Source organism: Puntigrus tetrazona, chromosome 11 (assembly GCF_018831695.1).
Source record: "Puntigrus tetrazona isolate hp1 chromosome 11, ASM1883169v1, whole genome shotgun sequence".
Lineage (NCBI taxonomy): Eukaryota > Metazoa > Chordata > Actinopteri > Cypriniformes > Cyprinidae > Puntigrus > Puntigrus tetrazona.
This window is the reverse complement of record NC_056709.1, coordinates 5,472,275-5,604,412: the sequence shown is the minus strand read 5'-3', so window position 1 is coordinate 5,604,412 and position 132,138 is coordinate 5,472,275. Positions and strand designations below refer to the sequence as shown.

The 132,138-nt window shown below is 37.1% G+C and overlaps 2 protein-coding genes across 3 annotated transcripts; one reads left to right on the top strand and one right to left on the bottom strand.

The window, feature by feature from the left end:
* Nucleotides 1-22,071: 22,071 nt before the first annotated feature.
* mrps16 (mitochondrial ribosomal protein S16) lies at nucleotides 22,072-24,626 on the bottom strand. 2 transcript variants are annotated; one of them, XM_043251265.1, is made up of 4 exons: nucleotides 24,496-24,626; nucleotides 24,292-24,319; nucleotides 22,716-22,976; nucleotides 22,072-22,600 (listed from the first exon to the last, which is right to left on the bottom strand). In XM_043251265.1, exons 2-4 carry the CDS (start codon nucleotides 24,302-24,304, stop codon nucleotides 22,476-22,478), a joined length of 399 nt encoding a protein of 132 aa, XP_043107200.1. In that variant the 5' UTR covers nucleotides 24,305-24,319; nucleotides 24,496-24,626; the 3' UTR covers nucleotides 22,072-22,475. The 2 variants fall into 2 exon arrangements, with proteins under 2 accessions (XP_043107200.1, XP_043107199.1); XM_043251264.1 differs by having other exon boundaries at nucleotides 24,402-24,560.
* A 32,771-nt stretch (nucleotides 24,627-57,397) lies between these two features.
* pax7a (paired box 7a) lies at nucleotides 57,398-111,662 on the top strand. Its single transcript, XM_043251299.1, is given in 12 exon segments — nucleotides 57,398-57,567; nucleotides 57,656-57,830; nucleotides 58,982-59,052; nucleotides 59,054-59,218; nucleotides 59,408-59,552; nucleotides 59,813-59,941; nucleotides 78,767-78,966; nucleotides 87,672-87,837; nucleotides 88,451-88,647; nucleotides 108,505-108,587; nucleotides 108,589-108,752; nucleotides 111,337-111,662. Coding segments are annotated over 11 exon segments (1,521 nt in total). The 5' UTR covers nucleotides 57,398-57,567; nucleotides 57,656-57,745; the 3' UTR covers nucleotides 111,453-111,662.
* Nucleotides 111,663-132,138: the final 20,476 nt, after the last annotated feature.

Sequence of the window (132,138 nt, the reverse complement as noted above, 5' to 3'; positions counted from 1 at the left end):
ATGGTGGTTCAGGAGATGAAGTCATACTTTTTGTGAACAATGTAGCTTCTTGTGTTGAACCACTTTCAATGGTAGATGATTGTAATGAGATCATAGTCATAGGTGTTACAGCTGTTGTAAAAGTAGACTGTCCTCTCGATGTAGATTCTGGTTCAGTGGTAGATGAAATCTGAGTGGTTTGTATTTGCTGGCTTGTTTGTTCCACACTAGATGAAAAATCGTCCAGTTATAAATGAAGTGAATTCTGAAGAACTTTGTCCTTCAGTCATAGTCGATTGTTGTGCAGGAAATGAAGCCGTTCCTGTTGTGGACAATGTAGCTTGTTGTGTTGAACCACCTTCAATGGTAGACGACTGTAATGAGGTCAGACTCATAGGTGTTATAGCAGTTGTAAAAGTAGACTGTCCTCTCGATGTAGATTCTGGTTCAGTGGTAGATGAAATCTGAGTGGTTTGTATTTGCTGGCTTGTTTGTTCCACACTAGATGAAAACTGTCCAGTTATAGATGAAGTGAACTCTGAAATTCTTTGTTCTTCAGTCGTAGTCGATGGTTGTGCAGGAGACGAAGGCATTCTGTTGTTGACAATGTAGCTTGTTGTGTTGAACCACTTTCAATGGTAGACGACTGTAATGAGGTCAGACTCATAGGTGTTAAAGCTGTTGTAAAAGTAGACTGTCCTCTCGATGTAGATTCTGGTTCAGTGGTAGATGAAATCTGAGTGGTTTGTATTTGCTGGCTTGTTTGTTCCACACTAGATGAAAATCGTCCAGTTATAAATGAAGTGAATTCTGAAGAACTTTGTCCTTCAGTCGTAGTCGATGGTTGTGCAGGAGATGAAGCCGTTCCTGTTGTGAACAATGTAGCTTGTTGTGTTGAACCACCTTCAATGGTAGATGATTGTAATGAGGTCAGACTCATAGGTGTTACAGCAGTTGTAAAAGTAGACTGTCCTCTCGATGTAGATTCTGGTTCAGTGGTAGATGAAATCTGAGTGGTTTGTATTTGCTGGCTTGTTTCTTCCACACTAGATGAAAACTGTCCAGTTATAGATGAAGTGAATTCTGAAGAACTTTGTTTTTCAGTTGTAGTCGATGGTTGTGCAGGAGATGAAGCCGTTCCTGTTGTGGACAATGTAGCTTGTTGTGTTGAACCACCTTCAATGGTAGACGACTGTAATGACGTTACAGCTGTTGTAAAAGTTAATTGTGCTGTCTGTGTAGCCTGTGATTCTGTAGTAGACGGAAATTGGGTGGTTTGTGATTGCTGGCTTGTTTGTTCAACATTAGATGAAGACATGTGTATTGCAGATGAAGTGAACTCAGAAATACTTTGCCTTTCAGTCGTAGACAATGGAGGTGCAAAAGACGGAGGCGTACCTGTTGTGAACAATGTAGCTTCTTGTGTTGAACCACCTTCAACGGTAGATGATTGGAATGAGGTCATGCCCACAGGTGTTACAATTGTTGTAAAAGTTGATTGTGTTGTCTTTGTAGAATCTGGTTTTGTGGTAGATGAAATCGTAGTGGTTTGTGTTTGCTGGCTTGTTTGTTCCACACTAGATGTAAAGTTTTCAGTTAAAGATGAAGTGAATTCTGAATTACTTTCCGCTTCAGTTGCAGTCGATGATTGTGCAGGAGACGAAGGTATACCTGTTGTGGACAATGTACCTTGTTGTGTTGAACTACCTTCAATGGTAGAAGACTGTATAGAGGTCAGGCTCATAGGTGTCACGGCTGTTGGATGAGTTAATTGTGCTGTCTCTGTAGCCTGTGAATCTCTAGTAGTCGGAGTTTGGGTAGGTTGTGATTGCTGGCTTGTTTGTTCAACATTAGATGAAGACATCCGTATTGCAGATGAAGTGAATTCTGAGGTCCTTTGCCCTTCAGTCGTAGACAATGGTGGTTCAGGAGATGAAGTCATACTTTTTGTGAACAATGTAGCTTCTTGTGTTGAACCACCTTCAATGGTAGATGATTGTAATGAGATCATAGTCATAGGTGTTACAGCTGTTGTAAAAGTAGACTGTCCTCTCGATGTAGATTCTGGTTCAGTGGTAGATGAAATCTGAGTGGTTTGTATTTGCTGGCTTGTTTGTTCCACACTAGATGAAAATCGTCCAGTTATAAATGAAGTGAATTCTGAAGAACTTTGTCCTTCAGTCGTAGTCGATTGTTGTGCAGGAGATGAAGCCGTTCCTGTTGTGGACAATGTAGCTTGTTGTGTTGAACCACCATCAATGGTAGACGACTGTAATGAGGTCAGACTCATAGGTGTTATAGCAGTTGTAAAAGTAGACTGTCCTCTCGATGTAGATTCTGGTTCAGTGGTAGATGAAATCTGAGTGGTTTGTATTTGCTGGCTTGTTTCTTCCACACTAGATGAAAACTGTCCAGTTATAGATGAAGTGAATTCTGAAGAACTTTGTTCTTCAGTCGTAGTCGATGGTTGTGCAGGAGATGAAGCCGCATCCTGTTGTGGACAATGTAGCTTGTTGTGTTGAACCACCTTCAATGGTAGACGACTGTAATGACGTCAGACTCATAGGTGTCACAGCTGTTGTAAAAGTTAACTGTGCTGTCTGTGTAGCCTGTGATTCTGTAGTAGACGGAAATTGGGTGGTTTGTGATTGCTGGCTTGTTTGTTCAACATTAGATGAAGACATCTGTATTGCAGATGAAGTGAACTCAGAAATACTTTGCCTTTCAGTCGTAGACAATGGAGGTGCAAAAGACGGAGGCGTACCTGTTGTGAACAATGTAGCTTCTTGTGTTGAACCACCTTCAACGGTAGATGATTGGAATGAGGTCATGCCCACAGGTGTTACAATTGTTGTAAAAGTTGATTGTGTTGTCTTTGTAGAATCTGGTTTTGTGGTAGATGAAATCGTAGTGGTTTGTGTTTGCTGGCTTGTTTGTTCCACACTAGATGTAAAGTTTTCAGTTAAAGATGAAGTGAATTCTGAATTACTTTCCGCTTCAGTTGCAGTCGATGATTGTGCAGGAGACGAAGGTATACCTGTTGTGGACAATGTACCTTGTTGTGTTGAACCACCATCAATGGTAGACGACTGTAATGAGGTCAGACTCATAGGTGTCAGATCTGTTGTAAAGTGGATTCAGCTGTTGTTGTAGATTGTGATTCTGTAGTAGATGAGTTTGAGTGGTTTGTGATTGCTGGCTTGTTTGTTCCAACATTAGATGAAGAGTTTCCAGTTATAGATGAAGTGAATTCTGAGGTCCTTTGTCCTTCAGTCGTAGGCAATGGTTGTGCAGGAGATGAAGGCATACCTGTTGTGAACAATGTAGCTTCTTGTGTTGAACCACCTTCAATGGTAGATGACTGTAATGAGATCAGGCTCATAGGTGTTACAGCTGTTGTAAAAGTTAGACTGTCCTCTCTCTGTAGATTCTGGTTCAGTGGTAGATGAAATCTGAGTGGTTTGTATTTGCTGGCTTGTTTGTTCAACACTAGATGAAAATCGTCCAGTTATAGATGAAGTGAATTCTGAAGAACTTTGTCCTTCAGTCGTAGACAATTGTTGTGCAGGAGATGAAGCCATACTTGTTGTGAACAATGTAGCTTGTTGTGTTGAACCACCATCAATGGTAGATGATTGTAATGAGGTCAGACTCATAGGTGTTACAGCAGTTGTAAAAGTAGACTGTCCTCTCGATGTAGATTCTGGTTCATGTGTAGATGAAATCTGAGTGGTTTGTATTTGCTGGCTTGTTTGTTCCACACTAGATGAAAATTGTCCAGTTATAGATGAAGTGAATTCTGAAGAACTTTGTCCTTCAGTCGTGTAGTCGATTTTTGTGCAGGAGATGAAGCCGTTCCTGTTGTGGACAATGTAGCTTGTTGTGTTGAACCACCTTCAATGGTAGACGACTGTAATGACGTCAGACTCATAGGTGTCACAGCTGTTGTAAAAGTTAACTGTGCTGTCTGTGTAGCCTGTGATTCTGTAGTAGACGGAAATTGGGTGGTTTGTGATTGCTGGCTTGTTTGTTCAACATTAGATGAAGACATGTGTATTGCAGATGAAGTGAACTCAGAAATACTTTGCCTTTCAGTCGTAGACAATGGAGGTGCAAAAGACGGAGGCGTACCTGTTGTGAACAATGTAGCTTCTTGTGTTGAACCACCTTCAACGGTAGATGATTGGAATGAGGTCATGCCCACAGGTGTTACAATTGTTGTAAAAGTTGATTGTGTTGTCTTTGTAGAATCTGGTTTTGTGGTAGATGAAATCGTAGTGGTTTGTGTTTGCTGGCTTGTTTGTTCCACACTAGATGTAAAGATTTCAGTTAAAGATGAAGTGAATTCTGAATTACTTTCCGCTTCAGTTGCAGTCGATGATTGTGCAGGAGACGAAGGTATGCCTGTTGTGGACAATGTACCTTGTTGTGTTGAACTACCTTCAATGGTAGAAGACTGTATAGAGGTCAGGCTCATAGATGTCACGGCTGTTGGATGAGTTAATTGTGCTGTCTCTGTAGCCTGTGAATCTCTAGTAGTCGGAGTTTGGGTAGGTTGTGATTGCTGGCTTGTTTGTTCAACATTAGATGAAGACATCCTTATTGCAGATGAAGTGAATTCTGAGGTCCTTTGCCCTTCAGTCGTAGACAATGGTGGTTCAGGAGATGAAGTCATAATTTTTGTGAACAATGTAGCTTCTGGTGTTGAACCACTTTCAATGGTAGATGATTGTAATGAGATCATAGTCATAGGTGTTACAGCTGTTGTAAAAGTAGACTGTCCTCTCGATGTAGATTCTGGTTCAGTGGTAGATGAAATCTGAGTGGTTTGTATTTGCTGGCTTGTTTGTTCCACACTAGATGAAAATCGTCCAGTTATAAATGAAGTGAATTCTGAAGAACTTTGTCCTTCAGTCGTAGTCGATTGTTGTGCAGGAGATGAAGCCGTTCCTGTTGTGGACAATGTAGCTTGTTGTGTTGAACCACCTTCAATGGTAGACGACTGTAATGACGTCAGACTCATAGGTGTCACAGCTGTTGTAAAAGTTAACTGTGCTGTCTGTGTAGCCTGTGATTCTGTAGTAGACGAAATTGGGTGGTTTGTGATTGCTGGCTTGTTTGTTCAACATTAGATGAAGACATGTGTATTGCAGATGAAGTGAACTCAGAAATACTTTGCCTTTCAGTCGTAGACAATGGAGGTGCAAAAGACGGAGGCGTACCTGTTGTGAACAATGTAGCTTCTTGTGTTGAACCACCTTCAACGGTAGATGATTGGAATGAGGTCATGCCCACTGGTGTTACAATTGTTGTAAAAGTTGATTGTGTTGTCTTTGTAGAATCTGGTTTTGTGGTAGATGAAATCGTAGTGGTTTGTGTTTGCTGGCTTGTTTGTTCCACACTAGATGAAAATCGTCCAGTTATAAATGAAGTGAATTCTGAAGAACTTTGTCCTTCAGTCATAGTCGATTGTTGTGCAGGAAATGAAGCCGTTCCTGTTGTGGACAATGTAGCTTGTTGTGTTGAACCACCTTCAATGGTAGACGACTGTAATGAGGTCAGACTCATAGGTGTTATAGCGGTTGTAAAAGTAGACTGTCCTCTTGATGTAGATTCTGGTTCAGTGGTAGATAAAATCTGAGTGGTTTGTATTTGCTGGCTTGTTTCTTCCACACTAGATGAAAACTGTCCAGTTATAGATGAAGTAAACCCTGAAATTCTTTGTTCTTCAGTCGTAGTCGATGGTTGTGCAGGAGACGAAGGCATTCGTGTTGTGGACAATGTAGCTTGTTGTGTTAAACCACTTTCAATGGTAGACGACTGTAATGAGGTCAGACTCATAGGTGTTAAAGCTGTTGTAAAAGTAGACTGTCCTCTCGATGTAGATTCTGGTTCAGTGGTAGATGAAATCTGAGTGGTTTGTATTTGCTGGCTTGTTTGTTCCACACTAGATGAAAATCGTCCAGTTATAAATGAAGTGAATTCTGAAGAACTTTGTCCTTCAGTCGTAGTCGATTGTTGTGCAGGAGATGAAGCCGTTCCTGTTGTTGACAATGTAGCTTGTTGTGTTGAACCACCATCAATGGTAGACGACTGTAATGAGGTCAGACTCATAGGTGTTATAGCAGTTGTAAAAGTAGACTGTCCTCTCGATGTAGATTCTGGTTCAGTGGTAGATGAAATCTGAGTGGTCTGTATTTGCTGGCTTGTTTCCTCCACACTAGATGAAAACTGTCCAGTTATAGATGAAGTGAATTCTGAAGAACTTTGTTTTTCAGTTGTAGTCGATAGTTGTGCAGGAGATGAAGCCGTTCCTGTTGTGGACAATGTAGCTTGTTGTGTTGAACCACCTTTAATGGTAGACGACTGTAATGACGTTCCAGCTGTTGTAAAAGTTAATTGTGCTGTCTGTGTAGCCTGTGATTCTGTAGTAGACGGAAATTGGGTGGTTTGTGATTGCTGGATTGTTTGTTCAACATTAGATGAAGACATCTGTATTGCAGATGAAGTGAACTCTGAAGTACTTTGCCCTTCAGTTGTAGGCAATGGAGATGCAAAAGACGGAGGCGTACCTGTTGTGAACAATGTAGCTTCTTGTGTTGAACCACCTTCAACGGTAGATGATTGGAATGAAGTCATACCCACAGGTGTTACAATTGTTGTAAAAGTTGATTGTGTTGTCTTTGTAGAATCTGGTTTTGTGGTAGATGAAATTGTAGTGGTTTGTGTTTGCTGGCTTGTTTGTTCCACAGTAGATGTAAAGTTTTCAGTTAAAGATGAAGTGAATTCTGAATTACTTTCCTTCAGTTGCAGTCGATGATTGTGCAGGAGACGAAGGTATACCTGTTGTGGACAATGTACCTTCTTGTGTTGAAACACCTTCAATGGTAGATGATTGTAATGAGATCATACTCATAGGTGTTAGATCTGTTGTAAAAGTGGATTCAGCTGTTGTTTTAGATTTTGATTCTGTGGCAGATGATTTTTGAGTGGTTTGTGTTTGCTGGCTTGTTTGTTCCACAGTAGATGTAAAGTTTCCAGTTATAGATGATGTGAATTCTGACTTACTTTGTCCTTCAGTTGTAGTTGATGGTTGTGCAGGAGACGATGGCATACCTGTAGTGAACAATGTAGGTTCTTCTTTTGAACTACCTTCAACGGTAGATGACTGTAATGAGGTCAGGCTCATAGGTGCACACGGCTGTTGGATGAGTTAATTGTGCTGTCTCTGTAGCCTGTAATTCTGTAGTAGACGGAATTTGAGTGGTTTGTGATTGCTGGCTTGTTTGTTCAACATTAGATGAAGACATCCGTATTGCAGATGAAGTGAATTCTGAGGTCCTTTGCCCTTCAGTCGTAGACAATGGTGGTTCAGGAGATGAAGTCATACTTTTTGTGAACAATGTAGCTTCTGGTGTTGAACCACTTTCAATGGTAGATGATTGTAATGAGATCATAGTCATAGGTGTTACAGCTGTTGTAAAAGTAGACTGTCCTCTCGATGTAGATTCTGGTTCAGTGGTAGATGAAATCTGAGTGGTTTGTATTTGCTGGCTTGTTTGTTCCACACTAGATGAAAATTGTCCAGTTATAAATGAAGTGAATTCTGAAGAACTTTGTCCTTCAGTCGTAGTCGATTTTTGTGCAGGAGATGAAGCTGTTCCTGTTGTGGACAATGTAGCTTGTTGTGTTGAACCACCTTCAATGGTAGACGACTGTAATGACGTCAGACTCATAGGTGTCACAGCTGTTGTAAAAGTTAACTGTGCTGTCTGTGTAGCCTGTGATTCTGTAGTAGACGGAAATTGGGTGGTTTGTGATTGCTGGCTTGTTTGTTCAACATTAGATGAAGACCTGTGTATTGCAGATGAAGTGAACTCAGAAATACTTTTCCTTTCAGTCGTAGACAATGGAGGTGCAAAAGACGGAGGCGTACCTGTTGTGAACAATGTAGCTTCTTGTGTTGAACCACCTTCAATGGTAGATGATTGGAATGAGGTCATGCCCACAGGTGTTACAATTGTTGTAAAAGTTGATTGTGTTGTCTTTGTAGAATCTGGTTTTGTGGTAGATGAAATCGTAGTGGTTTGTGTTTGCTGGCTTGTTTGTTCCACACTAGATGTAAAGTTTTCAGTTAAAGATGAAGTGAATTCTGAATTACTTTCCGCTTCAGTTGCAGTCGATGATTGTGCAGGAGACGAAGGTATACCTGTTGTGGACAATGTACCTTGTTGTGTTGAACTACCTTCAATGGTAGAAGACTGTATAGAGGTCAGGCTCATAGGTGTCACGGCTGTTGGATGAGTTAATTGTGCTGTCTCTGTAGCCTGTGAATCTCTAGTAGTCGGAGGTTGGGTAGGTTGTGATTGCTGGCTTGTTTGTTCAACATTAGATGAAGACATCCGTATTGCAGATGAAGTGAATTCTGAGGTCCTTTGCCCTTCAGTCGTAGGCAATGGTCGTTCAGGAGATGAAGTCATACTTTTTGTGAACAATGTAGCTTCTTGTGTTGAACCACCTTCAATGGTAGATGATTGTAATGAGATCATAGTCATAGGTGTTACAGCTGTTGTAAAAGTAGACTGTCCTCTCGATGTAGATTCTGGTTCAGAGGTAGATGAAATCTGAGTGGTTTGTATTTGCTGGCTTGTTTCTTCCACACTAGATGAAAACTGTCCAGTTATAGATGAAGTAAACTCTGAAATTCTTTGTTCTTTAGTCGTAGTCGATGGTTGTGCAGGAGACGAAGGCATTTGTGTTGTGGACAATGTAGCTTGTTGTGTTAAACCACTTTCAATGGTAGACGACTGTAATGAGGTCAGACTCATAGGTGTTAAAGCTGTTGTAAAAGTAGACTGTCCTCTCGATGTAGATTCTGGTTCAGTGGTAGATGAAATCTGAGTGGTTTGTATTTGCTGGCTTGTTTGTTCCACACTAGATGAAAATCGTCCAGTTATAAATGAAGTGAATTCTGAAGAACTTTGTCCTTCAGTCGTAGTAGATTGTTGTGCAGGAGATGAAGTCGTTCCTGTTGTTGACACTGTAGCTTGTTGTGTTGAACCACCATCAATGGTAGACGACTGTAATGAGGTCAGACTCAAAGGTGTTATAGCAGTTGTAAAAGTAGACTGTCCTCTCGATGTAGATTCTGGTTCAGTGGTAGATGAAATCTGAGTGGTTTGTATTTGCTGGCTTGTTTCTTCCACACTAGATGAAAACTGTCCAGTTATAGATAAAGTGAATTCTGAAGAACTTTGTTTTTCAGTTGAAGTCGATGGTTGTGCAGGAGATGAAGCCGTTCCTGTTGTGGACAATGTAGCTTGTTGTGTTGAACCACCTTCAATGGTAGACGACTGTAATGACGTTACAGCTGTTGTAAAAGTTAATTGTGCTGTCTGTGTAGCCTGTGATTCTGTAGTAGACGGAAATTGGGTGGTTTGTGATTGCTGGCTTGTTTGTTCAACATTAGATGAAGACATGTGTATTGCAGATGAAGTGAACTCAGAAATACTTTGCCTTTCAGTCGTAGACAATGGAGGTGCAAAAGACGGAGGCGTACCTGTTGTGAACAATGTAGCTTCTTGTGTTGAACCACCTTCAACGGTAGATGATTGGAATGAGGTAATGGCCACAGGTGTTACAGTTGTTGTAAAAGTTGATTGTGTTGTCTTTGTAGAATCTGGTTTTGTGGTAGATGAAATCATAGTGCTTTGTGTTTGCTGGCTTGTTTGTTCCACACTAGATGTAAAGATTTCAGTTAAAGATGAAGTGAATTCTGAATTACTTTCCGCTTCAGTTGCAGTCGATGATTGTGCAGGAGACGAAGGTATACCTGTTGTGGACAATGTACCTTGTTGTGTTGAACTACCTTCAATGGTAGAAGACTGTATAGAGGTCAGGCTCATAGATGTCACGGCTGTTGGATGAGTTAATTGTGCTGTCTCTGTAGCCTGTGAATCTCTAGTAGTCGGAGTTTGGGTAGGTTGTGATTGCTGGCTTGTTTGTTCAACATTAGATGAAGACATCCGTATTGCAGATGAAGTGAATTCTGAGGTCCTTTGCCCTTCAGTCGTAGGCAATGGTCGTTCAGGAGATGAAGTCATACTTTTTGTGAACAATGTAGCTTCTTGTGTTGAACCACCTTCAATGGTAGATGATTGTAATGAGATCATAGTCATAGGTGTTACAGCTGTTGTAAAAGTAGACTGTCCTCTCGATGTAGATTCTGGTTCAGTGGTAGATGAAATCTGAGTGGTTTGTATTTGCTGGCTTGTTTGTTCCACACTAGATGAAAATCGTCCAGTTATAAATGAAGTGAATTCTGAAGAACTTTGTCCTTCAGTCGTAGTCGATTGTTGTGCAGGAGATGAAGCCGTTCCTGTTGTGGACAATGTAGCTTGTTGTGTTGAACCACCTTCAATGGTAGACGACTGTAATGACGTCAGACTCATAGGTGTCAAAGCTGTTGTAAAAGTTAACTGTGCTGTCTGTGTAGCCTGTGATTCTGTAGTAGACGGAAATTGGGTGGTTTGTGATTGCTGGCTTGTTTGTTCAACATTAGATGAAGACATGTGTATTGCAGATGAAGTGAACTCAGAAATACTTTGCCTTTCAGTCGTAGACAATGGAGGTGCAAAAGACGGAGGCGTACCTGTTGTGAACAATGTAGCTTCTTGTGTTGAACCACCTTCAACGGTAGATGATTGGAATGAGGTCATGCCCACAGGTGTTACAGTTGTTGTAAAAGTTGATTGTGTTGTCTTTGTAGAATCTGGTTTTGTGCTAGATGAAATCATAGTGGTTTGTGTTTGCTGGCTTGTTTGTTCCACACTAGATGTAAAGATTTCAGTTAAAGATGAAGTGAATTCTGAATTACTTTCCGCTTCAGTTGCAGTCGATGATTGTGCAGGAGAGAAGAAGGTATGCCTGTTGTGGACAATGTACCTTGTTGTGTTGAACTACCTTCAATGGTAGAAGACTGTATAGAGGTCAGGCTCATAGATGTCACGGCTGTTGGATGAGTTAATTGTGCTGTCTCTGTAGCCTGTGAATCTCTAGTAGTTGGAGTTTGGGTAGGTTGTGTTTGCTGGCTTGTTTGTTCAACATTAGATGAAGACATCCGTATTGCAGATGAAGTGAATTCTGAGGTCCTTTGCCCTTCAGTCGTAGGCAATGGTCGTTCAGGAGATGAAGTCATACTTTTTGTGAACAATGTAGCTTCTTGTGTTGAACCACCTTCAATGGTAGATGATTGTAATGAGATCATAGTCATAGGTGTTACAGCTGTTGTAAAAGTAGACTGTCCTCTCGATGTAGATTCTGGTTCAGTGGTAGGTGAAATCTGAGTGGTTTGTATTTGCTGGCTTGTTTGTTCCACACTAGATGAAAATCGTCCAGTTATAAATGAAGTGAATTCTGAAGAACTTTGTCCTTCAGTCGTAGTCGATTGTTGTGCAGGAGATGAAGCCGTTCCTGTTGTGGACAATGTAGCTTGTTGTGTTGAACCACCATCAATGGTAGACGACTGTAATGAGGTCAGACTCATAGGTGTTATAGCAGTTGTAAAAGTAGACTGTCCTCTCGATGTAGATTCTGGTTCAGTGGTAGATGAAATCTGAGTGGTTTGTATTTGCTGGCTTGTTTCTTCCACACTAGATGAATATTGTCCAGTTATAGATGAAGTAAACTCTGAAATTCTTTGTTCTTCAGTCGTAGTCGATGGTTGTGCAGGAGACGAAGGCATTCGTGTTGTGGACAATGTAGCTTGTTGTGTTGAACCACTTTCAATGGTAGACGACTGTAATGAGCTCAGACTCATAGGTGTTAAAGCTGTTGTAAAAGTAGACTGTCCTCTCGATGTAGATTCTGGTTCAGTGGTAGATGAAATCTGAGTGGTTTGTATTTGCTGGCTTGTTTCTTCCACACTAGATGAATATTGTCCAGTTATAGATGAAGTAAACTCTGAAATTCTTTGTTCTTCAGTCGTACTCAATGGTTGTGCAGGAGACGAAGGCATTTGTCTTGTGGACAATGTAGCTTGTTGTGTTGAACCACTTTCAATGGTAGACGACTGTGATGAGGTCAGACTCATAGGTGTTAAAGCTGTTGTAAAAGTAGACAGTCCTCTCAATGTAGACTCTGGTTCAGTGGTAGATGAAATCTGAGTGGTTTGTATTTGCTGGCTTGTTTGTTCCACACTAGATGAAAATCGTCCAGTTATAAATGAAGTGAATTCTGAAGAACTTTGTCCTTCAGTCGTAGTCGATGGTTGTGCAGGAGATGAAGCCGTTTGTGTTGTGGACAATGTAGCTTGTTGTGTTGAACCACCTTCAATGGTAGACGACTGTAATGACGTCAGACTCATAGGTGTCACAGCTGTTGTAAAAGTTAACTGTGCTGTCTGTGTAGCCTGTGATTCTGTAGTAGACGGAAATTGGGTGGTTTGTGATTGCTGGCTTGTTTGTTCAACATTAGATGAAGACATGTGTATTGCAGATGAAGTGAACTCAGAAATACTTTGCCTTTCAGTCGTAGACAATGGAGGTGCAAAAGACGGAGGCGTACCTGTTGTGAACAATGTAGCTTCTTGTGTTGAACCACCTTCAAAGGTAGATGATTGGAATGAGGTCATGCCCACAGGTGTTACAGTTGTTGTAAAAGTTGATTGTGTTGTCTTTGTAGAATCTGGTTTTGTGGTAGATGAAATCGTAGTGGTTTGTGTTTGCTGGCTTGTTTGTTCCACACTAGATGAAAATCGTCCAGTTATAAATGAAGTGAATTCTGAAGAACTTTGTCCTTCAGTCGTAGTCGATTGTTGTGCAGGAGATGAAGCCGTTCCTGTTGTGGACAATGTAGCTTGTTGTGTTGAACCACCATCAATGGTAGACGACTGTAATGAGGTCAGACTCATAGGTGTCACAGCTGTTGTAAAAGTTAACTGTGCTGTCTGTGTAGCCTGTGATTCTGTGGTAGATGAAATCTGAGTGGTTTGTATTTGCTGGCTTGTTTGTTCAACATTAGATGAAGACATGTGTATTGCAGATGAAGTGAAGTCAGAAATACTTTGCCTTTCAGTCGTAGACAATGGAGGTGTAAAAGACGGAGGCGTACCTGTTGTGAACAATGTAGCTTCTTGTGTTGAACCACCTTCAACGGTAGATGATTGGAATGAGGTCATGCCCACAGGTGTTACAGTTGTTGTAAAAGTTGATTGTGTTATCTTTGTAGAATCTGGTTTTGTGGTAGATGAAATCGTAGTGGTTTGTGTTTGCTGGCTTGTTTGTTCCACACTAGATGTAAAGATTTCAGTTAAAGATGAAGTGAATTCTGAATTACTTTCCGCTTCAGTTGCAGTCGATGATTGTGCAGGAGACGAAGGTATGCCTGTTGTGGACAATGTACCTTGTTGTATTGAACTACCTTCAATGGTAGAAGACTGTATAGAGGTCAGGCTCATAGGTGTCATGGCTGTTGGATGAGTTAATTGTGCTGTCTCTGTAGCCTGTGAATCTCTAGTAGTCGGAGTTTGGGTAGGTTGTGATTGCTGGCTTGTTTGTTCAACATTAGATGAAGACATCCGTATTGCAGATGAAGTGAATTCTGAGGTCCTTTGCCCTTCAGTCGTAGGCAATGGTCGTTCAGGAGATGAAGTCATACTTTTTGTGAACAATGTAGCTTCTTGTGTTGAACCACCTTCAATGGTAGATGATTGTAATGAGATCATAGTCATAGGTGTTACAGCTGTTGTAAAAGTAGACTGTCCTCTCGATGTAGATTCTGGTTCAGTGGTAGATGAAATCTGAGTGGTTTGTATTTGCTGGCTTGTTTGTTCCACACTAGATGAAAATCGTCCAGTTATAAATGAAGTGAATTCTGAAGAACTTTGTCCTTCAGTCGTAGTCGATTGTTGTGCAGGAGATGAAGCCGTTCCTGTTGTGGACAATGTAGCTTGTTGTGTTGAACCACCATCAATGGTAGACGACTGTAATGAGGTCAGACTCATAGGTGTTAAAGCTGTTGTAAAAGTAGACTGTCCTCTCGATGTAGATTCTGGTTCAGTGGTAGATGAAATCTGAGTGGTTTGTATTTGCTGGCTTGTTTCTTCCACACTAGATGAAAATTGTCCAGTTATAGATGAAGTGAACTCTGAAGAACTTTGTTCTTCAGTCGTAGTCGATGGTTGTGCAGGAGACAAATGCATTCTTGTTGTGGACAATGTAGCTTGTTGTGTTGAACCACCTTCAATGGTAGACGACTGTAATGACGTCAGACTCATAGGTGTCACAGCTGTTGTAAAAGTTAATTGTGCTGTCTGTGTAGCCTGTGATTCTGTAGTAGACGGAAATTGGGTGGTTTGTGATTGCTGGCTTGTTTGTTCAACATTAGATGAAGACATGTGTATTGCAGATGAAGTGAACTCAGAAATACTTTGCCTTTCAGTCGTAGACAATGGAGGTGCAAAAGACGGAGGCGTACCTGTTGTGTACAATGTAGCTTCTTGTGTTGAACCACCTTCAACGGTAGATGATTGGAATGAGGTCATGCCCACAGGTGTTACAGTTGTTGTAAAAGTTGATTGTGTTGTCTTTGTAGAATCTGGTTTTGTGGTAGATGAAATCGTAGTGGTTTGTGTTTGCTGACTTGTTTGTTCCACACTAGATGTAAAGTTTTCAGTTAAAGATGAAGTGAATTCTGAATTACTTTCCGCTTCAGTTACAGTCGATGATTGTGCAGGAGACAAAGGTATACCTGTTGTGGACAATGTACCTTGTTGTGTTGAACTACCTTCAATGGTAGAAGACTGTATAGAGGTCAGGCTCATAGGTGTCACGGCTGTTGGATGAGTTAATTGTGCTGTCTCTGTAGCCTGTGAATCTGTAGTAGACTGAGTTTGGGTGGGTTGTGATTGCTGGCTTGTTTGTTCAACATTAGATGACGACATCCGTATTGCAGATGAAGTGAATTCTGAGCTCCTTTGCCCTTCAGTCGTAGGCAATGGTCGTTCAGGAGATGAAGTCATACTTTTTGTGAACAATGTAGCTTCTTGTGTTGAACCACCTTCAATGGTAGATGATTGTAATGAGATCATAGTCATAGGTGTTACAGCTGTTGTAAAAGTAGACTGTCCTCTCGATGTAGATTCTGGTTCAGTGGTAGATGAAATCTGAGTGGTTTGTATTTGCTGGCTTGTTTGTTCCACACTAGATGAAAATCGTCCAGTTATAAATGAAGTGAATTCTGAAGAACTTTGTCCTTCAGTCGTAGTCGATTGTTGTGCAGGAGATGAAGCCGTTCCTGTTAGGGATAATGTTGCTTCTTGGGTTGAACCACTTTCAATGGTAGATGATTGTAATGAGATCATAGTCATAGGTGTTACAGCTGTTGTAAAAGTAGACTGTCCTCTTGATGTAGATTCTGGTTCAGTGGTAGATGAAATCTGAGTGGTTTGCATTTGCTGGCTTGTTTCTTCCACACTAGATGAAAATTGTCCAGTTATAGATGAAGTAAACTCTGAAATTCTTTGTTCTTTAGTCGTAGTCGATGGTTGTGCAGGAGACGAAGGCATTCGTGTTGTGGACAATGTAGCTTGTTGTGTTGAACCACTTTCAATGGTAGACGACTGTAATGAGGTCAGACTCATAGGTGTTACATCTGTTGTAAAAGTGGATTCAGCTGTCATTTTAGATTTTGATTCTGTGGTAGATGATTTTTGAGTTGTTTGTGTTTGCTGACTGCTTTGTTCCACACTGGATGTAAACTTTCCATTTATAGATGAAGTGAATTCTGAATTACTTTGCACTTCAGTCGTAGTCGATGGTTGTGAAGGAGACGGAGACGTACCTGTTGTGATCAATGTAGCTTGTTGTGTTGAACCACCTTCAATGGTAGACGACTGTAATGACGTCAGACTCATAGGTGTCATAGCTGTTGTAAAAGTTAATTGTGCTGTCTGTGTAGCCTGAGATTCTGTAGTAGACGGAAATTGGGTGGTTTGTGATTGCTGGCTTGTTTGTTCAACATTAGATGAAGACATCCGTATTGCAGATGAAGTGAACTCTGAAGTACTTTGCTTTTCAGTCGTAGGCAATGGAGTTGCAACAGACGAAGACGTAGCTGTTGTGGACAATATAGCTTTTTGTGTTGAACCATCTTCAATGGTAGATGATTGGAATGAGGTCATGCGCTCAGGTGTTATAATTGTTGCAAATGTTGATTGTGTTGTCTTTATAGAATCTGGTTTTGTAGGAGATGAAATCGGAGTGGTTTGTGTTTCCTGGCTAGTTTTTTCCACACTAGATGTAAAGTTTCCAGTTTTAGATGAAGTGAATTCTGACTTACTTTGTGCTTCAGTCATAGTCGATGGTTGTGCAGGAGACGAAGGTATACCTGTTGTGAACAATTTAGCTTTTTGTGTTGAACCACCTTCAATGGTAGACGACTGTAATGAGGTGAGACTCATAGGTGTTACAGCTGTTGTAAAAGTAGATTGTCCTGTCGATGTAGAATCTGGTTCAGTCGTAGATGAAATTTGAGTGGTTTTTACTTGCTGGCTTGTTTCTTCCACACTAGATGAAAATTGTCCATTTATAGATGAAGTGAATTTTGAAGTACTTTGTCCTTCAGTCATATATGATTGTGATGCTGGAGATGAAACTTTACCTGCCGTGGACAATGCAGCTTCCAGTGTTGATCCATTTTCAAATGTAGATGATTCTAATGTGGTCATGCTTACAGGTATGACAGCTGATGGAAACGTTAATTGTGCTGTTGTAGTAAATTCTGGTTCTGTAGTTGATAGAATCTGAGTATTTTGTGTTTGCTGGCTTATTTGTTCAATGTTAGATGAAGACATTCCAATTTCAGATGAAGTCAATTTTGATGTACTTTGCTCAGTCGTAGGCAAAGGTGGTTGAGGAGATGAAGGCATACTTTCTGTGGACAATATAGCTTCTTGTGTTGAAGCACCTTCAATGGTATATGATTGGAATTGGGTCATGCTCATAGGTATTATAGAAGTTGATTGTGCTGTTGCTGTAATTTCTGGTTTTGTGGTAGATGATATCTGGGTGGTTTGTCTTTGATGGCTTGTCACTTCTGCACTAGATGAAAATCTTCCAGTTATAGATGAAGTGAATTCTGAGGTACTTTGCCATTTAGTCATAGGTGATGGTGGTGCAGATGATGGCATACCTGTTGTGGATAATGAAGCTTCTTGTGTTGAACTATCTTCTAATATGGTTGTGCTTAAAGGTGTTACAGCTGTTTCAAATGTGGATTGAGCTCTGGTTGTAGATTCTGCTTCTGTGGTATAAGGAAACTGAGTGGTTTGTGTCTGCTGGCTTGTTTTGTTTACACTGAATAAAGACAGTTCTGCTATAGTTGACCTGATTTCTGATGCACTTTGTTCTTCAAATAGAATGGAAGATACAGTTGTACCTGTTGCAGATGTTGTAGCTTCCAGTGTTGAACTAATTTCTCTTGCAGGTGACTGGAATGAAGTCATGCTCATGGATTCTGATTCAGTAGTAAAAGGAAGCTGATTGATTTGTGTCTGTTCACTTGTTTGTACTACATTGGATGAAGACACTTCTATTGTGGATAAAGTAAATTCCGATTTATTTCGTTCAGTTATAGGCGATGGTTGTGATGAAGATGATGATGAAGGTGTACATATAGTGGACAATACAGCTTCTGCTGTTAAACCATTTTTAAGTGTTGATGATTTAATTGTAGTTGCACTCATAAGCTTCACAGCTGTTATAAATGTGGATTGAGCTTCTGTTGTAGATTGTGAGTCTGTGGTAGAAGTAAACTGATTGGTTTGTGTTTGGTGGCTTGTCTGCTGTCCATTAGATGTATTTATCTTTGTTGAAGATGAAGTTAATTTTGTTGTTATCTGTCCTTTTGCTTCTGTAGCAGACAAAGATGCAGCCTTGGCTAAGTAAAAAGAGTAGTAAGTAAGGTTTATTGAAATATTTATTTGAATGTATTTTGTTAGTGTATGAAATTAAATCTGACATGCTGTTTACTACTTTTATCTGATATTCTGATATTGGACAATTCAGACCTTGATATTAAGGGTGAATCAGTTTTTCTTAAAAGTGTACTATTTCATTATCTATCTTTGAAATACTGTCTTAATTTGTTTAATTGATTTTATTTTATTCTTTAATGTTTATTGATTTTTGTAGTGCAGGGAGTTTTTTTATCACTTGCCTTTTATAATCTTAAAATATTGTCATTTTTGTATTTACATCATTAATTGTACACTCAAATTTTGTCCGTGTCTATCACATACCACTGTTAGGAGTATTTATCATAGATGTATATAACGTAACATGGATATAACATATTTGTCTACTACTCTAGTTCAACAGCATCCAACTTGATTAAATTACAAACTGATTGCTATTTAGATGTTTGATGTAAGGCAGGTGAGAGATTGTGAAGTAAAATATTGTGTGTAAAAGACACACACACACACTCTACAGTATAATAGAATTTGAAGTTACAGTAAGATTTGATTTTATTGAAGTCTTTTTCACCAGCTTGTTTTTGACAAAATGCCAGCATATTTTATTAATTAATTAATTTATTTGTTATTGTTTTAATTAATCAATTTAATTTAAACCTAAAGAATGAAAAGCTTTTAAAACTTACCTGAATTTGCTCCAGGTCTTATAACTGTGAAATATACAAGCAGGACTGAGACAACAAAGTGTTTTTTCCCCCAGAAATACATGTTGAGATCACTTCCGTGAGATGGTAGTTTAAAATGAATAATTATTTTTAAAGTATATCTTTTGATGTTTGCTCTCTCCTGCACAACTTTTATGAAAATAGTCATCCAAATGAACCTTCAATCAGTGTTTCCCCTCTGTTAAATTTCAACATCAACCTGATGAAGAAGAGCGTGCGTGTTTCCTGCAAACAATAAATGTCATCAGGTATAGGAAATTTTGCATAAAAAAAAGTTAAGTTCACGCCTTGAGTAAACCGCATTGACTGAGAGTTCATGTGGTTTTGAAATGCATAAACAGTTACATGACCTTCACTTGTTACACCCTTTCTGAGGAATTCTGAGTATGGTATATTGTAATAAATCCAAGAGAAAGAAAGAAACTTTCTCCTTTTCATTTGTGTGTTTTCTGAAAATGTGTATTTGATCTCATTTGTACTTGTTCTACTTAAAAACAAGAGTATATTGAAGACAAAAGGAACTGCTAAAACAATTATCATGATTATGTGTACATATACAATAAAACATAAAATTTATAGCATATTTCAGTTCATACATTGCAATTAGATTTAAAACATTTTGTCGGTCATGATAAATCCTTTAAGAGTGAATAATGCCCAATAATACCTAGTCTATTACTCAAAATAAGCAAAAAATTACCTGAAAGATCCAACTCAGTTGTTTCCAAAATTTAAACAGACAGGAGGTATCTATCAGATTGAAATCTGTATTTTGCGTTGATGCCTTATTTATATTCAAGTTTTGTTATAACCTAATAGGTGACAAAGTGAAAAACACTATCGTGTTACATTCTTCCGAAACTCAGTAGTTAAGTCTATAAGCTAGTTCGCACCAGTCACAGTACAGGGAAACACAGATATGTTGCTATGAGGTTGCTAGGCTATGCATAGATATGGCTTGGAGCCACTTCTTCAGTGTAAGTCTGTCACATTTTCTATCAGTTTTTTTTGTCTGTCAAAAAAAAAGAAGATAAATCTGTTTGTTGTGTAAAGTGACAGCATACCTCTTGTCAACAAACCACATGATTTGAGAGATCATTTATGTCCTTCACAGAAACAATGCAGGACGTGCTTTGTACTGACATTTAATACTTTGGGTTTCTTTTGCTCTTGTGACATTCTATAAATAGTGACATTGTGTTAATCAATATTATATGGCAACCACAGAAAAACAATGACTCTAGATGTAGAATATGTTCTTGACCTAAGGTAATTTCTTCCACACCTGTTTGCTAAAACCTATTTCTTTTTTTTTTTTTTTGAGTCATAGAGAATATCCTTACTCATATACCTTTCATAAAACCGAAAGGTACTTCTATAAAAACGTCCATACTATGGGGAACAAATCCCATTAAACTGCACTGCATTAAAGTGTTAAAAAATAATCATTTATCCATCATAGGTGTGCTCTAAAAAGCATTAATTTAAAGGATTTACCATTTTTTTCATTAAGATTTTTTTTTTAAGAAAGACATAATGGTTGAGCTGATTTGCTGGTTTTAGCTGAATCAGTGTTTAGCTGAGAATCAGACCAGTCTGAGAGACCAGCCAAGACTGGCTTGGGGTTTGAGTTTGATTTTGTTTTCCCAGTATGGCATACCTTTTTTTATTATTCCAGTAAGCCCTGAACCCCATTGAACACCTTTAGGATGGAAGGTAACAGTGAAACTGAATGATGCTTTTGTTTATTAAGCTTATTTTTGTTGCATGTAAAACTCACTGCAAACTGCGCAATAAACCTGTTTTTAACATCTTCTTTAGTAACAGGCTTTTATGAAGCATCATAAAAATGTTCTACGGGTCTGTTACGCCTTAACAATGCTGTCGGAATGCACAACGTAAACCTAAAAGCGAGTTGTGCATTCACTTTCAACAAAATTATACACAGTATCCTTTACCATAGATGGTTTTGAAATCACATAGTAGGAATTTTCAGTTTGATACTCTACTTTTCAGAAAATTTAATATAAAGTCAAGCGTTGCATAAGTATCTTCCAATTAAAAAAGGCTGATGGTGTGGTGCAATCTGAACAATCTGGTCCTGAACATCAAGAAAACAAAAAGAGCTTATTGTTGATTTCAGGAGAAAACAGGATGTACACACAACATTGTATATCAATGAGGAGATGTTGGAGAGTGTTCAGTTTTACAATTCAGAGGAACTCACATGGACAATGGACATCACAGAATTGAGAAGGCACAGAAGAGGCTATATTTCTTAAGAATGTTAAGGAAGATAAACCTGGCACAAGTGCTCCTGGTGTCATTCTACAGGTACTCCATCAAGAGTATCCTAACTTATGGTATTCTGGTGTGGTATGGTAATAGCTCCACATCTGACAAAAAGGTTCTGCATAAGGTTATTGAGACAGCACAAAATATCACAAAACAATAGCTTCCTGCCCTGGATGTTTACCTCTTGCCTTCTGCAGAAAATACAAAATATCTAGAAGGACCCATATCACCCAGCACATAATGTATTCTGTTGCCATCTGGGAGACATTACAGGTCTATCAAAACATGTATGCAAGATTCCTGACGCCATAACCGTATTGAATAATGAACTGAAAACAAATTTTTGACATGTGGAGAACCTGTCTTTATATTGAGCACTGAGCACTTATTTTAAACCTTTTTCAAAAAGTTATTTTATTTGTAGCATGCATCTGATAACTGTTAGGACTTTCAAATTTTGTATTTACAAAAAATATACACATTTAACACAGCAGCAAGGAGTTTGTAGAAATACTGAGTAATCTAAACTTATCATAAAAAAAAAAAAAAAAAAAAAAAAAAGTTGACATAGGTAAATCTCATTTATGTTTCCTCGTTCCATGTGGAATTGTATGCACTCATTTTAAGGTGTGGATTGACCTGTTAAGGTTTCTTGCATTTTATTGAAAATCACCAAAGAGTATGCCAACATATTTAAAAGGTTTTTGTATGTATGTATGTATGTATGTGTGTGTGTATATATATATATATATATATATATATATATATATATATATAAATACACAGCGCACCCAAACCATTGATAAATTAACAAGGCTTTACATATCTTTTGCAGTCCTCATAAGAATTTAAAGTACTTGCTTATGCAGATTAACTATTCAGTCTGAAAAGCATGTTCCATGTCACATATTCCAATTGCATATATATATATATATATATATATATATATATATATATATATATAAAAAATCAATTAAAAGTGAGCAGACTACTTCTGATGATTTCTACTTCAAATGCTTTATGTCTATAAAGCATTTGAATAACTTATAAAGCTGATATTTACCTGTATATTTCACAAGCTGACCTCAGAAAGAGCCATCTGATACATATTACATTTATTTAATACCGGTACATGGGTGTATACAGATACATCAGTACATTGTTTGCTGTAAAGGAGTTACACAATTGTGTAACATTTATAGGTTTTTATCACATGACCTGAAATTAAACAAGGAAGACTGTTAATTTCAACTCTCAGTCTAGGTTCCTCAGACAACATTTATTAAATTCTTTTGTAAGCCAATCACTGGCTCCCAGTAACAAACAGATCCAGATAACGTGTTTGCATCAGATTAATGATTATAAAATTCACTTTCATTTAAAAAAATCCCTTCATCTTTCAAACTAAGCTCTACTGTATTGGGTAATAATGAAATTTTAAATCAAGCAGCATCTGAAATAAAATGCCACATCACCACTACTGAGAACACTTTATTTTGCATTTACAGCGCCTCCTTTTGCTCTGCTTGTTCTTGACTGTCTGTTTTAACTTCTGTGAAAGCCATCTTTTGTCTCCGCTCCGCTTCTGTAATTGTCATTGGATGCAGTGGGAAAAATCCAGCCAATCCTACTCAGAGAAAACAAGATAAAAATGTGAGGTATGTGCGACTGGTCTCTTGCTGTAATCATCACTAAACATTAAATGAAATGTGAGAAATCACATTCGTTAGGTAGAAGCTCACCTAGAAGTTTGGCCACCGGTCTTGTTGTATGAGCCCCACAAGCAATCCAGTACTTGATTCTATCGTAATTGAAGGCGACAAGTTTTTCATTGTGTATGTTTGGGAGAGGGTCATATGAGCCCAGTTGCTCAATATATTTGCCATCTCTTGACCGTTTATTATAAGCAGCTACAATGCGGTAGAAGGGTCTGTTAGTGGCACCTCCTAGTGCCAACCTGATGACCACATACCCACCCTGATATTTTTTGAGCAGGAAAGAAGCTAAGAGAGACATAATGCATAAACAATGTAAGTTTCACAATGACAATGCTTAATGTCACAAATTATAAGGCTTTAACTCAGAAGCAGTAAGACTAGGTCCTGTATTTTGTCCTGTAGGAGACTGTATTTTGGATATCTTGAAATAGGATTTTTGCACAGACCGATTGTTTTATGTCTTTAGACCTCAATGTATCATCGTGAGCTGCAGGGTTTAAATTGCCTTTCTCTGTGTATGGGGGTTTTTTTTAAGCTGAGAGTCCCATTGATAGGTTACCATGGTTTGAGTTAAAAATTAAGCAACAAAGTCACCTACATCTTGGCTGCCCTGGGGATATGCAGATAAGCTTCAAACCTGAAATTCTGGTTGAACTAACCCTTTAAAGTCAGTTATTCAAAAGGTTTAATCTGGATCAGAATAATCTAGATTTGTAATCCCATGTTTTGCTATCCAGGATCAGCCAATTTGTTTTACTTTTCTTTTTACTGTTTTTTCAAATACACACACACACACACACACACACACACACACACACACACACACACACACACACAAAAACACACATACACACAGGGATTGGACAATGAAACTGATACGGCCAGTTTTAGACCACAATAATTCATTAGTATGGTATAGGGCCTCCTTTTGTGGCCAATAGAGCAGCAATTTGTCTTGGGAATGACAGATACAAGTCTGGATACCATGGCTCTTGATCACAAAGACTTGCCTCTGGGTTACAGATGCGCCAGCAAGACATGCACCAACAATTTCTCCTCTTTTGAACTCTAATATGTCACCCATAATGTCGTGTGCATTGCAATATTTTAAGCAAAAATGTGCTATTACTCTGCTAATTAAACCTTCACACTCTGCTCTTACTGGTGGAATGTGCAATCAATTAAGTTTTGGCCACCAGGCTGGTCAAATTTAGCCATGAAACCTCCAACACTAAACTGGCCAGTGTTTCATTTTTCCAACCCCTGTATGCATGTATGTATGTATGTATGCATGCATGCATGTCTACAACATGTTATAAATATTTTATGAATCCATTCTGTACAAACCATTTTTTTTATTAAAGGTATCCCAATTTTACTAAAAAGTTCTGAACACCACAAACCGACGAATTGATACATATCAAAGCCAAGACTGAACTTGGTGATGTAATTCGATTTCGGAACGTTTTTTTCCCAAGATATAATTCATTCCGATAGATGAAATCTGATCAGATTACTTATTACTTAGGAATTACTGTTAAATGAAGGAACCATTAAAAATAACTAATACCTAAAATAAATTGCATTAAAAAATACTTACATAAATGGACCATGACTGACAAACAACTCTGTTGAAGACAAAAGAGAGTAATTCAACAAAACAGATAAAAGTAGCGTTATGTACCACATTTCGCGTAAAAACACGCATACCTTAGAAATCCGGTAACTTCATTAACATACAACTATAATATTATTCAATGTAAACGTAACGTTTATGTAATAGCGCTTAAACACACGCAACTACCTGGAAACAATCAACAACATGACATTCAAAAGGGCGCAGACATCTTTTTCTGCCGCAACGGAAGAGTGTTTATCGTCTTCTTCTGTGGATTTTTTGGTGCGTAGCATTTTAGGTGCATACCTCCATCTGCTGTGTCGGAGTATGAAGTGATTTTAGACTACGTGTATAAATATGATATATAATGAATTGTAAAACGTTTTTATTATTTTTATCAGATCCTTCTTTTGTGTTCTAAATGTTGCATATAAAAAATTCGCTATATTCAGTGTTCTGTAGTTGTCCTTGTAGTTAATTCTTTCCTGTTCATATACCTAGGACAGAGTATGAACACCCAACAATGTCCTTTACTTGGCATTAGAGTGTTTATCGATCCTACTATAGTGAAAGCTTTTCTCATGAATATTAAGTTATTAAGTAATATTAACTTACGTCTGTATTCGTTACAGCAATTTAACGTTATTATATATGTGTCAACAGTAGGTGGCGGTTTTGTTCTACAAAGATCTGTTAGAGTAAAGCTGCAGTCTCAGACCAACACTTACAAACCTACCGGGTTTTTTTTTTCCAGACAGTGCCACCTGCTGTTTGGTTGAACATTTGTTTTGTAGCGTGTGTACCTTAACAACTTCCAACATTATAAAACTTATAGCAAAAAGTAAAATCAGACAAGTATAGTTATTAATTTAAGTTATTCCTGAAAATTACCAGGTTTTATAGCATAAATCATTGCAGAATGTTATTACACCAACAAACTTATATACTATTTTAGTATTTAATTATAGTTTAGATACATAGATGCACTGTTATTTTCAAACATGTGGTGCGTATCGTTACCTTAGCAAGTGGTTGATTGGATCAAAATTGTTGTCGAAAGATGGCATTATTTATAATATTTACAGCTTTCTGTTTCATTGCCACATTATGGGATACTTAATATGATTTCTAAAAAAATGTTAAATTAAAAATGTTAAAATAAAATTTGTATATAATACAATTATTATTTGTAACATATTTTAGTATTATACAGGTCTACTGTATGTTTTACTGTATAACTACTATTATTTCATACTAATATTGGTACTACATTTACTATTAGTAGTAGCAGTATGTGTAATATTGCACATTTTTTATTGTACTTTACAAATCTCAAAGTGCTACCACAGAAAATAACAGTAACAAAATAACAGTGTAACAATTAGAAATAAGTTCTGTAATAATTATAATAATATTTCTAAAATAATAATTACAAACAAGATCTTTGAAATAAAATGTGGCCTTGAGGTTATTTTCATCAAAATATCAAGTAATCTGCACAGAATTGACAATATGAGCTCTACTGGGTTATCTAAATAATTTGCGTGTGATTTCTGTATTTTTTCCAACAGAAGGATATTAAAATTAAAAAAGAGGCCTCAGTTTTTCAACAGCAACAGGATTACAACAGCATTTTCTTTTAGTGAAGAGAAATGAAAAATCTCCCCAACAAAGAACGTAAAGCATCTTTTTTTATTTTATGTTATTTATTTTTTTACCATTTTTCTCAGATTTTTATTTTACAGCTCAATGACTTGTAGGACCATATGAAAAAGAATACAAAAATACATTTTGGTGTGAGAAAATTACTCCGAGCACTGTAATTTAATGTATGTAAATATAACAAATACTTTATAATTAGGAAAACAATAAATGACTATGAAAATATTTAAGTAACTTCTATTCATAAATGCAATTAATAAAAATAAACCAGACTTAATGCATTAAATCATAACCTAGTATGTGTAATATTTTATAAAATAATGCATTTAGTCATAGCGTAATATTTTATATTTTTAATAGCTCAAGTTGCAATATATCATCTTCCAAACAGCAGGTGGCACTGTCTGAAAAAACAATAGTTCTGGCAGTGCTGGTTTGAGCATGCAGTTCTGAGAGTGCAGTTGGGCCTCCGGGCCGCAGCTTTATAATGATGGTTTTGTGTAAGCTTTCAAAAGACATTACCTGAAGGTCCAAGCACCAGCAAAAACCCTAAGTCCTAGAAGTACTAAATTTGTTTAGTAGGATGTTACCCAATCTCCCTCACTATTCAGGTACACACATACATGCACACTGATCAGATCTTAGATGGTGCTATAATATTTTCTTTTACATTTTTGCTAATTTATTTGCCATTATCAGATTACAATCGTGTGTCTGTGTATAAACCTTCAGAGACAAACAAGAAGATCATACAGGTTTGGTACATTTGTATCAAACTTCAGTTAAATGAAAAGCAACATATTCCAAAATGTGCAGAGATAAAAGGTTGTGTGCATATGGAGCAAAGATTTGTGATGCAGCGGACCGTATTTTAACATCCCCCACCTATTCAATTTGTTAATTACTGATTTATGGATATGCTGTGTAGTGATTGGTATGATAAAAAATGCTGTTGAGTTTTGAGTTTTACAGAGGTAGCCTACTTTATACATATACATTCTTGTGCTATGTAAATATGGACACTAAGATTCCTGACAATCATTTTACTTGAAATACTCTGCAACTGCTGATACAATTATGGTGGCTTCTTGAGATCGTAGTGTATGAATTCTTAAAAAAAAAATAATAATATATGTCATTTCTGTTCATCAAACATCCACTTTAGTTGCTCCATTCCTTATCTGTAGTGAAGAGAGAGAGAGAGAGAGAGAGAGAGAGAGAGAGAGAGAGAGAGAGAGAAAAGAAATTTGAAAGAAAAAGAAATAAATCTAACAATTAACAATACATGTTCCATTCCTTTTCCAATTTATTAAATGAAATGCTCATCCTACCTTACAGGTACTGTTTCATGGTATTAGCTGAAAGACCCAGGTGCTGAATCTTTTGTGACTGGAAAGTTTTGATGCCCTCTAAAGTATTATTATTTTCAGTTATTTAATAATATTTTCATTTCTGATGTTTGAGAGTTTCATCTTACACATGCTGCTCGAGTATATTTACTAAGAATTTGGAGAACTATAAATCGTACCTCCTGATGTAAAATCAAAGTAGTGGTCAACAAAAAGTGATAACCTCCTTTTTTTGATGTTCTGCTGAAATTAGATCATGGTGTTATTTGTTCTGATGATTTTGGTTTTCAAATAAGTCACAGAAAGAGTTGTAAACTCTGTAGAGCACCACAATCATTACAGCCAAGACAATGATAAGTAGAAGAAAAGCTGCTAAACAGCTGAAGAGAACAGCATAGAAACCGGCCCCTCTGCGGTAAAGCTCACACTGTGCTCCATAGTACTTATCAAAGGCAAAATAGGTAGGAGAGGATAAGTTCCTGAATAAGTTCCTGAAGACATTGACTATTGCTAATATTACATTCTTGCTCATAAATTTTTTTTAACTTGAAAAGGTTAAAACCTCTCGCTGTTAATTACTAAAGTAATAAGCTTTTATCTATTTATTTATTTACTAAGGCCAGCTACTTCAGTCATGTTTAGTTTAATACTATTTGATTAACTGAAAACTATTCAGTTCCTTTTCGCGAACTTGAACTGCATCCAAAACATTATGGAAACACCTTCTGAGTGACCACACTCTGAATCTGCTGTAGAATCTGTCCAATGGAAGGGGCATGACGTCCTGAGCAGGTCAGCGACCAGAAAAGTATAAAGGCATGAATGGCGAAGCCAGCGACAGCTACATAGTCATGAAGACCTGCGCCGGCAGGTATGCCGGAACTATCACAACCCGATGCAGTGTCTTGTTCCCTCAAAGAGCCATGATTATATTCATAACCTGGAGACATCTTTCAGGTTCTGAAGAGGGACGTGTGGAGGGAATCCGCAGCACCGCGCCCGAGACTTGCTTTTGTGAAGCTGCTTTGGAACAATAGCCATTGTAAAAAGCGCTATACAAATAAACTTGAATTGAATTGAATTGAATCGGACCTTTCACTATTGCATATTTGGATTAGCAAGCTCAATCCCTCCAATGCCACCAACTGTCCATAGTTGCACTATATGTGTGTGTGTGTGTGTGTGTATATATATATGCTAAGAACTTTTAAACTGTTCAGTTCAAATGGAAAATTCATAAAGTCAAGATGTCATTTTTTTGCTATTTTTAAAAGTTTGAAAAACCTTTTGCAAAATCGCCCTAGACATTTTGTCTAATTTTCACAAAAAAAGGTAATCTTCAAATTATGCTGGCAATAAGTAATCGAAAGCTTTTTGCTAGACCCATCCATTCTTGAAAAACACCAACAGATTGGGCACTCACCAAATTACACTTGAGGCTATACCTCTTTGTTGTATTGAGACCAAACTTGGTGTGTTTTAATAATCATGATCTGAGGCTACATGCAAAGTTTTGCCACCGCACAAAATAATTTTTGCTTGCAACTCATAAAATTATTATTTTTGCTAATAACTTCTGAATGGTATGGCCAAAAATCGTAAAAAACTAGTTGTATAGTCATACAATTTTTGCATGTCAGTCATTTTTGTCATCGGCCATTTTTATTTTTGTAGCAAAAAATACTATATTTTGTTTAAATTGGACTTTAATATTTATTTCCGTATTGACTTTTTAATTAACGTGAGGATTTTAAAATGTACCTATGTTTGCTCCAGTGTATTCTTGTGTATTTTCAGAAAATTTGCATTTGTTCTTCTTCCCATTTTATTTAATGACAAGAGGAACATGTAAAACGGATATATTAGGTTCAGATTTAAATTGGCTATTGCAGTTCAAACATTGCAATTCAAAACAATAATGAATAATACCTAGTTTATTATTCCAAACAAATCCAAAGATTATTTGAAAGATCCATACTCGATTGTTTTCCAAAAGTAAATGCAGATGTAACAGATTTTGAGTTGATGATTCACATTCATAAGTTTTGTAGTAGCCGGATTTTGACAATAAAAGTCATATAATACTCTTCAGACATGTATCAGCTTGTGTTTGAACTAGGTCCAGAAGCTAGTTTGACTAACAATGCAGGACATAAACAAATGCATTGATGATAGGTAACAAGGCAATGTGTTGAAAAGGCTTACATCACTCCTTAAGTGTAGGTATATGAGATATTTCCACTCACTTTATTGTCTGACAAAAAAAGAAGAAAAAAGTCAAAAATCAGTTGGATAACATAGGTTTAATCGTGTCCATCAGTCAAACAATGCAGCATAGGTTTTGGTCAGAAGTGTAATGTTCTTGTGACATTCTGCAAAATCTGACCATAAGCAGCATAAATGCATTACAAAACAAGTCGTGTTGTTTTCCAAGTCCTTCTGAAGGTTTTAATAGCTGAAAATGTTCCTTTTGCATCATGTTTACCCATAACTAGTTTACTAATAACTGAAAAATCTGTTTAAATACTTTAGTTTTTTCTAAGTGAAGTCTTGCATAATAATGGATTATAAAATATAGATATCAAGCAGAAAGTAGAAAGCGAATTTGTGCTTGATGTGAGAAACATTGATCAGGAATTGAACAGTGGGTTGAAGACAGAGCGGGCATTGAAGAGCCCATACGGCATTACCAGGTACTCATAGAGTAGACCTGTATGCATTTCTTTGTTCTGCCAAACACAAAGTTTTTTTAAAAAAAGTTTGTAACCAGGATGTTTTGGGTCACCTAGCATTTTTTTCCTACTACGGGTATCATTTGTGTTTGGCAGAACAAAGAAATGCATACAGGTTTGGAACTACTCAAGTGGAAGTTAATGATGACAGAAGTGTAGGTCTATGACATTACTACACCTGTTTTATTGTAGTTTGCTGAGTAATGTAACAGCACACATATAAAAGATAATATTCTTAGTAATACAGTAGGTATTATATAAAACCAAAGGGCATATTTCCTTCTATGGAAATCCACTTCAAGGTAAACAATAAAAAAAACATTTGAACTGTACTGCACTGTTTGCGTTTATTCCAGTCTTATCATTAAGCATTTTCAAGGAATATGTGATGTCTGAGCTGGTTTGCTGGTCTTAGCTGGAGTAAGATGTTCTGGTTTAGATTAGGAGACACATATTCACTATGAACTAAAAGTTATACTCTTCAAATTACTTCTTATTTATAGTAAGCAAAGTAGTTGTTTTTGTGGTTATGTTTAGTTATTGGGTTAAATTAACTAGTACAACCCCCATTCCAGAGAAGTTGGGACATTTTGTAAAGTGCAATAAAATTAGGAATCAGTTTGTTAACTGTCAATTGTTTAACTTTGAAACAATTACAAAGAAAAGACTTCTGAAATTTTCACTGACCAATGTCAATGTATTTTGTAAATATTAATGTCCATTGAAACACGGACAAGGGGCCAGAGATTTGTGTCTAAACTACTCGTGGAGGTACTTGAATTGGATGATTTGCTTGTTCTGGATCGCGCGCATCGAGCTCTTCGTTCACGCACAGAGGTCATGGACCCACCGTGGCACTTTATTGTTCGAATACACCATGGCCACATCATGGAAAACATCATGAGTAAAGTGTCAACAATGAGGAAGTTAATCTTCAACGCTCAGGCCATTCAGATGTTCAGAGATTACCCGGCCGTGGTGGTCAAATGAGGGGCAGCTTTTGCAAGAGTACGCCAGCTCCTTTGGCCCGATGTGAAATTCTGCATTCTGTGTCCAGCAAAGCTGCGGGTGACATTCAGTGAAGGAGAGAAACTTTTCACGGATGCGAATTTCAAGCATGGAAATTTGCAAACGAACAGTTTGGCACAGGGTAATTTAAATTCAAACTGTATTTACTGACACCAAGCCTATTGTTTTGATGAAATGTCATATTCTGCGGACTACAGGACAGTGGTGAAGTCTCTACAGAGTAAAATACGGAGGTCGGCTTTTCTGTTCAGTTTGTTTATTATAATAACCATTTATTGCCTTCTACTTCATGGTAAGTTGGTGCTGTTTATTTGTTCTTGTGACAGCTAAACTTGTACTGTTCTTATACAGGTTGTTTTTGAGCGTTTGTTTGGGGGAAGGGAATAGTGCTAAATATTTTCATGGTTGGTACGTAAGATACTTGTCGGAAAAAAATATTATTATTTCTGTTGTAGTTCATCTTTATGTCTAATAAGCTTAATGCAAAAAGTATGTCTTTAAGTTTCTCCACAAATAATGTCTCATTTAAAATCGCTGTCAGATATTATGTTTCTTCAAGAGACTTATTTGAAACGTACTGACCATGTTAGACTGCGATGCAAATGAATTGGACAAATTTATCACTCCAATGTTTCTGCGAAATCCAGAGGGACAGCTATACTTATACGCAAGGGACTTCCATTTAAGCATAATTCGTATTTTCTTTACCGTTGACTCGTCTCTACTCTACTCTAATGTTTATGCACCAAACTGTGCACTGTTTATGCAACTGTGCACGACCCTGATTTTTTTTAAAAAAGTCTTTTACCAAATTCCAAATATTTCAAACACAAATCTCATAATGTCGGGGTGATTTTAATTGTGTCCTGGATCTGTACTTGGACAAATCCTACTCTTCAAGAATAGTTAGTTCCAAGTTAGGTACATTTTTGAATTCATATATTTCAAACTCTAACATGTTTGATGTGTGGAGAAGTCTTTATCCGACAGCTGGAGATTGATCTTTTCACTCTTAAGTTCATAACATATATACACAAATAGATTACTTCATTCTGGATGGTAAACTTTTATTTCAGGTCTGTGCAGCTAAATATCATAATATTATTATTTCTGACCACAGCCCAGTGAGTTTCTCTTTTAAAATAGATAATTTGGAGAAACCACATAGAACCTGGAAGCTTAATCCTCAGTTACTGACAAATAAAGCTTTTATTTATCATTTAAAACAAGACATAGAAAACTTTTTTCATTTCAATGACAAGCCAGACATTTCAATGGGGGTGTTATGGGATACATTTAAAGCGTACATGAGAGGTAGTGTTATTTCTTATAACGCATTTCAGAGGAAAAGTAGATTGGATATGGAAAACGCTAAATACCCATGTATTGAAACATATTAAAAAATCTGTGCTCTTAAATATGTTAAATAAAATTCTTTGCACTAAAGTTTCAGAGTCAATTTCAATATGTAAAACAAGTATTTCGAATTCAGTATAAACCTCACTAAAACCAGATAAACCTCACTAAATTTTGTCTCGACAGCTTGGCAAAATAGCATCTGAACGAGCAATACATAAAATTAAGTCAGACAAAGTAGGATGTCACCAAGCCAGCAGAGGGAGCCTTTACCTCTTGATGACCTGTGATCACTCCCTCTGCTGCTACTTCCTGTTTTGACACTATAAATTCTGAAGCAGGCCCTCTCACTGCAGGTTGCATTGTTTGTTTGTTTCTAGTTAGCCTAGCCTTGTGTTTCCCTTGTTATAGATCCTTTGGTTTTGACCCTGCCTGTCTTTGACTCTTTGATTGTTTGCTGCCTGACCCGACCTCTGCCTGTTTTTTTGGATTCTGTTGTTTGCTGTGTTTTGACGACTGCCAGCTTTGACCATGGCTTCATCAAATAAAAGCCTGCCAATGGATCCGCACGTGTCAGACCCCTCAATCATTACAGAATACAAACAAACAATGCAACCTGCAGGTGAGGGGCCTGCTTCATAATTTATAGTCTCAAAACAGGAAGTAGTAGCAGCAGAGGGAGTGATCACAGGTCATCCAGAGGTAAGGGCTCCCTCTGCTGGCTTGGTGACATAGGACTTCTTACTTCTTACTTTTTACAACTAAATTTGGGATCTCTTTGTCTGGTCTGAGTATATAAGGAAAGTGACAAAACACAACAAGGCGCAATTCTGTAGCCAGATTGGCCTGTAGTGTGGTGTGTGTCCCCATACACCATACTATGTACTTTTCTAAAGACCAGGTATAATGACCTTTTATGTTTGTTTTATTTTGTTTTGTTTTGTATATGTACTGCTGATCAGTTGTGCAAATGTTTATGAATTATACCAATTTGAAAACTATTCTTGCCTGGCAAAATAAACGTTAATCTTGGTTAACTTCTAATATTGCCTGAAATAACTTTTCTAGTAGGTTAGTGACTTCTGAAGTTTTCCGCATTGTTGGCGTGCCAGTGGCACATTTTTGAGATCTTGACTTCTGTCCACCAAACTGGCTTAGCATGCTATTACTTAGGGAGTTACTCTTTTTGAGTCTATTGAGGAAATGGCTGCATTAAGGTAAGCAATCTATGGGGTAGCCTCTGACTAAGACCTGGACTAGCCCAGATGTGTCATGAGTCTGTTTTCGCCAAACAAGTTCTCTAAGCGACCCAGACTACTAACAAACGATAAGTCGAAACTAGGAAATATTATAGTTGATTAATGATCCAAATTTAACCACAACTAGAGGGATCAGCATTTACATTTAAATAAATATAACTAAAATCACAAAAGATTGGAGTCAGATAAAATTATGTGAAGGGTCAGAATTAAAATTGGAATAGCAAAAGATTAATAAATATGAGTTATTTTTAAAGAGACGCAAGTAAAAGACCGAACGTGCATTAACCTTCAACCAGGGCCTCTGGATTCCGTTCTTCAGAAAAAGGGGGACCCTTACATCTTGTAGAAGCTTGTAACACGATCTAGCCATTCTGTAATTAAACGCAGAGAAGGCATTTGATCAGATTGAGTGGCCTTATCTGTGTTAAAGAAATTTAATCTGAGAGATAATTTTATTCTATGGATTAAATTGCTTTACTCCAGTCCGTGTGCAAGAATTCTCACAAATCAAACTATGCCTCCATATTTTATTTGCATAGACAGGGATGTCTACTGTCACCAATGTTGTTTACTTTAGCAATTGAGCCATTAGCTGAGGCCATCAGTACACACACTGGGATTAAAGGGTATAAAATCTAGACTGATAATAAACTTGCTTTATATGCAGATGATGTGATCTTGTTTATTACTGAACCTAAGAATAGCATTCCAAATATCCTTAATTTGTTGAATCACTATGGTACATTTGCATGATACAAAGTTAATTGGGACAAAAGTGTGTTGATGCCAGTTTCTTTTAAAGACTCCTCCTGGCTCAAGCAATTGCCTTCTAAAATTTCTCTAAGGCAATTTACATACTTGAGAATACTTAGGAGGTGACAAAACAGTTTCCAATTTAGCAGAAGCCAACATTCAACCCTTGCTGTCTAGACTTAAGTCCATGGTTGATTACTGAAGAACACTTCCCATTTTTCTCTCCCAATTTCTGCATATAGTACAGAACATTCCTGTTTTTCTGCCTAAATCTTTTTTTTTTTTAATTAAACTTGATTTTGGTTCCCTTTGTCTGGAATTATAAAGCCCATAAGATTTCTAAACACCACCTAAGCACAGGGAGGGCTTGCCTTGCCCAATTTTCTCTATTATTATTGGGCTGTGAACCTCAGGGCCTTGAAATCATGGATAGATTTTTCTCCAGCAAGGGAGAACTGGTTGGTATTGGAACAGGAGGAATGTCTACCCCATTCTATTAATGCATTACTTTTAACCCCTAAATTCACTTTATAATCATAATCCTGTTATACATAACTCGATTCGAATTTGGAAGCAGTTAAAAACACATTTCAATTTCACCCAAATGTCATTTTTGCTATCTATCACAACTAACCCCTCTTTCTGTCCAATGTTAGACAGTACATTTGAAGTTTGGAAAAATGCTGGCTTACAAAGCATAGGGGACTTATATTTCAATGGTAAATTTGCCTCCTTTCAACAGTTGTCCAAGCAATACAATATTCTTTCTAATCATTTCTTTAATCACCTCCAAATAAGAGACTTTTTGAAGTCTAACATTTCTAATTATGTTGCAGCAACACCCATGTATTCAGACACATTTCTGGAAAATTTTATTAGAAATTGTAGTTCAATTTCTTTGATCTACAGGGGTTTAGAACAGCTTAAACTGCCTTCTATGGAGAACATTAAAGGTGCATGGGAAGAAGAATGTGCAGTAGAAATTCCAAATGAAATTTGGGAAGAAAGTCTTGAAGTGGTCCATGGATGTTCTATCAATGCAAGACATTGTCTCATTCAATTTAAAGTGCTCCACAGGCTTGATTATTCTAAATAAAAATTACATCTGATATTTCTGGACGTGTCTCCATTGTGTGATAATCTCGAACCTGTCTCATAGCATTGTTTTATGTCCCAAATTTTTGGTGCAAAATATTCTAAGCCTTTTCAGATACATTGGACATTTCTATTGAGCCTGACCCAATATTAATTATATTTGGTGTTTCTGAAGAAATTTTGAAACTCACACAAGTACAACAACAGTTTGTTGCATATGGTCTGATTTCTTCTTAAAAAATCTTATCCTTTTATTTTATAACTGACAGGTACACTGCACCTGGAGATAATTGGGTATATCCTACAGGATAAGATTTTGTTGTTTGAGAAAACTTGGTCACCTTTTATCTCCTTTTTACAAAAGTGTGATTGATGTCTGAAAAGTGTGATTTATGTATGTCGTTAGTACCTGTGTTCACCACTAGATAGCACTTGGGTTGGTGGGGTGTGGGGGAAGATGCATTTCTTTTATTGTTAATATTATTTCTATGGTGTGTTTGGAAAAAAAATATTATAAGTGAATGTTGGTTGTAATTTCGAATAATATTTTAAACAGAACTACTGAAGACAATAAAGCTGACTTTTCAGAAGGGGTAATCAACACAATTTACACAAACTCCTACATAGATGATTGTCTGAAAAGTTGATGGGATGATCCACTACCTTCAAATCTCCAAAAGACAATGGACTTGGTTGAAAGAGTGTATTAGAATGGAGACAGATCTTCATGTCCATGTAAATTTCGTACACAGCAAAGCTAGAGTAACACCACTGAAACAGGTAACCATTCCCCGTCTTGAACTGACAGCTGCTCTACTTACTGCATGAGTGGACAAAATGTTGAGGGCAGAGATACAGTTTCCACTAGTGTTCTGGACAGACAGCACTGGGGATACATACCTACGTTTCAAAATCCTGCATACTGTTGCTCCAGGGGTCTGAAAGTAAATCAGCTGTTAACCAATGGAGAGTGAGTAAATGGACCAGGTTATCTGATTAAACCTGTGGAAGAATGGCCAGTTCAAACATTTGACTCTTAAAGCTGATGATCCTGAGATAAAGAGAAACGTGTTTAAACAGCACTGTTGTAAATAAAATGACATAAGCAAAAAAATGCTACTTATAGACTGATTGCTCATTTTTCAAATTGGACAAAAGTTAAAGGTCAAAAGCGGAAAGAAATTCAAATTTCAATAGACTCACCAAATCGAACTTGAGGACCCTAATGAAGTTGAAACAGCTATTATGGTATTCATTCAATGTCAACAGTAAGTTGTATAAATTCGGTCCTACATAGCAAGACAGTCGTTTGAGAGTTGGAGAACATTTTAAGAATTCTCCTAAGATCATTCTGGATAAGGATTAGCATATTTCCACACTCCTCTTGTACAGTTAGGTCACATTGGAAAAAAACATATGCTTTCCAAGCTGAGGAAGATATAAGTCACTTATTCTTTGGACACCGATTCAGGTATCAGCTCTCTACGAAGATTTATTTGCAGACAAGGGCAAGTAACTAACATAAGATCAGGCAACGATACAAACTTTGTTGGAGCCGAAAGGGAACCAAAAGGAAATGCTGAGTTTATTTAATAAAAACAAGATTCAAAAAGTAATGCTTTAGAAATGTGATGTTTAGTTTTAATCTTCCAGAAGGTTCACATTATGGTGGAGTGTGGGAGTGTGTTATCAGAATTGTCAATAGAATTCCACCTTACATCAGCAAATTCTAGATGAAGGATTCCACACTCTGCTGTGTGAAATTAAAGCCATTTAAAATGATTGTCCAGTAACTAAGCTGTCAGATGACCCTAATGATTTGGAGCCACTTACTCCAAACCACCTTTTTCAGAAGAAAGGTAAATCAATAAAAACAACTGGACTACTTAACAAATCTGAATTATACAGTAAAATGAGATGGAAACGAGTACAGAATGTGTGTGGCTCGTTCTGGAAAAGATGGACAAATGAATATTTGCCTATATTTGAAATGAAATAAGGTATAGGAGCAGAAAACACAGATGCGCTCTGTGGACCGATCACCAGATCCTGATGCACAAACACAGTCATTTACACTGTTACATCTGACACAGCTGAGTTTAAAATTGGACTGGAAGTTAAGTGCTGGGCATCCGGTCAGAGGAGAACTGGCCCCAACTGAGTCTGGTTTCTCCCAAGGATTTTTTTTCTCCATTCTGTTTGGATGGGGTTTTGGTTTCTTGCCGCTGTCGCCTCTGGCTTGCTTTGTTGGGGACACTTAACTTCTACAAACTACAACCTAAAACTAGTGTACTCGAAAGACCTGTGACAAAGTCTGTTGTATGATAGCATGGAAATATAATGGACTGATTGATGCTATGTTTTAGGGCTTCAATGGCTTGTTGTATTAATATTGTATTGAATTGTAAAGTCTACTTGTCATGTACAATTAGGGGCTGGTGTGTACAAGCCATTATGCTGGTTGCAATTCTGTGTTGTGACCACTGGGTGGAGTGTGTGCCTTAATATTTAGGACAGGACAAGTGTTTAATGAGAAGGAAGCACAACATTTTTTGACCGTGTCTATTTGTGGATATGTGGAGCCATCCAATATCATTTTATGTGCATGTGCAGCAAAACTGTGAGTTTAAGTGACCTATAAGAAGTGTTATGAATAAATCTGATAAAGCAGTATTTGGAGGACAAGTTTTTTTTTGGTTTGGATCTCACATGTCAGAAACCCTATAACACCTCATGTGACAAAAAAAGAGGTTTATAGCACTAAAATTCCCTTTGATCTAATTTTTGTTTTCATAAGTTGACATGTTTGCAGAGCTACCTAATATAATCAGAGAGAGAAAAGACATACACACATTGTAAATAAGAGATTGATAGTGTATTTAGTCATTGCTTGGTTAATTGGACTATAAGATCAGTTTCTCTAGGATCTCTAAATAATCCATTGATAATCAGAAGTTTTGTTTGTCTTAAAGGCAAACCGTATATTTTGGCAATTAGACCTCTTTTTTTCAATAGAACACAAAGATTTTAACTGAAACAGCTGCAGTCTGTCAGTAATATAATGGAGGTCAATGAGCACCAAACATTTCAAAGCTCTGAGAGTCAAAAATAAAAAAAATTACATGGATGAAACCAAATACTAATATATATATATATATATATATATATATATATATATATATATATATATATATATATATAGATGGGGTGAAAAAAAAAAAAAAGCACACGGCAAGAAGGGCTCAAACAAAAAACCCCGGAGGGTGGATTTATTGAACAAAATGGTCGGAATACAAGTCCAGGTGAAAAGTCCCAGTGTGGGGTGGTGCTGAGGTGCGCTTTCTTTCTTGTGCGTTCCTCCTGGTGCAGTGGATCCATGCTGTGCAGGCTGACCGGTTAAATGCTGCTCTCTACGTGGAACAAGAGAAGAAAGGTTACTCTCGGCAATCATGGAGGCAAGTGCTCAAACTTGGTGTGTTGCATGGCCTTTTTATGCCACGCTGGTAATTGGGATCAGCTGGGTCCGATCAGCCTGTGATGGGTGTGGCCAGGTGCTCCTCGTTGGTCGTCAGCGTTAGCGTTCACCCGCTCCAGTTCGGTGACGCACAACAAAGTGGAAGACCTGGAGTGCCAGAAACCAATGGGTAACCCTCTTGTTGGTCTCCTTGGCCCGTGCCATCCACTGTAAGGGGGCATGATCAGTGAGGAGGGTAAACTTCTGACCGAGAAGGTAATACCGTAGCTCCAGGACTGCCTACTTGACGGCCAGGGCCTCCTTTTCTACTGCAGCATAATTTCTCTCAGCCAGGGTCAGCTTTCGGCTGATGTATAAGACGCGATGCTCCTCTCCCTCCTGGATCTGGGATAGGACTGCTCCCAGTCCTGTGTCGGAGGCATCCGTCTGTAACAGGAAGGGGCAGCTGAAATCAGAGTACAGGCCCAGAGTACTGGTTCTGATGTCAGCGCCGTTTTGATCTCCTGGAAGGCCTTCTCCGTGGTGGGTGTCCAGCTCACCTTCTCGGGCTGCCCCTTCCTGGTCAGCTCTGACAGGGAGGCAGCTAAAGAGGAGAAGTTGGAGATAAAACATCTATAGTAGCCCGCCAACCCCAGGAAGGCACGTACCTGGGTCTTGGTGAGGGGTCGAGGAGCGTTCCGCACTGCTTCCACCTTTTTCTCCTGTGGCCGAATGAGACCCCTCCCGACTTGAAAACCCAGGTACCTTGCTTCGAATAGTGCCAGATGACATTTCTTGGGGTTGGCTGTGAGCCCAGCCAGCCGGAGTTCGGACAGCACCCTCCACAAGTGCTCCAGGTGGTCCTCCCAGGTCTCCCGAGTGGATAACGACATCGTCGAGGTAGGCCGCGGAGTAATTCTGGTGCGGCCATAAGACGAAGTCCATCATGCGCTGAAAGGTCACAGGTGCCCCGTAAAGAATGAAGGTAAGGGTCCGGTACTGCCAGTGGCCGCTGGGGGTAGAAAAAGCAGTCTTGGGTTTAGAGTGTTTAGAGAAAGGTACCTGCCAGTATCCCTTTAAGCAACTCATCCACAAGCGGCATGAGGTAACTGTCGAACTTGGAGACCTCGTTTAAGTGGCGGAAATCATTACAGAAGTGGAGGGTGCCGTTGGGCTTTGGAACCATCACTATGGGGCTGGACCAGGAGCTACGCGACAGTTCAATAACCCCCAACTTGAGCATCTGTTGGATTTCCTCCTCAGTAGCCTGGCGACGAGCCTCAGGGACCCGGTAGGGCCGCTGCCAGATGATAACTCCAGGGACTGTTCGGATCTCGTGTTCGATGACATGAGTCCACCTGGGCCGGGGGGAGAACACATCGGAGAACTGACCCACCAGGTGCTGGAGTTCACCCTTCTGGGTAGCCGAGAGGTGGGGGTTGACGTCAACAACCACTGGATCGGTGGACGTGAGGCCGGAGAGTTGGCCCTCGTTCCCTCTCCACTTCTTGAGCAGGCTGACGTGGTAGAGCTGGTCTGGCCGTTGTCGGCCTGGCTGATGCAGTCGGTACATGACTGGGCCGATTCTCTCCACTACGGTGTAGGGTCCTTACCAGGTTGCCAGGAACTTGCATGCAGCCGTGGGAACGAGGACCATCACCTTGTCACCAGGTTGGAATTCCAGTGGTTGGGCTGCCTAGTTGTAGTGTCGCTGTTGTGCTTGTTGGGCTTTGCACAGGTGGTCCCGGACTAACGCCATGACGTGGTCTATCCTCTCCCTCATTTCTTTGATGTGCTCAACGACGGTGCGATGGGCTGCCGGCTGCTGCTCCCAGGCCTCCTTGGCGACATCCAGGAGGCCCCGTGGCTGCCGTCCAAAGAGGAGATCAAAGGTAGTGAATCCAGTTGAGGCTTGGGGGACTTCTCGGATGCCAAACAGCATGTAGGGGAACATTAAGTCCCAGTCCCGCCTATCTTCCGCTACCACACGCCGAAGCATCTGCTTGAGGGTCTGATTGAACCTCTCGAACAGGCCATCCGTCTGGGGGTGATAGACTGTGGTCCTCAACTGTTTCACTCGCAGCAGCCGGCAGAGGTCAGCCATTAGCCGGGACATGAAGGGGGTACCCTGGACGGTCAGGATCTCGGCTGGGATGCCAACCCGGCTGAAGAGCAGGAACAGTTCCTTGGCAATTGCCTTCGACATGGCCTTCGTAGGGGAACGGCTTCAGTATAGCGGGTGGCATAGTAGACTATGGCCAGCACATGCTTGTGTCCCCGTACAGCGGAATGAGTGGACTGGGGGGAGGAGTTCGAGGAACCGTCAACTGGCATGTGGGGCATGCTTGACAAAACCGCTTTACTTTCGTGTTGAGGCCAGGCCAGTGAAAGCGGTCACGGATGCGCTGAGCGGTGTTCGCTTCCCCAAGGTATCCTGCCATCAGGTGAGAATGGGCCAGTTCCAGGATCGCCTCCATCTTCGACTTCGGAACTACCAAAAGCAATTTCTCCTCCCCCCTCTGCTGGGCGACACAGGCTGTTTTTGATGAAGTGCGGGAGAGGATGGGGCCCAGGTCGCACCTCCCGTCCTTCAATGATTCATACTTGGGGCCAGCAGTGTTTGAGTCGATCATCCTCCTTCTGGGCTTTCGCAAAGGAGCCCCCTCTACACACCTGCTGAAACACATCAAAGAACAGATCAGGATTTTTGGAGGGGTACTTACCATCTCTCCTGATGTCCGAGGACAGCAACGCGGGATGGTCCTGCGGATTGTGGGCTGGCCTCCGTCGGGCGGTTCCCTCTGGGGTTGGCAGGCTGGGTGGCAGCTGCAAGCAGGCGATCGAATCCCGGCCAGTCCCTTCCTAGCAATACTGGAACCGGGAGATCTTTGACCACTCCAACTTCCAGGGCCAAGCCCCCGCACTGGCTGAGAGGTTGACCTGCCGAGCTGGAACTTGCCGGGTGTCTCCGTGTACACAGGTCATTGGGATGTAGATCTTCTTCTCTCCCCGAGGGGCCAGGATGTTCGCCTGCACCAGGGTGACCATGCTACCGGAGTCCAGGAGGGCCCGGAAGGGCTTGCCGTTCACTTTTACTTCCACCTCCGGGGCTCCCTTGGGTGGTTCATTGTGAACGATGCAGCCTGCCAGCCAAGCGCGCGCGGGGAGAGCCGGATCTTCAGTTGGCATTGACTCATTGCGTGCAGAGGGAACTGCTGGCCTACTGACTGGCATTCCCTCTGGCGCGCATCGCTCCTGAACCACCCTCCGGCAAACTGATAGCGCTGATGGCTCCCGGTGTTGGGCCGCGTCGGCCAGCTCCACTGCCTCGACGAGCTCCATGGTCGTCGCGGGGCTCCTCATCCTTACAGCTTGTCGGTGTGAGCGGGGGAGAGCTCGCAGGAACCGATCCACGACGACCCGTTCCACCACCTGACTCGCCGAAGGAGGAGTTCCATCCAACAGCCAATGGTGTGCGAGGCGTGAGAGTTCCGCGGCTTGTGCCCGGGCTGGGAGACAAGGGTTGTATTCCCAGCTGTGGAACTGTTGTGCAGCTGATATGGGGGGAAAGTCCAAGCCGTGCGAGGATCTCTCTTTGCACCTCGGTATACCTGTCCGCTGCTTCGCACGACAGAGAGAAAAGTAAGCTCATTGGGCTTCGCCAGTTAAAAGGGGGGCTAGCACATCCTTCTGTATTGGCCGTGGACTCGAACATCTGAAGGAAAGCCTCGGGGTCATCATGGGCGGACATTTTGTGTAAGAGTTTGGTGGCTTGGGCACGAGGGTCAGGCAGCGGTATTTGTTGCTTGGCAGCGGGCCGTAAGGCGAGGAGCTCCTGCTCAGTCTTGCTCTGTCGAGTCACCAGGTGCTCAACTATTTGTTGCTGACGGACGCTGACCTCACTGAGCTGTTGTAGCAGTTCTTCCATTATGGGGGAGTAGCGCTACGCCACGCAGGGAACTAAATGGGAGACAAGAGAAAAAAAATGGGGGTGAAAGTTCGACTGCCTGTGTTTCTTCACACAATTGCTTGCATTCTCCACCAGTGTGACGGGGTGAAGAAACACACGGCAAGAAGGGCTCAAACAAAAAACCCCGGAGGGTGGATTTACTGAACAAAATGGTTGGAATACGAGTGCAGGTGAAAAGTCCCAGTGTGGGGTGGTGCTGAGGTGCTCTTTCTTTCTTGTGCATTCCTCCTGGTGCTGTAGATCCATGCTGTGGCGTGCAGGCTGACCAGTTAATTTTTTATTTTTTTGTATTATCTATTTATCTTTTTACCTCCGATATATCACATCCTACAAGTGTCCTGTGCTTCTTCACAACATCTGGCATGTGACTCGTCACACGCTAAATATTGTGAATAAGCTCAGCACATATGGAGATTGTGGTGTATAAAAAAAATTATATACTGTTAATTTTTATGCACTGAGTGATCTTTTCATATTACCTTTGTTTTTAAAAGTGTATTTAGTTACCATTTCCAGCACACTTGAAACCATCTTTCATACAATAGTACACTCAAGTGTGCTACATTTTTTTTAATACGAACATAGTATGTTAAATGTCTCAAAATAGCACAGTTGAGTACACTTAGATGATAGAGCACTTTAATTACATTATAGAAGTGTATTTGTTTTATTTTTATATATATATATATATATATATATATATATATATATATATATATATATATATATATATATATATAGAAAAGGTATAAACTTAAGTTGTAGTTAAGTATACTTGAAATAGTTCCACTTTAGCACAACAAAGTATACTTTAACTGTACTTGCTATACTACTTCACTACACTACAGTACAGTACAATACTAAAATTTGTTATAATCATAATTTATAATAAATTCAAAATAAAGACCTGAAAGCAAGGGAGTGGCACAGCACGGATCCACTGCACCAGGAGGAACGCACAAGAAAGAAAGAGCTACTGAGCGATCCTCTGCTGCCATTGTAGTTTCATGTAATTTTTTGTCATCTCAAAAGTCTTTTGACACACATTTTCATCTCTATGAATGAAAAAATGTATTTTACTGCAGAACTGTAAAGTTAAAAATAAAAAGGCTTTGGATGTCTGTCAAATTTTTCACCCATGATGAGTTTACATCCATGTAACCTAAATATACTTCATTTAAATGTGTAGCACCGTAAGATCCTTTTTGTAACTAGTAAAGTAACTCATTTTTTAATTTACAAGAAGATTACTTTTAACGAAAGTTTTACCATTTATTGACTTACAAATCTCATCTCGTCAATGGTTAATGTACAACGATGACAAAGGGCCGTGAAACTCTCCTCACGGGAGTTAACATTAAGGATTTGCACAATTAATTGGAAGGAATACGCGGGATCGTTTTCACCAAATGAGAGTGAGAAATCAAGAATTTAAACAGCAAAATTCCACAAATTGTTCAAAAATATCGTTACTCACAAACACCCCTTTGATGGGAAGAAAAAAAAATGAAGAGTCGATGCCACGACTATGCCACCGAGGTGTTCAACCTAGACCCGTAGTAGGAAAAAAAACATATTTAAGACAGTGTTTTCCAGCACTCACAAACCACCTTTTGTTTTAAAACTAAAACAAAAACGAGATAAAACGTTTACATTCTATCAGTTCACCAACAACTCTTACAATCACATGCAGATGCAACCGCGCAAAACAATGGCGTCTTCTAAACTGCCCACTGCAACCGGGTAGAGGGGGCGTGGTCAATTAAAAACGTTTTTAATTTAATACATTTAAACTTTTTAACACATTTTACTATGTTGATAAACGTAGTTGAATGGAATTTTTCTATTAATGAACTAAATCTTAAATTAAGTACGTTGCAATTAAACTGTTTGATTAGATACAAAAACCTGGCTAACAGTGTAATTGATCGATTTCATGAGACATTCGTTTGTATTAAATTGTTCTGGTTGTGTTTTATTTTAAAGGTGCATTCAAATATTTATTCATGGTTATTATTAAGCAAGAATCTTCAGTCATTGGTTGTAGGACTGCGCAGCAGAGCATAGGAAAAGCACACAATAAGCGAGTCATTAAAAAAATATATAATTTCTTTTTAAATCATTTTCATACATTTGTCAACCTTTTCAAAATGTATAGCCTGCAGCTGTAAATCTATACCTAAATGACTGAGTGTAGACTATAATTACTGTCTGTATGTGTTAACCCAACTGAAAACTTGTAAAATAATACAGCAGTAGATCAGTTTACTAACTATTTACTAACAACAAAAGAACAACAAACAAGATTGCATGGTTTAGTTGTCCATTAGCCGCATTTCGGTGGGTGGGACCCTGAATACAGGCTTTATAGAAAAACCCTTGTACTCACTTTTGAGATTTCCCTACAGAAACAAAGGTAATCATCTACATTTAGTCCAGAGGCAGACTGATTACAGCTCATTCAAACAATCATGAAAGGTTTTTAGAATGGGGTAAATATCCCTCGTCCCATGACTCAAAAAAATTATATGTATATAGCACACTGTCACAGAATTTTTGGTTTTGGTTTTGTTTCTTCTGTGTTTCTGTTTTTCCTTATTTGGCCATGTTCCTGTTCTAATTTTGTTTGATTTGACTCCTCATCTGTCTTCAGTTATCCCTAGTTGTGTATCGGTGTTTAAAAGCATGTTCTGTTTAGTCATTTGTTTCCATCTTTGAAGTATGTGCCTTTCCTTGACTCGCCATGCTCATTAAAACCTACTTTTTTATCCAAGTATTCACTCTCTGTTACTCATGACACGATACGTTACACATACAACCATCAGACACACCATTAATGAACTGAATAAGGCTATAACTTTTCCAACCCTCAAAAAATAAATTGCTAGTGTAAAAGATTTTCTAAATTTATATTCAAATATCATGATCTGAACATGTATTTACATGTTTAAAATCATCAAATTAATTAAACATCAGCGGCTCATATAGCTCATATTTATTCATAAGCTGACCTCAAAATGAATTTACGCCTTCTGAAAAAATATGATTATGTAATACCAATAAAAGGGGTTTATAGAGTACACCAGAATGTTGTGCTTGCTGTAAAAGAATTAGACAATTGTGTAACATGTATAGATTCTGATCACATGACCTAAAATTAAACGAGGAAGAGTGTTCATTCCAACTCCCAGTGTAGGTTATTTGGATCAGATAATTTCTCGATTTCTTTTGCTAGCCGATCACTGGTTCTCAGTGACAAATCGATTCAGATAAAGTGTGTTTACACCAAATGAATGCATTTAGAATTCACTTTCAGTATCTACATCCTATTATTCGTCTTTTAAATTGTGTTGGGTTATAAGAAGATTTTAATTAATCAGAATCTGAATGTGTTGAGTTTCAACCTTTGTTGGAGCTTATTGTAAAACACTTTTTTAATGTGTGATATGTGTACAAATGTCTATTATGTATGTTTGGGAGACAGCTACATGAACCCGGCTATATATTTAATCTATTTGTTGTTTATAAGCCATAATGTGGTAGAAAGGTCTGTTAGTGGCACCTCCAAGTGCCAGCCTGATGACCACATGCCCACTATGATATTTTTTGAGCAGGAAAGAAGCTAAGACAAAGACATAACGTAAGTTTCCCACTGGCAATGCTTAATGTCACAAACATTTTAATTCAGAAGCACTAGGTAATGGAGCCTACATTTTGGATGTCTGTTTTATTTTAAACAAACATGTAAACTTGAAATGACAGACAAAAAATACACCCAAAATATCAAATATCAAAATGATATTCAAGTGTCAACAGTAAGTGTAATATAATGAATGCAGCCACTAGGTGGCGGTTTTGCTCTACGAATATATGTTTTCTGTTGAGGACATGAATCAACAAATAGTTTTTTGTTTTGTTTTTGTTTTGGGTTTTTGTCTATTATTTTTATGCTGTTGGTCCAACAACTTTATTAGCATCAAACCAGCTTAGATGATACGCCTATTACCATTTTACTTTAATATATTACTGCTACATCACTGTTTAGTAAGGATTCAAGGTCCAAATCATCAAACTTGCCTAAGAAAGTTGTATAAGTAAATAAATGAATAAATAGTAAATGAACAGACACATCACAGTGCTTTGATTAAGGGCAAACCAAATGCATTTTGATATGGTGCATCAGCAGAGAAAGTTTAGTTGAAAACTCTCATTCTTTTCACTTCCTTGCTGATGCTCTTGTGAAGATCTCATGCTCCTGTGTACCATAAGACAAGCTTTTACAGCCATAATCATCCGTGACTCTGCTGTTAAGCTTGTTCGGATGAGCAGATGAAATACCAAAAAAAAAATTGAATTCCTCACATAAAGGACAAGGTTTAAAACAAGCAGGCAGCAAGATCATCATAATACTGTTATAGTATGTTTATACATAAGAGAGTCAGTGTTAAATCAATTAGATATTAGGAGTATATTTTTTGATACATAATAAAAAAAATATATATATATATATATATATAATATATATATATATAAAAATATATAAATGATTATATGACAACCATTTCACCATAACTGTTTTAATCTGCTTTTGTGTTTCTGCATCTCAGTGACGTGGTGAAAACCAACACTAGTTACAAACTATATCTTGGTAACTGTGACATTTTGACTTAAGCCTGTAAAAGTGTATTGTATGTTGGATTCATATGCCTGGTTTAAATTACATCCTTCTGATATTGTAATTAATAGGTTGGTTACAAACCACAAAGTACACCACACTGACTCACAAGATGTCACAAATGTTTTTGTTGTCATTTTGCCTATAACTGACAACAAAAGCTACAGTGTATTTTTATGCATTGTGCACCCTTTGGAGCACCCTATAGTTATTCTAGTTTGAAGTTTGAAGTGAGCTTCACTGTTGTAAATACATCACTTTCAGAATTAAAGTAGACAGCTCTGCGTTTGTTACCATGACTCAATCAGAACTTATAGCGGAATTCCAAATATGCTTTCCAATCTGACATAATTCAAATTCAGTGGTAAAAAAAATAGTCTCAACACTAAAAAGGAAAAATAGTCCTCACAACAACCAACTACATTACATAAAAAAAACAAAACTAAAACAATACATAAAATATGTTCTGAGCATGGCCTGTTTAACATCAGAATGATTTTAAAACTGATATGATTGTTTTTCTGAGCCAAAAATGAAAATCACACATTTTCCTCTGACTAAATTTACCCACTAAAATGTAATTCAGTGTAACAATCTTGTCAGGCATATGTACAACAAAAATCTATTTATGACACATTAAAAGATTAATTGCTTTCACCCCAAATACTAATTCGTTTTTTTTTGTTTGTTTGTTTGTTTTTTTACTATTTAAAACACAATAATATATACATTATTTCATATGTACAAATCTGAATAAGTATGTTGTTTGATTCTTTACATAAATATTGTGTTATACAGAATGAATATGTAACGTTATTTCAACCAAATCTTGACATATATTGAACTTGGCTGGTAGAAAAGCGCTATATAAAAAAAAGCGCCATATAAATAAAAATGATTGATTGATTGATTTTGTGGATGTAGGCTTTCTCATATCCTTCTTTCTCTTTATGTAATCCCAGACACACTCGATGATGTTGAGATTTGGGCTCTGTGGGGGCCATGCCATCACTTCAGTACTTGTTCTTTACGCTGAAGATAGTTCTTACTACATAGTGACTTTTGCTGTATGTTTGGGGTTGTTGTTCTGCTGCAGAATAAATTTGGGCCCAATCGTATGCCTCCCTGATGGTATTGTATGATGGATAAGTATCTGCCTGTATTTCTCAGCATTGAGAACACCATTAATCCTGACCAAATCTTGAACTCCATTTGCAGAAATGCAGCCCCAAGCATTCAAGGAACCTTCACCATGCTTTACTGTTGCCTGCAGACACTCATTACTGTACCGCTGTCCAGCCCTTCGATAAACAAACTTCCTTTTGCTACAATCCAGGGCGACTGCTGCCATTTTTCTTCACCTTAGTTCCTATATTTGACTTGAGTCGCCCTGGCCTTGTTCTGAACGTCGAAGGTATGGCTTTTTGGCTGCAACTCTTCCATGAAGACCACTTCTGGCCAGACTTCGAACAGCAAATGGATGTACCTGGGTCCCACTGGTTTCTGCCAGTTCTGAGTTGATGGCAGTGCTGGACATCTTCCGATTTCGAAGGGTAATAAGCTTGTTGTGTTTTTCATCTGCTGCACTAAGTTTCCTTGGCCGACCACTGCGTCTATGATCCTCAACATTGCCCGTTTCTTTGTGCTTCTTCAAAAGAGCTTGAACAGTACATATTGACCCTAGTCAGCTTTGAAATCTTTGTCTGGGAGAGACCTTGCTGATGCAGTATAACTACCTTGTGTCTTGTTGCTGTGCTCAATCTTGCCATGACATGAAACTGTCTGAGTTTGGCTGTTCCTCACCTAGTTTTAAGCCTCCTACACAGCTGTTTCTGTTTCAGTGCATGAAGTTTCAGGGTTTATATACACACTTTAAAATATTTACAATTTCTGGACATTTTCCTTTTAAATTTTTAGATTTCTCAGAAGGGGATGTCATTAATGGGTGGTAAAGTTTATTCCCACAGCTTTCCTATTGGAAACACCCTCACCCTGTTTTTGTAATTCTGTTAAATACTAAAATGTTGAAAGAGGCAATTTTATATAAAAAGTATATATGTGTGTGTGTGTGTGTGTGTGTGTGTGTGTGTGTGTGTGTGTGTGTGTGTGTATATAGAAAAGTTATAGTGCATTTGTTAGCCTATACCAAAGTGACTTGAACACATGACGTTCTTAAACAAGATTTCTTCACAAAAAGTGAACAGGAGGACTTAAAGTATGAACCTATTGCGACAGCAATAGAATCTTTGCTTTAATGGCTCACAAAAAGAATAAAGAGTTATGAAACCTAGCATAACTCTGTAGTCAGTATCAGTATAACTGATAAGAAATGATATATAGATATATAACTGATGAGAATAGATATGTAGATATATTATTCATAAGAACTGATATACACTTGCATACAGTCGTTTAACTGTCTGTATGCAGATTTGACTTTTTTAAATGTGTGACTTGTTGTCTCATGGGGGATGAAGTTTTGGCTTCACATGTCAGGGATCAAATGATCTGTTTCATCTGTTATAGGCTTGTGGATGGATTCACTGAAACTAATTCGGACTGCATGCAAAATGAATCCTGCCACTTTCATCATGGGTAAACAGAGAGTTTCCTTCATTCTGGTGAAAAGAGGGATGTCTTAACTGATTAAGACATGTCAGTATGTTTATCACATGCCATTAAGGTTCGTAAGAGTCTCATGACTCTCTTATTTAAGTGCAAAATGTAAGCTTAGCCTTCAATGTTCGCATATATATATATATATATATATATATATATATATATATATATATATATATATATATATATATATATGTGTGTGTGTATTATTATTATTATTAAAAAAAGATTCAAGAGAATCATTTAGATCAGTGCAGCAAAAAAAGATTAATTTAGATCAGTGCAGTTACCTTTATATACATTTGTCCTGAAGACAAAGCATTTTCTTTTACTTTATCAAACCAGTGTCAAGCCATGTGGGTTTATTTATGACTGCTCCTCTATTCTTGTACTAAGGGCAATTATATTTTCCACTTTTGTAGCATTGTTATGTAATTGTACATTTGTCTTATAGTCTCCTTATTATGGATTTTTGAAAATAACCTCTTATGCAGTGTGTAACACACCTCTAAGTGAATGAATACGTCCTGCAAAGTTAGATCTGAAAGTGCACTGTGTATAAAGTTATTGTCTCTCAAAAAAAGAGTCGACTCTGAATCATTTTAAAATCGTTTTTTATTATTATTAATTATAAGACCTGGGTAATTGTTGAACAAATCATTTGTTGACCAAGTAAGTAAAAATAAATGCAAATTAAGTGTTTTTTGAGCTTGCCTGTTGTTTGGGATTCCCAAAACCTTTAAAGTTAGATAATTATTAGATTATTTTAAAAAAAGCTATAAGACTAAAAAATCCTTGAAAATCTTTAGAGTTGTAACATTACAACATTCACTTGTTAATCACTGTTTATATATATATATATATATATATATATATATATATATATATATATATATATATATATATATATATATATTTATGGATGTCAAATTCACATGCAAATTGCTTGATAAAAGCTATTTACTTATATATATAAGTAAATAGCTTTTATCAAGCAATTTGCATGTGAATGTGACATCCGTAAATGTTGCTATTATAAAAAGAAGAGAGATTCCAGAAACACTACGATCAGATCAGTGTAAGTGGCCTTATATACATAGATTTGTCCTGGAGGATGATGGAAACAAATCATTCTCTTTGACTTTAAAGGGCTTTATGGATGTAAAAGACTTTTTTTTAGTTGGGCAGATTAGATGAGCTCTCCGCTCCTCTTCATAATGTGCCTTTAGCTGAGAGGGGCGGTCAGGCCAGACAGTGGCAGCATAGGATAGTCACACTTCATTAAAGATAAGAGCTCTCACCCCTACGTTTAAGAAGGATACTTAACTCACTGTGACCTTCCTGCTGGGTCACGACCTGATCACACTTTTGAGTGTCCAGACCCTGTTTGAGCGGGCAAGTTCAAGAGGTCAGGCTCCTGTCTGCAGGATCCAGCCCGAGCCTGTCTGCTCGTCTGAAGTTTCTGTGAGATCACAAAGACAGTTTCGAGAAAAATAAGGCTGTATTTCTCAAAAAGGTACATAAATTCAAAAGGCATTCATCAAATATAAATGACAAATAATCCAGTGATAATCATTTTAGTATTTTTATTTTTCACTAGGGTTGAGGATTTTGAGGATAGTTGTAAAAATACTCTTACATTGTTACTTCAATTTTATAGGTTGAATAATTTTTTACTAATATTATTTAAAAATTATAAAATTCCATGTAAAAATCTCAGATTTGTATATATCTGACAAGACATTGTACTTATCTGATTTCTAAAAAAAAACTGAATAGAATGGGTTCATTTTTAAGAAAATTGCAATTTTATCCCATCACAGGGATGTCAAAAGGGGTAATCAGGAACCCAGCAGGATCTTAATTTGGGTCAATAGATCTTGATATCAGTTTAATTTCCATGCTGGTCTGGGCAGAGCAATGACTCCTTTATTGAGGGTTTGCTTGCTACAATACATTTTGTAACCTTAAAAACTACTATAGATAGCTTTGTAGGATTGCTGTATTTAAATAGTATTTGCATCACCTTGTATGTAATTTATTATAATATTACACTGGAATATATGAATAGAATTCAAAACTGCCTCTTAAGTCGCAAAATAGGGTTAATTTAGAAATATTAATGAGTGTGTTACAATGGAAACATTAATTTTAGTCAATTTGTTTTTTAAATAAATTATATGAATTATAAACACAAAGGCTAAAGCGAAGCTACCAGACAAAGCTGGGATGTTTTGCTATTGAACACTTCTTATAATAGAAGTTGCTTTTGATTTTAATGCTGCTGTGGGCCAATAGGTAGGTCAATATCTACGTTTCATGTCTTTGCATATTTTGAAGATTATTAGTGCAGTGCCTTTTTAAGCTACATTGGATTCTGCTGGTGATTTTCTACAATCACTTATAGCGAATATGTGCTACTTTTCCATTGCTCTCTTCAATCACAGTCTAAAGAAGCACTCTGACATTCCATAAAGATTTATACATATTAAAGCAAGATTCATTTGAAAAATCTTTGTATTTAAATGACAAAGACAGGTGACATGTCTGCTTTTAGGTGATAAGCCATTTTGGCACTGCAGAGGACTATCTTTTCAACTGCTGTTTACCAATAAGTATCTAAAATGTCTGCAGCTCGCCTTGATCAGCCCCCACATTCCTGTTCTCCTTAAGGAGTCCCCTCAAACATGAGGGGTTCTTCTCCACTACTCCAATCCATCTCTGCAATCCAGCGGGCCTCCTACTGCGCCTCCTCTAAAGCCTGTCGGGGGGTTGGGGGGGGAGTCTCCAGCTAGCTGCATGTGCTTCTAGGCATGTTAGTATGTACTCGTGTCTTCAAAATAAACTCTGTTTGCTTAGGAATTGCAACATCTACTTTTCAATACCTTTGCGCATGGGAGAAAACTCCAAAACAATGTGAGAACGAGCTGGTTGCAACACACATGGCCTTGCTTTTTTGTTGCTTTCACCTTTCGCCAAGAACTTTGCAATACTTTTCTGAGCAGTGTATGAAGAAGCAGATTAAAAAATCGGAAATGCTAACTAAATTAGCCAAACAGTAGAGCCACGGTGCTAGAATTTAGAATTGAATTTAGCGTAAGTCACTTGGGACAAAAACAAAAAAATGTCAAATTAGTAATACATTTAATTGAACATCATGGTTTTGCATGGACAAACACCACTTTTAACATTTTAACAGAAAATGTCAAATGTATTCGAATTTGATTATAAGATGATGCAACCCGATGTCAAAATGTACAATTTAGACGTATTTCAAAGTTTAAAATGTACAAATCGCTACATATTTTTAGTAAAAAAAAAAAGTAAAACATTTGCGTATCTTTTATATAATTAAGGTGTTCGTAAAGCAGTACCAAAAGAAACAAATAACAATGTTTTGCAGCCACAGCCCACTCTGTTGAAATACTGTTGGTTTGCGTATAAAGAGCAGAGAAGAACTTATATTGTTAATCGCTGAAAATATTATTCAGATTATTTTGCCCAGCTTCTCTCCACTTGTGAAGACAGGCATCATTTTAATGCACCTCACCAAAAACCCAGCATGTCGCAGATTGTGACGAATGCAGACAAAAGCCAATGGCGTTGAGTGTCCTACAGTAAAGCCTGTCTTTTGAAGCGGCAACATTTGAATTTGTAACAAGTGAGTCAGTTTTACATTTACTGTTTACGGTCACTACTCTAGCTGTTTGGGATAGAGATGAAGCGTTGTTCTGTTACTGTGTTATTTTGTGTTTCTGTCTGTTGTTCTTGTTATGGACTCCATTTCCCATCATGCTATGTTTTTCATTAGTTTCTACCTGGTTCAGCTGTGTTCCATTTCCTGTTTGGTCCTGTGTTCCTGTATATTAAACCCTGGTCTGCTGTTGTCTGTGTGAATTGTTACCTCAAGTGATTCTTGTTCCTTGGTTCTGTCGTTTATTTTGGACTTTGGATTATTATTAAAGAATTTTAAAATGCATTTTGCATCGCTGTCTATCGTCTACCTATGCTAATCTGTAGCATAATGTGTTATTTCGTCATATATTGTAGTTTTCATTAATATTTTAGACATGTGAAGAGTTTGTTTGAATTCTCAATTCTCAAAAATCATGTTTTTTTTATTGTGCATTTCGATTCATCTCAATCAAACTGCAGTTTGGTTATTTTGACTATAGGTTAAAAAACAACTTAAAAAACAGCTGACACAAATTTGAATTTCATGTATCTCATTCCTCATAGAGAGAGAAACTGCCAAACAAGCAGTGACCCTGTCCAAACACACAACTCTTAGCACACTTTCACTCTTTTTGTCTGATAAAATAATTCTGCTTGGAAAGCAATAACACATTGTGATAATTCTCAGCAGATGTGAGCATGCCTTAGCAAGTTAACAAGAGTCCATTGGGAGTGTGGACAGCGTGAAGGAGAGAGGAAGAGGCCTAACAGGCTGCGGTTGTGTACCGGGTTCCCCAGCGTTTCTCAAACCTGGCAGCAAAATCTTGAGCTCGTCCAGAGTCTATATAAACATTCAACAGATCCAGCACAGGTTATTCAACTTTAACAAAGGTGGAAGATTCCTGGAGCTGAGAAAAGAACTGCAAAACACAGATTACACCTTAAGTAAAGTCCTGTTTTGAGTATTATTAAACTAGATCTATAATAGCCTGGTTTGGTTTGATTACTCGATTCAAAGATGTAAGAATCAAAAGATGAATAGATACATTGTTTTTGCCTTTATGTAAGAGGCTTCATGTTCAAGTCAAGAAACATAGTGCAATATAACTGTTATAATAACAGTTTTATATAAATATGCAGGATGCAAAAATCGATTTGCACCATCTTCTAAGACATAGTTAACCTATATCGCCTGCTAGTGGACATACATTCATTTGCACTTCATGGGGTAAATTTGTCTTCAATCCAGAGAAGAGCAAGCTTTATTTAATCAAAATTAAATAAATTATGCATAAATAATCCGCAATTGTTTAAAAGCTTTATTTGATGATTTTAAGTGCATTCTGTAAGTGACTATACTTTACATTTGGTTATCATGAGTATTATGCTAGAAATCTGTATATTTTTTAATAGGTTACTTTGTTTTCGTGTATATGTGTATATGTGTTCTTTTGGATTCTTTGGGTCTATTTTTGATTATTTTTCACTTTAAATGATAGTAAGCTTTGATAATGAAATGATAATAGGCAGCATATACAACCCATTATTTGGATATCGTTTTTAATGTTCAGGTTATTGCCAGGACATAAACTGTTATACTGTTTTCGTTAACTTTAAACGAACAATTTTAGTCGAAATTCCGGGATGTTAGTTAAATATATCTTTAAATAAAATTAAAATGTACTCTTTAAATAATCGACTCCAGGATTACCTATAAATTATCCACGCTCAACTAAACCGGATATTAACTTTAAAGTTCCTTGTTTTCATAACATTATCCATGACATCACTTGAAAGAAATCTGGAAAGAAATCTGGCATATCGTTGATTGTACGTTTTGGTTTTTTTGGTTTTTTCTAAATGGAACTAATACTTCTGCATAGCAGTGTAAAGCATTGCTCCCAAAAACCAAGATTCTTACCAAACTCAAGAATCTTTATTTTATTATTGTATTTCGTTATATGATCTCCAAAGAGGGTTTACGCGCTTTGCAGAGTCAGAGAGCCTGTACCAAAACAAATGCAGGAATAGCCAGTAGTTGTGAAATGTAAAAAAAAAAAAGAAAAAGAAAAATAAAGGGTTATTTTTCTCTGACTCAATCCTAAATTATTGTTTTATTGTTACTGATAGTTATCAACACGCTGCACCCAATCAGCAGCGCGTCTCTGACCTGCGCACAGCTCACCAGACCCGGACACTGAGGGTCAGAGCTCCGCTCCCTGCACCAGGTCCTTCCCTACCGGCGCATCTGCATGTGAAATCGCCATTTCACCCCGCCACACTCCCTAATTGTTGTAAAAATTATTTGTGAAATTGCTTTCCACCAGGAGTGTTCGCCACGGCAATTTCCACACAATCTCTGAGCGCGGCGGTCCCACAGAGCTGAACACACGCGCATCCATTCAGCCTAAAGAATCTGGAGGATTTTGATCTTATGTGCAGTTTCCACGAAAAAAAAAAAAAACAAACAACAACAACAACAAAAAAGAAAAAGGTGAAGCGACTTACACTCTTGAAAATGAAATTTTAATCCTAAACTCAAAAGCGTTTTTTTCGATCAAAAACACGAAAAAGAACGTTATTCAGGCTAGAGGAAGAGGGTTCATCATTGTTGAGTTTAAATTTCTAAACTAAATAACAAAACGTTATTTCTAACGTTTATTTATTTTTATGCTTTTTTAATAAAACCACGCACGTTGTTTTGATTAATTTTCACACTGAATTTTTCAATATCTCAGCCATTTATTTATTCATTGAGATCACCATGACCCTCTTTGGCCCTCTTAGTCTAAGGTGCACAGGTTGGGATACACCCTTATTTCTGTTCTTTCTAAATACAAAAATAATGTAGTATGTTAGAGCCTTGATAGGTTTTAATGATACCGCACTATAAATCAATGAACATCTGCCTTGTTTCTCAGTTTATGCACAAGAATCGCTTGGCTAATTAATGGAGGAATGCCACACCACGAATCTACAAAATATGTTAAACTATGAAATTCGTGCAAGGTTGAATTTTACAAATGGCTACAAACCTATTTCGGCAGAACGCGTTTAAGGTCACAGATTTCCTACTGCAATGGCACAATTAATAATTAATGATATTTATTTATTATTAATTCCGATTGGTAATAAAAAATATATAGTAATATTAATAATAATACATAGGCCTATTATATTATATTATGTGTTTAAGAGATAAATGTTAAGGTCGTGTCTTCCCAGTCCAGGGAGAGTCCAAAGCATTAAAGTGACGTTTCAGTTTAAATGACAGATGAATGAAAACTCTTTGTAACATTTCCTGTGTTGACTTAGAGAGAAAATGGGAGGGTGATGTATGTGTGTGTGTGTGTGTTTGCTGCAAAGTTCCGCCGGATTGGACGGCAGGTCTTGGGCATTACCCTTTCTCTCCATGATGAATAAAAGAGTGCTGGAGAGCCTATCGTTACGCGCGCTTCCTCCTCCCACTATGTGCGCCAAAGTTGGCCACTTAAACTCCTCTCAGGCAGCAAACAGGAGCTGTAATCAAAACTAGCAGAACCTCTCACTAATATTTACTCACAGTTGCTTCAGAGCACATTTCATGATTTCCTCTGCTCATCCTGCTGTTGGTTTTTGGTATCCACTGTAAGAACTTTTTTTCTTCTGCACGTTTGGCATTGTCTACTGGTGTGTGTTTGGATTTCTTTTTACGTTTGTTTTGGACCTGTTACAGTTTCCACGGCGCAAACAACACTGGAGATTTCTGTGTGATTGATTTCTTTAATTTATTAGTGAGCGATTAAATTGTTTGGGGGTAGCTGGAATGGCTACTTTACCAGGAACAGTTCCTCGAATGATGCGGCCAGCACCAGGCCAGAACTACCCACGAACCGGATTCCCGTTAGAAGGTACGGAAACAGTTCTTGTTGTTTTTCTTATTCTAAAATAAAAACACATTGCTCATTTGTAACTGTAATTTATAAAGCATACACATACACACACACACACACACACACACACACACACACACACACACACACACACACACACACACACACATATATATATATATATATATATATATATATATATATATATATATATATATATATATATATGGGTAAGGTATGTCAAACGCATTTCACGCGTTACAAATGGTAAAAAGGAACAAAATGTTTGACCTGAACGGAATTTGGAAAAGTAGACTAATTATAATTCAGAACAAAAACTTTTAATAACTGACACTGAAGCTTATTTTATTTTTTTTAATCATCTTGCAGACTGAGTAAAATGTTCTGAACGTGTTTTTTTCATGCGCCGGTTGCGCATTAAATGGAAAACTCTTTCCTGGATCGAGTGAATTCGTGCTTAAGAGCAGTTTGACGAAACACTAGCAAACCCACGAATCCTGCAATCTGTGGGATTTGCTGAAGTATCTCGCAGCACTGAATGGAAATAAAACACACAGCTGAGAGCTGGCTCAAAGCATCACACTAATATTTGTGTTGCATGACTGGGAATAATCGAGGTTTAAAGTGGCACGTCTTTAGTGCCTCTTGAATGGCAATTAGTGTCCTCAAGTGTTACATCCTCTCGTAACACATCAGATGGACTGATAGTAGGATGTAGAAGGATTCTTTCAAGAAAGAAAATATAGGAGATTTTTGGATTAATTCTCCTCCAGGCTCTGATTTATCATTATTCGTATCGTCATATAAACAGTAGACCTTTGGCGAGAGTAGTTTCAAAATCTTCTCTACATATCACGTGATAAATAATATTATCTGATGTGATTAATTAGAATGACAGCATATAGATGCGATATATTTTTGTGATAAATCGTGTACGAAGCCTGAAGGGCTCACTTGCAGGATTTCCCACTCAAAACTCGATGACATTAAATCACTCACAAGTAAAATGCACTTTACATTTATGGATCGTTTTTGCATGCCTAAATACAACACGTCATTTGAAATGGATGTTTTAAAAGTGTCACAGTCATATCTGATATGTCGTTTCCTTTGTTCAAACTTTCTTTTTGGGCCTGGGATGTTTGCAGTCTCAACGCCTCTGGGTCAAGGTCGGGTGAACCAGCTCGGTGGAGTTTTCATCAACGGAAGGCCACTGCCGAAATCATATTCGACACAAAATAGTGGAAATGGCCCATCACGGCATCCGACCCTGTGTGATCTCTAGACAGCTGCGGGTCTCACACGGCTGCGTGTCCAAAATCCTCTGCCGCTACCAGGAGACTGGTTCCATTCGTCCGGGAGCGATAGGTGGAAGCAAACCGAGGGTGAGTGAACGATGTCGAAATAAAAGACACGTTTATGCATTTAACAAATACCAAGGGCGGTTGATAAATAAATGTGAATTAATATGCATGTATTTAAATGTAAATACTTGTGGAATCGATAGTAAACGAAATGCGCGTTTCTTGTGCTGTTTTATTTTTCCCATCCGCATTTTTGGTTCTACGCTAAAGCAAGTTGCAACGCCCGACGTTGAGAAGAGAATTGAGGAATACAAACGCGAGAATCCAGGGATGTTCAGCTGGGAAATCCGGGATAAATTGCTGAAGGACGGGGTGTGTGACAGGGGCACGGTTCCTTCAGGTGAGGCCTCTTCCGGTAAGCACCATTTCATTCTTATTGACATTAAGAGGACGTTACGCTCGTCGCAGTATCTATTCAATATATATATATATATATATATATATATATATATATATATATATATATATATATATATATATATATATATATATATATATATTAGTTTTATTTAATTTTGGATTTTTTTTGTTTTGCAGTTGAATTCTAGCGTACATTTTTAGTGTGCATTGTTATGTTATATTTGGCGTTACAGTGATTATTATCTCTCTTTATAGTTAGCTCCATTAGTCGGGTTTTGAGAGCTCGTTTTGGCAAGAAAGATGACGATGACGAGTGTGATAAAAAAGATGAAGACGGAGAAAAGAAAACCAAGCACAGCATCGATGGGATTCTCGGGGATAAAGGTCAGAGGCCGTTACATTTCTCATTTTGTGCGAATAGAAGCGAAGAAACGCGGTGCGTAAAAAGTTGCTGCATTTTTAACTCTCACGGAAGATGTTTTTGAGGTGTGGAGTGGTTGTATTGACAGATCGTGATGGACCGGGGCTGTAATTGCTGCTGTTGTTGCAATTGATATTTCATTAGGCATTTATTTGAAAGGGACAGATGCTGCGGTCCTTCATTCTCGCCAGGGGGAATCTGCGCGCCCCCCTTGGAAAAAAAAACGGCACAAATAGCTCTCATTATTCATGCTGCTAGCTGTTCGGTACTTACTCAATTATTTATGTGAGCCCTGACGTCAGGTATTTAGCCGGGTAAATTAATTTGTGTGGCACATTCCATTTCCATCGCGTTTTAACGACCCCCTAAACGACAACTGACAGTTTGACCCATTTGAGAAACCGTGTCAGTTTAAGCGACTACATTATACGAGACATGTGGACCCCGTGGAGGTGACTTGTTTTGGCAACATTTATTAAGAATTATTATTATTATCTTCATAATATTGTGAAATGAACGTGATAATTAGAAAATCCAGCAATCCGAAAATGTATTAAAGGTCGGGCTTCGTACTAAATTTAAATCGTTTATGTTTTATTTTAGGTCGTATAATGCATTTCTATTATATTTAAGGAAATAATTAAACATTAGCGTACTATTATAAAATGTAATGTAATTCGAAATAGTCATGTTGTATTATTTTAATTATGCGATATATATATATATATATATATATATATATATATATATATATATATATATATATATATATATATATATATATATATATATATAATTTTAGTTGTATAGCCAGTTATAATACCTCTTTTAAACGTGGTTATGAACAATCTCGTTTTAAGCCTTTGTAACCTTTAGACTGAAATACAAAAGAGAACGGCTCTGGAGCAGGGCAGCAAAAAGAGTAACTGGACCGTTGACCCCATTCAAAGATCCCAAAAAAGAGGGGAAAACTTTGTACAAAGGGTAGTAAAAAAAGAAAGGCAGATAAATTATTCAGTGCTCCCTGCTGGTAGATAGTTTTGTAATATGAAGGAGCGTTTGCAATCGTAAGCTCAACATTTCATGGTGCAAAACGGCGTCTTTTGTGCGGGTTCAGTTGCGCGTAACCGCGCAGTTGGTTTAAGACAAAGTAAAGCTTTTACATTTACACTTCTTTAAATGGTTTCTTTAAAATAACTGGCGTATAATTATAACGATATTTTGCGATTGATTAATCAATCAGTTTTAAATAAAAAAATATCTGCAGTTGCGCGCTTTTCCTGTATTCTCACAAGTTATGCGCTCAGATGTCATGCCTCCAAAATTAATTTTATATGCATTTATACACAGGCCAAAACTGATATTCCTTAATAAACAAATGCATGAAAAGCAATTTTTGTTGCTGTCCACTGGTTATGGTTGTTCATTTGTTGGGAATGTTGCGAGTGCGTCATCTCTAGGTTAATTATTCCATAAATCTGTCGTTTATAGTGTCTCATCTTCTGCACAACACACGAATCCACTGTTAAATTCTTTGAAGGGATTCTTTAAGTTTACCATCCGGATAACATTTAATAATGTTAAGACTTATTAGAGCTGCTGTGTGTTGAATGGGCGTCTGTGTTGCTGAGGAGTGTAATAGCTCGGAGGCACCGGTAAGAAACACACTGATCCCGCAGCAGCTCTCGCGCCGGGGTTTCGCGCACAAACGTAATGTAGAAGAGCTTTTAAGCCCTGATTAAACTGAGCCCCTTTATTTCTTTTCACTTTCATCTCTAAACGGCTCACAGTGACTCGCCCAGGGCGTAAATTCATGAGATTTGGAGTTTATTTTACATGATATTTATTTATTTAAGGTATGCAAAATACAACAATTGTTTATTACGTGAAGTATTAAACTGATTGCTATCTAGTTCACCAGAAAAGTCCTCAGATTTTCGGTGACTTATTTTGACATGCGATATTTTAATTTGATGTCAGTTGATTAAAAATGTCATACCTCATATATATATATATATATATATATATATATATATATATATATATATATATATATATATATATATATATATATATATAAACAAACAAACGATATAAACTTTGACTGTGCTCCCTACACCCTGAGAAGATCTCCGTGTACCTAACCTTAATAGCCTTAACTATGACTTCCACATTTGGTTTAGTGGGCATTACAATAATAATAATATTGTGCACCTGCTATCCTCGTTACGGAGATAAAAAACAAATATGATGAGCGACAGCACAGTTAGCACAAACCTGCCAAACCTAATTAGTCTTTAATGGGTTCCAGCCCCGCGCCTGACAGCTCACCTGGTGCTCTTTTTGTCTGGAGGAGCATCGGTAAAACGCGACCACACGTCCATTTACGAGGTTAGCACTGGACACTTCAGCAGATCTGTGGATTACCTGAGCTTTTCAGACTAATCAAACAGACTTCAGCCAGGGGGTTTAAGAGTGTTGTTATGGGATAATAGTGATGAAAACCTGTAGGCGAGACGGATGCGAGCGATGCGCAGACTCGGTTTTTACTGTATATAGGAACAAAAATTCATACTTTTATAAGGTAACATTGCTCATGTGATGAAACGCGAAGAATACTCTAGAATAGCAGTTTCTTATAGTTTTTTTTATATTGTATATAATATAGTATCGGCACCCTAGACGCGCACCAGCAGGGCATTTTCTCTCTTGCTTCACATTTATATGAAAATAAAGCAGATACTTTCCAACCTAAAGCCGCACTGAAAGAGAGGCATAGGGAGACATTTTAAACAAATCCATCTGGAATAGAATATGTTACAGGGACACACACACACACACACACACACACAGAGGAAGATTAAGTGAAAGTAAGGGGAAGTTATTTAGCTATTAATATTTTTTTCTCCTCAGGCGTAGAGAGTGACTCCATCTGCACTTTCTTGCAGCTATTTTGGCTGGGCTGAAATTGTGGGAGACCCAAATGTTGGGCAGAGATAACATAACCATCAGAGTGTGGACCATCACTGCATTAAACACGGATTAACCTCTTCTCTCCCGTCACCCTGTCTCAACGCAACTCGAGAATTTGACTGGCGAGGGATTTTCTTTAGTGTATAGAGTCCAGGGTTTAATCCATAAATCAGCATTACAGTAAACAACAACTATATAGTTACAGTTATATACGAAATGTCACGTATAATGTATTTTATTTATTTATTTTCCCTAGTTTTTCTCCTTTATGCTCCGGTATTAACCATTTTTGTTGACAGGGATAATAAGTTGAACAGATATAAGCTCATAATAATATTACACTGAAGCTAGTGATTATAACGGTTGCGTCAGTTTCGCCATTGCAGAGCTAGTTGCTTAAAATCCAGATAAATGCAGTTCTAATTCCTGGAACCAATCAAATTTAGCCCACCGAACCAGACGCAATTGACCATGATTTGCATTGAAGCATTGGTGATGCTGACATTTTTTTTTCCAATTGCCAAAACAATTTACTTTAATTTTTTTTATTTTACGTTTTCTCTTTTTTTTTCTTTCTTTACACGCTTACTTGCTATCATAACAGCAATGCTAATTTTCACCATGTAAAATAATAATATGAGTATGTATATTCTCTTTTCTAAGCTTTGCTGAGTGATGAAATGAACGATATTCGTGATCCAGCGCATATTAGCAATGAGAAAAAAATCCTGACAATTCGTCTTGTGTATTAATGTGACTTTCATTGACTCCGCTGTGATGCTTAATTGGTATCCGTTTGGGGACAATAGACTAGTTTCAAATGTCGTTTTAAGAGCGCGGGTGACCTGTGAACTCGAGACGGGGGCCTGAATTTGTCAAGATGTGAGTTTTGATGTGTTTCAGAGATGTTTAAAAATAACCAAACCCGGTAAGGATGATGTGAATGAGGGCTCAGGCAGTTAAGGGAAATTGAGAAGCTTATGATCTTTGATCCGTGGATGTCTTTTGCTTATCAAAAACACTTGAGACGACTGCAGTACAAAGCGACTTCATATTACCGCTTGACTGTTCATTAAATGCGGTTTGCCATCTGGGACGGTGTAAATCTCCGCACAGATGTTATGGAGAATATCATTCTCTTATATCGGAGAGAATTCTTGTAATAGCGCGGTTTTCACTCCCCAGCTGTTAACCTAACGCGCAGAAGACTTTTTTTTCCCCCGCACATAAACGCTGTTTTATCATCTGCTTCAGCTAATAACCAGAGAGGATTTCATTTTTCAACTTTTCAAGGGCTTTGGAGCCCAAATGTAATACATGAATCACACATAATTTATCTGCGCGGATGTGTGCTCGGTTCTTTGTGCGTAATTCTCTCTCCATGCGAGCAATGGATATTGTATTTGGTGCGTTCGTATCTGGTTAATGTTTGTAATGGGGACTTAAATACACAATTGATTCTGACATGCAAATTGTCGCTTCCGTTTTAGCCATTTGATTTGTGAGGGCGGGTCACACTTGACACACACAAGCTGTGATACAGGCCTCATTAAACTCTGTGTGTGTGTGTGTGTGTGTTGGGGAGGGGGTCTAAAATGCATCCAAAACACAGCGCAAAATTTCGAACACACGAACCATTAAAATATGTGCTTTTATTTGCTGCGATATTTTATTTTGTTGCATCTGATTACACACGAACATTACGGACGGATTGTGCTTCAAAACACATTAGTTTTGTGTTCCAAAATCAGTGCGCAACATTCTTAAGTGCTGTGTAAAAAAATCTTATTTATATGACAGAAACCCAGGTGTTTATGCCAAATATTTTTGAAGACATGCCTGCCGGATTACAATTTATTAACCGTATGAACACATCGACGAAAGGCAGGTTGTTTGTAGGGTTCAAACATTAATATAGCTGTTTATATTCATGCATTCGAAAACATAAAAGGGCGCAGTAGTTGTTAATTAATTATTTTGCTATTATTTTGCTTCCGTTGTACTTTACGCATTTGTCTTAAATCTTTACGCACTTTTTTTCAGCGCGGGCGTGTGGATTTAACTAATGGAGCGTTTCAGTCGCGTTGATCGGTGTTTTAGAGACCCGTTCAAGTGGCTTTTAAGGAACAATAGAGGATCCCGGGATGCGGTAAATGGCAGTGACCGGTAACCCCTCTCATACTCGGGCAGGTCATTGCGCTTCAGTGAGCACAGCTTAGAGAGCTGAGAATCACCTCTGAGAAAGTCATCTCAGCAACAAGTGATACGCCGAATTTATAAAATTCTGCATCCGAAACTCAAATCGCCCTGATCGATGAACATTTGTTGCAAGATAATTACTAGTGTTAAGTATTAAGTAGCCTAATCGTTATAGGCTACGATTTAGTCTAAATGAAACAACAGCAACAGCCATACGCATATGAAATATTAACCAAACGAAAACAAAGGGAGAAAACGTATTATTAATTGTAACCACTACAGTTTATTATTGTTTTTTATCCGTTCATTTTATATAAATAACATATTGTAGTTTTTTTTTTACTTGACCAGGCTTTCAAGACGCCGAAACGATCGCGCCGAACTTGTCAAATCTAATTAAGCGCTTCCTTCACAGACACTGTATAACAATAATAAGAATTATTATTATATTCGTGTGGGTGTGTATTAAAATCTATTTAATTTAAATGTAATAATATTATGAAAATATTAAATATTATTATTAATAAATACAGTCGGAAGACGAAAGGCGGCGATTTTTTTTTTTTTTTTTTGTGTATTTCATTTCATGGATTTGCGCCCTGTTAATTTAGCAAGTTTGTGATTTTTTTTTTTTTTTTTTGTCGTTCCGGACCCCACAGGCGAAAAGGCGAGACGCAGCTTGGACTGTGGCGATCCGTTCTAATTGGGGATGAAATTCATTAGAGAAGACATCCATTTAAGACCTTTAAGTTTTCCACACATTTTAAAGGTATGAGAATGGATTAATGGCTTATAGCCAATACTGAAATTTATTGCCTCTTTGAAATTTGTGCTGCCTGTCTAACGGGTGTCACAGGAAGCACTTAGAAAAATGAACAAATAAATACCAGTTCCGCAAGCGTAATATCTTTAAAGTGAACGACTGAAGCAGGTGATGGTTTATGCAAGCTTTTTATATTTTTATAGGCTAATGCAGTTTGAAATGATCTCTATCCAAGTGTCCTGGGTTGATTTGTAATGATCTCTGCTCTTTGAGTCTGCTCTTTGTGTATTGTGAACATATTTACTCTCCCGTTTGCATTCTCACACTTTGTGTGCATTTGAATGTGTGTTTTTCTCTTTTGGAATAAGATATGAAGTGATGCTCGGATCATCCTCTCACTTTTGAATGGAGGAGAAATCAATTGTCTCCTTCCCCTTTATGGGGGGAGCATTTTGTTCTTTTAATTGAATGCTGCCTTTTTTTCTTGTGTTGGGCCTAAGACTCCTCTGAAGTCTAGCAGCCTTCTTTCTCCATTGTCAGAGAAACTGCTCCTAAAAAGGAAAAAAAGAAAGAAAAGAGCAGAAGAAAAAAGAACTCTGTTATTTTCTGTCTGGAGATTCAGTGTGCAGGCTATTCAGGCCAGTTGATGAACTCCTTCAAAAAGTTTATTAAGGGTATGAAAACAATGTAGACTAAAGCCTTTGGGCTCGCGGACAGACAGTTTATAAACTAGCGGCCATTGTGCCTCGAAGGCAGATGCATGAATACTTTTGAATGGGGACTTCAAACTGACACGATGGGGCTGGACAGCAGCCTGTTTAGTGAAGAGGGCTTCTGGAAGAGACAGGCTCAGTGTGTTGTCTGCATTAATGTACATCTGTAGGGACTGGGGGTGAATCCCCACTCCAGCACACTAAGATGGAAATGCCACATTCAGAGCCAGTGAGAGCTGATTTTGAGATGTCTAATATCACAAATGTAAATTTTTAACATAAATAAATTCAAATAATTTTTTTATGGATTATTATGCATAAAACGTATATGCATTTTCACTACTAGTCAATTCTAAATTTTATTATGCATATTACTGCATTGCAATTTTGCATCTTGCGTGATGATCATATTCTTAGAAAAATTAGTAAATCCTTGTGATTGTAATGTTTTGTAGTCACGGTGCATAAAAGTATGTGAACGAACATGCCATTGCAAAGAAAGTTACACATGAGGTGAAGTTCACAAGTCCGAAAATGTATCCATTTTGCATTCAATTATAATTGAATTGTTTATATATATATATATATATATATATATATATATATATATATATATATATATATATATATATATATATATATATATGTTGCATCATATAGTGTGTGCTGATAATTATGTTCTCCAGTATAATTTGAGATGTTCCAAAGAGCACCATGTGCTTTAATGAAAGAAGATCAGACCATATACTGTATACAAAGACACGTCAATAATTTGCTTATTTGATTAAAGACTTATAAATAGGGCAGAAAATGTTCTTTGTTATGTTGTGTACATATACAGTATATACAGGTTTAAATGAAAGTTTTCTGTACCTCGCTATAACCTTTTAGTTGTTTTGCCTATATAATATATAGTAAAATAGATAGATACAAAACAGCCATTTCCTCAACTTTTCTTTTCTCTTTCATCTCTATCAAAAAGTAAAGTGTGTGATTGGTGCCCATAAAGTACTTGTAATCATCCTAAAGAGATCTGCATCAAGCTGTACAAACAGCCCTCGCTCGGCTCAGCTCTGGCAGGTGTCAACATTAGCAACACAATTGGCTCTCAGAGCTTCACCGCACTGAGGCGGCTAACTTTAACTGTATGAGATGCCATGAAAAGAAGACCATGAAGAGGTTGTGGAGGGGAGGAGGGAGATTATGCTTTGAGGCAGCTATTAGTGGGGATGAAGCTTCTCTAAACAAACAGCGGAGAGAAAGAAACCCAAGAAAAGATCAATAATGTGTTAGTTTTCTAGGCTAAGCCATGATGGATCTCAAGTACCCGTTTTTTTTTTGTATTATTATTTTTTCATTTTTCTTAGAAATTGTTTTTCTTGATATTATAGGTATTGGCAATCCAATTTGGGCTTAAATCATAAGAAGCATTTTTTTAAAACACGCTCTGTGTGTTGCATGTCTATTTATGACACATGTAGGGTGAATAAATTGTTTGTTTCGATTTAAATCTCTTACAGCAAGAGAGCTATGAATACAGGTACTTGTATCATTGACTCATTAAGAAATTAGTTCATACTGAATATTCAGAGAAAGAAGAGACACAAGAAAAGGTCTCCATTAGCCTTTTCCACATTGAATTCCACATCTCATTGCTGACTAGGCTAAACAACTGAGATATTAAAGAGATCTCATATATTTTCCTTTCTATTCTGTGCTCACCCTACTCTAATGCCTTTTTCTGCAGCACAGGACATTTTGAAAACTTTGAGATTGGACAAATTCTGTAATCATAGGTTGTAATTGGTCTCGGTCAGTGTCAAGACGATGTCTGCAAGTCTTTCCTTTCATTTGACAGAGGTTTTACTCAAAGGCAGGAGGAGATATTGGTAAAGGAATGAGTTGACATCAGGGTTGAATTCTCATGTAAGTGCTTGTGTTGACAAGATAAACAAGGTTTCCAAAAGTCATTTATCTATCTTTCTATCTATCCTCGTCTGGTGGATCTTGACCGTGCCATTGGAAAGGACAAGAGTGCTCAGTTCTCTATAGTAGTTCCCATGGGGCTTTGCCTCAATGTTTTTCCTTGAGCGAAGGCAATTTTGCTTTAATTGGTTGTTTTAGACTCCTTTCTTGTCACACACTCAGGATAGCTCTCTGAAAACAAATAGAAAGGAAAAGTGTCTCTTGTTTTCTCCAGGGTTTTATGTGAAGCACATCGTTCAAAGTAAGGATTTTGATTGAATTTTCTGCCTTTGAAAAAAAGCTTCTTGCTGAATATTATATAATTCCAACACAGGTGAAATAGATATAAATGTTTTTTGCTTTTTTTTGCATCTACAAGATTAATGTTTAATTCTATGTTTCAGATTAATGTTTAAAAAGGTCACTGCTTATTGGCATAGACCTGCTACTTATTTCATCAGGTTTTAATGTGTTAAATTATTTAAATTCCAGCGAACCAGTGAAAATGTGATCCATTTTACTCATACTGCACATTTGGGATTGTAAATATGTGGCATGCATATTCGTCAGTCAAATGCACCACATATACTTATAGCAATGTAATTTTTTCATTGTCTGGCATTTTATGAATTAAATTCCTACAATCAATGATTCTCCAGTTTTTTGTAAATTGCCTTAGCGACTGAGATAAAACTAGAACATCTAAAACATCTTTTCACCCATCTTCCATCTGTCAACATCATATAATTTTTTTACTCTTATAAACAAAGCAGCATATTTAAAGATTGGCTTGTTTGGCTTTGTTTTGATTGGATCCGGTGTCTCCTAAGATCTGTGTGGTCTATTATATTTGTGGCCTATTTATATTTTAACTGCTGCTTAGGAAAACATTCGGCACGTTGTGATTTCTTGACTGATAAATCAGAAGGAATTCACTTGAAATGCATGCCACGTTCAGTGACAGACATAACATGGGGGGGTGCTAACTCTGCGTTAAAAGAGTTTCTGTTTTCTTCACAACCCATGTTAGAAGAAAACACAGGATCATAATAGAGCTAAATGTCTAAAAAATGTCTAAACCCCAACCCCCTGCGTTTTTCCCGCCTGCCATAGATGTCAAAGTTTTTGACATGCAGCTGGCACGGATACTGCCGGATTATTGTCATCCCCTGTTACACCAAGGCATGTTAGAAAGTACAGCAAGCATTCTCACTAATTTTATTACAATGGAGAAAATGCCCCACATAATGTGCAACACTAATTAAGTTTAGAGCAGTGTGCCCAGTCAGAGAGCTGATGAATTAGAGCCATTCACACCATGCTCGACTGCTTTAAAATCACCATTAGCCCATGCTACTTACGGCCATAACATCGCCCATTTTATGCTTTTGACCTGCTTTGCAAATCGCTTCATTATTTTCATACATGCAACGTGGGCCCGCTCATTTTTAAGGCTGTACCGAAAGACAATAAACACGTTCACTGAGTGTTGCAAATCAGAAATGTGTTTCGTCTTTCCAGCAAGTTAAAAAATACGTGGACGTTGACCGGTGAGCTTAGAGAGACTGTGAGCGTTGGAAAGTGAGCAGCCCCTGTAACTTCAAAGGGAAAAAAGCCAAGCCTTCCATTTTTAACTAATGGGTTTATTTAAGGCGTCCCCTGTCGGACCCTCCCTAGGGGAATGTACACTCTCATTTTAAAATACCCTTACCCTTAAGATACAATATAGAGTGCTGATCTCTGACTTTACGGTCAGCTGCTGTGACTGCGAGCTGATGTAAACTCAGAAAACAGGAAATATTAAAGACCTCCCTATGTCCTAAAGAATGTCTTGGGAATTTCATGTAGTATACAATGAATAAAAAAAGTATCAAAGTACGACTGTATAGATAGTGATTGATTTTTGTTTTTGACACATAATTTTCAATCTTTGTTTCTGACAAATCAGTATCTCAGTAGCATGTTCTAGACAGAAACGTGACAAAAATTAGATTTTTTCAGTTTGTTTTTCCAGCCTCTTACGGTTCTCTTATATAAAAAACACACAAAACAAGTTTTTATGCAGTTAAACATGCAAGATATTAATTGTAGAATTTCATAGGAAATTATCATTTTTATAGTGGAAAAAAGTTCTTTATATTTCCCACCAGGCACCAGTATTTGACATTAATTTGACAGTGACTTAATGTTGGAGTTTGATTACATAACCTGAAAATTACGAATATCAATGTCAGCTGACGTCTGTATTATCAATTTACCATTGACATTAGACGTTGAATATACATTTTGTTTACCTGATGTCGCAAATCAAATTTAACCAAATATCAACATCATTTGACGATGGTTCTTCTATGATGCTTCTGAAAGCACCCATTTTGGAACCTTTATTTTTAGACGAAGCACAGATCTCCAGTAGATCTCCTGACCTTTTAAAGAGCAAGCTAGGTCATCCATGCCATTTTTGTACCTTCTGGTACTCTGATAAGCCACAAATAGCATCTTTTGATAAGGATAAGCCAACAGTTGGTTTAGAAATTAGCATTTTTTTTGAATACTACCCAAAAAGTATGGCAATATCCCCCTCCAGAATGAACTCACACTGAGTTTTGTCTGTACTATAACCACTTTATGATGAAAGAATTATATGCCTTGACTCCAGAGCCGTCCTTCAGGCACATATCTCAATCCTTGAGTGCATTCCGTCTCCTACCTAAACTCCATCCTTTTACATTCTGGATAAAATAAACAGGCGCTTCTCAGAGCTCAGAGTTAGTATTTGATTTCCTGCATTGCTTTTTCCTTTCAAGCCTCCTGAAGGGGCTTCTGCACTATTGGCACGGACCCCTTGGGTTCCCTTTTTGCTTTGTGGTCCTTCTTAATTTCATTACTTTAGCTGTGACCTTAATTAGCAGGGAACCAACCCCAGGAAGCGAAATCCCATTTTGGCAAAAAAGGAAGGTTGTAGAAAACTAAGCCCCACTCCCTCGAAACAGAGGTAGGTAGGGTGACCCTCAAGAAAACGGCTCAGGGAGGCATCCTCCATTTCTCATTTCTCTCACTCCCTATGGTGACAGGAATTCAGTTCTTTTCAAAATATTCCTGCTTGGATGGAGCATGTGTATCGAGTTATAAATGGCTTTTTTCTTCCAAGGATTAAAATGATCAAAATGAAAATCCAATTTCAATATCAACCTCTAAAATAAGTTGACATTTGCAATAATTTATTTACCATTTTAATGGGCTCAAAACAATTTAATAGTTTGTTTGCTTTTTTTTGCACAGATACTATTTAAGCAGAACTAAGCTGGACAATGACTTCAAGAATTCAATAATAAAAAACCTCTAAATGAAAATTGATTGTTTAATCTTTAATCTTCATTTTACATAATTGACACACTCTTTTCCTATTTGATACTGTAAATTTGCAAAAGAGTATTAAAATGATTATTGGACTCACTAAAAATTGTCATGCTGCTCATAATATTAACTGCAAAAAAAAAACTAAATGTAAAAGTGTGGCAGCTTCTCCACTGGTTTCGATCAGACTTTTGAACATCGCTGCGTATTTGTATCAATGTTTATGTATAAAATCCCGCTATTCAAGTCCTTCACGCTCTCATATTTCGGCATGCCTGTCCCCTGGCGCTGGGGCATAGGGAGTCAATATGTCAGCATTTATCGATACCCCACTGAGCTACGCGGGGTTGTCAGGGCCCTATTCAGGCTCTAATGGCCCCCTGAGGTGCAGCGTCTATGCAGGCTGAAAGCGCAAAGAGGCCCAGGGCCCAGCCTGTTGTTGGACGTTAGGCGTGTGTTCCTATGGCCGCCCTGTGCCTTTACGCACATGACAAGAGCTATAAAAGAGCAACGCCTTTGCTGCTTCTTCTGCCCCTCTCTTAAACCGCTTTTTTCAACCTTTTCTTGAAAGAAAAAAGGTCTAATTGTTTGTTGTGGGAGCCAAAGATTATAGACCCTCCCCTCCTTTTGCACTTTTTTCCATTTGTCTGTTTTCTTTGGGCCCGTCTTTCTCTCTGCCGCTCTCGTAATTTCTAAAGGATGTGATTTTTATCCTGAATGTTGTGAATAGGGAAGCAAAAGAGGAACGATTCTGCGGGACTGCTTTTGACAATGGCAATGAGACACAAGAGACCCTTCAACTAGAGGAAATCATTGACTTCCATTAGTTACTTTTAGCTCTTATTTGTGACTGCATGAAAAAGTGCTGAGCAAGTGATTGCAGTGTGTTATCAACTGGCTATGTGTGGCTTTGAGTATTTTAATAACTTAATCATTCAATATAATATGTTAAAAGTTTGAGTAGTCAAATATTTGAGGCAGGCGTGTAGGTGTTTATATGGTGGGTGAAGCTGACCCACATTATCTGACTGATTTCAGTCAGGCATTTTCAAAGACTTTATTGCTTTAGTCAGGCTGAAAGTGCATGTAAATGCATTTGATGAGCATTGTTTCTCTCCAATGTTGTCTGTGGGAAAGCAACTCACGGATAACTTTCTGATGTTTCGATTGTTTCTCCTAGACAACGATGATGAGATATAATGGAGAACAAATGTAAGAGTTTTGACAACATCTCCTGCTTTTCAGATGTATCCCCTGAAAAAATGTCTTATGTAATTAGCATTTAAGAAGAACCCTTATTATTTGCTCTTTAATCAAAGGTCAAAGATTTCAATATGAAGACATCTCATCTGTTTTATTAAGGCTAAATGAACTGAACTGCTTTCCACTTATAATTCATAGCACTGCACTTTTAATGTAGGTAACTAGCATTGATTTTACTCATATTTTAAGAGAAGCTTTTGGTGAAAGGAATGATGCTACTGAGCAACCTTTATCCAGATACTCATTTTATTGTCAACATGCGATATTGCATCATAGTTATGTATGTATAAGCATATGTAATTGGTAATCCTAGCCTTTTCATGGACTTTTTGTTTGTTTGTTTGTTTATTTGAGCATTTCGTCAGATTGCCTTAACCCTGTGGGGGCAGGACCGGAAAAGTACGTTCAGCTCCATCTTCAACAATGCAAATTTTTCTGTCATTTATTTGATCTTGCTGTAAACCCCCCCAATTCTCCACCTCCCTCTCCCACCGTAGGCACAGCAGTATCAAAGGTTCAATCCCTAAACAGACCTGAGGAAACACGCTGAGTTTTATATTCAGGCCGTGAGCCAAAGAGATAGCAAAGAGAGGCAGATGGATGTCAGAGATATCAAATCAGATCGCACGGCAAAAACTCGGCTCATTACGGGGCTGTTCGGCATTATCATTCCCCTCTCCTCCTCCAAGAGTGACAAAAAAGTATAATTGCTCTAGTGACTCTCACAAAGGCATGTACAAAATAAATATGTAAACAAAAATTAAGCAGGGACGCTGTTATTTTTGTCCTGTGGGAATGTGGGGGGTTTAGGAAGATGCCGAAGGAAAAAAAAAAGATGTTGAAAGATGTGTTGTCAGTTATACTCAACTGGTGTCATTTGCAGCTCCGAGGCTGGTCCTATTGAATGCCTGTAAAATAGCAAGCGTAAGACTTGATTGTAATTATGCTGGAACTAATATGCTTTTCAAAATGAGCCATTATGAGCTAATGCCGCACTGCAAAAAGCCCTGTCTGTTTTTGTCACTCTGTCTTGGGTAGTTTGCAAGGTACAGCTGATATTGAGGACATTGGTTACGGTATGAAAAAAAAAAGCTGCATTGAATTTTGCCGTAATGTTGAGCTAATACTGATTCAAAGGCAATCTTAGCAGATGAGGTTGGAGACGCCTCTACCTCCTTCTCACTGTGTCATGGAGGCTTTTTATTATCCGCCATCCCTGACTAATTCCTGGGATTCTGATGATGTCAAAAGCTGCACTTTGAATTCTGGCTCAATCGTGCTTTTCAATTGTCTTTTTTTTTTTTTTTTTTTAAAGATCTTTGACATCCTTTTAGGTTTGGTAATGATATATCGAAACTCTATTTTCAGACGAGCTGTGCAAATCACTTTTGATGCTGTTGGGTGATATAATTAAAATGATAAAGATAGAGCGGTTGGACAAAGAGACAGTCTTTAGCTGGGATTATTTACTGTTTCTTGAATGTGTTTTACAGACTAAAAGCTACTGTGGTATATAACATGGTAGAGTTATGGTATCAACCATGCTACTAAATAACTGAAGTATCTTGATACTTTTTTGTTAGTCATCTCTCATTCATTTCAGACCAAAGATTTTTAGACTAGTCAACATTCTCAATATCCTTTAAAAATAAAAGTTCTTTATTGGTATCAATGATTCCATTAAGAACCTTCAAAATCAACAGAACCCGGACAGAAGATGTTGTTTTCAGTGTAAAAACATATTTGTAAGAACTTACAAGAATCACTGAAATATTCTTTGGGGAATCTAAAATGGTTCATCACTTACATCTGCTGAAAATGGGAGATATTAATATGCAAGGTCATTTCAGAACTAGCCAGGAATTTTGTGGTCACATTTCCAAAACAAAAGGTTTTGAAAATATAGATTTTTCCATACAATGAAGGTCAGTGGGGTCTGAATGAAAGAAAGTCATACAAGTTTGGAGTGTCAAGAGGATGCGTCAATGATGACAGAATCTTCATTTTGCAGTAAACTATCCCTTTAAGCCAAAGTAAGCTAACGTAAACAACTGCTAAATTGAGCTAAATGTGTATGTTGGCTTAACTGTTGCAGATAATGGGCCCTAAATGGATGAGATTTGGCTTTAGTGATTCATGTATCCAAGAAGCAGAGAACCTACTCGTAACCGTTTATCTGCTTCTAGCCTTCTGCTTCATACGGGTTTGGTTTTTAAATGAAATACGATCTAAAATTTGTCAGAGCCTTCTGTATGCACCTGATTTTGTTGCAAATGAAATACTCGGCACAAAGTCAACATTTTTGTTAAAGATCACGTTGGGCCCTGGAGGAAAAACATTCAGGCTGTAGCGCAGAATGAATGGAACATAATTAGGCTTTAATTGGCTGATAAGTGAGCAGAGGACTTTATCAATATCCCCAGAACCCTCAAATAGAATTACAGCCCGATTATTGTGAGGCGGATTAGTCAGGATGTACCTTATTGTTTTAAAACAGGGAAGAGTTCTTGTGAATTGACCTCACATCTTCTTGAGCTTAACTGTGTTTAAAGTGCAAATTAACGGCTTCTTTTTTTGGTCCCCTGATTACTGTGGTTAAATGTAGCGCTTCTTTAAACAATGAATGGAATTTTGACACTGTCACACAATTGCAATAATTTAGTTATAATAGCTACACAACAGTTTAAAGTTTTGCATACTTTTGGCCTTTTAGTCAGCTTTACCATGCTCACATTAGCATGCTTGTAGCATATTACATGTCTGCAATAACCTATCTGAACCCATTTGGGGCTTCTGTTCCCTTGATAGAAGCTAGCATCCCAATCAGTGGATCTCTTTGGGACAGAGACGAGGCCTGTATCATGCCCCTCTCACTGCTCTATCTCTGCCAGCATCTGTTTCATTACCATAATCCTTTGCTGTTGTCAGGGGGCCTGTTGACCTTCAGTCTTGGGCTTGCAAGACGGCTGAGCTTGAGCTTGTGAAATGGCAACAACAACCTGAGTTTTGTTTCTGAGTTTGCCGACTGATTACGTGTGTTTTATGAAATATTTCTAAACAAAAGACTTGCAGTGGGATTTGATATGGATACAGTATGTTTGTAAATATAAGCGAAAATTCTTTGATGCATCAAACGTGTGGACAGAAAAAAACAAAGAGACACAAGGGCAGGATACGCTGACAGAATCTTGCCTCATGAATCATGTGGCGAAACTGTGCAATGAAACAAAAATCACAGCGGCACGTCTTTCCCTCCCCCTCAGGACGCCGAGGTGACTTTGGAAAGTGATCCGTAGACCACTGTGCGAGTCTCAAGTGTTGTCATGGTGTGTTAGTAACAAATCGTTCTGGCGCATCCTCATGAAAACCAACAAAGGGATATCCAGGATATGTACATATTCAACTTTGTATATTCAAGATTTTGTTAGTGTGCTGGAGTGCCAGGCAGTGTTGTAAAAAAATCTATCTTTATTAAAAAGGGGAAGATGGAGGAATTGATTTAATGAATGCGGACTCATGTCCTGCGGTCGCATGTAATCCATTGAGAATCATTGAGCCAGAGCTTGGGGAGACAAAAAGACATTCTGTGAAGACTGCTCGAGTGGTCTGTAATGATAGTCTCCATATAATCCGTTAATTCCTTGTTTAATTAAACTCCAGAGCTGGTCTGAAGACTGCAGCAGTTTGGTGCATCTTGAAGCAGTTGCATTGCGGAAGGTTTTTTTTCTTCTATTGTTGATGTAGCTGCATTAAATACTTGCTTGTGCATTAAGAAGAATTCATGTGTGAACAAATAATACCCTAGTTAGTTTTGTAAATTCCATGTACTTCCATAAGCAACAAGAAAAATGCATTTGCTGATATGCAAATATGCACAATCATACTTACACTGCCAGAGTTTGGTTCTTTTCCTTGATGCCATGAAAATTGACACACACCTAGAAGAATGTATAACTTGTTTTGTCATTTATTGTACAGTACGCAGGTACCTGGTTTAAAAACAATACATAAGTGTTTTTCTTCTTTGTCATTATCCACGCACTTCCACATGCACCAAGAAGACTGCATTTGTTAATACCCAGTATACTTACTCACCCAGAGTTGTGTTCTATATATAAAATCCATGCTTTAAATTGCATGTATTTGGTGCACCAAAATCAGAATGTGTGTATGGATACGCAAACATCCTCAAACATACTTGCGTGCCCTCAATTTGGTTCTTTTTGTTGTTGGTAGTTGCATTACGCTGGGGGATTGTTTTTCCTCATTGTCAGTTTCAAGTGCACCCAGTACTCATACATGCACCAAGAAGAATGCACTCGCCAATACGCACGGACATACTCGCACGCCCACGCACATACTAATATACACACACTTGCACACTCCCACAGGCCTTTTTGTAACCTCTTTTCCTGGCAGCCTATCAGCTGTAGAAGAGGCATGGCAGATGGGGGTTTGAGAGAGACGATCAGGCTCTGGTCTGGCAGAAGAAAACGGAGATGCAGGAAAACTCGTGTGAAGTGGTCCAGGGTGCAGGAACCTGCTGATCAGCAGTGGGCAGAGAGCTCGCACGATGGCTCAAAGGAGATTTGTCTCCTCCGTGGCAGCTGTGGCGTTGCGGGGGAAGGAGCTCGGAGCCCGTCTTTCTGTCTTTCCCCCGTGGATGATGCAAGACCAAAGGGCCTGGAGCAAGACTCAAGCTACGCTGCTTGTTAGCACTCATGCGTTTTAAGAAAGCAAATGTAAAAGTGTGATTTTTGTGACAGGACCTTTCACAAGCTTTCTGCTGCCATGAATAGATATACAGAGGTGGCTCACAAATAAAGTATGATGCAATTTTAGAATCAATTATCATGGTAATGTATTTCAGTAATATATCTTAACACACTCCATATCTCTCCTTACAAACACTCCTCTTGGCTCGGTCGTAGTAGTGTTCGTCTTTGTGCCGGGGAAATACTCCTCTGGCTAAAATGCAAACTGCCAACTGCGATCTGCACTTGTCTTTGACTGCGTGCCTGAAAAAAAGTAATGTAAAATATGTTGTAATATATTTCGAACACTAGCTTGAAACACAAAGAGAGGGATTCAATGGCCCAGAAGTCTCATACATTCTTATTTCAAACACTTGCTCTTAGGAGCTAGCCCCAGGCCGCTACAGAGAGAATAAGGCGGACGTGCTAGAGCAAGGTGTCTGGTGTAGATTACCCTAACCCTCACAGTTACGTCCCCCAGGCCTCTCCAGGGCTCAGTGGCAGGATTATGTGTCTGAAGACTTCTCACATATGAATAAGACTCAATAAAATGGTATCTAGGGCTCCATTGACACGTCGAGATAACAGAAACATTAATATTGCCGTGATAGCTGGTCTCGGCTTTCAGGATCATTTTTCGTTGACAAATTCACGATGTGCCGTTGCACTGGTGACAGCTGAGATTTTCAATTGCTGTACATATTCTGTTCTTAAAAATAACTTGCCATTTTGTAAATCGTTCGAGACATGGTGCCGATGTTCAAAGCCTCTCAAAGACTTATTTACAAACTGTGTACGCAGGTAACCGTACGGATGATGGCTCGGACGTGGAGTCGGAGCCAGACCTGCCCCTGAAAAGGAAACAGAGACGCAGCCGTACCACCTTCACAGCAGAGCAGCTAGAGGAGCTCGAGAAGGCCTTTGAGAGAACACATTACCCCGACATCTACACTAGAGAGGAGCTTGCACAGAGGACCAAACTGACTGAGGCTCGTGTACAGGTGGGATACGCTTACTTGCACAGATACTTGTAATTCCCCTGCATGATTTCTCAATTGCAATTGACCTTCAATGCATTTGATTGCCTTTTAAACCTCTTGTTGGAGTAGTTTCTTTTCTTGTCATCTAGATGCCTCTGTTTATTGCTGGTGTTTGTTATATTTATTTATTCAGCGGAGAGTAATTGTTTGACCTCCCCTCCCCTCCGGGAGTACATCACTCTTGGTCAGATGACAGTTGGAGCTCTGCCCTATTGCTTTCACCCCAAGTCTTCAGGACGCTTCCTGACAGTTTGTGAACCTTGTAGTTTTATGTAACATCGCAAAGCAAATACAGTAGAATTATAGCAGCAGCTGCACTCCAAGCTAGTGGGAGACAAAAAGAGGGATGGGGGAAAAAGAGAGGGGAAGAAAGAAGAACAGACAAAATGCATTCCTGATGGATTTCTCATCTCTTCCCTTGGCCGGCGATCGCTTCCCAGCACTTGAAAGCTGGCCGCTACTTGTAAATCCCTCTACATATCAGAAAGGATCCCTCTGGTTCTCTCTGGGGACTCTGTTCCCTGACAACAACATTAATCAATCAAGCGCTTGTAAAAGACTCGGCAAGGTGGGGGTAGGGGGTCTATGTTTCTCCAAACTCTCATCCTCAATTCGTCCCCTCCATGGATCCGTACCTATGCTAAGGGTCCTTATGGAACATACTCATTGGTGGGGCAACTGATTTAACATATGTCTTTGTCTGTCTCTGAGCATTCAAGGAAAAAGATGTATGTGTCTAAATGGTTGCTTCCACACTCTTGGGAGAATTTTGAGAGATTTATGTTACGCTTGTTTTCTCGCAATATTTCACACATGATGTATTTAGGGGACTGATTTGCATTGATTGTAGGTTTATGTCTGGTAAGCTCTGGTGTATGTAAAAGCATTCATTATTACTTAAACAGCGTCACGAAAGTGTCTTGGGGATTTTGAAAGGGAAAGAAAGGGAAAGCCCCGAGTTAAACAACTAGAACTCTACCATCCATATTAGCTGTGATAATAATGAACATAAGACCAAGCGTGTGAAAAAACACCTCTAATTGGTCAATGAAAAGCAACATGCTTGTCAAACACAAGTGTCTTCTGTTCCAGCATGTTATGGCAACCGATGAGCCACATTTGTAGGTCAATTGTGCATTTCTTGGCCCACAAGAATCCCCCGAGGGTGCTTGCCGTATTTATGGTAACTGATGTAAATGACAAGAGATATGTCCCAAAGAAAACCTTGAACAAGGCCGAATAACCAAAAGGACACATCTCCCCCCTCTCACATAATAGGCCTAAAGAGATATCATGTGAAAAGCTGAGGTATTTGAGTCATGGATATAATTTGTTAATGCAGTTTTTCTCATAATCTAATTCTGGAACACTTTGAAAATCTCCAAAGGTCAACTCAAACTGAATTTTCCAAAAAGGTCATCCTAAGAAAGTGACTCTGGTTAAGCACAGTAAATATTGGCCATGGGTCTTCAGTGTTGTTCTCAGCTTATTCTAGTGTTATTTCTCTGTAGAATCTATTGTCAAAGTTCTTCCCCTCTCCAAAGCACCCCCTCCTCCAAATAGGGATTTGATGTGTGGTTTTGCCATTGACCTTTTTTTTAACTTTTAAAGGAGTAGGCCTGGTATAGTACTTACGTAGATTTACTCATAAAAGTGCAGTTCATCGTAGCTAACACTTTGACCTCCCATTGGACTGACATGAAAGGGTACTTAATAATGCATTTAACCCACTCAAAAGCTCTAATTCAATGAGGTGTCCAAGTTTGGCACGGGACCCAACAAGATATTCCAGTGCTCATACATGCCAATTTATAGCAGCTGTGTTGGCAGAGACTTTTTCGAGTGTTCTAATAAAATATGACATGCTGTTTCATAGCAAGAATGCAGGTCTTCTTCATGCAGTTACCATTAGGGGTGTTCCACAGAAGTTCCCACTGGTTTGGCTATGGTATGTCGGCAGGTTTCTGTATAGAGATTCCTACCAGGCTAGAACAGGACCAGACCTTTGGCCCGGTTGGTGACCTGCTCCAACACAGCTGTGCAGACTCATCCGGCAGATGTCAGTTTGGCGGGGATTGGAGAAGAGGGCACTGGGGTGAGACAGGGGCCAAAAGAGGGGCCTCTCCACCCCTGGATCATCAACTTCAGAGAGTGTTAGACAGCCCTCCTTCTGCAGTCTTGGGGCAACGATATGCATGGCAAGTAGAAAAGAGAGCAGGGTTGTGCACTATTGTAAACTAAAATAAAAATGCTTTCTACATTCCAAAATTTGCACTGAGGTAGCAAGCAGGATGTGGAATGTCAAGTCAAATTCAGTTGTAAGGACGTAGAATGAACTAAAACAAGTTCATTCTACTAAGTTTTTGTTTAGTTTAGTTTATATAGTTATTTATATTTGATTAACGTCTGACAATTATGATTTAAAAAAAAAACACTCTGCAAAGTTTTAAATCTGAAAGTACATATAGTATATTGTCTCTCGAAATAAAGAATCGGTTGAATCATTGAAATGAGTCGCTTTTAAAATGAGTGCATGTCAAACTGTTGCTGGGGACTGCCAAAACCAAAATATTAACTTTTTATAACAAATAATAGGGGCACGTTAATCAGCTCATCTTCCTGTAACTCTAATTGGACATCCTGCAGGTTGAGGCCAATTCTTTTCAAATGCACACTCATAAATTTGAAGGGTAGAATTCAGAATTTTGCTTAGGTTGTGTTTTAGCTAGCTTTCTCAATCCTAACCGTCTTCCTCAAGACATCCAGTTGTCCCAGTCTTTCTTCGATCCACTGTAGTTCTATCGGACAGTCAGTCCATATCTCACACAGACCAATTTCATTTTAGTTTGATAGTAGCAGAGATGTTAAAAGGTTGTGACAGGGTTATGTAGCCTAGCAGAGGCTTTCTCCCTGTGGCTTCGTAGTCCTGCTGCTTTACATCCACAATGGAAAATGAGCAGCACATAAAAGTCATGTGACATCTGAGGACATCAAGCCACCACTCAGACTATTAGTGGAACGAGAAACATTTGCAGACTATTCTTAAGTGTTAGCTAGGTGACAAGGGGAGAATTTTCAACCAGCACTAAAAACAAAGTGGACAGTGGCAGAAAGGCTGGTCGTTGTTATAAATCATCCACGATGGGGTGAATTGCATTCAGTTCTTGTTTATTCTGAAGTTTTTAAGATGTTACGGTGGCTCCATTTCAGTTAACAGTCATAAAAGAGAGACTCGCCATTGGCTTGTGTTCCTCCTTTCTGACATAGAGTCACCTTCACAAGTAGTGTGCATTTTGCATGCAGCTATTATAGTTAGCAGAGTCTAAAAAGGTGGAAATATTTCCTTATTACTGTGTAGAAATTAAGTTGGTAGAAAGTTAGCTTCTGTACCTGTGAGTTGTGTGCTTTAATGTTAACATTTTTTTTATGCAAGCTGACTAAAAAGGGGAGGTCATGTGTAGATCATGGTATAGCAGATGATATTTCACATATAAAGTGCATAAAATACTATTTTTGATAAATAGTATTATAATGCATATAGTACTATTTATCAAAAAATAACGAGTTTAATTATTTATGAAAGACAGGACAATTTGACTATTAATTCACTTTGTAAAGGTGTTATGTTTTGTTCTCTCTTTATGATTTCTCTGCATTTTTAATATATTAAATTTAATTTTAATATATTTAAAATATGGTTATTTCATACAAATTATACTTCAAATTGATTAACATAAATTTAATAATACTGTTTTTTTTAAATGTTCTTGCATTATCTTGCAATATCTTTATTTGAAGAGTAACTAAAGTACACTTGCGATAATTCAATTTTAGCACAACAAAATGTATTTCAGAATATCTTTACTTGGACTTCAGCATTACTTCCACACACATTAGTTATAAAATTGTTCCAATTGAGCTAAAAGTGCAATTTTATGGTAGTTTTTATTAAGTACATAAAAATGTACATGTATTTATAATACACTTAGGATGAAATAAATGTATTTCAAATACATTTTAGTATATTTATTTTTCACTAGGGTACTTCCTCTTGCTTCTGTGGCAATATTCCACATATTTAATCAATTTATTGCACCCTGAGACCAGAAAAATGCTTGCAAAAAAAAAAAAATCCCATCCAGCCCAACAGGCAACTCTGTTTCTGAGAGTCTTAGCTTGTGCACCATAAAAGAATAAATAGGATTTATGAAGACTGTAGAGAGCAAAATTGTTGCAATGCATCAGTGAGAATGTTCTAACAGTTTTGCATTATTAGAATTTAAATGACTTTCTTTTAGCCGCTTTGTGTTCGTTGATTCTTATCTAAGTAATCCCAGTCTCCTTTTTGCAATTCACGTTCCCAGTAATGTTAATTAGCATAGCGCCAGACAGGGAGAAAGAGAGTGAGAGAATTCAAGCGGGCTACAGAAGAAAGAGAAAAAACGATTGTTTGATGCAGTCAACACATTGCTTGTTAGAGTGAAGTTGGTTAAATCGCATTTGTTGGTATAAAAACAGATGTCGCCCTTGTTTAATGTTTATTCCTTTGAAACACGAGGTGAACAGCCTGTAACCTTTTAAAAGCATCCTTTAATAACATTTCCTTAAGAAGAAACAGGTTTCAGTGGAGACTTTTGCTCTGTCCAACACAATCTTGGATTTACGGGCGACTGTTTGCACTGGCTTATTGAGTGTACACAAACAAGGGACCTGAAGGGCAAGAAACATCCTGTAAAAGACAGAAATAAGAAACATTGTACCTGTGCACACAGGTTTTACTTGTTTGTCTGTGACAAATGTATATTGTGATCCTCATAGATTGCTATTCTGGACAAAGGGACAGGGCTAAATCCAGACACTGCCCAAATTTAGGTTTACAGTTCATGATAATTCGAAACAAATGCACACAGTCTCTACTGTGTCTCTACAACTGAATGTGTGCCCAAGCTAATTATTGAAATTTGATTGATTAAAATGGTGTAGTGAACCGAAAAGTCATTCACTTGATATTCAAACCTAATTTATTTAAAATATGAAGCAATACTGGGCTTTATTGACCTTCACTGACATTGCACACTGCCATTAAAAGACAGTTAATAATCAATGATTATTAAAAAAAAACTTTGCAGTGCTGACACTGTTATTGAGAATAACTAAAACAACATTGATTTAAAAGACAATAAATATGCAACATTATTGATTTAACAAATATGCATACTAAATTAAATTAATTAAATACAGCATTAACCAAATTTCTTTACTTTTTCAATGTATTTATCAAACAGTTCATCCTGTATCAGCCCTATTCTTTCAGAATTCTCCCTAAGAACTGCTGTCAGTGGACAGTAAGTTCTTCCTCATGTGGTTTTGCTGTGGGCTGGATGAAAACCGTCTCTGTGGAGGAATTAGGCTGGATTGCAGACAGTGAGAGAGGGAATCTGGGACTGTTCAAGGTGACTTTGTGATTGGGTTCCAAATCCAGCTCAGAGGGTACGACTGGAATGACCCAGAAAACACACACACACATAATCTCAGCTAGGCACTATGATGACGCATCCCTCAGTGCTATAAAACAGAACAGTATTTATTTAGGCATATTGCTTAATGTTTAACTTAATAGAGTTAACTTGTGCACCTCTCTGACGCCATGTTGCTTTCAAAAGCAAATTCACTTAGACAGATATGCTTCACAGGCTGCTGGTGTGATTAAGGCAGACGGCAGTCTTCGCCGAGCACATGGTAAAGCCACAAGATCTGCTGGCTGCATCGTAAGTGCTCTGACCACAGGGATGCAGGCAGCTCTCTGAGAATAATGTATCCCAAATCTCTTTATAAATTGTCATAGCATTATGCATCTTACAGATTGTGTGGTAATGCATGTGCAGAGATTAGTTTACGTGTGAGGATGAGAGATCGAACGTAAAGCCAGAGACGAATCAAGCCACTATTTAAAGCGATAATAGTTTGCTTTCTGTAGAAAAATCACAAACAATTGTGACAAGTTAAAAGTGACAATAACTTTTCATTAAAAATTTAACAACAAAATTCTTAAGACACTACAGACAAAAAAGGTCTCCCCCCCATAACATTTCTTCTTTCAGGCAAGTAGAAAGAAAAGATATAAAACACTATTTTATAACACTTTATCAGTTTGCGTATATATATTTAATTTGCAATACTTATTTTTACAGGGCATTTCTTCACTGAGCATAGAGGTAGAATATTTTGCAAAAAAAAACAAAAAACAAAGTACATTTTTAAGAAAATATCTGGTTAATATTATATGAACATACCCTTTAGTAAAAACCCTGAAAATACTGATTGAAGTAAAACTTAAAAATAAAGTTACAAATAAAAATTGCAACTTAAACACTTACCGTAAAATGCATTTTGGTTGTTTTCTTTCCACTATTTTAAAAGAATACAAAACCTCATAACTGAACAGTGCATAAAAAATGGTTTTGTCTATATTGTCTTGAATGAAATGTCAGCCAGTGCTATGAACTATTAAATATTATTGGCTGATGTCAGAGAAGTAAGTATCTACTCTTTGCACCAGAAGAAAGAAGGTAGAGGCCATCAGGATGAAAGGATGAAGGGGTGGAGAGCAGGGTTCAGAGGTCAAAGGTCAGGAGGCACAGCGGAGCGGGACACTTTTTGGGTTTGTGGGGGGAGGACATAGCATTCTTCCATTCTTCATAACCTGTTTGCGTGATTCCCAGTAAGAGATCCGTTCGAATCCCAGTGCATGCAATTCCCCAGCTCCATCCTTTATCTGTCTACGACACCAGGTTTAGGCTCAGGACAGGCAGAGGGGGCGAAGCGTCTCCTCCTAAACCCTTTGAGAGGATGACGGTCGGGTGGGGGTTTCACTTTTCCAAGAGCAATTCGAACCCAACGCATGACAGATGGGTAAGAGTCATCTTTAGTCGCATCAAACGCTGGCGAGCCATTGAAGTCATCTGAATGAGATGCTAGCTGTTAGTGGCCTGACAGTTTTGCACATGGACAATATAAGCAACGCTTTGTAAGAAAGAGCCAGGGAGTGTGTATGTGTGTGTTTTGTAGAGTGTGTCTACGGTGTCGTTGCATCAGAATAGAGTGTGTCCTTGTGTGCGTACCATGAAAGTGGAGCTCTTAAAGGCACGTTTAAAAAGGGACGCCCACTCTTTGTGGACACTTTTCAGCTTGGTGTATTGAGAGGCCTTTGTCTCCACCTTTCATCTGGACGCACAATGGACCGGCCCGTTTTAAACACAACGGTAGATGAACTGCCCTGACAGTGTATTAAACGTGGATGAATTGCCAGTGCATGGCATAGATCAATGTCCTCCAACCTTTCACATATGCAGGGCTCCTGTCTTGTTCCTGTGAAATAGAGCGGGCTGCTTTCAGAGACGCTAATTATATTCATGTTTTGATGGAAGAGAAGCCTCCTTTTAAAATGTGCAAATTGTCCTCGTTTTTAAGATGACTGTCTGAAGTCAGTCTGGTTTGGATGGGCATTTAGTTTTGGTCCTACTTGAAAAAAGTATTTTAACACTGAAAAAAAATCACATATTTACCTTTAACTTAAGTAGCAAATGCATTTCAATAATGTAAACGTTGAGAATCTTTCTTTCGTGATTGGTGGAAAGCATGCTGTTTTAGTAAAATAGGTTTCTTTTACAAGCTATAATAGTCAAGACAAGTCAAAATTAATTGTTTAGTGCTTTTCACAATACACATTGTTTCAAAGCAGCATTGCAGAAGATCAGATAGCAGCTGGATGATTATAAAGTTACATTTTGGGACAATACAAGAACTATATAAAGAGCTGGATGGTAATATAATTACATTAAGCAATGAAAAAAATGAGATTTTCTATATGGTATTATATATTGATTCAAATAAGTATGTTGTATGTAAGTGAATTCAAAATAATGCATATCCAATTTTAGAATTTTTTAATTTTTTAAATAGTGATGATTATGGATTTTGCATAGAAAAAGTAGAGCTTTTCTAAAATACAACTTTGCATGCATCCTAAATTTCAAGAACGATCACATATTTCAACAAATTTCAAGCATGTAAATGTGGGTCAAATTGGCCCACACCCAAAAGAAAGTTAAGTATTTTGTTTTGTCCAAAAAGTGCTTTTGGAAAATTGAAATTTAGCATTTATTTTATTTTCACTTCTTTAGTGCAATTCAAGTATTCTAGCTTGAAATAAAGCAGTATGTTAAAGATGTGACAGATATGTGTACGTGCTCATGCGTATCAGACAACGCAGCTCCAGTAAAGAACTTTAAAGAATCTTTAAAGTATCCGACAGGTAGATAAACATACTCAAGATGTCTGTGGAGGAGATGTGTGGGCTACCTCTGACCTGTTCACGACCTCTCGTCTCTGATGGCAGCCCAGAACAACCTGTTTATACAGATCACAGCTTTAGCCACTTAACTAGAACAACAGGGACCTCAACATGCGCTAAGAGGCAGTTTCCCATGAGGACACTCTCTCTGCCACACACATGCCCATGAACCTGACTGGAAGACTGCTGATCGCTTTCAACTGCAAGTTATGGGAATGAAATCCTTAGAAATAGATATGTGTCTCTGCGCAATGGTCAGTCTCCCTTAATGCAAAATAAAATATTATAAAAATTTCTTTCCACCTTTTATTAGGTCTGGTTTAGCAACCGAAGAGCAAGGTGGCGCAAACAAGCAGGAGCAAATCAGCTGGCAGCATTCAACCACTTGTTGCCTGGAGGGTTTCCACCAACTGGCATGCCAACCTTACCCACCTATCAGCTTCCAGAGTCAACGTATCCCAGCACCACTCTCTCACAAGGTAGGGTACAGTAACCCATGAACCTTTATAGAACACTACCATTACAAAGCTTTTTTTAGCAGGGCTGCAAATAAATTGATCAAACTGACAAAAAAGACATTTGCAATTATTAATTATCAGATCCAAAAATATCAGTATCAGTGACACATTAGATTAGTGAACACTACTCACTAGTAACATAGTTGCTTATTAGCATGCATACTACTAGCACATTGGCTGTTTATTAGTACTTGTACATGACATATTAATGCATGACCAAATTATTCTAAACCAACTACCTTACTCAGTATCAACAAGCAGCAAAGAGTTTTGTTGAGGGAATATAAGAATGAGGGAAAACATTATATCCTATTGTAAATAATTATAAACACATTTTAAATGTGTAGTGTAGCAATGAATTAATAATGGTTACAATCATTGTACTCATTATAAGGTGCTTTGCAAGTCATATTGCTACTTTACACATTAAAACTGCTTTTATAATACATTATGCATTAAACACTTCACATTATACGTAAAATGTTAAAAAAAAATCTTATATGTGCTCCCTAACCTGAAGTGTTCCATTATGATTTTATTAGACTAATGTGAACAGTCTCTGTTTGTGTTTTAGATGGCAGCAGTACGTTGCACCGGCCGCAGCCTCTGCCGCCTTCCTCCATGCACCAGGGTGGACTCTCAGCTGACAGTAGCTCTGCCTACGGCCTCACATCCAACCGCCACACCTTCTCCAGCTATTCAGAGACTTTTATGAGCCCGTCAGCTTCAAGCAACCACATGAATCCCGTGAGCAACGGCCTTTCGCCACAGGTTAGTGCAGAGGCCTCTTTCTAATGTGAGAACGATGAAAGGCGCGCTGAATGAACGCCAGCATGCTTCACAGATCAAGAGAGTTGTCGAGTTAAGCTAGTATCCGCTGCTTTTTTCTCAGTTTGCTTATTTTTCATAGCTCAAAAACATTGTAATAATTTCCAAACCAGTTTTTATATCAGAAACCACACGAATGAAATGGCATTCACTTTACTTGAACTTGATTTTGTCTTTGGGAATTGTTGGATCATCTGAATATCTATTTAGCTAGCTATTAAATACTACCATGTGAAAAATCTATAATTTTGACCCATAAAATGTATTTTTGGCTATTAGTACAAATATACCTCAGCGACTAAAGACTATATATATATATATATATATATATATATATATATATATATATATATATATAAAAATTTTATGATGAAATTTATGTTGCTTTGGGCAATTTGGTCAGTGAATAATTTATTTGTGTGTACATGAGAGTGAGTAGGTGCCATTTGACACAAACTGCTTTGTTTCTGTGTTTATTTCTTGTTGTGTGTCCTGTCTAGACTTGTGTTGCTGTGCTTGTGTTTTTGTCCAATTTTCCCAGTTATCCTCTTTGGTCCCCATTAATGAGCATTTAAGTTGACTTCTCCAAAATGGTTTTGTTTTAAATACCCAACATTAAAAAAATAATGTGTATTGATGCAAATCGCATGTAAGGAGTGAATTATACACAATTATCCATCAATACTGGGCAGTCTTGCCGACCCTCAGCAACAAGATGTGGCTAACAAGCATAAAATAAGATTGAAATGGTGTGTAAAGAGTTGAAAATGAATTTCAATGCTGCATTTGTCCACAATTACCCTTTCGTTCACACATGTTTTATTGGGGGTTTCCTTTTCTCTCCCCTGCTCTCTCAAAGCAGATTGAGAAACATTCTCGGTATTACCCTCTTTTTTTTCAGAGAAGAAAGAATTAAGGATTTGGTGACAAAAAAGAGCTTTTCCCCTCGTAACTACAACGTCGGAAGGATAACATGGGCGTCTTACAGTGAGAGAGATTGTTAATCGTGGCACAGGGGCTTTGAGCACTAATGCCTTCGCTCCAAACCTCCGTAAATACCAGCAGACATGGAGGTCTTTTTTCTATTAATGGGAGCTTTTAACACTGGAGAGACTCTGCCTCCTGCTTTCTTCTCAGCTGCACTTAAACACTTTCTCCTTATAAATGATCAATGTTTTTTTTTTTTTTTGGCTGCTATGTTTTTTTAATTTTTAGCATTATATTTCTGTATACTGCCACAGTTTAATTGCTTGTTTTGATAATTTGATAGTTAAAATAATATTTACAATACTATTACATTAGTAGTAGTAATAATAATAATCATTATAAATTATATTATCTATCTATCTATCTAATACATACGGCATTTGAAAATCATTAGAAATAAGTGCAGTTTCTGACAGAGTTCAGTCAACCATCTTTCACAAAGAAAATGTTCAACACAAGGTTGCTAAGGTCACATCAGACATTACCTAACCCAACCATAACTTTTATTCAGTTGACACTTCGTCTAATGAACTCTATTATATTATTATGGAAGAATAGTCCATTCTTATCATTTAAATTATTATTGTTTAACTTTTTTTATATTTTTAATATATAAATTATATAACTTTTATAATTTTGCCAACTGTTTCAAAACAATAAAACACTTGAGTTTATGTGTCAGTAGAAGAAAACTAGCTGTTCAAGCAAGAAGAAAGTGAATCTGTTTACCTTCCCAAAACATCAGATGTCACCTTGCCTCCTGTGACACAGGCAAAAAATTTGCTTTTATTTTTTAGATCAAAGATAACTCCTTTATATTGGAAATTCGCAGACAACACCTGTCTAGAGGAGATAGGCGCATGTGTTGGGACGAAAGACCTATTTCTCCTAACATCTGCCGTTGATGGGCTACCGGTTGCTAGTAAAGATTGACCAAAATGTGGCGATTGGCTGTAAATGGGCTGTGGTGGCCGGTAATGGACTCCTGCTGATCTCAGCACAGGTGTTGGTGTAACCCATCCAGACAGAGCGCATTTTCCCATTACAGGCCAGTAGAAAAGCTATCCACCAGGTTGTTGTCGTCGTAGCCCTTGATGATAAGTTAAGGCTGGTCTGGGAGTGATGCAGTTTCAGACGGGGTCTATTAGGCACTGCTTGGCTGGTCTGCAGGTATGTTTTTAGGTTGAGGTGAGCCGAATCGCCCCATTTCATTTTGTTGCACAGCAGGTGATGGATAAGGACACATACTCTGGGAAAACACTCTTTTTCCTTTCCTTCCTTTGGATTGAAGACATTTTTGTCGGGAAAGACGGCTGGAGAACAAGTTTCCAAATTCTCCAGCTTTGTTTATAAGTTACATAATTATATATTTTGTCCTGATGACCCTTCAAATATCCATACTGATATAGCTAATATCCCTCAATGTCCCGTAACCAAGCAGAAAATCTCTAATTGATGTTATCTGGAGAAAAGAAGGCAGATGTTTCCTGTTTCTCTGCAGACAGGAACAGACAGAGAACAGCAGCGCCAGAGACTGAACGTGATGTCAGGTGCTCATGCTGGCTATTATGCCTCACTAAATGGGTCCTGGGAAATGTGTTCCTTGGCTGACAGCTTTGAGGTGGATTGCACTGCTCTGCCTGACAGGGACACCTGCTGGGAGAGGGAGGAAAACAACAATGCCTCTGCAGAAATGCAGAAAGCTTCTCTTGTATAAAAATGTTAAATTATAGAGAAAATTATATGAATTATATGTGATTGCATGTGCTATAATTTAATAACTCTTATATTATTATGGAAGAAAAGCCCATTCTTATAATTGATATTAATATTATGTTTAACTTTTTGTGTCTTTTATCATTTTGCCAGCTGTTTCAAAACAATAAAACGCTTGAGTTTGTGTGTCAGTAGAAGAAAACTACTGTTCATACTATATATATATATATATTTTAGTTTTAGTTTTATTGTTGATCAATCAATATGTATATAGTATTACAATTATTAGTATTGTTGTATTGCAGTAATCTCAATAATTTATATACCTCCAAGCAGTGTGGGGAAGAGAATTGTTTGCTTGTTTATTTATTGCTGACTGATTGTTTTACTAACAGCTGGTTAACTATGGTTAAAGATTATAAATTGTTGTTAAAAGTACACAAGTACAATCGATATTGCACTGCTTTTAAATAAATATCGTGCTGCTTTAACATACAGAGTAACCAGGATTACAGAACAATCATAATCATATACCAGGTTCTTTACATCAAGGGTAGGCTTTATATGAAAATATTGTTATAATACTTGGCTTATCAGTAGTTTTGTTAGAAATGCAGTGTGCTTAAAGGTCGACAAAGATTGGTACAGAGAAAATGTTTAATGTGATCAATTTGTGAGTATATAACACTTTTTTGCTTGCATCTACTCTGCAGAAAGCAGAAGTGCTTGTTGCGTGTGTGCGCGCCTATGTGTGTGTGTGTAAATGTGAGCCGTGGGAGTGTGTTTGTGCTGTGGAATGAGGCTCTGCTCACGGAAGGACGGATGGATGAATGCGTAAGGCAGCGCGCGAGCGGGGTTGGGTCTCGCCACCGGAGGGATCAGAGAGAAAAACGGCGTTCACCCGAGCCTCCCTTTGATCCCTGTCCCCGGGCCTGCTCGCCTGCACCGTACCGCACAGCATAGCGCGCTAACACCAGCCCTCGCCAACCGCTGCTTGCGACTGTCAGACAGAGATAAGCGCGGAGAAGCTTCAACCCTCTCCCTCTTCCATTAGTCCTTCTCGGAAAAAAGGGGATGAATTACGTTTAAGAACCCTGTGCTGGCGTCGACTAAAAAGGAAAGAAACCTACCTCAGAAATTTCAAGTGCTCGCTTCTCTTGCCGTCTCCCTCGCCTCGCAGTTTTGACAAGACATTAGGCACGTGAATATCAATGAGCCGCGGAGACTCATGTAGTCCCACACATTATTAAAAACTTGTGCATTAAGCCGCAGACTGGGCACCGTGTCAGCTGGCACGCTCTCCCGACGAACGAATCAAAGCGGATGAGCGCGCGGCATTCATTCGTACCCTGTGCGCTCGCGCCGCGAGAGGGGGAATTGATACTTAATAATTAGAAGCCATATTAAAACAGATACTGTTTATATTTGGCAGTAATGGAAAAGACCTATAAGAGGCTTTCCAAAAAACAAGACCTGCTTGGCAGCTGCCAAGAACATCAGACAGCCAAAATCGTCGCCACGGGCAAAAAAATAAAAATAAATAAATAAACTGTAGTTTTGGTGTAAGGCTTACGGTTAGAGTGTGTAAGTTTAGTCTTAGGCCTGATGACAATGGGAAGTGATTGTGCCAGCGTCAACCTACCTGTCCGAAGGCCACTATGTTTACTAAACCTTCTCTTGGAGGCTAATTTTTGCTTTCATTTGTGTTGCCACATTGCTTTACACTGTTTAAAATAAATTTTCTTTATTGAGGAATGGTTCATTCATTGCAAAACGTTCTTTAGAATGGTGAAAAAAACGATCTTCACACTTTAAAAACAACAACAACAAGAACCATTCAAAATGGTTCTTTTTTTTAAAAATCATTTTTTGCACCACTTTTAAGAATGTTGATTTTAATGTTTTTATTATAGCTTATACAGGTCAGCATGTTGGTCTAGTAAAGTGTCTTTTGTATTTTTCTTTTAAGAACTAGAAAAAGTCCCTTTGAAGAATCTAAAAAGGTTTTTCAATAAAGAAAACCTTTTTGGAATAGGATTAATATCAGTTTCTCATACTAAACAGTAATACCTTAAAATATGTAACACTGGTTAACTATTAACTACAACGTTTTCCTTTAAATTTAAATTATTTTTCCTTTAAATTCTTAATTTGCTGCTTATAGTTAGTAAGGTAGATGTTAAGTTTAATTATTGGGTAGGCTCAGGGATGTAGAATAAGGCATTCATATGTGCTCAATTAGCACTAAAAATGGCTATATTCTAGCGATATGCAGGCTAATAAGCACCTAATAGGCATAACTGTAAAATAAAGTGTTACCAAATAAACCATTAATTTGCACATGCACTGCTGTTCAAGTATTTGAGGATTGTTTTTTGTTTTTGAAGAAAGTAGATTCAATATATATTATTTAAGTGGATTCAAAGTGACTTTAATATTGTTAGAAAACAAATTCAATTAAATGGTGTTTTTCTCTTTGCTTTTTTGACATTCTATTCATCAAAACATCCTGAAAAAAATAAGTAGCACCGAAATGTTAACCATCACAGTTTTTCAGCACTGATAATCAGAAAATTTTCTTGAGCACTAAAAATAAGCATATTAGAAGGATTTCTGAAGGATCATGTGACACTGAAGACTTGGGTAATGATGCTGAAAATTCAGCTTTGCGTCACATATTACAAAATATATTAAAATAAAAAACAGTGTGATGTTCTCTTTAAGCAGAGGCGTGCTGCTACTTTTCGGTCAAACTCACAACGTTTACTTGGTGGACAATAAAAGTCTATTAAACTTACATTGAAGTTAGGATCTCAATATCACAGAGACTTTCAAACCCAATCAAGAAACCGCTTAGAGCATAAACAGCAGAGAAATGGCCTGGAAGCTGTGAGTTTAGCACAAACAAACATTTTCTTTTCTAAGTATATAGAAAATAGAGTACAAAGGTTCAGTACTGGGATCTAATTCAAGATTGTAGCTCAGAAAAATAGGCTCGTATGATGCAACACACACAGGCGATGTTCAGGTGTTTTCAGAGATGGTGGTCAGTCTCATGAGATCAGGTCATGGATGCTCCACGCCTGTCCGTCTTCTCTAAACTCCATCTTTGGCTTCCCAGCAGTCACCCATTGAGTCAAATAGCGACATACTCTCTCATCTCAAAGAGAAAGAGTTTTTTTTTTTTTTTTTGCTGCACTTTTTTCCTCCCCGACCGCTTCCTTTAAGGCTGCTCAAGACGACTGTGTGCTGGTCTCTTTTTCCCTCCCTCTCCTTCCCCTGGAGAGGAAGATGCTTTTCCCGCCGTTCAGATGAAAGGCTACGGCGGACAATAAAAATGCTATTTAAATGCAAGGCTGTTTGTATGCGGGTGAGAGATATTTTCCCCTGCCGAAAGTGAGCTGCTGCATCCTGATAAATAGCAAATATAAGGGAATGCGATTTACATTTATCTTGCAGAGGCAGCCAATATAAATTTCAGCAAATCCTAGGAGATAGGGATTTAAAGAAGGGAACGACTGAGACCAATTCATATGCTGTGTGTCCCACGCAACTGGAAATGCCTATAATATGGAGAATGGGGAGTATATGGCCACATATACACGCACACTCACCGATCATATCTTGTATGTCAATTACTTAGAGGCCACAGCATGCTGCTGGACGGTTTATTTATTGTTTTACCGGTGGCCAAATCTGTTCAATTTTATGTAGTGTAATTGAACTTTTATGTTTTACTTATCTATTACTTCTGTTCTTCGTTCTCATATAAGGGGAACTTAGGCACACTTGAAAATGTAAATACATTAGATACTGTTTTTGTCAAACCTGTTGTTTTTTAATTGTAAAATTAGCTTTGTTTAAAGTTAAAGTTCATTATTTTTTTAATTTAATGCAATGGCATTCAGACATGATTTGAGTGTCATGGCAATAAATGTCATTGCATTATATATTTTTCTTCAGTTTGAAGTGGCTAAACAATGGTAGCAAAATCCAGAAAAATACATTGTATGTGTAAAAATTTTGTTAAATTTGCTTTCATCATTTGGATATTGAGTAAAGATCACGTTCCATTAAGATATTTTTCTACATTTCCTACAGTAAGCATATTAAATTACATTTTTGTATGCATAATATGCGATATTATGCATTGCTGACCTCATTTGGACAACTTTAAAGGTGATTTTAAATATCTTTTTTTTGCACCCTCAGAGTCCAGATTTTGAAATAGTTGTATCTCACCCAAATATTTTCCTTTCCTAACAAACCATACATCAATAGAAAGCTTATTTATTCAGATGTATAATTCTCATTTTTAAAAATGTACACTTATGACTGGTTTTGTGGTCCAGAGTCACATATAGTTTTGAAAACTGCATATAGGTGAACATGATACACGTCCAATAAAATGACCAAAATATAGCTGATTCAAAGACCTTGTGCAATAATGAAGAAAAGTGACAATAATGATTTTTTTTATTTAACTTACTTTATTTATTTTATATTTAGTGTGTCTAATGTGTCCAGATATCTTTGTAGCTACAAGTAAAACATTATTAATGAAAAATGACATTGCATTAGATCAAATATCAAAAGTACCTTTTTGCTTAGTTTACAGCGCTAAAACGACAGCTTTGATCATTGAATCATATTGTGAGTAACTTTTGCCTGTGTGAACGCAAGGAACATTTTACTCGTGCATTCACTAAAAATCACTAAAGACATTGTGCAAAAATGATGAAGAAATGGGATTTTACAGTAAATTTACAAATTTCATGCAATGACTTTCAGACATTTCTACAGGTAAAACAAATCATGCTTAGGCTTTGGAATGTCATTGCATTAAAATAAAATATCAAGTCCTATTTTACTGCTGTAGAGATTTTGAAGGTTAAGACGGTATCGTGTGAAATTGGAATTGTTTATGGTTATTGGATGAAGTTTTAGTGTTGTTACTGCTAGTAAAATCTCAGGAAAAATGCTTAGGTGTATCAAGTTCAGAGGCATTTTTGGTTTCTTTTTGATTTCTGCCACTGCAATTTATTGTCAGTGTCGTAAAAGTAGATTTTTAACACCTATTAGCAGGTGAAGGGATTTTTTTCCAGGTAACCTAGGCCCTCGTAATCATGAGTTCACAGGTTAAGGGTTTGCAGGGTCATGGTGGGGTTAAACAGTCATCGATAAGCCTCTTTGGAAGCCGTTGGCTGTTTGGATGTCGTTTTTGTGAAATGTGTGTCCTGTTAGTTCCACATGCCACTCTGACAGGTGTACCATTGTGATTAATACTGCAATGAGCAGCGCTGCTCTAACTTTACCAAACTGAAACCCCCAACCACACACATCCACAGCCAAACACCAGCAACCTGCTGTCTGATGTCTCGGGACTGACCCAAGGCATCATGGAACAGCTGTCTTCTTTGTCTCATATGCAGCATTTTTCTAGTCTCACCCACTACGTAACTCATTTTGCACCTGTTTTATCATCCAGCTGATAAAAGTTGTTGGAGTGGTTAAGTAAAGTTAAGTAAAGTGTAATTCATGCTTGAAGCACACACTACCTTGTCAAAAAATTATTTTCGAAATGGAACAATTTATTGACTTAAATATGTGTTTTTGTTAAGCTTTACATTCAATACATTATAGGCTTTTATAAATTTAGAATGTGGATCTCATTCTTTTCAGATGCCCAAATTGCTCAAAATTAGTGCAGATGCTGATACTTATATTGTCAAAAAGTAAGATGAAATGTAGATAGTAAGACCTTCTTTTCACGTGTTTTAACTAGTTGTTTTTTAGCATGCATATTACTAGAATAATAGCCATTTATTAGTAATAGTTATTAGCACTTATTCTACATGACCTTATTTTACATCCCTAATCCTATCTAATACCCAAACTTAACTAATACCTTACAAACTTTTAATGAGCAGCAAATTAGGAATTTATTGAGGGAAAAATCATGGTTAATAGTGAACAAGTGTTCTCATTCCAAAGTGTTACCATGTAAATCAAAGAGATTGATTACATAAAAATATCTAAATATTAGTTACATCTCTGTATCTCACCAATATGTCTTAGTAAAAATAATAGCTTAGTTTTATTCAATTCAAGATTATAAAGTGCTTTTTATGATGCAAGTAATTGCAAAGCAGCTTTACAGAAAACATTTCTACAATATGTGCGCTATATATTGTATTATAATATTGTAGAAATGTATGTATTTAACTCAATTTGGTAATTATGTATTGTTGTGTGAGGGTTGGCACTCTGAGGGATTGATATCATCTCTTCTCAGGTGTTCGGTCACCTCAAATCACTTAAGGGTTGGATCCAGCCTGAAGCTTTTAAAATTCCTAGAAACAGAGAAACAGAGAAACAAACAAAGACATAATTAGCGTAGCTGCTGTTCCATCCAAGCGAAAACTATATGTTTAACCCAAGCTAAATAATATTAACATGCGTTTAATCAGATATAACTACACTACAAATATTATGAGATGCATTATGTGAATGCTTGGCTAAAGAGATGTGTCTTTAGTCTAGATTTAAACAGACTAAACCTTGAATGTTATCATGAAATCTATTACAGAGTTTGGGGGCAAAGTGTGAAAAAGCTCTACCTCCTTTAGTGGATATTGCTATCCTAAGTACTACCAAAAGGCCAGAGTTTTGTGACCTTAAGGACCGGGTTGGATTGTAGAAGTAACAGTACAATCAAGTTGCAAATTGTATTCATTTTTAAATCTGTTTTAAAAGCTGATTTTATGATCAGTTGTATTTTAAGAACATGTGATTCAATGCAACAGAATGATGACTTGAACGAAACAATCCCTGATCGTCAAATTTGATGCGCACAATCAAACATGCTTTTTCTAAACAAAAAAATAAATCAGGCAATCCTGCTTCAGTGCAATGCAATATAAAAGTTATGATTATTTTATAACATTTTATAACAACCACTTTCACTTTTGCTTGCTAAAAATTTATAAAAAGCTATAAACTCTCAATCTAAGAGCAGCAGGCAGGTTTTTCAGCAACGTTTTGATTATGTTGGATCGTTTAGAGGCCTTGCATAGGTGTGTACCAAATATGAAACAGTAGGCTTGATATAGAGTTAATTTATTAGTATTTGGGGTTTGTTAAAATCGCTAACTCTGAATAAAAGCAATAATAGTGATGTTTGCCATGTTGAGTAGAGTTTCTCTGTTTTCCTCTCTCGTCTGTAAAATGAGCCTGTGTGAGCGGTTTGAGTCTCAGCTGGCTATCTCACGCAAGCAGTTTCTTCCTCTTAGACTCCAGCTGAGCACTATTTCGCTGTTTATTTACATGTAATTATTGCTGTGAGGTGCAGATATTAACACTGTCAAGAACAATTTGACCTGACATTTTTCACTGTGCTGATCCCCTGCTGATTTTAGCAAACAAACCTCCACCCTTCATGCCTCTCTCTCTCTCTCTCTCTCTCTCTCTCTCTCTCTCTCTCTCTCTCAGTTGAGGCACCAGTGCAAAGTGAGAGGAGCTTTGTGTGTGTGTGTGTGTGTGTGAGGTTTGAGTTCAACTTGTTCCTGGTGGCTGAATCCATCCCATATTCATTCAAGCATATCAGTGGAGGAAAATAGATGATTGTGCCTCTACACATTCTTCAAATGCAACCAAACAGAAAGCATATTAACCTTCGTTTAGCTGACAGACTGCAGCTAAGATCTGTGGAAATATTTGAGAAGAATAATGTGATCAGCATTACAAACAAATGCGAACTTCACCCACCAAAAGAAAATATTCTACAATGCAAAACCTGTTTATCATTAATATAAAAAGTAGTTTATTTATTTATTTATTGGTGACACAAATTCTTATTATTATTCATAAAAACATTATTATTATTATATTACTTATTATTCTTCTTATTAAATGATAATCATAGCAATGATAACAATTATATATATATATATATATATATATATATATATATATATATATATATATATATATATATATATATATATATATACACACATTCACACTAAAGTTGTTTATAATTTGAGTCAAAAAATGCTGATATGTTTAGATTAATTGTGTTCTGGTTTTATATGCTTCCTTTTATAACTTTTTCATCTATTCCTTAGATTTCAACACCAGGTAATAATTTTAAAATGTAACTATGGCTGATCATGTGATTGACACTATATTGTACATGCCTCCATTAGAAGGCGTTCTGTGTTTTTCTGCAGCTGTCAGTATGTTTGCTGACGTGAGGTGTGACTGACCAGAGGAGAGAGGTAGAGGGCATATGCACACTATTTAGTACAGTAAACATCCTTTGAGGAGTGACAGCTTGTTTCAGTGGCTGATAATGACTCTCATCTGTGTCCTGTATGTCAGTGCCCAGTTTCTGTCAGTGTCAATCAGAATGTAATTGAGCACGATTATCACACTCCCCCCTTCTTCTCCAGAACACCTACTGCCCAGCGTGAAACTAGCTCTGGTTTAGCCTTGTGAGCTCCCTACCTAGACAGCATTAGAATGCATCATACGTAGCAGTCCCAGCATGCACTGTGGGAAAAATGATTAAAGTGATATTAATAAATCGGTCACTCAATACACAATATTTTATCCAAAATTTGTGTATACTGTTTCTCTTTTTCTCTTTTATGCTTGTATCTGAAAGTTATTTCTGCCACAGAATAAAAATATGGCACTATTTAAAGTTTATAGAGAACTATCTGAGAAAAAAAAGTCATGAAATAAATTGTAAGATGCTGATTTGCAGCTGACATTTGCTCACTTATAAAATATAAACTCGCAATTTTGAAAAGTCCAAATTGTGAGGTATAAACTTGTAATTGTAAGAAAAAACGTTTAAATTTCTTTTACAACTGAAAAATCATTTTTATAATGTTTTATATTCTAATAAGAAATGCCATAGCTATGAGATTTAAATTAAACATGAGATTTAAAAAAATTCACTCAGAAATTGCTAGTAGATTTCACTATTATAAACAGCAAGTAACACTTTATTTTGAACTAGAAAATCTGAAAGATTATTTTCTTGGGAAACACTCTGTAAATGTTTTATTTACAGCTTTAAAAAAATCTGACTATCATTAGCTTAGAAAAAATGTTCAGGCAAAATCAATCACTTATTATGCTTCATTGTGATTATGCTGTCTTATTAGGCAACTCCATTAGGCAGCTGCACTGTATTTTGGAACAGAGCTACTGCTTGAGCTATGCAAACACTAGAATGCTTCATTTATTGTGACAAGGCTGTAGTTGTACTGCATTGCATCGTTGCTCAGTTTCCCCCACATTTGTATTCTTCTCCTTCATTTTCTCACCTCTCTCTGTCTATCTGTCTGTGTCTCTGTCCATTTACTCATTTCACTTTCACCCCCACTCCCCTAGTTCTGTCGCCCTTTTCTCTTCTTCGTCTCTCTCTCCTTCTCTTTTCTATTCGGAAACCTCTTTTCAGTTTTGATTAATGTGCTTTGGCCAATTATGGCTGTGACACAGCGAGCGGCCCCCGTCATCTGTTCTGTGTCAGCAGTCAGGCTGGCTGAAGCTCCCAGGCTGGTTAATTGGCCTGCGCTCCCCTTCCACCGTGACCAAAAGCCTCTAATTGAATTTATGCAACCACTGTTATTTTTAAATAGTCATTTTGTCTCAGATGAGCACCACTATGGGAAGTGGAGGAGAGCGGTTAATCCATAGTCGTGTTTAAAAAGCATCTGATTACCATCCAATCTGTGTGGATTATTAGAAATATATATATATATATATATATATATATATATATATATATATATATATATATATATATATATATATATACACAATAAGACTTTTGAACAGATTAAAGATGAGGACATTTTTTTTTACTATAAATATCAGATTTTTTTTCTCATTCAGTACTGGCTAGAAGACAAAACAAGTTAAATATATCCTGATCTTTAAATTCCAAAAGTTTTCACCTCCTGCTCTTAATGCATGTTTTTTTCTTTTGGAGCATCAGTGAGTATTTCAAGGGGATGTAAACTTTTAAATTTTTATGAATTCAGCTTTTTGTGTTACTATGGTTTAACGAAACAGTTAAAATCTCTGTAAAGGGAAGTTCAAATGGCACGGCAAATGCGTTGTTATATCAGTTTTGCATTTGTTAACACTATCGTAGGTTTAGAGTTGGGTTTGGTGTATTTCCAACATGATACTCCATTGGCTTTTAGAGAATTATTTATAAAAAACTGACATTTTGCAGACCCTGATGTAAAATTTGACCTCAACGGTATCAGTCTAAAACAAATACATTATCAAGTATGCTGCGTCCGTAATATTTTTCTTTATTTTACTACACTGATTGCTCCAGTTCATCCAGGATTCTCTCTGTTGAGTTACTCTGCTGTAATCCCAAATGGGCGTCAGTCGAAAGGGTTGATAAATTACAGCAAGCATTATTTGGCGTAATCTTGGCCCCAGGACTGTCCTTTGAAACGCGCACAAACAATCGACAGCAGGAGTGTAAAAAAGCACTCACAATTTCCAGTAGAGGCGACTATCAGCTGCGCAGATCAGCGAAGGGAAGAGATGATATTCTGTGGCTCTCAGATAACTTGCACACACTGAGTGGGCTGATTCCCCTCCATCTGCCCTCCTGACCTGCACTAAACTTGAAGGTAGCACTGGAGGGCATTAGGGTAGGGGGGAGTTAGTGGTGAGAGGAACTGTCTAATCCACTCTGGGCTAGATTAAGAGTAGTGTGTGTGTTGGCCGAGAGCCTGGCGAGGGTGCAGAGGCCTGTGCTATCTGCTCTGTTGGCAGGCTGGCCTGAAGGCAAACTCAGTGCTGCTACTGGAGTCTTTGTACTCTTAAAAGCCCCCCGTCTCGCTCTCTCTCTGCGCTCGAGCCCCCTCCTCAAATCCTCTCTATCTGTCTGCCATCCATGCATTTCACTGCATGCTTTATTTTTCTTTAGTATATGTAGTTTCTGCTTTTAGCTCTGTGTTCAGATGGAAATAGACTTTGGCCAAAGTAGATGACGTGTTTGATTTGATGTACGGACAAACCCTTGGAAAAACATTGGTAGTTATGATGAACAACTTCAAGAAAGTTTTATGTACTTTGAGTTATTGTTGGATGTTGTTAAAATGATTCTGGTGAATATGTATGTATAGCTTTAGATATAGTTTGTGTGTTTGTGAAAATTGTGAAAAAAGAATAGAATATAAAATTAAACAGTAATAACAATAATATAGTAAGTTCATGTGCCAAAAGGATGGAAGTAGAGACATAATTTTGCGTACCAGAGTGTCAATTGTTTAGCCAACGAAACGTTAAGGGTTTTTTTGGAGAGGAGGACTATTTAATATTTTGAATCAGCTATAGATGTGTGCGTGTACTTTTTCTTTCCATATTATTAGATTTTCTTTATATAAATAAAGTCTTATTTTAGAAATGTAGTTATACTTTATCATTTCTTATGTTTAAAATAAATATAATAATCATTAAAATGTTTATATATTTTTTTTTTTATTGGTTTATTTTGTATAAAATGTTTATTTTAGTTTTTTTGTTATCAGTCATAACCTAATGACCATAATATTATAGTAAGTGCAATCTCTGTGAAATTACTTTTAATATTCATTAAACAATAATGAACTAACTGTAACTGTAAAAGTTATGAAAATGCTTAGGTCAAACGGCTAGTGGAAGTGGCATTTTCTATAATTTGCACAGGAATGCTATAAAATTGTAATGCCTAAAATAGAGGAGAATGAGCTGTTTCCCTATTTCCAATGCAATTGTTTCCAGTACTACTTCTTTCTTTTCTTCTTCTTCTTATAGTGAACATGTAAAAATGAGCACATATGCAGTTGTACCACAACCCTAATGTTTGACTTTTGGGAAAATTGCCTCTTGAAATATTGTCATCTGCATCCGACAGATTCCTTTTAGCTCCGCAGTTGTCGAGCCATTTCTCCAGAGCTTGACTAAACACGAAAGGACTCGTACATTTAAGCAGACAAAAAAATATATAAATTGACTGTTAAGGAAATTAGAGCGGTATGAAAGAATCCCTTTTAGTGCGCTATTTGTTTATCTGAAAGGATGCACATTGTATCAATTTACAATTCTGGGTTTGCGCCGCCTCCGGCTGGAGGGTCTCAGAAGTTGGGGAATTAATTAGTTTTTTATTATTATTTATGGAGTAATCTATTTGGTGAGAGGAAGGCATTGCCTCTGGGCTGTGTCCTTTAAACACTGGAGCCCTGACTTCCATTATCTACCCCGCACACAACGCACAACAAACAAGAAAAGCACTGCGGAAGATATAGTCGAAACAAAGGAAAGAAATGTATAGCCTACTTGGGGGAAAGAGAATTAAAGTAGGCTATGTGAAATGAAGGTTTATTTCGTTTGTGAACTGTATTATCAGCCACTGTTCGCCGGAGGTGATTGTTTTGCGCAGATATGTCGCACGCTCCCGTATCAGATTAATAGTCTGAATGATATTGATTTTTGTTTATTTAGCTGGGTTAATGTTCTGGGTGGGGAGATTTGTAATACAATCTCAGCTGAGCTTAATCTTTCCCCTGCGGCGAAGTTCAGCAGTTACGCCACTTTTGGTCAAGGTGAGACAAGGTCAAGATTCTCCTGAACAATTTCTAACTATGACTACAATGTCTAACTCTTGAACACAGAACAACACAAGCACAAGTGGCTAGTTTAACAAACACAGCCAATATGTAATTAATGATTGGAATATGCTTGTGCGAATCCATGGCCTTGTATTAGGCCATAGAACATTTAAGTAACTTTTATAAAACGGTGTTGGTTTGAATTTCGAGGCAAAACAATGGCACTGACATGCTTTAAGATGTATCACTGCAAGTTTATTTTAGTTAAAACAGCTCAGAAATGCATTTAATCTGGGACTAGCTTAAGCCTTTTTTGAAGCAGTGGACAAGAGTTCAGAATTTGGTTACTCCAAAATGAAGATTCTGTCATTTTTTACTCACCCTTAAGTTGTTTCAAACCTGTATGAGTTTCTATCCTCTGCTGAACACAAAAGAAGCTATTTTGATCTAACAGTTAATCTAACAGTTGATGGTAGTCCTTGACTTCTTTCTTATTTTATAAACATGGATATGTATTATTATTTATTTCAAAATTTTTTATTCACACACATACAAAGATCAGAAAATGTGGTAAATTTATATATATATATATATATATATATATATATATATATATATATATATATATATATATATATATATATATATATATGCACAATAAACATACACAGTACCTACACATATTATGTATACAAAATTTTTTTACGATTTTACCGATGTGTGTGTAAATCTTCTTTATATTAAGAAAGTATCTTAAAAGAAGAATTAAATTTATTTTATTTATATTAAACACAGTTTGTTAAAATACCCATTTCCCTCCAAGGAGCATTTAAAGACATCTTCATATAAAATCTCACAATTATATGTTTTGGAAATATGGTTAAAGTGTATTGGAAAATGCTAAACCATTGTAAGAAATTACAAAGCAAACTTGGGAAAGTGTGTTCTCTTTAGGTACAGTTATAGTAGCCTTTTATTGTTCTAATTTATATTACAATATCTGCAAGCCGTTTTATACATATTTTATAGAATTAAATTCTCAATTGCTAGATAGATAAATGCATGTTTAGTGCTTAAAAGAGTAGGCTACTTAAAATGTAGTTTCCTTGCACCTGTGTATAAGGATTCTATTCTATTCTATAGAAACCAATTGTATTTTAGTGCTGAAATGTGCTAATGAGCCAATTATTGGAGATTTGAATGATTTCTACCATATGATTTATATTATAGCAGGGTTCATCTTTAGAACCCTGAAAATTTGAAAACAGCAGTAAAGGAGCAGAGATTTCTCTTCACTCTCTAAAGGAGGTCAGCTCTGTTGAGGAAGCGCTGCTGGAATTTGGCTCTTTATAATTAGAAGCGCTGATAGAGGAGTCGTCCTGATTGTCTGCCGCTTTAATTTAATGTGCATATAAAGAAGGAAGCAGTGTAATCAAGCTTCAATTAACCGATGACTAAATCTCTCCCACCCCTGCAGCTGCCGTCCGCCCCCGTCATGCCACCCCACGGCCCCCTCGTGTGGCCACCAACAAGGGCTACTTGTGCTTTCCATTGGCGTAATCTGCCATAATCAGGAAACGTATGAATCTTCCAGCCATATGGCCACATCACATGTGTCTCTTATAAAGACACGGCAATGAATCTCCCGCTTATACGGATGCATGTCACATGTGCGCTGAATGGCCTTCCATACTGATAGAATTAGCATGAGGAAACCGCTAACCAGCCTTATGTGTCTGGTGCGCCTCGAGTGCTTCATATTTCCTGCGAGACTTTTAGGGAATATTAATCATAATGTGATTAATTTCCCGCGTCCGTTCGTGCGCGCCTCTCGGTGTTTGTGCTGACGTCGCCTTGTGAACTGCGTTTAAACTCGCATGGATAAGAGTTTGTGTGTGTCACGTCTGTGTGTGTTTAAGCAGCTCTGGATGCTCTAATTGGTTTAGCAGCCAAAGGGAGTCAAAGGGCAGCGTAGCGTGTCGAGACGCAACGCGAACCTGATGCTGGGAAGGATGCTTTCTGTCGACTGAGAGGGAAGACCATGTGTGGGGCTTCCTGGAAAACTATTCTTCAGCCCCAAACACTATTGCTTCTTTTGCTCTTACTGCTTTCTTAATCGGTTTCCCTGTTTCTTGACCTTTTCACCAGACCTCATGCTCCATGTTGTTTAAAGAGTGTAAAATCCTGTTGTGTGTTTCTCTAAGCTAAAACGTAGTTGAAGTTGACTTGTTTGCATTACTAGTGTATGTAGCAAATGCACACACAGAGAGATATATATAGTAGTAGTGTTATTCTGTGTATTTATTTATTTGTTTGTTCTTTTAAAAATTGACTGTGGTGAATATTAATGTTAAATATTGTGTGGTAGATACTGAAACAAAACCTTTTTTATTATTATTATTGTTACATTTATTGTTACGGTAATTATAGGATAATTGGCCCAAAAAATAAAAGGTAATAAATTAATTCATTTATTTGTTATTTGTTTGTTTTATGTTTGTTTGTTCTTTATTTTATTTTTTAAGTGAAGGTCAATATTAATAATAGTTGGTCAAAAATGCTAAAACAAAACATTTGTATTATTTTATTGATTTATTTTTCTATATTTATTTTTAGGGTTTTTATTTTGAAATTGAACATAAAAGTCTATTTAAAAACCATTAATTAATTAATTAATTAATTTATTTATTTATTTAATAAATGCATGTATTTATTTCCTTACTCATTCATACATGCATATAGGGTTCCTAGCCTATGAAATATAACCATTTCTGTGAAAGTTGTCATGTTTAATGCAGTCATTTATGGAAAAATGTAAAAATGTTAGGGCCATTAACAAAATGCAATTTGCCACCGGTAAAGCAGTTTTTAGTAATGGATTCAAACCGTAGTATACTACATTATCATCATATGATCTTACTTGGTCGATTAAAAAGATTAAAATAAGATTAAAATAAAATATAGTAAAGAGAAAAGGCCTATTTTTAAGTTGAATAATTATTGTAGAAGTTCGATTTGTGGTTCTATTTCATTCCTAATACTACGAATAGAGGGTCAAGTGCATTGCATTTAGGGATAAAACACTGGGCAACATTTTGAAGACTTTATAGTCATTCAAAGTAAAGTATTTGCATTTGACTGCAAAATTAGTGTTCAAACAGTCATTAACTGTGTTGATTGCAAATACCACAAACAATGCAGATGTTAACGATTCATTGTTTTTCAATGCAGAAGCAGATAAACAAGCAGCTTGTGCTCACAATATCGTTAGGTTAAGAGAGCAGCCTGTGTGCTAGGGATGGGAGATCACGTACTTGGCTCTGTTCGGGCCTTTGCTCATTATTATTCATGAGCGTGGGGTGTTTTTGGGCCTGGGGCGGGATTATCTTCTCCTCAGTGCTTGTTGTGCTGGAGGCCTCGGGACAGGGGTCTGTTTGGCACCGCCGCTGGGGTCTGATGGGTCTGGCCTCGCTCCCATCTCTTTCTTTTGCTGTATCACTCTTTCTGGCCGCTGCTAATCACTCTGGGATGCTGGCTGTGCTCTGTGCCTGGCACCAAATCACTCTCTGTCCCTTCCCTTCATTTTTTTTTTTTTTTGGACTGTGAGAATGACCTGCCTTGTGAGAGGATCTCTAGCCAATGCACCATTTGAAAATTTAGAGCATTAAATATCTGCCAATGTGTTCAAAGTTAAAGTATTTGGTAAAGTATTTGCTTAAATGTAAACATATTTACTTTTAAACATTGTCCAAAATATATATTTCAAAAATATTTCAAAGGTATCACAGACTTTAGAAAAACCTTAAAACTTAAGAATGGAAAATTTGTTGATTCTGAGTTCAAAAATATTAGTACTGTCAAACAATTAATTGCAATTAATTGCATCCAAAATAAAAGTTTTTATATTTATGTGTGTGTGTACTGTATATATATATATATATATATATATATATATATATATATATATATATATATATATATATATATATATATATATATTATATATATATTTAATATACATTAATGTGTACATGTGTGTATTTATATATATAATAAATATACACAGTACATACATATATATTACAAAAATGTAATTTTTCATAAAATAAAAATGAATATTTATGTATTATATATTTATTGTCATTGTTATTGTTGATGTTATTATTAGTATTAAAAAAATGTATATTATTGTAAAAATCATCTGAGAATTGAACATGGACTTAAAATAGCGAAACTGCAACCAAAATGTTGGGTGTTTGGATTTTGTTTCATTTAAAAACGGCATGTTGTGTTTACCTGTGTTATCTTTGATTAATATTTAAATTTGAATTTGAATTCCTGTTTTAAAAAAACAGGATGGGGGCCAACATTTTTCACAGCACTATATATTTGCTGCAGATTGCATCAAAAGCAGGTGGTCTTTTATTGGTCATTCTTACATGCTTCTGTCTTTGTGTGTCTCTAGGTGATGAGTATTTTGAGTAACCCCAGTGCCGTCCCATCCCAGCCACAGCACGATTTCTCCATCTCTCCTCTCCATGGCAGTCTGGGCGTCTAACCCCATCTCAGCGAGCTGCAGTCAGCGTTCAGACCCCATCAAGAGCGTGGACAGTCTGGCGTCCTCTCAGTCCTACTGTCCCCCCACATACAGCGCCACCAGCTACAGCGTGGACCCTGTTACTGCTGGATACCAGTACAGCCAGTACGGCCAGAGTATGTGCTGCTCAAACATTATATCTGTCTTTATGTCTGCTGATTGAAATGTGTGCCAAGGGTGCACTCGTTTGATCAAAATTACAATAAAAACAATATATATTATTACGATTTCAAATAATAGTTTTCTATGTTTTAAAAGATAATTTAGTCCTGTGATCAAAGCTGAATTTTCAGCATCATTACTCTAGCCTTCTGTGTCATATGATCCTTTAGAAATCACTCTAATGATGATTTGCTGCTTAGGAATGATATATTCAAAACATCTGAGTATGGACAGTGAGTTCAGCATTTATTTAAAAATATTTTTGTAACATTATAAATGTCTATCATTATAAGTCATCATTTTCAAACAATTGAATACATAACAAGTATTAATTAATTGGTCTAGTTTATTGTTTAATTTATAGCTTGCATTTAATGCAAAAACCATTTAGCTTAAATCCGTCAAGTTTTTTGTTTTCCATAAACACTTTGTGGTCAGTTATTTATTTATTTATTTAAGCCATCAATAATAGTAAAAAATATATATTTTTAAATAATATTCAGTAAATGTTAGATTTTTTTTTAAATAAAGACTGCTCTTTAGAATTTTCTATTCATCAAAAAATCCAATAAAATGTACCAGTTTTCACAAAACCATTATTAATAATTGCACACCAGTAATAACTGATAATAAATTAGCAGCAAATCAGCATATTATACAATGATTTCGGAAGGATCATGTGACACCTAAAACTGAAGTAAGGATGCTGACAATTCAGTTCTGCAATACAGGAATAAATTATATTTTAAGATATATTCATTTGAAATCGTAAGTAGTATTAAAAACTATATACTGTACTTTTCAATCAAATAAGTGCGTCCTTGGTGAGCCAGTACAGAGTGTGCTGATCTTTTCAGTAGGGAAGCCATTATAGTTAAGTCACCTGTGTACGGACAGTCTGTTTCCTCTCTGAGGGTGAGCAGTGACCCCTCTGCCATCAGACACATGCTCCTGATAAAGACCCCATCGCCAGCCCCGGGCTCCTCTGTTAGTCACAGTACTCTTCCCTCGAATGGGAAACGGACACTTCAAAGCCCACTTTAACACCCCAAGGGTCCTAATGTCCTTTTAGTCACCTCTCTCTCTCTCTTTCTCTCTCTCTTTCACTCTCTCTCTCTCACACACACACACACACACACACACACACACACACACAAGCTTCAGGGAAGGAAAGAATTGATTGATTGATTGAATTAACATAATCAGAGGCTGATGTTGTCACAGAAGTCAGTGGTTTCTATCTACATGTGTGTTTTGTGATGTATATGTCTTACACACCTGAGATATTGTATATTGTATAAACTTTAGTTTGGGGATAAAATTGTTCCCCAGAGGTTATATAAATAGAAGTCTTACAAAAATGCATGTTTTGGGGTTTAGGTTAGTCTGTGGTCATTATGATGAGCTCTATATGAGAACAGCAGAGGTCTGTGGTTTGTTTGCGGAGAGCTGTGTAGGTAAACGTATGTGTGTGTGTGTGTGTGTGGGAGTGTGAAGTAGTGTCAGGTCCATCAGAAGGTGCAGGAGGGTTGATTGAAGAGATCTGACGAGCGAATGTCAGGTTAATTATGAGTGAGATTGAGAGGACTGATCTGTTTAATGAGTCAGACGAGAGAGCTGCTGAAATTGAGGCGAGTATGAAGCATGAAATCTCAAACGCTCAGAGTAATAAAGACTGGCACATACACACACACACACACACCACTAAATGAATGACACCAGGCGTTCCCATCTCTCTCTTTCCCTTGATTGGCTAAATGTCCATTTTAGTTTGCAATATCTTCTATTAGTCTTTATATGTGTCATTCGTTAAATATTCTGGCCCGAAGTTTAAAGAGGTGAGCAGTGACTGTATTAAGTACTGCCACGTGTGGTGGATAGTGTCAGCATGCGACAGTTCTGTTTTAATGCTTTGATCAAATTGCTGTTGTCACAGATTAGTAAAACTATTTAAAAAATTATTTCCAGCTATTGAAATAAAGCTGTTATAAAGTATATAAACAACTTAAATGTAAACTTATTTCAGTTAGTTACCAAAGCAACTTAAAATGTGTACTAATGTGAGTGTGTTTGTGTGTGTGTGTGTGTGTAAAATATATATTTTTAAAAAAATGAAAATGAAAATTAAAGCTAATTCACAAAAAAATATTTTAGTAACACATTTAAAAAATATATAAAATAACATTTCTTGAATTAATTCAAGGAAAAGCTGAGTTTGGGAGTAAACCATGCTGAAATCATAAATATAATTTTTTCAAATTCACAATTATGTCTTTTTTATAAAACTAAACATCTAAAAAAACATGCATTGTTCTGGAACGATATAGTCCAGGATTTGTTAATTAAAAAAACAAAGTATAAAGTATATACATTTAAATGCATTTTTGAACCGGTGGATTGTGACCATTTAAACCAAACTGAAGGCCTTCTGTATGCTCGTGGTATGCATACGCATGCTGTACACGTAAACTGGTGTGAGATTGCTTTTACGTGGAATGTCGTACTCATGAGAATGTGTTTTTGTGTCGTTTCCTACAGCTGCTGTGGACTATCTGGCCAAGAACGTGAGTCTGTCAACCCAGAGAAGGATGAAGCTGGGCGATCATTCAGCAGTGCTGGGACTCCTGCAGGTGGAGACGGGACAGGCTTACTGAGTCTGAGCACCTCAAACACACCTTCACACGCTCTCAGATGCACAAACACCTCCTCCGTCCAGCTGGAGCTCCTTGGCATGAGCGTGAGATTAACTCTGATTCTCAAGACAAGAAACCCTTGCCATTCCATTTGACGTGACCTCTTCGTGATTCTGGGCTTGTCTTGTACCTCTAACTCGGACAAGAGGACCATGCAACGGCTGCAGACACGTCGACGGGGCGCAAGGGAAGCATTCCGAGCCATTTCCAAAACGTACTTTCACCTCGCTGTGCATAGTCGTGTATGAATCTCAGTGTCATTACAATGGATAATCTCGCTTGTTTTCTATCGATATTGTTATTACGATTGCCCTTACAGTTGTTGTAATTATGATTATTGTAACTATTGTTTCGTTTTCGTTGTTTCAAGATCCACACGTAGCATTTTTTACTAATTGAAAAACCGTCATTTTTTACGCGGAATGCTAGTAGGCTAAAACGAACAGGGAATCGAGTGTGTATGTGTGTGTGTGTGTGTGTTGAAAGTGTGACTGCTGGTTTTTCACTTTTCACCTGTAATGTTCCTGAGCGATTTGACCTTCTCTGCCTTCATATTTCACTTGACATTCCATGCGAATTTGGCCACTCTGTGGGAAGTCTATCTTTCTGCTGGGAATTAGCATTGCTTTTAGAGGATCAGCGATTTTTTTCTCTCAAATTCCTGTTTTGTTCTCGGCAGTCATCTGGGGAAAGAAAACAACACTGATACCGGATTTGGAACGTTTTGTCTAAATTTTTTTTTATTTTACGTTCTAGAGTAAAACAACGCTTTGCCCTCAAACTAGACAAAAATGTATACTTTTAAACATTTATATTATGATTTTTAGTCAAGAAATGCAAACATTTAACTTTCCATAGGCCTATAGATTATACCGTTTTTCTTTTTATTAACTAAGTAAAATGCACAAGTCGATTTTAGACCAAGAACTGCAGTGTTAAAAAGTTTGATACATATTTTTAAAAATGATATCTTTGATCAACAATACAGTTAAAAAGTGATTTCTATTTGAATATGTCATGTGTCAAGCCATCCTTCAGAAATCATTATGATATGCTAATTTTGGCCAAATATAAAATTAAAAATAAAATAAACATTTGTAATTATCAGTTTCAAAAACAGTTGTGCTCCTGAATATTTTCTTTGAATCCTGAATGTAAATCATTCTTCATAACCTTATAAAAGTTTTTTAACAGTCAATTTTAATGAGTTTATTGAATCTTTGATGAATAAAATAATACATTTATTTAAAAAAAAATCTAACTGGCCCTATACTTTTGACACTTTATAATAATTTTGACAACATTCCACCTATTTCCTATTATAAAAGTGATTAAATTATCCATCTCAACCGCTTTCTTACATTCCCATTTCACTTTCTCCTTTTTTATGTTACTTAACGGATACAAATTTACACATGCCAGGGCTCCTGTAATTAAGATCTCATGCATTCACAGGTTTGTAAAAAAAAAAAAAAAAAAAAGCAGTTGTGAAATTTCGACATTTGTGTAGCACTCACAGGTGACATTTTGACACATAAATGGAACTGTACAGTAGATGGAGCAGATCGTTTATTGTTTGTTTATAAAGAATATGTTTTATACTAAAACAGAAAAGGTGTTGTGTGGTAGATGAAGCAGGGGATATGTGTAAGTCTTATATTGTAATTTTGTGTTTATATTTACTGCTTTTGTTTCTTTGCTTTCGATAGATATTATGTATAATTTTTCTTAGGATTCAACGTAAGAAGCTCTTGATAAAAGACAGTCGCACTTAAAACTGACTGAGAGGTGAATCGTTTGCTTATGATTCCTAGCTTCAAATCTGTGGATCCATAATGAAGATAAAATATTGACATTCATAACATGTGGAGGTGACCGATGGCTCATGTAATGGACTGTGGGAAACACAGCAGTGTTTGGTGCTAACTGACTGCTTCTGACTCTCAACGAATTCCTCAAAGAATCTTTGAGCAAACGTTTTATTGGGTGCATTTAAGGGGAAATTAACTCTTCGAGGAACCACTTGACGAAACCCCACCCATTTCCCTTTCAACTGTCAATAACTTCAATGAATGAGCAATGAAAAGACTTCTAGTATAGAATATCCATGGCTAACACCTTTGTTAATCAACATTTGGATATTAAAAATATTAGCCATCATGCCCCTCTGGACGTCAAATTGGGCACCTGCTTTCGTTAGCATTTGTGTTTTTGCTTTCCTCCCATTTCCTTTCAGCATGTGTGTACGTTACCATGGTATAATTTATTCTGCTGTATGAAGTAGTAGCTTTAGTGGGAACCTTGTATTTGGTATTTACTACCTTCAGCCTGTTGGTGTCTTTACTGTAACACTGGCGTAAATGTTATCAATTAAAGATCTAAAACTGACATAAGGATCAAACATCCAGTTTTCCAGAGTTTTTCTTTTCTTTTTAATTTTTTGACAAAATGATGATAGTTTTGACTATGACAGCAGTTCTAGATTATATTTTTGGCCATTTTTAATACATTGTTATATATGTTAAAGTAGGTTGATGAAAAGTTTGAAATGTAAAACATTACTCTAAACATGCTAAGGTTTCTAGAATGTGAATATGGAAACAGTTATATAGTTTATATAGGGACAAATTCTTTAGCATGCCTTAATATATTGGCTGTTTATAAGTGCTTATGAAGCACGTATTCTGCATGACCATATCCTAAATGCCTAAATAACCCTACCTAGTATCTCACTAACTATTAATAAGCAGCAAATGAAATTTCAACAATAAAACTACTTGGGATGTGTTTCCCAAAAACTAAATAGTTCATAAAAAATTTGTCTCGATGTTCTCAATGTTTGTTTGTTTTTGTCGTGATAATTATTTTAATTTATTTATATATATATATTTTTTTAAATCTTTACCTAAATAAGGAGTTTTAGCTCCTTGTACATGCTCTCAAAGGCAGCAAATCAATACTGGAATTGATGAGATTTGCATCCTGCACTTTTTGAAAAATATAAGAATATAATAAGATTGCACCAGTCCTTCCAGAAATTATCTGCTAGATTTTCTCCTAAATTAGTCTTTAAATCATCTACTTCAATCTTTCTGTTAGTTTTTCTTCAGAAGTTGACAATTGTTCTTCTGCACATGTTCTGACAAAGAAGAAGCATACTCGTTCCACAACACATTAAAACATATTTCCTCTTTGTGTGAAGGACATTCTGTCCAAAGGAAAGTAAATTTTTTAAAGGTGTAGTATTAGTGAAAATGAAAGTGAACGATATGCTATATAAAATTAGGTAAAAACATACAATTAGTGCCTGTGAATCCTTAAAACATTAACATTTCCTTTTATTCATCTATTTTCTATTTTATTTTTACATTTATTTTGTATTTAATTAAAATAAAATTGTAATAAAATGCATACACATAGCATACATACACAAACACATAGCACAGTACATACACAGCTGTGGTAAGTCATTCATTCTACCATTGTCTAGCTATGACATTCATCCTCACTGTCTGTCTGCTTTGGTCCGGGCTCACTCGTAGATGCTGTCACACAGGAACTGCTGGAATGCTGATGGCATGGCCAGAGATTCCTAACCACATGATAATAAAACCAGCTGCTTTTCCGACACGACACCCTGAACATTTTACACATACTGTAGCTGATTTCAGTTGATCATGCTGATGCATCAGTCAGAGTTTTATATTTTAGCTCCTTTTTCACAGGTTAATTTGTAGAGGAGTATCATGTGTATTTTTCTTGGAAATATTGGTAACACTTCAGTATAGGGAGACATTCTCACTATTAGCTAGTTACATATGCCCTTGAACAAAAAAAGTAGCAACAGTATATTTGTAGCAATAGCCAACAATACATTGTATGGGTCAAAATTATAACTATACCAAAACTTTTTTTTTTCATTAGTAATCTGCATTTCTAAAGGAATTTCTTTTTTCAAACAGTTGTACCTCAGTCAAACAGTGTCCTATTCTAATAAACCATACAACAATGGGAAGCTTATTTTTTCATCTTATTGCAGATTATATATAAAACCCAATTTTACAAAATGACTGTTATGACCGGTCCATGCATATTACTACAATATTAGCCATTTGATAGTAGTAATTAAGCACATACTAATGTCTTATGACCTTATTCTACATTCCTAATCTTACCCAATACTTAAACATAACAACTTTGTGTTCAAATAGCTCAACTCAAATAAACTCAAATCTGTCTAATTATTTATTTTTGTGGGTTAATGTTGTTGCAGAATAAAGCCCAACAGGTTTATCAGCAGCCGGATGTGAAGTGGACTGAAGGGCTTTTTGAACCCTTACTTAATAACTACCTTACTAACTACTAATTAGCAACAAATTGATAGTTTACTGAGGCATAGTTAATAGTTAGTTATTAGTAAGAACTGGGCCTTAAAATAAACTGTGACAAGAATATTTTAAATTCTATACTATAGAAACCCATAAGTGTTAGATTTTAAATTTTCTCAACTCTCTATGATCTACACAAGACTCAAGAGATCATAGTTGATTCAAGTTTTGCATGTTGGCAAAAAAACCCATTAAAAACATTGCACATTCAAAAATTGCTTTATATAATAGTTATTTTTCATGCGTACATTATTGCAACTATTTATCTTAAACAATTAAGCTGAAGCTAGTAAAGACTGGAATACTACACAGCTTTCGCCCAGATTTTTGACACAAATTGCAATGTGAATGACAATGATAATGGGTACAGACTGTTTTTGTTTTTTTTGTTTTTTCATTTGTTGTGTGTCTACTTTTGTTTCTTGTGTTAAGAATGACTTGAAAAGTCTGTTAGTGTGTGATGCCTTGTTATCTGTGACCATTTCCTAAGTCAGCAAGTACAGATTCTTTATATAATACTTTGCTCTCCCTCATGCATGTAGGTACAAACAAAAATGTTAATTAAATAAAACAATAATAAAATAAAATGTACTATTTTTACTATGCGAAAATGCGGAAACTTGTCATGAGAATTGAGGCAACTTTCGATAGTTTCAAACTCTCAGCAACCAATAATCTTTTTTGTAAAAACCATATTCCAAGTACATTTGAAGCACCTCTAAAGCACCTTCTAGAACATCAGTCCTCTGTAATTCATTTGGCTTTGCGGAGCATAAATCTATACGGCGAGCTGATATTTTAACCTCCTGCCAGTCTTATATGATTGTGCTAAGGTCTTTATATTTCACAATGTGCTCTTTATCCTATATGCATTGTGTTTTCGTCGTCAACCTCTCTCTAAGGCATGTGTGAGATGTTTCGGGTCTCTTCTGGATTAAGCTAAAGCACATGTTCTGGCTGTCCGATCCTCAGCGTCCACCTCCATCACTGCTCTTTCTTCAGCTCTCTCCCTCCACGAGGCACCGCCCAGTCAACTGTGTGTCCTCGTCTTTGTTACCCTCTCCTCTCTCGCCTTTTGATCCCATAATTGATTGACTACAGGAGGAGGATTCGACGAGACCCACAAGAGCCAATTCCCCTCGCTTCTCTGGAGAGCTTCTGATAAAGTGCCGGGCCGTATATGTGGTCCCTACACCAGACGTATGGCCATTGAAGGTGGCTATGAGCCACGGTGGCTTAGCCGCAAGCTTTCTCCAGGGACCCGGGCTTGTGTCCTGCCGGTAATGGGCTTGTTTAGATCAGAGGGATGGAAATGAAACTCTTGAGCTGCAGAGAGGAGGATGCCGGTGGACTCCTATCTCCCAGGAGGCAGGCCTCACGGCGAGAAGCATCTGCATAGACTGAGCTGGCCACGCGAGAGGAGGGCTGATAGATTCGGATCTCATTTAAGAGAGCTAGCGGTGAGGAAGCAGGACCGGACAGGCATGGAGAATGAGGAGGTTGATGGACCTGGCCCAGCGAAAGCCAACAAACAGAGCGAGGGACAGTTTAATGATAACCATTATTGCCCCACTTTGAGACTTCAAGACACTTCACTTGAAAAAAAAAAGACCCAGCCAAATATAGCCAACACCAACAACAAAATATTTAAAAGTTTACTCTTGACTCATAGACTTCATGTTTCATTTAAGTAATTAATAGCTGAGTTAATTTTGAAATCAGTTGATTTTGATTTTGTGACTTCTCTGCAATTAATTTAGATTTCACTGCAAGGCAAGCAGCATTCGCATTCAAACAAATGTTTGATGAACAAAAGGTCTTGTATGTTAGAAACCTTTCTGAATAAAGTAATCTCCAAAAAATAAACGTATTTTACTGTTGGCTATCCTCAAAAAAAATGATAAAAAGGATGCTGTGGACTGTACATTTTTCATTAGGTACACTTTTGTAAATTTTAGGTACTAATATATACAGTTTAGATATTAATATGTACATTTAAGTTACCTATATTAGGTGCTTATAATGAATGAATGCAAAACAGTTGTTGACAAATGCACATTTCTAGGTCCAAGCATGCTTTGCATGGAGCTGGACTGGGAATTATGTGCTATTTTATGTTTTCAAGTAAGCTGGATGAAGGCAAGTGTTAATGTTCAAAAAATTGTTGAGTTGGGTTCTGGTGCAGGGTGAAGTTTGTTTTTAGGTTTAAAGTTTGCTTGAGTATGTAATTGTTGTTCTGGTGTTTCATGCTGATGTTCACAATTTGATTAATTAGTTTTTTAGAACAGCATGCTTTTACATAGCTACGTCTTTGCATATTAGAGTTGCTTTTAACATTTATGTTTATTAAAGCTTGATCAACATTCTATTTGTGCAACAAAGTTTCTGCAGTGCTTTTAATTTTGTGAATGAAATAGTTGCCCCAGTTATAATCAGGACAATATTTTCATCCTTCATCTTGACAAATCTGAGCACAGCTTGAGATCTTTTCTGAAACTCTCCATACATGCTCTCTCTATTTATCTCATCACTGTTTATGTGAAACAATTATGCGATACCAAAGAGATCTCATTTGTAATCATTCCCTATAGGTTAAAAAAACCCAAAACAATAAATCATCATGATTTCATATGAACACCATCTTGGCTGTGCGTGTCTCTTTATATCTACATATATATGTAAGAAAATGAGGGTTTAAAGAGGCACGGAGGACCTGATCCTGGCAGATTACACCGGAGGTGTTCTTCTCTGAGGCTTATGTGTCTTAAGAGAGCTGCGCTGTTTCCGACTGTCATGGCTGTCACAGTGAAAGCACTTACGGAGACCCGTAATTCTCTAAATCCCGTAATTATTCCGCGATACATAATGTACCTGCGCTGCGGCCTGTCTGACGGCCTACTTTGACTCCGGCTTTGCACAGACAGAGGCCTCTGTAAGCTGGGATTTCAGTCTCATCTTTGGCAGCGGGAGATCTCCTAAAGAACATCTTCCAATATTGCTTTTTTATGTAAGGCCTTAAATTTGCAAAAGCAAGTCGAATTAAGATATTTCAAGTCGATTCGTTTTCAATGTGTCATTGTCATCGCAGGATAAGTCATCGGGAGACCAGCCGCTGTCTTAGCTACTTCTTTCCCTCGTTGAAGTTGAGTGCATCTTCAACTTCTAAAGCAGAGCTTGAAGAAGTTCTCCACTTTGCGCCTTTTCTCACCTCGAGCTCAGCATATGCACATCGGAATTGTTTATTTTTCCCATTCTGTTCTTCACACACTTTCTTTTACCTCTCTCCTCTGTAGATAAGCGGTTAGCGCGGAATAAAGAGCCACTGAAGTTGGGAATCTGAAAGATGGTTCACTGCGATAAGGCCGCTGTGAAGCCAGGTTTGATTTACATATAAAAATCAGTGCTCGCTTGGCTCGCAGACTAATTAATATTAATAACTAAAATGCAAATGAGCTCAGACAGAGGAGGGCCGTATGGTAGAACAAACTGGGGTTTTGTTCAGGATTCACACATAAGCCTCTTCTGAATGTAAGAGGGCTGCTAACAGCCGTAACGCCTGGGCATAGAGCGCAATACACAGAGACAATTTTTCTAGATAATAGCCTATCACGCAGGATACAATTTAAATTAAAAAATGCAATTTTCACCTTGAAATGAACAAATGATTACAATTTCTATACAAATTAAGGCATCCAGGCTGTGGCTCAGTGCAGCGCCAGGGCCATGAAACTTGACATAATTGCCATGAAATACATTTTCAAATATTTGTATTTTGTCCATCGCTTTAAAACATGCCACTCTTGGCTTCTGTGGGTATGTGATCTTACCTTCTGGCAGAGAAAAAAAAACACATAAAAAAGAGGAGAAAATCATCAGAGATAAAAAGCTCTTCAACGGGGAAGATAAAATGTGTAGAAGTGGAGGAAACACACACACACACACACACTGAATCGGTCTCTGCAACCCCTGTGGCTATCTCTAAAAGCCAAATTATGCTTTCTTATCAAGGCAATCATATCTAGCAGTTATCTGCTGCTATGATAGACACTCTCTCCTCCCGATATCTCATTCTCTCTCAACATTTCTGTCTGAGCATTTATTTATTTGTGATTAGAGACAGCCTTTGGAAAATAAATAATTGGGCGGGAGAACCAGACTTTTCTCTGGATTTTGAACTTTAGGGGTTCTTTCAGATGATGGCAGATAAGTTTCTGTGCGCTCCAGGCAGATAAAATAACGGCCAAAATCACAATATCTTTTGTCTTTCCTGCTTCCTCATTTTCTTTCACTTATTTTTCTTTTATTTGTTAGTGTGTATGATTAATGTTTATTTTGTCTCTGGCACCTTTGGTTCATTTTTATTTCTTTCAGCATAAACACAATATGTTATAAATAAAATACAATTTGTTTTAAGAAGTCATATAGTCTCCTTGTTTTCTTTTATTTTTGTTGTTTTTTTGTAAAAGTGGTTGTGGCTTCCGGTAGCAGCTAATGTATTGAAAGTCTCGCACATTTGCAAAAAATAAGAGCCTTGTGGTACAAACAGACTTAAATTAAAGCTGTTGCTCAATCACAGACTACAGCTGATGGCAAACTAAACGTGTATTCTGTGCATGCGTGAGATGAGTTAACTGTTTATATTAACAGCTATCAATATTAAATACAAAGATATATGAGAGAAACGCATATATGGAACTTAAACCAAGTAACATGTGCTTACCATTTTGAATGCCTGTAACATAGAAAACTTTCTTGATTTTATGTGGCTCATGTTGTTATGAGTCTTTGTGTTTTACTTGCTATATTTAAAAACAAAAGTTGAAGTAGACTGCTTCTTCATTCGCCGCCTGGTGAATCACCAGGCGCTGTTTCTATCTCCTCTCCCCTCTTCCTTATCACATGCTTGGAGAAAATCGACTAAAGCTCTGACAGTGATGTGGACAGCGGGCCCCATTAAATCCTGATCTGCTCCCTCCCTCCTCTTTTCTCTTCTCCTCGTGAAGGAGATTCTGTCGTCAGAGGTGCACATCAGATTTCAATGGCTGACCTCTTAATGCCCAGGGTCAGCACTGCACTGGCAACAATTTCACACTGAAGATGAAAGGGAAATGAACAGGCAGGACGCCGGGGTGACCGAGAGGCCCTGACCGGGCAGAAAAGTGCAGTCAGAGCTGCTCCATTGCACTCAGAGACGAGGATGGAGGGGCAAGGGTGCTGACCTCCATGAGGCTAACCTCAGGACAGGAAAGCCACAGCAGAACAAACTTCTGTATGGAAAAAACAGCTTTACTGCTGAAAAGGGATAGAATGAAAATTCTGCCATTAATTACTCATCCTTATGTTGTTCCAAACCTGTTAGGCCTTTCATCTTTGGAACACAGATTAAGATAACTTTTTGGCCATGCATAGACAGCAATGTAACTACCACTTCAAGGCCAAGAAAGGTAGTAAAGACATTGATAAAATACTTCATGTGACATAAATGGTTCAGCTGATATTTTCTAAAGCCACGAAAGTACTTTTTGTGCAAATATAACAACTTATGTCACTAGCTGCTGTTCTTACATGAAAACATGAAAAACTAACTTTAAACAGTTTAATAAGAAATATGTCAGGTGTGTTTTCATATTTCCCCACTTTTAAGAAAAATCTGAATCGGAGGCTGTTTATACTATGAAATATAATTATTATATATATATATATATATATATATATATATATATATATATATATATATATATATATATAGTTATTATTTTTTTATTTAAATAATCATGGAAACCTTAGTGATAGTGAGCGATAGTGAAATGAACCATTAACCTTTTAATTAACAGGTTAGATCTTGAACTTCATGAGCCATTAAAGAACAATTAAGTATATAAATATTTTTCCATTAAAATAATGTTTTCATTATATACATTTTTACATATAATTAAAATTTTCATTTGTAAAATATGAGTCTGGGTGTAAGTGAGTGTGTGTGTGTGTGTGTGTGTGTGTGTGTGTGTGTGTGCAAATGGTGAGGTGGAGTTGTTGGCTGACGGACTCTCATGTAACGGCTGTGATATGCCTGATTCTCCAGAGATGCTGAGGCAGGAGATCTATTCACACATTTAAAGCCACACGGAGGGTCATCAGCCCTACTGGGTGCTGTCAGGGGCATTTAGCTCGTGATCTGCCCACAACAATGAGGCTAGTTGATTGCTTGTGGCTGGGTTGTTTTGAGAGTATTTATACTGGATCTGAAGCTTGTGAAATCCTGCAGTGGTTGTTAACTTTAAAATTATAAACACCAAGCAGCTCTTAAGTCCACATCAAAACAGAAATCAGAAATCAAAAATGATCATACACTCTTCTTAGGATTTTTATTGGCATGGATGATTCTTTGTAGTACATTTAATGTTCATGAAAACTTTGCAGGTTCTTTATAGTATAACCTATATAGTTTAGGTTCTTTTAGAACTGTTCACTGGAAGGCTCTTTAGGGAACCAAAAGTGAGAAATCAGATTTAGAGAAATGTAGCATTACATCACTTGCTCACCAATGGATGCTCTGCAGTGAATGGGTGCCGTCAGAACGAGAGTGCAAACAGCTAATAAAAACATCACAATAATCCACACCACTCCAATCTACCAGCTAATATCTTATATGGTGACAAGCACCATTTTTGTAATAAACAGATCCATTATTTAGGCTTTTGGACCTAATTTCTGGCTATGATCCATAGTAATGTTGCCTCAGTAAAAAAAGTCCCCACCCTCTTTTCTTCTCACATCAAAATTCAACTATGTTGGATTGATTCAAGATGTTAATTGATCGGCTGGAGTTGTGTGAATTACAGTGTGATGTTTTATCAGCTGTTTGGACTCTTTTTCTGACAGCACCAGTTCACTGCAGAGTATCCCTTGGTGAACAAGTAATGTAATGCTATATTTCTCCAAACTTGTTCTGATGAATAAACAATACTTTTTTTTTGACTCGCACTGCAGTGCTCGAGCTAAGGCATGTAGTGTGTATATAATTTTATTTATTTTTTGTATGTTTCAGCAGATCTTCAGTTGTTACCTACAGTATTCAGTGTCTCCTGGTCACTATACACAGTCATTTAGAAGGCCATGAGTGTTGTCTTTTTCTCTCTGCCGCTCTCTCCGGGGGGGTTGCGCAGAGAGACTCCTTATGCATTCATGAGGAAAGTGGAGGATAAATAAAAAGGTTCATTACCACGCTAAAGTGTTACTAATGATATGTACCTGCCACCCAGCACCTCCGAAAATCTAATGTGACACAGTAGAATGGAAAATCTATTCCGCCGCAGTGGGCCACCAGTGGTGCCGCAGCGAGCTGTATGGAAATTTCCCACAGCCTGCCCCTCCATTTGTGTCTGTCTCTAACCAATATTTACAATTCCGCCGCTATAATGTCCTACCAGGCCCTTTATGCCTCTGTCAATGACCTCCATATTAGCTGAAAATTGGTCTTTTCAAACTTAGCAGGGGGCGTCTCTCACTGCCGTTGATGCAGTGCTTGGGTGCACAGCATGGGGTATCATGGGAAGGTTCCTCGACCCCTGGACAAGCCCTGCTCCGTGAGGGTCTGTTTCTGTTTATCTGATATAAAGGTATAAAAGACATAGAAGATGTTGAAGGTATATCCACTCTATGATAAAGAAAGTCAAATGAACAAAAAATTCTAAAAAAGCAATAGGGCACAGGAGATTTTATCTGTTTTAAATGTTTTATTTTTGCTTGCAAAAAATTATGTTATTATATGTCATACTATATTGGTTGTTTATTTTTGCCAGTGCTGAATTTATTTGATCATTATTGAAAAATTAGTAGTAAACAATATAAAACATTATATAATGTTATTTCATAACGTCATCATTATAATTACACTGTTAAAGAAAGAAAGAAAGAAACAATCAAACAAACAAACAAACAAAAAATGCTAGCTGTGGTTGAAATTCTGGAATTTCAACATAAAAAATATGCTTTTAAAAAATGTAGGTTTTAACTTAAATTTACAGTTATATACCATAATTTCACTAACTGATATAATGTTAATATGACCACCTATTGATTTGCACCTTTGAAATATATTGATACCCATATTGATAAACCAAAGCCCATCATAAGTGGCTTTTGAATACTAACATACATAGAAGGTGCACAGTGTCATTCATACAAACACTAAACACCATCATTAAACCATGCAATACACATTTATTTAACAACATTGTAACATACAAACCTAATAAACACAACTGAAAATAAAAACTATGATGACACTAACATTATTATTTAACAATTTGAAATGCAAAGCACGAAATTCTGGAACATTCTTTTTGTCACTTAAAATTGTCTGAAACATCAATATATATGTATCACCATATATGAGACCCAGAAGAAAAAAGTTTTTTGAATTAAGTATTTTTTCATGTCATTACATTGTTTAGAGCATACAAAATTTATTCTTAAATTAAAATGTTTTTTTAAATTATATTTTATTAATATTTTATGTCCTCTGTATAAGACACTAGAGGTATTTTTCTTAAAATATATATAAAATGGAATGAATAGACATCAAATATGAAAAAGAATTAGATTTTTTTAAATGACTTCCAAACATTTGTTATCTCTGTGAAGCCCTGAATGTGCTTTTAGATGACATCAGGCTTAAAACTGTGAAATGTGAAATGTGAAATGTGTGAAATGTCTCTTGTGAACTGAATTGTGAACCGGTTTTACTACAGCATTTTCACAGTTTTGTTACAGTTAAAACCACTGATCATTTACAGTGTACAGTAAGGGTGTATTTTATTTTATTTCATTCTGAAAAATGCTATTTATTAATGTGATGACAAAGCTGATAATAATAATAATAATAATAATAATAATAATAATAATATAATAATATGTTTTTGAGCATCTAATGCTTCTGAAAAATGCTGCATTTCAAAATATGCTACATTGAAACAGCCTTTTATTGTGTTATTAAATGTTATTATTGCAATAACATTTAACAATATTAAAATTGAACAACTTTCAAAAAACATCCCAAACCTTTGTGGTCTACCAGATGTTTTTCAGTTTTATTGAGAATAATTTCATTAGTATAAAACACTTTCTAAACATGCCTTATTCAATCAGAGTTCAGAACTGGAAATCTTCATTTTATATTTCTAAATAAAAAAAGCAACATTTAAATGACAATTCTAAAGGGCAAATTTCCCATTTAGATGCTTAACACTTCTTTATGAGATCTGCATTAAACGCAGCAGCTATTCAATATTCAGGATTCTCAGCTTCACTCTCAGGTTGAGCGCTTTACAAAGCGCAAACAAACTGAGGCATTGACTTCTCAGTTTGTCGTAATTAACTTATGTAAATGAGTATCGTTATCCAGTGTTTCTAAACAGCAGTCAGGATGTATGCTCGTGTAATTATCTCATTAATACAGTAGACACGGATGGCGATGCAACAGCCTGTTAAAAGCCTGTGTGAGGTTGCTATGGAAACCAGGCTTAAGTGGCTTATTGGTTGCTCAAGTGAGCTTGAAGCGTCACGCAAAGGTGTGTGTGTGTTGTGGCGTAAGTGTGTGTGTGGCTGCTAAAGGCCCTCGAACTGCAAAAATCATCACATTAATTATTATTTAAATTCTGCAAAGTTCAATTATAGATGGCAAAAGTGTGTTTGTATGCAGATCTGCAAGAGTGGCATTGTAAATAGATAGTGTGTACACAAGATTTATCACACCAAACGTTTAAGTCCATTATTATGTCATATTCAAATATGAATATTTTTATTGTAAATATACTCTTAGCTTAGATATTTAAGGTATTTATTTAATATTTTGATGAATATTTAAGGACTGCAGTTGCATTTGTTTATTATTGATATTTAATGTTATAGTATGCTTTCTTATTATGACATATTTACAAATCATTGCTTTATTAATACAAAGTAAAACTATTGATACATTCCATATTGTTAAGTGCTGTAATTTTATTTAGTTTGGTCAGTATGTTACAAAAATTAGATACGGTCGGGCAAAATTATTTAAAAATGACAGCAATGGTGTTTAGAATAATAATTGAGCTCAGTGCGGAATGAAGCAGGCATAATTAATGTAAATGAGCTGAATAATGAACTTACCCTTTGCACTGAGAGCAGCTACTATTTAAACCAAGATCACTTTTCTCATTTATTGATTTATATTAGGTAACGAAACATATTACCTGCATTTACATTAGGGTCAGTGATTTGTAGGACAAGAGTTTTCCAAAAGGATCTCTTTAGATAATTTAGCATATTTATATATGTGCATATATATGTGCAGCATTACATTGCTATTTAGAATGTTATTTTAGAGTAATTTATATATTGTAGATGTTATTAATGTTTTTTATTTTCATTCCTTTTTAAATATTACCTTTAAAATTTAACAAAAAAAGTGATTTTAGGTTTTATTTATTTATAGTTAGTAGTTTTAAAGCTCAAATGTAAGACCTTTTTTAAGACCTGCTCAAATAAAATTAATACCATATGAGAATATGGGTAGGGAAATGTCCATTTTGTTAAACTGTAAAATGACTTTTGCAGTTTGGATAATTTTACAAAATAATAGATTTCACATTTCAACCTTTAAACCATACACCAGCTCACATTTACAGCTATGTGTGTTTTGCACAGTAAAAATATGAGTTGACTTTCTCTTCGATCCACACAACAACAGGCTTATTGAAAATACACATCCATTCTCTGCCAGCAGGTGACACTTTCGGAAAGGCAGAAATACTCTTTCTCCAGTAACGGTTAGTACACAAAACAACCAGCATTATATTCTTTTAAAGTTTAATCTTCACATTACAAATTATATTGCAATTCTGGAATTTCTGTGCACAAGATAATCTCTTAGAAAAATATTTAACACTTTCTTCTACAATTTAAAAGGTACAGTGTGTAAATTTTGAGTGGCATCTAGTGGTTGAGATGCAAACTGCAACAAATTACTTGTTAGCCACACCACCTCCCTTTAGAGAAGCTATGATGGCGATGGCCTATACAGGACTTAGAAAGTCTAAGACAGCAGAGATAGTCAGCAATGAAATTTCTTTCAAAGCTAAATTAAGGAATTAAAATGACTTAATTATTCAATAAATCAATGTGTTATTGCAAAATATTATTGTTACTATTGTCAGTGTTGTATCTGCAAGAGCAATATAGAAAGGAAACACACTCTGTTTTGTCCTTAAGCGGCTACTTGTACAGCCATAATGGCAACTTCTATGTAAGGGACCTGCAGTGTATGTAGATACAAATAGCTAATTCTAAGTTAAGACAAGGTTTTGGTTAAAACGGATCTTTGTGATGAATGAGTGACATTTTCTGTTCAACAGTAGAAAAAAATAGAAGGGTTCGGAACAAATTGAGGATGAGTAAATGATGTATGAAGTATCCCTTTAAATATACGACCAGACAAGATTCAAATGCAGATCGGCAGCACCTCTGCTTTTACCTTCATGCACACATATGTGTGTGTGTGTGGTCAAGCAAATTCAGCTGTTGTGTGTGTGTCAGTAATTAGGTAATTAGTGCGGGTCTGAGCCCCTCCAGATGATCTGCCTGTCAGCCTGCATTGAACTCTTTCAAAACCTCTCTGTTGCCCCCTTCAGACGTGCTGCTTAAGAGCTCCCTAATTTAATCACGGGCCTCATCAGTCCCCAGGAATGAATCAAACGTCTGTAAGCCCAACATGTCCACCGCTGTTTGACTGATTAATTCATATGACGCCAAACGGAATGTTCTGGCTTGTTTGTCATATTACGGCAGCCCAGAGCTCTGCCTCCTCCGTTAATTGAACACTTTCTGGGCCTCCCGGTTGGTTCCACCCGACACCCTGTGAGCGCATGACTTCAAAAGCCCCCTTTTCATGATGCTGGCAGCGTGAGTTTCTAATTATGACTGTAATAAAAGGTAACTGTGTTCTGGCTGGAAACTGCTGCCAACTAGCCAAATCTGGCTGTGGATGTCTCTCTCTCTCTCTCACTCTTTCTCTCTCTCATTCTGTCTGTCTCTTTCTCCAGCTTATGGCATCAGTGCCCCTCCTTGGCCAAGCAGCACACAATAGGAAGATAATTAGGAGGAAGGAGAATCCGCCTTGTGTATATTTATAATTGTAAGATCATATAACTCATGACTTCCACAATAGCTGGCACAAGGGGGCTCCCAAAACCCTGTAAAACCTATTAGCCACTCTAACAGCGGCGAACACAGCGGCGGAGATGTCCTGTGATCCGTAATTGTGTAAGCAAGTCCTTTAGGAAGGGCTGCAGTATTCAGGCAACATTGGCACAACAAACATCGCGCCATGCTAATAATCTCAAACTTGGCTTGATATTCTTTAACGCTTTCTTGCATGTCCTGCGGAGGTTCACTGTTTAGTGTATGCTTTTTGTTGTTCGGCAGTTGAAAATTTTAAGATTTATTACTTAATCTCCTCAGTAAAATGCAGCAAGAATTGATGTATAATTCAAATTTTAGCCAATGGCTTGGGTTTTGTAAAAACAACTGAACAAACAGACACAGCTTATTTTTCACTCCAAATTAACAAAATTTTATTGAAATGAAATGCTTTAGTTTTGTTTTTTTTTTTTAAACACACAAGACATTCAGGATAATATTCACATTAAATATGTTGATTAATTAGCAGATTACTTAACAAATATAGTCAATTACTGATTACAGAGGACATAACAGAAATTATAGTTATTGACATTATCTATTGGATTACATGTTCAGCAATTTATTCAGACTATTTTGACCTGAAATATGTTTCATTCTATGTTAACAACATCATGAATTAAATGTTACATTACAACCAGGTAGGGGTTGTGAGTTGAAGAAATTTATAAAGCAGTAAAATTGTTGAAAAACAATTAGGAACAAATCAAATTGTGAATAATTTACTGTTGTTGTGTAAATATCTAATCATGTAATCAATTAGATTGGAATTAGAATTAGATTGTGGTCGTTTTAAAGGAATAAGTTCACTCACAGACTATTTTAAAATGTCCTTAATACATTTCTGGGCCTTGTAAACATAACACAAAATTAAGATATTTTGATTAAAACCAAGATGTCAGCTGTCTATGAAGTGTTAGAAAGCTCTTGGTTTCAATCAAAAAATATCTTAATTTGCATTCAAAAGATGAACAAAGGTCTTATATTTTGGGGATAATGTAGTGTAAGTATTTAATAACAGAAATTTCCTTTTTGGGTAAACCTATCCTTAAAAATCTAATATAAACAAATTACAAGTACCTTTTTGAAATCTGATTATTTACATGTAATTATTTGCTACCCAGCACTGTGAATAACGTAATATTGCTGGTAACCTGGTATGTATATAATTTATGTTGTGCAATGTGTAGTTTGTTTTTGCTGACCACCCGTCGTAAGGATCAAATTGGTCAACATGCAACAATAACAGGCTTAACCAATTTGTGTCTGTAACAGAACAGTGTTTCTTATCAAAAAACAGACATTTTAAAGAAAAGGTACATCCAAAAATAAACTGTTGTTAACATATTTACTACTACATCAATTATCAATAATTGGACATTATGAGGTTAGCATTAACTTGGGGTCATAGGTTTGATTCTCAGGGACTACAAGAACTAATGGAAGAAACATATATCTTAAATGCAATTTGATTTGCTTTGTCTTTCAAAAAAAGAACAGTTGTAAAATTTAAATGCAATGAATATTGACTGCATAATGTACATCCACTCTAAAATGCTTTTTTTTAAAACTGCCAGTTTATAAAACCTTTTTGAGTCTTAAAATTTTTTGAGCTATTTTCATCATAAAACTACGTCAAAACCCATGTCAGACCAACAGAATTACCCCAAATGTTGTCCCAACTAGTCAGCTGTCTCAACAAAGGAAATCCATGTTGTTGAAATGTTAACGTTTTTCTGAGTTCCCAGCATGTATTGCAGCATGAATAAATCATGCATTTACTGTTATATGATTATTGTTTTGCAGTTTTGATTGTTATATCATCGTGTTAGTTATTTGTTGTACTGTGATACAAAGAGTTAATTTTTTTAACATTTGCTGGTTGTCGCATTTATTGTGGTAAGTGTGTCTAGTTTTGAGACCTAGACTATGTTCAAACAAAATGTAAACAGAAGACTTATAGTATAGTAGATGAATCATATATACTATAATGATGATACTTTATTGTTCCTTTGGAACTTCCATTAGTGGTATGGAAAGAGCAGGAAAAATGAATCTATACAACATGAGGATGAGTAAAAGATGGCCACATGTTTGTTTTATTTCATTTAGTTTTTGAGGTGTCCCTTTAAGCTGGCCCAATCTGGTGCTCTCCTCTCTGTGAAACTCATATATAAGGTTTGGCATATGCTTGTTAACAGTATTTTCTTCTCCTCATCCTTGCTAGTCAAAGGTCATCCGGACACTTTGTTCTCCAACAAAAAGGATAGTAAGTGACACTTCTGTCCATCGGTCCAGATGCGGCAATCCCTTCTCCTCCTACAAATAAAGCCGGAGAGCTTAAACCTGTTACTGTCAGCTTCTCACCTGGATCACAATCTCTTAAGCACTCCATGTATTACCAACCAATACTTATCTTCTTTTTTTTTTTTCCCACCGCTACTAGAGCTCCAGTAAAGTGGATGGCAAATGTAACCTATAAAGCTACCGACGGTTAAGCCGGGTTGATGATCAGCACAATACTTGAGCTTGAGTAATACTTGGCACCAGCGCCTTGGCCTTTTCCTCGGCTTCATTTCCAACCAGCGGCTGCCATTTCACAGCTGTTGCGCCGCCTCTTTTTGTTGTGATTGCAGGGGTAAATTAACAGATGCCTCCTGGTAATCAGCTTCCATGGCGGACTGTCCGCATGCTGGCTGTCAGGGCGCCGGCTGCAGTGGACAGGGATATGTTCACCACTGTCACCGAGAAGCACCATTGGCAAGTACCTTTAGCACTGAAAGGGAAAACAGCAGTTAGCATGTGCCGGTCATCTGCGGGGAAATGCATACAGAGTGGTCTCCTAATTCACCCCATCATGTTAAAAATGCACTGTGAAAATGTACAGGGGTAGAATAATTGATTTTTCCTTCTCATGTACAGAATCTAGGTCCAGTCGTTATAGGCATTTTGTATGGAGCAGAACGGCACGGGATGACGGTGTGAGGATGATCACAAAAGAGATAACCGCCAACATCTGAAGTACCCTTGAGGACTGACAAATGCAGTCCTGCATTATTCAGCCTTTACATGCCGCTTTCACTATATAGAAGTTTAGTTAGCTTTTATTTGTAACAAATAATGAGTATTTCAAATAATTGCTGCCCAGGGTGTGTTTACTTTAACTGTCATGTTTCAATACATACTTGTTCCAGAACATAAAATGTATACACTAACAAAGCCAGAATCAAAATTCTAGAAGTAACACTTTGCATGTTACATGTGAATTATATCCTTATAATAACAATTAATTAAACATAATTACATACATTAACCTCAAGTTGAAACCATCTTAAATGCATATTTACAATGCAAGTACAACTTAAAGTGCAATATATTATTGCTTAATTTTTGTTAACATCTTTTTATCTACCCCATCAGTCAGAAAATACTGTCAACATACAGCGAAAATACATTTTCAACTTGTTTTAGAATTAAATGTTATTTAATATTTACAAGAATATAAATAGGGCTAAAACTGTGAATGATTTTGCTAAAATTACCTTTAAATATACAAGTCATATTATGATCCAAAAATCCCAACATCAGTTCTTACCATGGTATGGTTTTTGAGAGAGCATCAACGAGGAAAAATCTACTTAAACAGTTTTTAATTTTCTATGCACAAAATAAACAATATAGTTACAGCAGGCTGCAGGCAGGCAGACTAGACTAAAAACCACATCGCATTAAAGACTAAGTCGGACAAACTGAGATTCAAACACACTAGACTTAAATACACAAAGTAAATACTTAATAAATCCAGACACAGCTGAAGACAATAAAATTAGAATTAGGGTCACAATCAACGCACATGGCACAAGACACCAACAACAACAAAAGGAGTCCACATTGTGTGACATATTTACATTAAAAACACTAAATGAAAAAATTAAATATATATGTATTTTAAAAAAAACTTTCAGAGTGTCTGACCACATGCACATGCTAAAAACACAAGAAATGAGTACATGAAT

Excerpts from the sequence above, each read along its gene's own strand:
- mrps16 (XM_043251265.1), bottom strand. Across the intron at positions 22,601-22,715 it reads ACCGGTGGCCAAACTTCTAG|GATTGGCTGGATTTTTCCCA; the intron begins GTGAGCTTCTAC and ends TTCTCTGAGTAG.